The sequence below is a fragment of the Melitaea cinxia genome, chromosome 14 (assembly GCF_905220565.1).
Source record: "Melitaea cinxia chromosome 14, ilMelCinx1.1, whole genome shotgun sequence".
Classification (NCBI taxonomy): domain Eukaryota; kingdom Metazoa; phylum Arthropoda; class Insecta; order Lepidoptera; family Nymphalidae; genus Melitaea; species Melitaea cinxia.
Genome location: NC_059407.1, coordinates 149,076 through 293,254, shown reverse-complemented (window position 1 = coordinate 293,254; position 144,179 = coordinate 149,076). Strand labels below are relative to the sequence as shown.

Genomic DNA, 144,179 nt, shown 5'->3' with positions numbered 1-144,179 from the left:
GCTTTGAAATACACAGGCCGAAGACGGGCAGCAGCATCTTCGGTGCGACAAAGCCAGTACTGCGGTTACCAACCCGCCTGCCCAGCGTGGTGACTATGGGCAAAACATATGAGTTCACGTTATTTTTGGCGTAAACTTGTGGGGGCCTATGTCCAGCAGTGGACTGTATGTGTACGGGTAAATCTTTTGCACAGTTAGAACCAAGTTGAGTGCATTATTGCATTGCATATTTTTTTTCAATATACTTTTACAGTATGCTTAGCAATTTCGCAATCTTTTTCTCTTTCATTCTTCAACAACAGAACAGCGAGCCACTCTAGCAGTACATAGTATATTCCGGTCACCTCATTTTCTATTCACATTTCTAATTCAAGCCGATAATGTGTGGAGCACACGTCAGCCTGAACACTTATAAAAGAAGAATAAGTCCCCTGGGCGACCCAGCCCAATCTTGACTATCGTTACTATCCATAAAGCAAAATTATCAATAACAGTAACTGGTAGTAGGTAGGGCTCAGTAGGAACTATTGGGCTCAAAATCTCAGAGCTACTATGGGAAAGAGTTGAGGTAGGTTTGGCAATGTCCTAGTGATGCTTCAGGTGTTGCAGGCGTCTATAAGCTACGGTAATCTCTTACCACAAGGTGAGCCGTACGCTTGTTTTCCGACGTAGTTGTATAAAAACAACCATAAACATGGATTGAAACTCATACAAAGTCATGTACAGATTCCAAGCTACGTTTTGAATTCACTTGCTCATACTAATTCCGAAGCTCTACTAATAATAGTCTCCAGCTCTGCACACCGGTTCCGTTCACCGACGCGACACGCTCTTAATGTATCTCGATCATAATTTTTTTTCACGTCTAGACTCGCTACTGATTGTCTTAATGATTGTAAGTCGCCATCCCTGTTTTTGTATGACACGGGCTTACCATATCAGAATGTGACAAGATTACTTCTTAATTGAAAACATGCTTTAAATTAAATTTATGATTATTAAATGAGTAACCATTTTTAAATGACGCTCGTTGTAGTTTGATTAAACGAATTGTACGATAGCGCAATGGGTTTACTCAGCAATTGTAGTATTTTTTTTTATATATCTACACAATACACACACGGTCGTCTGTTCCTAAAGTAAGCAACTTAATGCTTGTGTTATAGGTAACAGCCGACTGGTATATAACTACATTTTTTTTTCGATAAACATACTTATAAATAATACATATATGAGTATATAAATAAATATTTATATTACGCCCAGACTCGGGGTGGGAATCAAACCCACAACCCTCGGAGCAGAAAGCAGGGTCACTACAAACTGCGCCAACGGGCTAGTCGAAATAATTTGTAATGTAATTGTGATTGATTAAACTGACTTATTTCGAATTGAATCTATCTTTATGAACAAGTGAAGGAAATCCACAACTGATTTAAAAATGGCAGCAATATTTATCCACACACCAACTTTGGAGCAGCTTAGTGGATTAATCTCAATTTTTTTTCCTATATAGAAAAAAAGGACTTTGTTACCAATAAACCACGGAATAATATAAGCCATTTCAGCTCAGTTCAAAGGATGGGGAAAACGGAAGACTCTTTGCTCTACATCTTAGCTCTATCACTCATTGTACGTAACGCAACTATAGTATACTTATAATAATATAAATCCTTTATTGTACACCATCATAACTAACCTTACAAGAGAAAGAAAAAGAAGCAACTAATTACAAAGTCCTTATCGCTACAGAGCGATATTTTCCAGGCAGCCTAAGAACGAGTAAATGATATAATACTCCAACTTGTTGGTTTTGGTTTTGGTCCTCTTTCTAAGTATATGAGTATGATATCATCCTCTTTGAGCCTCTGCTTTCGCGTAACATACACCACAGTACAAATTCAAAGCTAACGATGATTGTAATTTATAAATCTTATTTATAACTTAAACCTACCAGGCTTATGATGTCTTAAAGACCAGAATTTCATAACATGTTATTATCAATATCACGCCACATCAGCAGTGACCATATAAAGAAACATTCGTGTTAGAAGGTTACGCGTAGTAGACCAGAAAATGAAATGAATGGAAAAAAAGCTACCACGCCATCATCGCGCGAGCCCCCCACCCGGTCTTCGTGAAGGAGGTCGCCTTGTTTCTTAATGTAAGCGGCTGTGCGTATAACGAAAATGTTACAAGTTTTACATCATTTTTTCATAAGTATATGCCCTTACAATGTAGTTGATCTGCATACAATAAATTGTAATTGAAATATTATAAGAATTATCGATGCCATTTAAAACCTTACACCCTTGTCTTTTTGTTGGCTTTAAAACTATGTTTTAAAGCTGTTACTACTTTCTTCTCTTTAAATGATTAAAAATAAAGTTTAATTGTACATAACGCTAGACATTCACTTACCGGGAGCGAAACCTGAGTGTCATTTGCAGTTATAATTCGAAGAAACTTATAACATCTTATAATATGCACACACAGTCGTCTGTTCCTAAGATAAGTAACATAATGCTTGTGTTATAGGTAACAGCCGGCTGATATAGCTACATATTTTTTTAATAAAAATATATGGAATACGCGTAATAATACATACATAACCCGTGGAGCAAAAAAGCAACTTAGAACAGGCTTTCATTTATATGTTTTACTGAACAAAACTGGGTACACTGACTCCTGACACCTGAGGAAGAAAAAAGGATTGGCATTAAAGACTTCATCCTTTGAAGACTAAACCCGGGTACAATGTAACCAGGAATATCTTTATCACAAAACATTTTATCTTTGTATCTGAATCAACACAACCCAGTCAATCTAGGTTCTTCTTTAATATTGATTACATCTAACTGAACCTCTAAGATTCGACCTAAATAAAGACTTGTAAAAAGTGAATAAACACAAACGAAGGTCGTCGTTGCAATGTTATGTATCGGTAAACATTCGTATGACTAAATGGAAAACCTGAAAACGATAAAAATGATAATTAAAAGTGCAATCTCGCCAATTATTTCAACATATAAATAACTCGCGAGCGTTGATTGGAACCGACAGCCACACGCATATTGAAACGAGAGGGAATTCCTACGTTACTGGGACTACGAATTGAATGGAATATTATTAGCTATGTGTATATATCATATGTGTTGTAGCGAGTTATACAATTGACATAACCGAGTAGCGAACATATCTATCAATAGCTCATTGACCGCATAGTAAATGAGTAACATTATCAACCTAGGAATGTTCTTTGAAAATACGAAGCTTGTTTTCGATACGAGACATCAAAACTTCACATCGGAGTATACCGGTGCATCGACGAGTGTGTGTCGATGTGTTTCGTATAAAAACGTCTAATATATAGCTAATAGTGCGGACACCAGATTCACACAGCTACACCAGCTAGATAACTTCCTTATCTTACTGATTGGATGTCAGTTTATAAATATGTTTTGCCTGCGTACAAGTTTATTATGTGGCAATAAACTTGATTTGTTGTAATTTATTGTTCATCACTTCAGCCTATCGCAGTCCACTGCTGGATATAGGCATCCCCAAGATCGCGCCAAACATCCCGGTTTTGAGAATCTTTCGTAAATCGTCATATAGAATTTAAACAGAAAGATACGGGAAGTACCGGCTACTGAATTTAAAAAAAAATTAATATAATCGGTATAAATATTTTGTTAAGATAAATACGGTAGTACACAAAAAAGAAAAACTAGAGTCGAATTGAGATCCTGCCTTTTCGACGTCGGTTAGGAAGTCAGCTGAATAATTATATACACTTGAGGAATTAATTTTTTTTAAATAGAACAATGAATAAATCAGGCTAGATGTTCATCTCATAAATGGCGTAAATAAATCAGTTGTAAAATTGTGTGCATTAATTTTTTCATTCTCTTGTAATTTCTGTGCTTTAATAAATAACATAATATATATAAATCTATACATAAAGTAAGTCATGTATTGCGTTTTTCAATAAATGGCGTCGTCCAATCAATTGACTACATCAAGCATCAGCCAAATGGAGTGTGAGATAAACACCGGATACTTGACATTTAATTACATTATCAATTAAAATAGATTTTTAATTTATAAATATATAATTTTTTAACCGACTTCAAAAAAAGGAGGAGGTTACTCAATTCGACCGTATATATTTTTTTTTTTTTTTTTTTTATGTATGTTCGGGGATAACTTCTTCGTTTATGAACCGATTTTGATAATTTTTTTTTGTTGGAAAGGAGGTATTCATAGTTTGGTACCATGATAAGGAAACCAGGATCTGATGATGGGATCCCAGAGAAATCGAGGGAAACTTTCAAAAATCGTAAGGGTGACTAGTAATTTTAATCATGTTTTCATTAAGCACTATAAAGCACTACTATTTAATAAAGGTCTGGAGTCGATCTGATGATGGAGAAGAAAGATAGTCGAGGGAACTCTTCAACAATTTATAGCAATTACCTGCTGTTTGAACTTAATTCGTTTCTGTTGATGAGAACTTTGCACCTGTATGTGTTATAAGTGCCATTACAGTCTGATGATGGAGACAAAAGTTAGTCGAGGGAACTCTTTAACGATTTATAGCAATTACCTGCTGTTTGAACTTAATTCGTTTCTATTGATGAGAACTTTGCATATATATGAATTATAAGTGGCATTTCAGTCTGATGATGGAGACGAAAGATAGTCGAGGGTACTCTTCAACGACTTATAGCAATTACCAGCTGTTTGAACTTAATTCGTTTCTATTGATGAGAACTTTGCACCTATATGAGTTACAAGTGCCATTAAAGTCTGATGATGGAGATGAAAGATAGTCGAGGGAACTTTTCAACGATTTATAGCAATTACCTGCTGTGTGATCATCTGTGTCGCAGGACCAGGTTTGATGATGGAGCCCATAAACACTCGAGGGAATTTCTCAACAATTTACAGCAGTTACCTTTTGCTGTTTGACGACCGCTTTGATATAATGGTGCATGTGCCGTGTCGGCGGCGCCTAAACACCGACGGTCGCGGGTTCTATTCCCGCTCGGAGTGGATATTTATGTTTATACAAATATTTATTTTCGGTCTAGTTGTTAATCTTTGTGGATCTCCCAACCTAGCCTCGGAGAACACGCTAGGCTGTCAGTCCCGGTTGTTATTACGTACACCTGATAGCGAACTTTACTCATAGTATGTCGACGCGTTAGCGCAGCGGTCACAGCACCGGCTGTTGCGCTGGCGTTAGTGGGTTCAATCCCCGCGCACGACAGACATTTGTATTGGCCATATAAGATGTTTGTCATGATCTGGGTGTTTGTACTTGTGTATTGTGTATGTTTCCGAACCCCCGACATAACAGAAAAAGCATCCTTGTTAGGTCTACCCATCACTAAAAATTGTAAAATAAAATAATTTTTAACAAAAAAAAACCGACTTCAAAAAGGAAACTAAAAAGTGAAAAATAAATTTACTTAGTACAAAGTAATTCGTATTATGATTTAGTTAATCAGAAATGATTAAATAAATATTTTATAATTTTGAAGTTGGTGCCAAGTAAATACTACAACAACCTGGCTACAATAACAAATACAAACAACACACACACACAACAAACAAGTAAAAAAATATTATTAGATATCTCAAAACAATAACAGAATAATAAAAGTATTCAAACTAATAGTCAATGAAACAAATTATGAAAGAAAACTGAATACAACTTACGAGTAGATACTAGAGTAGTTATTGTTTTACTTGGCACCGACTTCAAAATTATAAAATATTTATTTAATCATTTCTGATTAACTAAATCAAAATACGAATTACTTTGTACTAAGTAAATTTATTTTGCTGCGTGGCTACGGCACTAAAGAATTTAGCCACCCCCTCTCTTCCCGTGGGTGTCGTAAGAGGCGACTAAGGGATAACAAGGTTCCACAACCACCTTGGAACTTAAAAAGCCGACCGATGGCGGGATAACCATCCAACTGCTGGCTTTGAAATACACAGGCCGAAGATGGGCAGCAGCGTCTTCGGTGCGACAAAGCCAGTACTGCGGTCACCAACCCGCCTGCCCAGCGTGGTGACTATGGGCAAAACACATGAGTTCACGTTATTTTTGGCGTAAACTTGTGGAGGCCTATGTCCAGCAGTGGACTGTTCAGGCTGTAATGATGATGATGAAATTTATTTTTCACTTTTTAGTTTCCTTTTTGAAGTCGGTTTTTTTTTTGTTAAAAATTATTTTAACTATTAAAGAAATAAAAAAAAATGTAAGTATGATATAAAAATCAAGATAGTATATTTTTTATTTTGATTTTTATTTATACCAGATAATAATCGGACAGCTTTGGAAAATGTTACAATTTTTAAAGATATTTTTCCTCAATGTTAAAGATTTGAAATGTGGGCCCCATCCGTTCTTATATCTTTCTTATTTCACTCTAAAATATTAATTAAAGATGACTAGATTAAATCAAATAACTAAAAATCAAAATAACTTAATTCAAGTAGGCATCAAAAGCACTTTCGAATCGTCCTCTTACATCTTCATCATTACAGCCTATACAGTCCACTGCTGGACATAGGCCTTCACAAGTTTACGTCAAAAATAATGTGAACTCATGTGTTTTGCCCATAGTCACCACGCTAGGCAGGCGGGTTGGTGACCGCAGTACTGGCTTTGTCGCACCGAAGACGCTGCTGCCCGTCTTCGGCCTGTGTATTTCAAAGCCAGCAGTTGGATGGTTATCCCGCCATCGGTCAGCTTCTTAAGTTCCAAGATGGTTGTGGAACCTTGTTATCCCTTAGTCGCCTCTTACGACACCCACGGGAAGAGAGGGGGTGGCTAAATTCTTTAGTGCCGTAGCCACACAGCACATCTTACATCTTACTTACAAATTAAAATCTTTATTATTGTTAAATGTGAAACTACCACTAACTCCCAATGTTGAACTTGCGGAGGAGAACCGGCAATAAACTCCGCACTCCGCTCTTTAGAAAAAATAAAAATTAAATACAATGTCATTCGACGTATTAGTTAGAATATAAAACATATATTATATATTACATTTACTTCGTTATATTTATTTATCAGTCACAGACGAGTTGTTCTCCAAAGGTAATATAGGATTTTTTTCATAGAACTAGGTTGACAAAGCAGCGTATTTCCCATCTGACGGTAAAATTGGTAAGCGATTACCGTATAGCCTATAGACGCTTGCAACATCAGAAGAATCGCAACCACGCTGGCGACCCTCCTCTCGACCCTCCCCACGAGCTCTGACCACCTTACTCGCCATAGGAACACAACACTGCTTGAAAGCAGTATTATTTAGCTTTGACCTTCGGTACGATTGAGGTACAACCCCAGACGGACTGCTCCAGATTTTAAGCAGGATATATCCTGCTCGTGCATGCTCGTATGTTACAACAGTGTGCCATTAGACATACTTATTATTTATTTATTCAACTCGCTTCAGCCTGTAATATCCCACTACTGGGCATAGGCCTCTTGCCCATGTAGGAGAAGGATCAGAGCTTAATCCACCACGCTGCTCCAATGCAGGTTGCAAACGCCTGTATGGCCAATACAAATGTGTGTCATGTGCGGGGATCGAGCCCACAACCGCCAGCGCAACAGGTACAACCGGCTGTAACCGTTGCGCCAACGCGGCGTCCATTCAACTCAATATAGTATAATTATTTTATTGTTTATACTTGTAATATGTTCTTGTTATAGTCACGCTTAAAAATAACATATTTAATAATATAATAAACAAAATAACATAAATGTCGCATTAGTAATTACTTAACCACCTGTCTAAATGAAATAAATATTGTTCAGTAGTCCATCATGTTAGAAGGGGTTGTGTGTTTGTGACGATTCTTTGACAAACTTCCGTATCCAACATGTCAAGATATTTGTAGAGCACTAATTGTAGCCTTTAGAAGTGTAATTGATATACATTAAAAATTTCTAGAATATACCTAATACTACCAAATAAAAAAAACATCAATGGAGATCCCAATATCAGAAACAAATTTTAAAATTAATAAAATTATGAATTCGTATGCGAAATTGAATCTAAATTAGTTATTTACACCTAACATTATTACTGGCACACAAATAAATGATGTATTCTGTAACTATACACTATCAAATCAGTATTGTTTTCACTTATTACAATGCAGAATAACCTAAAATGTCTAAAAAAATCTTGGCAATTTTTATACTTTTACTACCCACGGCTAATTTTAGTAATTAAATAAATCATTATCAATAATCAGCATTTCATATTATAAACATTATTTCGTTCTAATTATTAAGAAATAATGTGTTGCGTTTGGCGGCAGACAGCGCGGCGCCGGCGCGTCCTCGACCGCAGTAAGGTCGACAGTCGCGTGCTAACGTAGGTACGAGTTGACTACACTCGGACGACAGGAAAACACTGTATTTATTATAATTTATAATGTTATCACTACGCAATGTGCATATTAGATGAGATTACGAACCTATGCATGTAACTGCACTGGTTGACGTGAGAAACCATGTCTTTAGGTTAATTAATTCTAACCTACAAAATTGAAGTGAAATGTCATTCCTTGAAGTTTTAATACTTCGTGAGTCATTTATGGCGGTTTTTAACCATCTTCCAAAAAAAAGGAGGAGGTTTTCAATTCGATTGTATTTTTTACCCGACTGCCAAGGAAGGGTTATGTTTTTCGCGCGTATCTTGTATGTATGTATGTTTGTATGTAATATTCTTTACTACCTCATATTTCCAGAACCACTGAACGGATTTACATAATTGAGGTATCGTTAGGTTTGTCTTAGCTGCCCAAGTGTTCTTAGATAGGTGACATTAAAAAAAATCAAACATGGCGGCTGCGCGAAGCCATTGTAGTTAATGAAATAAATTTTTTTTCTCGAATACTAAAATATGGGTATCAAATTGAAGGGCACAATACAAGGATTTTAAAAAGGTATATCATGATTATTATTACCGTAATACTAATAAAGAAATACAATATTAAAGTTTAAAAAATGTGGACTTTGCTCTTTCCCACGCCTATGCCATGCCAAATTCGTCTCCCAACTTCGGGGTGTAGTCTTTCTAATAAAATACAATGGTTAAAAAAAACATACAATTACAAATATATATAATACATATTACAAATAAAAATTAATAAATGTCACACCAATTTACAATTACATTAATAAAATCAATAACAAATACATAATACCAAATACAAACAAATAATTTTAATAATAATTTCATTATATTAAAACTAATAGTTGTTGACTTAGCACTTACCCACTTTACCTATTTGCTAAAGGTCAGGCTCACGTTGCTTTGAGCAGAGTGAGATCTTTCTCCGGGCTTGCTATCAGTTCTCTTGACGCTAAAAAATTACTTAATCAACCACATGATGTAAACTGTTTTAATGAATTGAACCGATTACGTAATTTGTCTGACTAAAAAGACATAAATAAAATAATAATTAAAAAAAAAAAAAACAAAAAACCCGCCTGCGTGAAGAACAACTAATAGAAAATCAACTGAAAAAGCTGGAACAAGATAAAAATACAATATGCACACAAAGTCAGCGAAATAAATAGAAACAATATCAAACATTTTGTGCTGTACATTTAAAATATATCAATACGGTAGTCCTTCGAAACTTTATGCAACGTCGTAGATAATATGCAGTCGGAGGCATGAAATTGAAGGATAAGTCAAATCATTCTCTCTCATAACTATAAAATTATTTATGTATGTCATCTCAGGACTTTTGAGTGGGTGGACCGATTTCGATGATATTTTTTTGAATCGAATTGTTTCTGGTCCTATGAGGACGTTCGTCGCGTTATTTTAACTAGTCAAAAATAAGCAAAGTAACGATCATTACATCCGTTTTTTTTTTAAATAAAAATAGACAGTTTTTTAGCTTTCTTGAAGAATAGAAAAATATTACCAAACTTTGGAATATTTGATCATTTTCATCGTGTTCTCTAATTCAACACACATGAAAAGGGGGAGAGGTCATTTATTTGTCTTTTTTTTTCTGATGCTCCTCCGACATAGTCAGAGACTTTTTCTAAGACTCATTCATACCAAGTTCTTGCTGTCATTCATACCTCTTGCACTTTCATTCCATTGTATCTTTCTCCCATTCATCCACAGTCTCTCTAGTTGTGGGATTCCCCTCCAAACTAGTACTCGTATTTAATCATTTTAGGGAACAAATAGTCAAGTTAATAGCGTACAAACTTACAATATAATAAAATAGTAAATTAACAAAAACGTAACTTCCTTTCTTAACCACGCCTTATTTCCTGCCGAGTGGCTAGTGTCTAGTAATAAGATAAATTCAGTAACTCAACGACATTTTTCATAATAATGAAATCATATTGACGTCATAAGAAATCCATGCGTACCAGGGACTCCTCAATTCCTTATAAGTGCAGCCAAACAACGTACAACGAATATTCTCTTTAACTGATGACGACGTGCCCATAAATAACTAATTAAACAATATTTTCATATGGCGCTACGTTACGTTTAAAAACGGATCTACTAATAATAGCTCATCTTCGAGAGCACTGCATCAACTTGACGGCAGTCGTGTTTCCGGACAAACAACACGTGGAAACAACTCATTAGAAAATTTAAGTCTTTTATGAGTCAACTACGAAATAACAAGAAGTTCATTGCGTCAGTACGTCGTGTTAGTATGCTAGTGGGCTCATACCTACCGTATCCATGACATCTGTATATTAATACGTGAAGCAAAAACTTTGTACCCCTTTTTAAGAAAATTGCGCTGACGAAGGAGTATGAAATTTTGTTTACTTATAGTTTATATAGAGAAGGAGGGCGGAATGCTAATTTTTTTTTTTTTAAATTTTTCATAATAATATATTAAAGTCGATAAAAAAAAAACATTAGACACACTACCATGCATTTGACACACACACGCATATTATATATATACTCTTTTGTTGATTGTCAGTCTGTATGCAAATTGAAAATCTAAAAGAAGTTCTTTATTTTATTTTTTTATTTAATTTTTTTATTATGGTCGAATGAACTGGACGACCACTAGTTTGTATAAAAATGTATCTTTGACTGGTGAAACTAGACCCAGTTCGTAAATAAAATTAAAAGAAAAAAAGTGTGTGTGTGTGTGTGTGTGTGTGTGTGTGTGTGTGTGCGTGTGTGCAATTCACACGCGGCAGAAGTGAAACTTCTGAAAAGTAGCCTACGAGAGATTTTGCACTAAAAATTATCTACTGTGTAATATATTATATCTTATTCTCTCTTATACATATATGTGTTTGTTTCTTTATCGTGACGCATTATCGTTTCATTGGATTTCGAATCACGATTCTTAAGAAGTTTCACTTCAAAAATACACGAATATTCTAGCGAATGATCACTCAGTCCACGATATGCTGGCTCGACCTAACAGCGGAACCAACCTTCCCTCAATTGTCTTACACTTTTTCCATTCGTCCCTTTACTAAGACATTTAAGGCTTATTGATAATGGTTATGCAAGAGCGGTAGGTCACGTAACGTGCCCGACATGACATGAATGAGTCGTTACGTTGACGTCAAGTGTGTTTGCAGCGGGCGTGGGGACTCACCGGCTCACCTGTGGACCTTGATCGTGCGGTACTTTCTACATCGTTCAGGCAAATTGCCCTGTTTAACATTGTTTAAGCGCTGTTAGCTAGCTGCCCAGAGAAAAAAAAAGCCAATAGCCTTCTATGATAAATGGGCTACATAACTCAAAAACAATTTTTCATTTCGAACCACCAGTTCCTGGTATTATTGTAGTGTTTAAACAAACAAACAAATAAAGTTTTCAACTTTATATTTACGCCCATCGATCAGTTGAACATTATTATCGTTTTCTTAACCCTTTGCTTTGTTTGAGATTACACATTTAGACTCGTCATTTCTTCAGAGAACCTTACTAAGTTTCAGAATAAAAAGGCTCCACTGTCATAGGTTATTGTATGGACTTTAATCACGATGTGTTGGTCCTGCTAGACACGGCGTCGTTGGGATTATTCAGAGGTGAGCCGGACAGTCCCCATGGAGGAGAAGTCTGGCCTTTTCGCCGAGGCCAGCCTGTAGCTGGAGAGATTTGGTAGGTATTGTACCCCCAAGTACTGAATCCGACATACGGTCTAGGACTGCCTACCCGGGCGTCCTGGATATCATCAATCGCTTTAAAGTTTATATTAAGAAATATTTAAAAGAAAAAGCATATTATTCGGTTCAAAACTATGTTGATGACAAAAATGTTTGGGTTCAATGGCACTATATTTCACGCAAGACATTACTAAAGTATAAAATAATAACGGTTGACCTTTTGTATATATATGATGAATGTTTGTCTGTGCGTCCTTTATAGAATCGTAAACTATGCATTTGATCATATCGTGGTCTTCATCAAAGTGTTGTGCTTGAGCCCACAAAGGTCTCTGAGTTGTTACGACAAAAAATAAATAAAAAAAGCGCAGCAACGCGCGCAGCTAGTCTCATATATAATTCTAAAGCGAAGAATTTAAAAGTAGTTTTGAAGCCTACTTGAGCATTAGCGTTTACATTGAGCGTTTATTGAATCGATTTAATTTTATTCACAAGAGTCGTGTATGCACGGCTAAGATCTACAGGCAGTCAGACATAGGTAGTCAATATTAAAAAAAAAAGTTTTTACCTCAGTGTCCTTCATTACAGAATGAAATTGTATAGAATTACGTAACAACTTGCAATTTCGTCCAACTTAAAATATAGGCTATATTTTATTTCGATTAATGACCGAGACATTTTAATAATATATTACGAATATATACACCCATTATGCGCTAACATCTGTATTTAAATATTTATTTAGTTTCAATCATTGCAGTATTAAGCAGTATCAATGAATTATGTAGCATTAGTATCCCTAATCGGTCCGCACTCCTTTTTTGGTCAACACATTTAGGTAAACAGTTTCTCGTTACATAGAATGTTGCGCAAGAAACCCCGTTTCATAAGAATAACGATGAGTATTACGTGAATTATTAAAAAATAAGTACAAGATCCCGATGACGCGTTCTAGGTTGACATCTTGTCACTTTGGACATTAATATGTACGGCGCATCTGCTGCGGCGACAATACCCGCTGATGTCAACGAGACCTACGTGCCGGCCGCGGCGCGTGCGCTCGAGCTGCTTATTGTATGTATTGATGGTAGCTATATAGAGTAACAATGTAGCATCGTATGCCATATGTAACAGTACCGAGTATGTTGCACATGTATTGAGCGCTCGACGACAGATTGGGAATCGCTGATCGCAGATCCCAAACAGAAAAAAGTTTAGTTCAATACAAAAATAAAAATAAAAAATTAAACTTACAATATAAAAAATTACACTACACACTTAGCGAAGATTAAAAATATCTACATTCTCAAAATAAAAACTAACAAAAGTAGTAGTAGTTATCGCTTGCTTCAGCCTGTAATATCCCACTTCTGGGCATAGTCCTTTTCCCCACGTAGCAGAAGGATCAGAGCTTAATCCATCACGTTACTCCAATGCGAGTTGGCGGATATATTCCCTACTATAACGATCGCTATCAGGTGTACATGATAACAACCGGGACCGACGGCTTAACGTGCTCTCCGAGGCACGATGGGGTGACCCACAAGGACTGCACAAACACCCAAACCACGACAAATACCTTTATGGCGTACACAAATATTTGTCATAATTGGTGATCAAATCCGCAACGATTAACGCAATAGCCAGTACTGTGAACGCTGCACCAACGCGTCATCATGGCATATAGGTATAGTAGAACAGTTACTTTACGGATAGTTTGTATGGCGAGGTTAATTTAATCGAAGAAAAAACTGATAGACGTTCAAAGTAAAAACCGCAGACTGAGTAATTATGGTCTGACCGAAGACATCATTTTTTGTTTGAACACAGCACAATACGAAATACGCTTTTATTTAGTATAAAAATATCACAAACCCGTTACTCTGTGACCTTTCATTGAGGTCATCGATAGACTCGACTGTAACCTGGGTCATACACACCAATGGTTAACAGTAATAAGCCTGATCGTCATTTGTACTTAAACATACATACATAGGTCGGAAAGTTAGTTGACTGATCTCTCTACGAACAAAATTCTTGAAGGTTTAGGAATTTAGAGCAGCTTTTCTTTAAACGACTAGAATGGCAAACTAGCATATGGTCCACCTGATACTAAGCAATTATTGTAGCTTATCCTGCTCAAAATCTGGGGCAAACCGACTGGAGAAGTACCTCGATCTTAGACATCACTCATCATCATCATCACTTTAGCCTATCGCAGTCCACTATTGGACATAGGCCTCCACAAGTTTGCCCCAAAAATGGCGCGAACTCATGTGTTTTGACCATAGTCACCACGCTGGGCAAGCGGATTGGCTGGCGATTGTCGCACCGAAGACGCTGCTGCCCGTCTTCGGCCCGTGTATTCCAAAGCCAGCAGTTGGATGGTTATCCCACCATCGGTCAGCTTTTTAATTCCCAAGGTGGTAGTGGAACTGTGTTATCCCTTAGTCGCCTCTTACGACACCCACGGGGAGAGAAGAAGAAGAGGGAGGATCTTAGACATAATCACAGCTAAATACTACTGCTTGTAAGTTGTGTAGCGTAATTGTGTTCCAGTTGCGACAAAGGTAACCAGAGCTCCTGGTGGGTTAAAAGTAGGGTCGGCAACGTACCTGTGATGCTTCTGGAATCGCATGTAGCTTAATTGACTAGGTTAGCGCTTGTTGCTGACCCAGTTGTATATAAAAAAGCCTATGGACGATTGCAATAGCAAGAGCGCCATAAACACGTTACTGATTCCAACCTCACTGTAACAGATAACAGGCTCAGGAGCTTACAGGAAGAGCTACATATGAACATAAATATGATTCAGACATTTCACAGTATAACAAAAACACTTTCTATCGATTAATCCGTCAATTGTACGCATTATTGTTATTGTTTCTGCATTGTACGTTACATAACTCATACGTAGCCAAATAAAACTGAACACTAAAAAATTCCAAGCACAATTCGTTGAGTAAATCACGAAAGTTCCCAGGTACAGTCGTGTTATTCAAATGATATTAAAGCACCTTCTGGGTACTTACATCTGTTTACATATTCAGATTTCGTAGCGAAAGATAAAAATTTACATTTTCGCACAGAATTCGTAACCGGAAATTCTTGTAGTGGAATGTCTGCTTTTGTTTGTATGGTGCTCGATCACGCGATGCAAGCGGGGTGCAGGTCGGGTGCAGGTAATTGTACGACGATCAATGATCTCGTATGATCACCGCGCCACACCCCGCCGACACCTGCCACACGTACCCTGCATTGTCTCACGTCACGTGCGTGTAACTGTAAGACGTGTCCGCGTTGTTATAAAGTGCTATGTCTTGTTATGAATAATATCATAGACAATATATAGACGCAAAAAAATAATTTATTTATTGCTTACGTTGAGTTGTTTTTAGCTTAAATCGTTTATAGAGCTGAAAAGATCTTTGAAATATTTTTAATATTAAATTAATTGAAATATTTAGGACATAAGAAAATAAGGGCATTCCAAAAGTTAAAAAATTGCATTACCAAAGACAAAAAACTGTCCATATATAAAATAATTTTGTAGTTTTACATCATTTCTTTTGTTTCATGCATTACTTTACCTATATCGCTAAATAAAATTTGCACACTATAATACTAGAACTAGCACAATATGAATTATCAGAAGCTTTATGCATTGTAACAAAATAAATCTTCAGTAAGATGCCTTTACATTTGCTAAATTTTCCGATGACATCATTTTAGAGGAAACAACGAAGAATCGACAAAAGCAATGATGAAAATCCTAAGAATCGTACTACGTACCACGGAGTATAGTATAGTATTTGTGTGGTCTGTGGTACGTACATATGTATCTGTCAAAAACTCTGTATTACCAATTTATACACGTGGTGCTCAAGTTTAAGGGAGAAAATACAATGTTTCTCAGCTTAAAGACAAACAAGTATGTTATCTCAACCCATTAACAGTCTCGTCATCGTGAAAGGTGCAGCAAGATGTGCATGGAATGAAGGATGTTTGGAAAATATTTTAATATGGCGTGAATAAGCAAATGAACGTCTGAGCTGGAACGTTAGTCGTTCAGGTCGTCTCCCTCCTGCATTCCTATGCTGTTACTCAATGAGCTACAATTCGGTGCACGTCTGGGAGCCGGCCCTATCGTGACCGCAAACGTACGCTAATGGGATATCCGCGCGATCTCCGTGCCGCTATCGCCGCGCGGCTCTCGCTGCAAAACAAACAATGACCTTACGAATAAGACAAAATCTCGAAACTTGTCTTACCTGCCTTTTGTTTTTGTTTTTATTTTCTTTAAATTTTCTTTAAAAGCCTATGTATTTCAAAGTCAGCAGTTGGATGGTTGTCCCGCCATCGGTCAGCTTTATAAGTTCCAAGGTGGTGGTGGAACTGTGTTATCCCTTAGTCGCCTCTTACGACACCCACTGCTATATTCTTTATTGCCGTGATACACACAGCAAATATTTCATTTCATATTAAAATGACGAAAAAAATAAAAGTTGACATTTTTAAATAATTATCTTTTATACTGCTGGCTGCAGTTGACGTTCCATTGCATGTGTGCTCCCGAAAAGCAGCTGTCAGGGAAGAATGGAAACGGATCGTCAAGTGTGTGACTAGGAAGTGATGACCACGACCGCTCTGACAAGAGCGTAACGAAAGAGATGATGATCTTTTATACAATTAAAATAATCATGTTCTAAGTTTTTTAAGCATAGTAGTAGTAGCTGTGTGACTATGGCAGTAAAGTATATAGCCACCCCCTCTCTTCCCGTAGGTGTCGTAAGAGGCAACTAAGGGATAACACAGTTCCACTACCACCTTGGAATTCATAAATCCGAGCGATGGCGGGATAACCATCCAACTGCTGGCTTTGAAATACACAGGCCGGAGACGGGTAGCAACGTCTTCGGTGCGACAAAGCCAGCCCTATAGTCAACAACCCGCCTGCCCAGCGTGGTGACTATGGGTAAAACACATGAGCATTTTTGGTGCGAACTTGTGGAGGCCTATGTCCAGTAGTGGGCTGTATCAGGCTTAAGTGAAGTGAGTGAAGTTTTTTAAGTATTATTACTTGACTAAAACAATATTTACCTACCTACTTCTTAACACAATGAAGATTCCTTAACAAATTTCTCATTTTATGACAGGTGAAATGCGATCCATTTTGCATACACTGTATGATGTGTAATTAGTCGTTGTCGTAAGCTGGCGAGTTTTGGAACTAGTGACGCGTGCGTCGCGACCGCTTGCATAATATGATTAAATATCTGCACGTGACGTCATGCACGAAAACTAAATACTAAACATGTAAGCATGACGAAGAGTTCGCGGCAACTAGGAAATGACAAGGGAAGAAAAATTAAACGGGAAACAGTCAAACAAGTATTTTTTTGTTTTTCATATAATATCGGCATGTGCAATTTTTTGGTCGTACCAACTCAGAAACCTTTTTGGGCTCATGCACAATACTTTGCAGATCATGACATGATCAAATGCATAGTTTACGATTCTATAAAGGACATACAGACGTACATTCATTTTTATATATATAGAAGTGTGGTATTTAGAACTTGGTATTTAATTACGGTAATATTGTTTATAAGACATACAGAGATAAAAATAGTTTTAGTAAGACTATTAAAGTTAAGGTTAGGAGCAAAGGCTTAATGTCCCGTGTCCTTGATTTTTTTTCAACAGTATAAATATGCTCAACAATCGGGCATAGTAAGCTGTCCTTATCAATTCACACAATATGATGTTTGTCGTGTTCTGCATATTTCTCCTTCTATGTTATATGTGTTTTTGGTCTACTTTATAAGCTAAATAATACTGCTTTCAAGCAGTGTTATGTTCCTGTGATGAGTAAGGTGACCAGAACTCCTGGAGAGTGTCAGAGGTAAGGTCGGTAATGGCGGAAGCTTCTGGTGTTGTCTATAGGCTACGCCCACCATCAGGTGAGCCGTACGCTTGTTTGCTGCCTCTTTCCCCATCTAGGAGAAGGATCAGACCTTAATCCACAACGCTGCTACGATGCGGGTTGGTGGATATATTCCCTACTATGAGTAACGATCGCTATCAGGTGTACATGATGACAAACGGGATCGACGGCTTAACGTGCTCTCCGCGAGGCACGGTGAGGAGACCCACTAGGACTGCACAAGCACCCAGACCACGGAAAACATCTGTATAGCCAATACAAATGCTTGTAATGTGCGAGGATCGAACCTGCAACCGCCAACACAAAAGCCACAATCCAGTGTTGTGACTGTTTCGTCAACACGGTTCACAGTTACATACTCTTTTCAAAATATCATAATTTAATATAATATCTTTTTAATAACCAATTTCGTTAAAGTCGGTTAAAAATATTCATCGGTCCACCCAGTAAAAAGTTTTGAGGTAACACATATACAAAAAATCAAGAACATCCTTTTATGAGGTTATAGACCTGACCTTTTTTCTAATAGATAAAGTTTTTTGATGTAACCCTACTAGAAAAAAGGTCAGGCTCAAGTATACTTGATTATATTTTACATCAGGCTATCCTGATCTGGATCGGACCGGGTCCTGACCCAGTATGCCTTACCATACTTGATTATATTTTACATCAGGCTATCCTTGTCTGGACCAGACCTGGTCCTGATAGAGCTTGCCGGATCTGGCATGCCTCATTCTATCCTGATCCGGTCTAAATACATAATCTGGTTGAGCCTTACCTTTTTTCTAGTCGGGTATGGTAAGGCATACTAGATCAGGACCCGGTCCGGTCCAGATAAGGACAGCCTGATGTAAAATATAATTAAGTATGGTAAGGCATACTCTAGATCGGAATCGGACAGATCGGGTCCAGATCAGGAACACGAAAAAATTTGTACTCGGGAATATTCAACAATATCGACAATATTAATTATATTATATCAATAATAAAAAATAATAATTGGGTAATGTGTCGAACGTCATTTCCTGTCGATTAAATTATTTCTAAATGCACTCGCTCCCATCCGATAAACTAATTAACCGTTAAACACTAATTGAAGCGAATATTTTATTTTCATATTTTTACCATTTAAATGACTGTTACTAAGGATAGTTTTGTTTGTATCTACGTGATCTGCGGTATGCATAATTTTGAAACTGCTCGTAATAATAGCGGGGTGCGAAACGTGGTAGACACTATGATATATTAAAACTAGACATAGGTAGCTCCAATAACGTCATTCACGCTTATCATATTGTATATTAATACGCTAAGGTTAAGATGTTTGCCTCTCTTTTTAGAAAAAAACCTCACAATTATTCCACATAGATAAATTATAATTTTATCATTTTATACATCATTGCTTGCTCTACCGGCATCCACAAATAAAAAAAATTATTATTGCTTTTGTTTTTGTAAATTAATTAATTATTAAAATTATATAAATGACGGCTTTAATTTTGAAACAACGTCAACATGCTTGACAGGCGGTAATTTTTTTTTTCTTATTTAGTGCGAATTATTCGCACGGCTATTGCTAATCTTTTATATAAAATTCTCGTGTCACAATGTTAGTTACAATACTTCTCTGAAACGGCTGGACAGATTTTTATGAAATTTTGTGTGCATATCGGGTAGGTCTGAGAATTAGCCAACATCTATTTTTCATACCCCTAAGTTATAAGGAGAGGTTGATTAAGGAGGTTAAAACATATTGGCAAAATAACGTTTGCGGGGTCAGCTAGTTTAATTATGGATTTTTATTAATTGGTTATTTAGTGAAATTAAAGTAATCGTTGAAATTATCGATGCTTCTTCAATATCAACTTATAAAGACTAGAAGGCGAAGAGAACGTTAAGCCGTCGCTCCCGGTTGTTGTCATGTACATCTGATGGCGATCGTTACTCCTAGTAGGGAATATATCCGCCAACCCGCATTGGAGCAGCGTGGTGGATTATTATTGGCTCTGATCCTTCTTCATATGGGGAAAGAGGCCTATGTCCAGTAGAACAAATGTATGCAAATGTTATCGGCACCTCGGTCACGAACTTCGAAAATAAAAAAAAAGCAAATAGGTGACCAGTGACTCACGCACTACTACCACGAAATACTTGATTGGTTTTTACCCAACTGATCTCGCAAGATCTACAAAAGGGAGCAAACTCGGATGTACGTCATAATTCAAGAGCAGGGTCGCTATTCATAGTCTAAGAATGTAAGTTATGCTCTTTTCAACTAAATCAAAGAAAGAGATTATAATAAGAAGAGAGACAGGAAAAAGATCCGACCTAATGATCGATGCTGGTCAATTTTATCACTCAGTCAATTCAGCCTATCGCAGTCCACTGCTGGATATAGACCTACCCCAATTTGCGTCAGACATCCCAGTTTTCCTCAATCCTCATCAAGTCTACACCGGCGATTTTACGTAGATGACATAAGTTCGCGCCATAATTTATATACCTACCTATAAATTATCTACCTATAAATTATGAATTAAGTAAAACTATTATTTCACAGTTTTACAATTATCAATACTTTTAAATACTAATAGAGTAGGAAATATTTTTTTTATAAACCCATCTACACTAATTGTTAAGTAATAAGTAATATGATATTCCTTAAAATGGATTTAACTTAATTAATATTTTAAATAAACTTCTAAACATAAATAAAATCTGTGTATGGTGTTCTTTGTTTCATTATAAAGTAAAAGTTTTATTCAATTATCTTTATATTTTTAACCGACTTCCAAAAAAGGAGGAGGTTCTCAATTCGACTGTATTTTTTTTTTTTTTTTTATGTATGTTACATCAGAACTTTTGACTGGGTGGAGCGATTTCGACAAATTTTCTTTTAATCGAAAGGTGGTGTGTGCCAATTGGTCCCATTTAAATTTATTTGAGATCTAACAACTACTTTTCGAGCTATATCTAATAATGCGTTTTTACTTGACGCTTTTATCGTCGACCTGCGTTGTATTATACCGCATAACTTTCTACTGGATGTACCGATTTGAATAATTCTTTTTTTGTTAGAAAGGGGATATATCTAGTTTAGTACCATGATATGGAAATCAGGATCTGATGATGGAATCCCAGAGAAATCGAGGGAAACTCTTGAAAATCCGCAATAGCTTTTTACTGGGTGTACCGATTTTGATAATTCTTTTTTTGTTGGAAAGGGGATATCCCTAGTTTGATACCATGATAAGGACACCAGGATCTGATGATGGGATCTCAGAGAAATCGAGGGAAACTCTCGAAAATCCGCAATAACTTTTTACTGGGTGTACCGATTTTAATAATTTTTAATTTAATCGAAAGCTGATGTTTGTCATGTGGTCACATATAAATTTCATTGAGATCTGATAACTACTTTTTGAGTAATCTTTGATAACGCGCAGTTACTTGAGTATTTTTTCGTCGATCTACGTTGTATTACTCGTCGATGTAATTGAAGTCGGTTTTTTTTCGTTTGCGAGCAAACACAATTATTCAAATATCTATCCGTAGGCAACCCTGCTCGAGAGTACGCGGCGGTACCGGTCGTGACGCACTCGCCGCCAAACTTTTTCATTCATAATTGTGAATAGAAATACCCCATATAATAATAATATATGTATCATTATATATTGGGCGGGTGGAGTGACGTCCGATCACATAATAATAATAATAATAATAAAACCAGTGTGTGTTTAAGACCGCACGGCAGAAGTGAAAACTTCATCATCATCATCATCTCAGCTCACGGATGCCCACTACTAGGCATAAACCTCCCTTTCGATTAAAAATATCATCAAAATTCGTTAACCTAAAGAAGTCTGAAGTATCTGTTCTGTTCTGAAGTTCTGACTCGAATTGAGAACCTCCTTCTTTTTTTGATGATCATGTACACCTGATAGCGATCGTTACACATAGTAGAGAATATATTCGCCAACCCGCATTGTAGCAGCGTGGTAGATTAAGCTCTGATCCTTCTCCTACATGGGGAAAGAGGTCTGTGCCCAGTAGTGGGATATTACAGGCTGAAGCGAATTAAAAAAATTAAATTCTTTTTTTGAAGTAGGTTAAAAGGTTAATTATATTTACAAAAACAGACATGGCGGTATATTCGTTCAACAGATCTGTTAGTAAAGTATAATATTATGTAATAATACGCGTATCAACAGAACCTGTCTTGTAGTTGACCTAGATTCGATTGCAGTCGCTCCGGATATGACGCGTGCTTCTCCACCATAACGTAAATAGCTAGCAAACTTGACATCTATAATTAAAACTATGAAAATAGCTTTCTTTAAGCCTTTTGTGTTTTTTTATTCACGTGTGACGTGCGCACAACAAAGGATAGATCACGTAAGCAGATGTATATTTAACACGTTCAATCAATTTACCGTTTACGTTGAAATAATACAACATATTTTTATCAGAAGCTTATTACATAAATGAAATGATGTGCAAGCCGGATATGTATACGATTAATTTATAAGTCAGTCAGTTCAGCCTATAGCTATGGCCTCCCCAAGTTCGCGCCAGATATCCCGGTTTTCCGCAATCCTCATGCAGCCTACACCGGCAATCTTACGTAGATCGTCGATCCAACGAGCCGGAGAACGTCCCACACTGCGTTTTGCCAAGACGCAGTCTCCACTCCAGGACCCGTCTACTCCAACGGCCATCGGTCTTGCGACACAGGTGACCAGCCCACTGCCACTTCAACTTGCTAATTCTGTCGGCTATGTCGGTGACTTTCGTTCTCTCGCGGAATTTGTAAGCTTTATGTTGTATTTAATTATAGTCTAACAAGTTTCTTGCTTAACATTTACGTTGCACTATTGTGTAATGACAAATGAAAAGCGTTTTTAAATCTATCTTCAATGAAGTAAATTTAGATTTGCTCGATTCAAGAATATCTGAGAAGGTCTTGGTTTGTGAAGTTGTTGTGACTAAAACTTTATTAATAAATAAAATTATATTAAGTTTACTGTTTCAGGAATCATCGCGTTGAAGCTTTTGGAAGTAGCGAAATGAATAGTTTTCAGTGTAACTTAGTCACGGGTTCAGCATCCGTAATTTGCGATGACGAATCAAATTTCATAAAGCGTCGAATCGAACGGTACCGAAAATGTGCAGATAGTAATTGGGTCCGGGTGTCAGTGGGGTGTTTACGCTGCGGGGTGTGTACGTGACGTCACGCAAACGTCGCAGTCGTGACGTAAGAGCCGTCACGTCACGGCATCGTGGCGAACGAGCGTTGCGTCACGCACGCACGGTGTCTTGAACACTGCCAGTACAGTTAGTGTGTGGCGCTTATGGACGGAAACGAATGACGGGAATAATTCAGGACGAGTGTGTCTTTTGACATATGATATCGTATTACTCGCACTTTCAATGCGATTACCGCATTGTTTGATGCTAGATGCAAGTTATAATTAACCTCATGATGAGCGCTATTATTTATTTGTATCTACTTATTTGTACAAGAGCGCTTCTAAAGAAACACGACGTTGTTTCATTTGATTGGCTTGATGTTTTTTCTATTTACATTCGAGTTTATAATTATATTTGATTAACAATGTACTTACAACGTATAGCTTTCAATTTACAAGCTGCTGTTATGTATTTTAATACAATTATATTATAAATATTATTACAATATATATTTAAATATTGTGTATTTGGACTTCGGAGTGTATAACAAATATGTCTGTAGATTTTCTTACGTATTTTAAATATTTGAATAAATAATTATTAACCAAAAATACTTATAATAAAATAGTTTCAGGTTCCTTTCTGCTCAAATAAAGATGTTTTCAGACGTACCACTAATCGACATTATTTGATCCAAAAAATAAATTTAACTAACAATGAAACCGATATAGTTTATTTATTTATTTATTCTTAATGTACACCGAAATACAGACACATAAAGAAAGATACAATACAAGATGTACAAAGGCGATCTTATCGCTAAATAGCGATTTCTTCATTTTAATTTAGTTTACAAACTTTTAACATAAAACTCAGAGCTAGGCCCAATTACTGTATGACTGTTTAAATCGGTATTGGTTGACTCATTTGCTTTAATTGACTCTAAATTTATCTAAGTACAGTTTTTATTATTATTTTTTATACGCTAATAAGTTCAACAAGTCTCCTTCTGATTCATCTTTAATTACTGACACATTAATCTTATACGATATTTTTACAACTGGCTTCGCTTCTTTTCAAGTCTAGCAAAAAAAAATATGTTGTCCGTGTTTGTCGTTCACCGCTTAAAAACCAACAAATTGACAGGTCGATTGTAATGTGCTGACGATCAAAATTGAACTGAAATGTTCTAATACTACGTACCTATTCATAGCGAGCTTAATCCACCACGCTGCTCCACTGCGGATACCCCGACCAGACCATAAAAATATTATAAAACGAGGAAAAAGTTTCGTCTCATTTTATATTAAATAAACTATTTAAAGACTTTTTGTTAAATTTTAATTATATTCTACTGTAATATATACTTACGTGCTGTTTTGTTCGACAACTTGTTGCTTTTTAAAGACGAAGCGTTGGCGCAGCAGTCACAGCATTGTATGTTGCGGTAGCGGTCGCGGGTTCGATTCCCGGACATTACAAACATTCGTATTGGCCATATAGATGTTTGCCGTGGTCTGAGTATTAGTGCTTGTGTTTTGTGTGTTTCCGGATCACCGACACAGAAGAAAATCCTTCTAAGGGCCCTTGAGAGTGAAGCGTATAAAAAAAGGCGTGCTTTAGACCACACGACTGAAGTAAAACTTGTTTAGCTATCTCTATAGTAGTAGTTGTCTAAGAGTGAGATCTTTCTATCTTCACTAACTTGTATCTCCCTCTCAACTTCCGTTCGCCTCACCCGATTACACATTTCGTATCGCTCTCGTCACTCATTCACCAGCTTACTCCCCAAGCCAAGCGTGCGTCAAGAAGTTTTACTTCAAGAAACCTATAGGTAGTGACATAATCCCATTTCTGTAGAAATCTTGAAAGTTTTGATTTAAAAAAAATGCGACAAGTAATATAATAAAAAAAGAGCCTTTATTCAGACTTGGTTTACACAATAACTCTTAAATAATATACTATAACATAACAAACTTAAACAGTAGGTATTTCTACTGAACATATACAGATAACTTTAACACTCGTATTATTATAATATAGTGATTTCTTTAAAAGTTTTTAATTTTCATTAATTTTTGCCTCGACAACCTTGTCTGTTTGCCTATTTTAGGCAAAGGCCCCCTCCAATTGCCTCCACATCTGTTTGTGACGAGCTTTTCTTGTCCATGTGTTACCTGCCACAGCTTTGATTTCATCGACCCATCTTTGGAAAGGTCTACCCCTCTTTCTTTTCATGTAACTTGTATACCAGTTCATTAATATTTTGCTCCATTTTTCATGGCCTCTGACCGTGTGGCCAGCCCACTTCCATTTGAGATTGATTTTTACTTAAGATCACTCAAATAAGAGAAGAGGCTGAAACGAGTGACAATCTGAAGTTTCACATACATACCAAGTATTTACTTCGAGCGAGAACCAAACGCACCGCTACCCGTGTTGACCCATTGACGGACACATTGTCAACATAAGACCAGAACCATTATGTTCTAACATCGCTCATACCGAAGGATTTCGACGTCGTCGCTTGCTCTAAATGCTTACGTTTCTATGTAAAGTCTAATGCCCTTATAACTGACATCACTCTTTGACGCTTGGAGAACTATTTTTTAATTTTAATAAATATTCAGTGCTAAATGACAGCGCTAAAGAATAATATAACAAACTAAAGTAACAAATTAAAGTTACAAATTTCGCGCGCCACTTAGATCAACACTTCACACACTTCTCTTCTAACGACTTCTGTCAACAGTAGTTAGAGTTAAGTCGTGATTACCTTAAATATATATATATTGTCATAGTTTTTCAAGTTTTCCACAGTTCCGAGTCGGTGGGAGCGAGGCGAGGGCGTCGTTGACGTGAGTCATTTATTATGAACAAATGCATTTTGAATTATGTTACTACAATAGCTAAGTTAGGGAATCTGTTGTTTTTGCGTTTGTGCTTCTGTATTGTGTTTCCGGAACCCTGAAACAGGAGAAAATCCAACTGGCGACCGTTGAATATGAAACGTTAATTTATTTATTTACTAGCTGTGCCCGCGACTTCGTCCGCGTGGAATTTAACAAAAAAGTTACTGTTCAATTTGCAGAGTTATAAAACAAATAAATTTCTAAAATAAAAGTAGCCTAAGTTACTCCTTACTACATCAGCTATCCGCCATTGAAAGCCCCGTCAAAATCGGTCAAGCCGTTTCAGAGATTAGCCGGAACAAACAAAAAGACAGACACAAAAAAATTATAAAAAATGTTATTATACCAATATATACCGTGTATACATACCTTATACATTTATAGTAAAAAGCGGTTATTTTAATATTACAAACAGACACTCCAATTGTATTTATTTCTATAGATTTCAGTGACTTTGTTTTAAGTCCTATAAGTTAATGACATTGTTTTGTTACGGTCTGTTGTGTTTTTATACCGTACGTCGATTTACGTGTGAATAAGAATGTTAAAAATCTAAATAATACTCTGTGTGATATGAAAAATGGGTATTTCTCTATTTCTAATACGCGGTATACCGTTTGTTTAGTTCTTCAGTTTATTAAGATATACTTATGTTACATTGCTTAAATTTCAAAAACCGAAGTTAAATATTCGTCTGAACAAAAGATATTGATTGATGAAATTTATAAGTTTATTGAACGTTCGATCTTCAAGCAATAGTTAAAACCCAGCCTCCGACCACGTTCTCAATGTCAGTGCAATCACTCGTGCGTCAGTGTTACTCAACTATTTCGATGTAAATGCGTGGCGAAACAGTTATAGGATGCAGACTGTCGTACAACCGTATCCTAGCAACAGTGACCTTACTGTCAATGAGATCTCACCGTTGCACAAGCTCGCGATCTGCGTCAAAAGGCGCCAACACGGACATCGGGCTCTTACCAAGCGTTACACAAAAAATCACGCAATCAACTTTATACGGTACACATACATACATATACATAAATTAAAACTATGATTGTGTCGAGTAGCTCATATGAAATTTAGATTTTTATACTTTCGAATAAAGAGTGTTGTCAAAACTTAATGTCTAAAACCGCAACCCGACGAAGGAACAAGTCAATCAATTGATTATCAAAACATTTGCGGACAAATCTGGGTATATTATAAGAGGTCGTTGACCGTCGATAAAAAGTCTCCATCAACGCTAAATCGAAGATCATCATCTATCACTATAAAAAATAAACTATATAATATTTAATTTGGTATTATTTTTTGTGTGTACACTTTGTTTTACACGGATGTATCAAAAAAAAAAAAAAATGTGTCTCTGGAGTATCCTCCTTAGGATGGTTACCGTGATATTTAAAAATGGAATTGTTCCATTAAATGAACTTAATTACAATTAATTAAAATAATAAAAGTGAAATACTGAGCATCGTCGTCAATTTTGTCACACAATTTTACTTCTTATATTTTTTCATACAGGTCTTATATCGTTATTTAACCAGTAGATAAGAGTAGGCTTCAAAAAAAAGAGATCGAATATGTATTTGTTATTTTAATCGAATGGATAAATAATTAATGACAAAACATTCTCGATGAGTGAATCTTTTTATTGTGTCCACCAAATTTTTCGTCCATTTTCGTCTACAAAAAATAATTTTGATCATATCATTTATGTATAATTTAGAGAATTAGTTAGAAGCTTGATGTATTAATCGAACATTAGAATGTTATATTAGCTTGTCACGCCCAGACAAAGCAAGGGCAGGTCGCTAGTGCACGTATAAAACTAGAGAGGGTGGATTCGCGTTGCGGTCGTATCGTGACATCGATGAAAACAAACAGTGCCGTTTGTAACTTTCACCGAAATCTGTTTGATGTTGGAAAGGATCATCATCTATCATCAAATAGAAATTACTACAAGTATTTTTAGTGAAATCTTCACGCCCCTGCGGTCAGTTAGCGTTCCAATACACAACCGTTTATTTATTTAAACTATAGACATACATAACTAGCAGAACAAACTGTACTCTTTCTGTGATAACACTTTGCTTAATACCCATTTAAAGCGTGATTTAAACGAACGCCTCACTCTTAACGGCCCCCACTAAGAAGTGACTTACGTCGATGATCCAGAAACACAATACAAAAGCACAAATGCCCAGAGCACGACAGCAGTGCATACAGCAGCAGCATACATGCATACACATACCACACTCGACGAATATTTAGTTGAATTTGTGTCATTTGTGAGGATTGAGCCCTCGATCAATAGACCTGTCCTAGTGTGAAAATTTGTAGATGGCGAATGCTTGCGCGACCCCATCTCGCTCTACCCAGGCGGACGACTGCTAACACGTGGTGGTTTTTTAGTCAGTAGGAGTCTGACATAACCCTCTGGCGCCCCCGCGCCGGAGGGTATCATGGAGTTTCCCCACTTAAAAAAAAGTGTGAAAATTTGCAAACCAGACCTAATATTTCGACAAACAAACAGATTAAGATAAGAAATCTTTACACAGGCGCCATGTAGAAGTTTTTTTACATTAAGTAAAAAGCTGTTATTCTTCATCTGTAGCAAAAAGTCACTTTAATAGCCTAATCACGGATAATTCCCAATAAACGGACTGATTTAGTGACTAAAAAGTTATTAATTGAACATCTATACGTAAAAATAGAACTAAACACGAACAAAAAAATTGTTAATTCAATCAATTATATTTAGATTTAACAATTTTTTTTTCAAATCTTGCGATTACGTTATTGTTTCGAAATTCGTGAAAGTCGGGATTGAAAAATTTGGTACATTATATTGGCCCTTATCTGTAGACCTTATAACTATTTATGATACCATTACGGTTAAACCTGTTTACTCGTAGTGTAATGTACTAACAAGAAGTTCGCAAACGAAAAAAAACCGACTTCAATTACATCGACGAGTAATATAATGTAAGCAGACGAATAAATAGTCAAGTAAATACGCAATATTAGCTACAACGCTAAACATTCTTGTCAGATCTCGATCAAATTTATAGAGACCACATGAAAAGCACCACCTTTCGATTAGAAAATGAATCATCAAAGGTCCAACCACTAAAAAAATCTGAGGACATACATAAAAAATCTACAGTCGAATTGAGAACTTCGTCCTTTTTTGAAGTCGGTTAATGAAAGTAGGCTAGACTAAGATTTGAACATAAAAACTTTTTGTACAAAGATATTCATAACAAGCTAACTTTATTTCTGACTCAAAACCTAGGCTTTAAAATCACTTTTGAATCGTCGTTTTACATTGTTATTACGAAACTTCCTTCGACTTGGAATGTAAATTATGTTTAGAAGAACCGACGAAAAAATAAAAAAACTGTAAGCGTAATATCCAATTATTGTACTAAATATTCACTTATTCAGTTAATTTAAAACATGGAACATGGATATAATTTCTATTGGAACTTTACTGACAAATCCATATAAGTTCGTTTATTTAATGCACATCGATGTTTTGCCCCCACAGTGTGACGTCCAAGGGCGCCCAGCCGGCGACAGTTATCGACGAAAGAAAACTGTATTTGCATACTAGTTTCGTGACGAATCACGGATCTTGATACGGATTCATATTATTTAATTTAATTTACGCAATGCAGGTTATCAGCTCCTTGCACTAGTTGTGTCAATTAAAAGTCAACGTCCGTTTAAGACCGGTTCGATTCGTGTGCTGATGTAAAAGCGAATCAGTTTCAAAAAACTTCCACACTTAATTTGCTTGATAAAAATGTGTAATAACATAATTATTTCAAATAAAAGTATAATATAATAAGCGCAACATCCGCCGATAAACTATATAACGTAGTTTCCGTTTGGTCAAAAAAAAATAAAGTAGATATATATATATATATATATATATATATTATGTTTGACATTCAGTAAAGACAAACAATTATTGTAGTCTATAATCTAATCTCAATTTCATTGACGCATGTGTGTCAAATATATGGTAGTGTGTTATGTTTTTTTTTATTTATTTAATGTATTTTTTATGTATAATTTAAAAAAATATTAGACTTTACTTTCTCTATATAAACTATAAGTGTGCGAAATTTCATACTCCTTCGTCCGCGCAATTTACGTAAAAAGGGATACAAAGTTTTTGCTTCACGTATTAAGGTACGACGTTGAACTCTTTTAAACGTAACATTAATATAATTATAATTATTCTTTGACGGTTCGCAGGAAAGTGGACATAACATAAGTCTGGAGCAGTCCGACTGAGACTGCACGTCGACCTTACAAAAGATGACAGCTAAATAATACTGCTTTTCACTGCAGTGTTGTGCTCCTGTGATGAATAAGTTGGCCAGAACTCCGGGGGATATTGGGAACTTGGGATGGGTTTGGGATACGCTTGTTTACCCTCCCACATTTATAAAAAACATACTTCTAACACCTAGAAGGGTAAGGATCCCGTGTCCGTAAGAACACTCAATGATAACAGATAGGTATTCTCAGGCCACGACAATCTCTGTGGTCAATTCTATCGCTATACATGTGCCATCCAGGATCGAAGCCGTGATCTAGCACCAATTGCCTACTTACGGTATCGTCTGAGACAGTCGTAAATGAGCTTTATTTATTTTGCCAGAACATTAAATTTCGTTATAAATGGAAAATTAGTAACGACGTAGCGATTAGCTTATCATTTATAAATTATATCCTTGGCTGTGTTATTCAGAATATTCGCTATAGCTCCGTACACGACCTAGGCACTATTTCATCCTACGTGTACGAGTACCGTCCGCGTAATTCATTGAATCATAACCAGGTCCCGTTGCAATCATGAATCAATCTTTATTGAATCAGGTGTTAGGCTTGTCACACATTTTGCGGTCGAAATTTTTACATGTTTAAGTTGTTGAATCATGACGTCGGTTTCGGATCTATAAATTTTTATTTTTATTTTTTTTTGTTTTATTGTATTTGGAATGTCATGGCATGATTTTAAAAAAATATTTAACCTTAAAAACAAGCCACTTGGCAGAAAAAAAAATCGTATTTAATTTGAAGACATATTTGTATACCTATATTTTCAACTAGCTGTGCCCTGTGGTTTCACACACGTTATTTTGAGAAAGAAAAGTAGGCTACAGCCTTCCTCGCTAAATGGGCTATGCAACACAAAAAGAATTTTTCAATTCGAACTAATAGTTCTTGAGAATAGCGCTTTTAAACAAACAAAAAACATTTTTTAATTATAATAGTAGTATAGATAAAGTTAATTTGAATTCTAATTTAAATGTATTGAATACACAATTCAAAAACAATCGTGACATATTTTAAAATTTTCTGAGCAATTTCCTTAATTTTCATCCCTTAAGAACATTATGAAAATTCAAAACTTAAAAAATTCAGCTACAACTCGTCCAGCCGTTTTCGTGTTTCATACCAGCAATCAATTTAGCCAATCATTTTTGTTTATAAATATTATTAAGAGTATGAGATTAACTCTTGTCAAGCAACCATGGTAGTGACAGTTACGCCTATACTCAATAATTAACGAATTAATTATTCTTTGCCACCATTGACAATTACCATCGAATGTTTACCAATTGCACTTATCTCTATAGTGTTTATCAACCCAGTGCCTGCGCACGGACTTTGTTCATCATTTAGTTCTCACCTGGTATTAGACTGGCCTGTCCCAAGAACTGCATTAAATCGGCTGAGGGATCTTTTTAAGGATGAGAAAAATGTGTCTGATATTCTAGTATACTTTATTCATACCGGTAAATAAAGTACAATAAGTATAATAAAGTAAACAAAAGCTGTAATATCTGATATAAAAAAACATTTTTACCGGGATAAACGTCGAAAAATAATAAAGTAATACACTTATTATGAGGACCTAACAGAAAGTAATTCTTAATTTATTTATTCAAAAATTCAAAAATGAACATCACAGATTTTCAACGAAATCATAAAATCGGGCAGACCTGGAAAAAATGAAGGTATGACTTTTACGAATTTAATAATGAAACCTGAGAGACTTCATCTCGTCCTTGAACTGTTGACTCCTTAGAATGAACAAATATTAATTATTAAGTTAGGTTAGGTTAGTATTTTGACAGAAGTTATAAATTAATAATAATAATAATAATACTCTTTATTGTACACCATTAAAAGAAACAACAGAGAAAAAAAAACATAAAATGAAAGATGTACAAAGGCGGTCTTATCGCTGAAAGAGCGATCTCTTCCAGACAACCTTTGTTCCTCCTAACTAAGTTCAACCTAAATTGTTCGATTTTTTAAATTAAAATGAATAGGATTACATCCTGTGTCATCATTTTAGGTCAATGGGCCGTCATTTTATATCTTTAGAAACTATATTGAGCCGCTTCTTCTAAATGTTTTAGTCCTAAAATTAAGTGTTTGAGCCTCACGAAGTTATGGTACATGAAGCTAACATCGTTTTGGAACATGGATTCTGCTGAGAAAAATCAGCTAAAAAATGAGTTACTCTGTGAAAAGACTAATCTCACACATCTTTATCTCTCATACAAGAAGAAACCTGAAACGAATAACATGATTTAGCTATTGGGGTAGGACACAGCAGAAAATTTCCTCCTCATAATATGGAGCGGCCCGACTGGGGTTGTACCTCGTCCATACAGAAGATCAGATCTAATTATTACTGTTTTCAAGCAGTATTGTGTTCCTGTTGATGAGTAAGGAAGGACCTTTACCTAGGGTACCTGGGGGGAATCGAGGATAGGGTTGGCTACGCGCTTGCGATGATTCCGGTGTTTCAGACGTCTATAAGCTACAGTAATCGCTTGACTTCTACTTCAGCGGAACCGTACTGTAACGCGTATCCTTTGCAAACTATTTAATAAATAATTGTGTTTGCTCGCAAACGAAAAAAAAACCGACTTCAATTACATCGACAAGTAATCAACGTAGATCGACGAAAACATAGTCAAGCAACTACGCGTTATCAAAGATTACTCAAAAAGTAGTTATCAGATCTCGATAAAATTTATATGTGACCACATGATAAACATCAGCTTTCGATTAAATTAAAAATTATCAAAATCGGTACACCCAGTAATAAGTTATTACAGATTTTCGAGAGTTTCCCTCGATTTCTCTGGGATCCCATCATCAGATCCTGGTTTCCTTATCACGGTATCAAACTAGGGATATCCCCTTTCCAACAAAAAAAGAATTATCAAAATCGGTATATCCAGTAGAAAGTTATGCGGTATAATACAACGTAGGTCGACGAAAAAAGCGTCAAGTAAAAACGCATTATTAGATATAACTAGAAAAGTAGTTGTTAGATCTCAAATAAATTTAAATGGGACCAATTGGCACACACCACCTTTCGATTAAAACAAAATTTGTCGAAATCGGTCTACCCGGTCAAAAGTTCTGATGTAACATACATAAAAAAAAAAAAAAAAAAAAAAAAAAAAAAAAAAAAAAAAATACAGTCGAATTGAGAACCTCCTCCTTTTTTGGAAGTCGGTTAAAAACCGCTTATCACGTGATCGTGCGGACGTGAGTGTCACATACACTCACGTCCGCACGTGGGTCAAGGTCGCGGTGAAAGAGAGTCCGGTGACCATCGCTCGGTGAAAGTGTCCCAACGATCGACGCTTGCATTAATAACGTGAGGTGACTTTGCTACTTATACAAGACTACTACGCAGTACTTCCAATGTCATCAGCATAAAAATACACAATAAAAAATATATAAGAAAATATGATTTCTTTATGAAACCTTAAAAAATCCTTTTTCTAATATTATTTTCTCAATCGAAAACTCAACCAGTGTTTTCATCATCTATGGCAATATTTGAAAGATAACATTAGAAAAAATTTTTGGTCTCAAAATAGAAATCCCACTTTAAAGTAATTAGCAAATAATACAGTATTAGATATACCGATCTAATGTGATGCCACCTCTTACAAACTCGATCCAAAAACACGGTCAGGGGAATATTCCGAAAGAAGGTTTTATATCCTGTATTAAAATACGTTGTAAAGCTCTAAACAATATTATATCTGAAATAATATTTCTTTTATTTTATACTCGCTCTTTTAAGCTATAAGGACTTTTTAACCGACTTCCAAAAAAGGAGGAGGTTCTCAATTCGACTGTATTTTTTTTTTTTTTTTTTTTTTTTTTTTTTTTTTATGTATGTTACATCAGAACTTTTGACCAGGTAGACCGATTTCGACAAATTTTGTTTTAATCGAAAGGTGGTGTGTGCCGATTGGTCCCATTTAAATTTATTTGAGATCTAACAACTACTTTTCGAATTATATCTAATAATGCGTTTTTACTTGACGCTTTTTTTGTCGACCTACGTTGTATTATACCACATAACTTTCTACTGGGTGTACCGATTTTGATAATTCTTTTTTTGTTGGAAAGGGGATATCCCTAGTTTGGTACCATGATAAGGAAACCAGGATCTGATGATGGGATCCCAGAGAAATCGAGAGAAACTCTTGAAAATCCGCAATAACTTTTTACTGGGTGTATCGATTTTGATAATTTTTACTTTAATCGAAAGCTGATGTTTATCATGTGGTCACATATAAATTTTATCGAGATCTGATAACTACTTTTTGATTAATCTTTGATAACGCGTATTTACTTGACATTATTTTCGTCACCTTACGTTGTATTATACCTCATAACTTTTTACTGGGTGCACCGATTTTGACGTTTTTTATATAAATTAAAAGCTACTATTCGTCACGTGGTCCCATTCAAATTTAATTGAGATTTGATTCGTAATTTGTGAGTTATATCTAATATTGCGTATTTACTTGACGGTTTTTTCGTCACCCTACGTTGTATTATACGTTATATCTTTTTACTGGGTGCACTGATTTTGATCTTTTTTGTATAAATCAAAAGCTAATACTTGTCATGTCGTCCGTTTTAAATATGATTGAGATATAATGAGCAATTTTTGAGTAATCTTTGATGACACGTATTTACATGACGATGTTAAGACGACTGTGGTCATGTTCAATACTTTGCCACAACGCCATCTATCAAAATGTAATGAAATTACTTCGTTCACTATCGATCAAATTACAATATTCCACTAGAGTAGAGAGTAGCAGTTTATTCGTTATAAATATATTTGAGCTTTTAATTTTTGAGTTATCGCTAATACTGGGTATTTACTTGGCTATTTTACGTCGACTAACGTTATATTAACCTCATTACTATTTTACTGGGTGGACCGATATCGATGATTCTTTTTTTAATCGATAGGTGGTGCTTGTCATGTGGTCCCATTTAAATATAATTGAGATTTGACTCGAACTTTTTGAGCTATATCTGATATGGCGTATTTACTTGACTGTTTTTGGAGTTTTCTCCTTAAGAATCGATTTTCATTTAAGGCCCCGGAATGAAAAAATTGAACAGTAAAATCTACTGAACGAATGACCTTGTTAGAGATGGCGTTCAGACGTTTTCTAATAACGCAATTAGGTTCCGATAGATGGCGTTATTGCATTCATTTATTTACAATTTGATATAGTAATAATATATTTCTTAGACTAGTAAGCCTTTTTGTGCCTATTTAGACAGTTGATCTGAAGGGGTAAACTCCAGTCGTGCATCGGAGCTGTGTGAAAACATGAACATTACATATTTTTAATAAAAAAGACATAAACCGTAATTCAATATAAATCCGCTTCAACTAAAAAACCCGCCGTAATAAGCTTCGCGCGAATCGACGACGGGCCTTTTATGAAATTTCTGCCTACAATCGCTAACAAAATGTTAGAAATAACAGTAGAACATTATATAATTCTACAATTTTATAATGTCGCGTTATATGGAATACGAACAAAGTATTACTATTTTTTCGTCGATCTACGTTGTATTACTCTTCGATGTAATTGAAGTCGGTTTTTTTTTCGTTTGCGAGCAAACACAATTATTTTATAAAAATTTTGTTTCTAATCGTTATTTTGATTAAATTGTATAATTGTTTAATTTTATAAATGTATATGATAATAATATGTTCTTTATCTTTATTTTTGATTTTGATAATTTTGGTTGTGATGATGATGATGGGGTATCACTCTTTTTTTTTTTGAATATTGTAAGTGTTGAACTATATTAATGTAGGTATATCTAAAGTTCAAATATTTTAATTATTTGTGATTTTTGTGCCTTTAAACATTGTATTCCAAAATGTTATGTACACTTGTAAGTGACATGCATATCAGATAATTTGTTATTATATATTTGTAATTTTAAAATTTTTATATGTATGTTGTAAGTGTGCTTTTGAAAATAAATAAATAAATAAAAATTAGTTCAAGCATCAATCTACAGATCACAAATTTGATTACTCTATCGATTCGTTTTACATCTAAATTTTAACAGTTTTTGTTGTTCCGTGGTGCATTTAAAATATTAATAATAACACATTTATTTACTTAATTTACATAATAATTAGATTACTTTTAATTAATGATATATATTTATTAATAACCTTTTGATCTAATTAATACGTAAATATAAATAGAATGTTATTAATGTTGTTACTAGTTGTTACTGGCAGGGTTAAAGTTATTAGATGCTAAAACGACCACTTTGCGTTTTGTTAACACTTCTGTAATTTACTTATTAATAAGTTGAGGTAAAAAATATATTGAGTAACAATTATTATAGTCATTGCTCTGATAGTCGATGAAAAGGTAACATATTTAAATGGTAGTAGTTTTTCTAATAGGTTTAGGAATACTTAGACATTATAACTTCTAATTTTGTCAAATATTCGGCCGTTACATTACCTTCGTTTCTACGGGCAACTCGAAGTTTTATAGCCAATGAGCAGGCTTTTAAAAAGTAATAATAACGAAAATGGCCTAGAATTCCATTCAAACAAATTATTGCACTACATTATAAAATTAATGATTGCACAATTTTTGAAAGAGTACGTTATCTGTGAAGTATGTTCGGAATACGAGGTAAATGGTCTTGAAAGTGCGAGCGGTCGTCGTCACCGCCGTCACCGGGCTACCCCGCTGACTCACAACGCCCCTCCTCCCCGCCCCGCCCCGCCGCCCCGCCGCCCCGAGCAAGGCAGCCGCCCGCATGATGCATTCTTGTGTAACCTTCACTATCTGTTTACATCATACATCGCACTATCTCCACATGGCATTGCTTTGTTCACTTCTATTTTACTATTCTTTGCCAATTTACAAAAAAAAAAAAAAAAAAATCCTAACAATCACCTTTTTAAGGTCACTCTTGTTCAATGACCTTTAAAATTACACATCTCATCACATCGTATGAAGTGAAAGTCTTTTACTGAAGTAGAACTTCTTTATACACGCTTGACTTGAGGAGTAAACTAGTGAATGTATGACGAGATCGTTACGAAAAGTGTGATCGCACGAGGCGAACGGAAGTTGAGACGGAGATATAAGTTAGTGAAGATAGAAAGAGTTATGTTTCGTATATTACTATAGGGGCAACTAAAAAAATTTACTTCAGTCGTGTGGTCTAAAGCACACTACTCACCACACCACTTCCAATGTAACGGAATTTTTACTAGCCTAATTAAGTTCATTATTTTCAACGTAATCCCAGTAATGCTTGGTGTGACGGTGTCGTAGAAACCGCAGCGAAAAGATTTGCGACCACTCACGCTTCCAGGAAGAAAGACTAAAGTTTTGTCTGCGTGAACACAGCGACTCACGCTCGGATGAATAGTTCAATTAACAAACCGTTTGACTAACAGTTGCGAGAGGAACAAATTCGAGTCCTGAGACGTGACTATAGATTACTCATATCTAGGTCAGCTATGATATATTTTAAGTTTTATTTGTCAAGTTACATAACAATGCCTTAACGATTTTCCAACAGCAAACGAATGAAAATTTAAATTTATAATAAAAAAAATCGCATACATAAAATAAAAAATAAATAAAAATAAATTAGATTTTTATCACGCAACTTAAAATGCGAGAAATACTTCCGCAAATCAACTGCTAAACCCTCACAGAGCGTCTCTAGCAGAACAAAATTATTTGCATCGTACTATAATTATAAATGCGAAAATTTGCGACGGACATTTATGTGTTTGTTACTTTTTCATTCAAAATCTATTGAACTGACTGTAATGAAGCCATTTACGTAGATACCAAGCTGGAGGTCCAGAACAAAACAAAGGTTTTACTCGACATTCCTAAGCAAACAGATATTACGCGGATCAAATAGCGAGGTGTAGAGTTAATCAATATAATCAAAATAAAAAATCACTTTATTGAAATAACAATAGCACTTTTAAATCGTCATTTTACAAATTAAAATTATATTCGTTTGAAATAATTAACTATAGTTGACATTGAAGCTACCGCCGGATATGGAATGTACTTTCTGCATAGAAGAATCGACAAGAAACTCTACAGAAACTCTCAAAAAGCCGTGTTTTATTATAAATAATATTAAAAGCCAGTGCAATAACGTTAATAACATATACGAGGATAAGATAAATAAGATGCGGTTATTTCCCGGCGCGTGCCGGCGCCGACCGCTCGCCACATGTATTATTACATTCGCTTGTGTGCAACAATGAATGAACTGCCAACCTCATAACGAGCCGTGATAACCACAACTGTAAGAAGCGTCCGATATTGCATAATTAAAATAATATTTACTTAGGAACTCAACAAATATAGTCAATGTTTAACTCGTTTTAATACCTTTTGCAAACTTAATAACTGACACGCTAATGCCATCACTAAGTTTGTTTAACGTTTCGCAATCGAGACGAAAAGTTACGTTCAAATGTATTATTGTAGTTATCACACGAATAAATATACCACAATCAGACAGTGTCTTTCAATAAATACAGACGTTCCGTTATAACAACCGCACATAACTATGAAGAACTCCAGAGAGCATTGACTATCATCTGTGTCTGCTCACAGTCTCACACAGATAACATGTGAGTATATTCTTTAGCAAGACATATCTTTATATTTATTTATTATACTTACTAGCGTCCCGCCCCAGCTTCGCACGGGTGCAATGCTGATACTAAATATAAAATATAAAATAAATATTTGCAATGTAAGCGGAAAAAAAGTGTTTATTTACGACATCAAATTAGAAAACTCTGAAACTATTAGAGTTCCTCTACTATATATAATATACATATAATAAACCTTCCTCTGGATTCACTCTATTTACTTAAGAACACCGCATCAAAATCCGTCGCGTAGTTTTAAAGAGATCTAAGCATACAGACAGCGGGAAGCGACTTTGTTACTATGTAATGATGTATAGTTACATTTTCAGGATTAGGCGTTCACGAGTGTCTGTATATTACAAATGACTTTGCCAATGTCATATTTTAAATCATGCTGATGGGTAAGGTAGGTGGGCCGCCATACGGTGCGCACATTAAGGGGCTACACTACCTCAGCTCGAATTCAGATTTCACCCATACTAAAAACACATGAGAATTGAGAGCGCTTGGTTGTTCATCGCGCGAATTATATGTTTTTTCTCCCCACAAACATTACCAATATTTATTTTTTAAAAAACGCAACATATAAAATGTTCTTCATACTTATTTTAATTACCATGCTTAATCTCAAGTCCATAACTTCTATATTTACTGAGATATTAAGGTTTTAATACAAAAATAGGGGTATTTTGCGATTTTTTTTGTATCGAGAATATTTTATGGAATCGTGTTTTCGAAACATATGAAAGATAGTTTATGTCCTGAACTTTACCATACATAAATTTCAAACTTAAATATTCAGTAGTTTGGAAGATATGGACATCCTGCCGAGTGGAAAATAAGCAATTTGAGGTAGCATGCACTCTTAACAACTAACTTATTAAGGGCCTATTGACAGATGACGGTATACAGCAGATAAAAGTGTTTTAATTAAAGCATAATAGCTTTTTTACCATCGAAATCCGCTATATTTATGAGATTTGTCTATTTGCAAATGTGAATCTGAAAATTTTAGTTTATTAATTGAGGAGAAAAGGGTTCTAACGGTCTCTACCTCCTACTGTTAAACTCTACTCGTAACAAATTTGGTGGATATTAACTAACCCATTGGCGCAGTTTGTAGTGGCCCTGCTTTCTGTACCGCGGGTTGCGGGTTCGATTCCCGCCTGAGTCTGGGTGTAATATTTGTATTTATATATTTATATAATTATCTATTATTTCTGTGTAAGCTTATCAAAAAAAAAAAGCTTTATCAGACGGCTGTTACCTATATCACAAGCATTAAGTTGCTTACCGTAAGAACGTCTGTTCTAACATACACACATGGTCGTCTGCCCGTGTGTGTATGTTATAAGATATTTATTTATCTTATTTATCCATAGCTGGTGATAACGGCTCTTAAAGTTGAGCAGTCGCAAACTTGTTTTAAATTGCTATTCTATGTAATATAATAAGATAATGATATGCTAAATGCTATTGTAAATAAATATTGACCAAACTTAAACAAACTGTTTACAATACAGATCAAACAAATAAGTTAGAAGGCGTACAATAGCGGTTTTGTAAGGAGCGAATTTTCCCAAACAACTTTCCTTTATCCTTTTTTTTAATTGTTTTTTTTAAATGTGTTTATTGTTTAAAATGTAGTTGTGGTGTACAATAAAGTATAAATAAATAAATAAATAAATTGTCTACATATATTGAGAAATAGTAAAATAGGGCAATGTATTACGTAATTTTGTTTTTGGTTAAATTATAATTTATACATGTGTTTGTATTGATGATGTGCGTCTATCTAATAGGTCGGAAAAGTTAAAATGAAATAGTATTAATACGAACGAATTTACCTGTATGGGGGCAAATAATAGCGCGTGCGGAAAGCGATGGGTTTTTTTGGAAGCTGGAAACGTAACGTGAGATAACATAACCATTATTAAGACATTGTTTCATAACCTTAGTCACTTCCTTCGCTTCTACTGCTTATAAGAAAATACGGTTTGAATCACAGCGATGTGGCTACGGCGACTTGTCAAATTAATTGATTTTCCGTAATGTTATGAAAAACCCGATAGAGATCGTGACGTCCAAAATAGATCTCAGATAACAAATAACTAGTCTCAATTATTATCGAACACCCATTTTTTAATACACGCTAAAATTTAATATAATTATAAATTATCATACTTTGTTGTTTTTTGTAATCTTAGATTCTAAAGCTATTTTTTTGCACCGTGCGACTATTTACATATATATTCTTTATTGCACTTTAAAAAAATCATAATTACAAGTCATTTTTACAAAAAAAGTTGGCAAGGGCGAACTTATCTCTGTAAGAGATCTCTACCAGTCTACCCATGGTGGTGAGAGAAGATGTTATCGCGGGACTCATAAGCGCGTTTGTAATAAAGTGAAAAAAAAACTATTTATATCAAGTTATAAAAAATAAAATCTAGAGACAGGTGTTGCTGATTAAAAAAATAAATACTATTGTTGATATGACCGCCACTTAGTTAAATATAATAATTTTCGTTCATGTCATATTAAATTGTGCAATAAAGTATAAAATAAATAAATACACAAATCTTGTTATCAAAGAAATAACCGTATTATATAATTATAAGGCGGCTAATAATAACACAGCGGCACTTTCAATTTTTAAACGAAAAACCACTGAGCACGAGTTTGATACAAAAACTACACAAGAATAAAAACAATGTAAAACAAATCTCGATTTAAATTATTCAAGTTCCGAGAATTGATTTATATACAAAATATAGGAGAGCCAGACTAAACTCTTACAAATAACTTAAAAAAAAGTTGATGGCATAACAAACGGCAACGCTAATTGAATATTTAAAATTATTTATATAAATATAATTTTTAACAAAAAAAAACCGACTTCAAAAAGGAAACTAAAAAGTGAAAAATAAATTTAATTAGTACAAAGTAATTCGTATTTTGATTTAGTTAATCAGAAATGATTAAATAAATATATTATAATTTTGAAGTCGGTGCCAAGTAAAACAATAACTACTCTAGTATCTACTCGTAAGTTGTATTCAGTTTTCTTTCATAATTTGTTTCATTGACTATTAGGTTGAATACTGTTATTATTCTGTTATTGTTTTGACATATCTAATAATATTTTTTGTACTTGTTTTTTGTGTGTGTGTTGTTTGTATTTGTTATTGTAGCCAGGTTGTTGTAGTATTTACTTGGCACCAACTTCAAAATTATAAAATATTTATTTAATCATTTCTGATTAACTAAATCAAAATACGAATTACTTTGTACTAATTAAATTTATTTTTCACTTTTTAGTTTCCTTTTTGAAGTCGGTTTTTTTTTGTTAAAAATTATTTTATTTTACAATTTTTAGTGATGGGTAGACGTAACAAGGATGCTTTTTCTCTTATGTCGGGGGTTCGGAAACATACACAATACACAAGCACAAACACCCAGATCATGACAAACATCTATATGGCCAATACAAATGTATGTCGTGCGCGGGGATTGAACCCACTAACGCCAGCGCAACAGCCGGTGCTGTGACCGCTGCGCTAACGCGTCGACATACTATGTATGAGTAAAGTTCGCTATCAGGTGTACGTAATAACAACCGGGACTGACAGCCTAGCGTGTTCTCCGAGGCTAGGTTGGGAGAACCACAAGGATTAACAACTAGACCAAAAATAAATATTTATATAAACATAAATATCCACTCCGAGCTGGAATAGAACCCGCGACCGTCGGTGTTTAGGCGCCGCCGACACGGCACATGCACCATTATATCAAAGCGGTCGTCAAACAGCAAAAGGTAACTGCTGTAAATTGTTGAGAAATTCCCTCGAGTGTTTGTGGGCTCCATCATCAAACCTGGTCCTGCGACACAGATGATCACACAGGAGGTAATTGCTATAAATCGATGAAAAGTTCCCTCGTCTACCATACCGTCTACTATCTTTCGTCTCCATCATCAGACTTTAATAGCACTTGTAACTCATATAGGTGCAAAGTTCTCATCAATAGAAACGAATTAAGTTCAAACAGCAGGTAATTGCTATAAGTCGTTGAAGAGTACCCTCGACTATCTTTCGTCTCCATCATCAGACTGAAATGGCACTTATAACTCATATATATGCAAAGTTCTCATCAACAGAAACGAATTAAGTTCAAACAGCAGGTAATTGCTATAAATCATTAAAGAGTTCCCTCGACTAACTTTTGTCTCCATCATCAGACTGAAATGGCACTTATAACTCATATATATGCAAAGTTCCCATCAATAGAAACGAATTAAGTTCAAACAGCAGGTAATTGCTATAAATCGTTAAAGAGTTCCCTCGACTAACTTTTGTCTCCATTATCAGACTGTAATGGCACTTATAACTCATACAGGTGCAAAGTTCTCATCAATAGAAACGAATTAAGTTCAAAAAGCAGGTAATTGCTATAAATTGTTGAAGAGTTCCCTCGACTATCTTTCTTCTCCATCATCAGATCGACTCCAGACCTTTATTAAATAGTAGTGCTTTATAGTATTTAATGAAAACATGATTAAATTTACTAGTCACCCTTACGATTTTTGAAAGTTTCCCTCGATTTCTCTGGGATCCCATCATCAGATCCTGGTTTCCTTATCATGGTACCAAACTATGAATATCTCCTTTCCAATAAAAAAAGAATTATCAAAATCGGTTCATAAACGAAGAAGTTATCTCCGAACATACATAAAAAAATATATATATATACGGTCGAATTGAGTAACCTCCTCCTTTTTTTGAAGTCGGTTAAAAATGAATATTGTTAGGCGCATAGCTCGATAATGGCTCGACAAATTGGGCTAATTTATTTTGTTGTATGTTCCTTAAGGCCCCCGGAAGGGTTTTAATACAAAAAAATATATATATTACTATTAATTTGTGACAGAACGAAGTCTGTCGGGGCAACTAGTATTTTAAAATTAGACGCGGCTAATCCGACAGTCATTGTATAAATTTTAAATTTCTTTAATTTATGATTTATACTAAAAACACTATTGCAAAACGGCGTTTATATTTTTTCTATGAAAAAAATATTCCGAGCGTATTCAAATGATTTAATTACCTTAAATAAAAAAATAATTACGATACTTACACCTCATTTATTAACCATACAATAACCATCATTAAACATTTATTATTAGTGTAAACATCAAAATATCAAAAAGAAAAAATATACTCGCATATAAAACACAAAAAAATTGATCACGTAGTCACGCTGTCAACAATACTTCCGAAACGGTAATGACATACAAACACCAAACAGTTTTCACTTATTTGTTAAATGATTGGACTCGGCGGGAGTTTTAATAACAAACATGACGCGTCATCATTCGTGTTTCACAATATTTCAAACCATCATAAACGAAGCTACTGCAAATTACATAACATTGCGAAAAAATTGATCGGACGAAGAAACCAAGGACAAGCAATTTTATTTATTTATTTAACAATAATTAATTAATTTAAATAAATATAATCTTAAATAACAACCAATGCTCAGGTGTAATGGTGCGTGTGGCGTGTCGACGGCGCCTAAACAGCAACGGTCGCGGGTTCGACCCCGCTCGGAGTGGATATTTGTGTTTATACAAATATTTATTTCCGGTCTGATTGTTAGTTGTTATGGGTCTACCCACCGTGCCTCAAGAAGGACCTTAAGCTATCGACAGACAAAAATTATAAAAAATGTTATTTTGGTATATGTACCGTGTACATGAATTTAGTAAAAAACGGTTATTTTAATATTACAAACAGACAATCCAATTTTATTTATTTGTATCGATGCCATGATGACGCGTTGGTGCAGCGGTAACAGAACTGGCTATTGCGCTAATCGCGGATTCGATCACCAATCATGATAAATATTTGTGTAGGCCATAAAGGTGTTTCTCGTGTCTCGGAGAGCACCTTAAACCATTGGTCTCGGTTGTTATCTACGCTGTCTACCTACGCTGTATTACTTGTCGATATAATTGAAGTCGGTTTTTTTTTTCGTTTGCGAGCAAATACAATTATTTTTATCAGTTTTCAAACCACATTTAATCTTATAATTTTTAAATTGATATTATTTAGTATTATTTTTATACTCTTTTTAATTATAAATATTAGATATCGGTACTATAATTATGGCTACATAATTACTTAATTTAAACTACGTGGCTAACGATACCTACGTATAGCTTAAAAACTATAATATTCCTAATTACGATTTTTAACAAATAAGTAATAATCTTTCAGCAAAAACCTGTCAAACACCTTCGTATCTCCATCGCAATTATTTGTTAACTATTAATATATTTCGTAGAAATCAAACTTGCATCTAAAATTAATAAAGTTAGAATAAAATGGTAACATTAGTTTATGTTTTAGTAGATTTATGTGCTTATTTAATGAGGTAATACACAAAAACAATACAGTCGAATAAAGAACGTCCTCCTTTTTTTGAAGTCAGTTAAAAATATTCAATATATTCGAAAGTCATGTTAAAAAATATTTATAAACCTGTTTTAAAATATATTTTAGATATCTGGTAAAAAGTCCTAGTTTATGATATCTTTGTCTATGCTACATGTTCGACACTTAGTTATTAAAAAATAATTTTTACTCTGTTCATCTTGTTTATTCACTGCTGTAGTTTTTGTCCAGATTGTAAGAGAAAGAGACTACAACATGGTCGTAATGTTATTATAGTATATGACGTCCATGGACCTGTGTAGTCCATAAACGACTGTAATAAACATTTTGACATTTCTCTACAGATAAAATAGATCGTTTCATCTTAAGGCTGAAATTTCGTAGGCTCTAGGTACCTACCCCACCCCAGCCTGCAAAATAGTGATATTTGTAATAAAAAAAATACTAATTGATAGATTTTGAATTGCTCAATTCAACTACGTTGTTCTTTTAAATTGCTCACCTCAAATTATATAATTAAAAATCAAAATTTAAAAAAAAAAACAAATATTTTCAAACTCCTATATCTTTCGATGTATACAATATTTTAAAATGCTCAAAGTGTTAAAAAACTGCTCAAGTTGCATTTATAATTGCTCAAGTATAGTTTGGAACAGATCCACTTCCCTTAATTTTTAAATAAATATAAATAGTTTGAACAAATAAAATATTGATATTTGTAAAAAAAAAATACTAATCGATACATTTTCAATAGCTCAATTCGACTACGTTGTCCTTTTAAATTGCTCACCTCAAATTATTTATTTACAAATCAAAAAATCGTTGAAAATATTCTTTTATCAATATTTTCAAACTCCTGTATCTTTTGATGTACACAATATTTTAAATTGCTCAACGTATTAAAACCCTGCTGAAGTTGCATTTATAATTGCTCAAATACAGTTTTAAACAGCTCCGCTTTCCTTAATTTTTAAATAAATATAAATAGTTTGAACAAATTTATCGTTTATATCATAAGACAGGTGTACGCTGCGCGTGCGCATAGACAATGATGCGAAGCCAAAAAATTGCGGATATTCGTAATAAAAAAGATACTAATCGATAGATTTTCAATAGCTCAATTCAACTACGTTGTCCTTTTAAATTGCTCACCTCAAATTATTTAATTAAAAATCAAAAAAGTCGTTGAAAAATATTCTTTTATCAATATTTTTAAACTTCTATATCTTTTGATGTATACAATATTTTAAATTGCTCAACGTGTTAAAACCCTGCTCAAGTTGCATTTATATCAAGTTGCATTTTTTTTTTTACAAATATCATTATTTTATTTGTTCAAACTATTTATATTTATTTAAAAATTAAGGGAAGTGGATCCGTTCAAAACTGTACTTGAGCAATTATAAATGCAACTTGAGCAATTCTTTAACACGTTGAGCAATTTAAAATATTGTATACATCAAAAGATATAGGAGTTTGAAAATATTGATAAATGAATTTTTTTCAACGACTTTATTGATTTATAATTGAACAGTTTAAGGTGAGCAGTTTAAAATAACAACGTAGATCAATTGAACTATTGAAAATCTATCGATTAGTATTTTTTTTTTACAAATATCATTATTTTATTTGTTCAAACTATTTATATTTATTTAAAAACTAAGGGAAGTGGGTCTATTCCAAACTATACTTGAGCAATTATAAATGCAACATGAGCAGTTTTTTAACACTTTGAGCAATTTAAAATATTGTATACATCAAAAGATATAGGAGTTTGAAAATATTTGATTTTTTTTTTAATTTTGATTTTTAATTATATAATTTGAGGTGAGCAATTTAAAATAACAACGTAGTTGAATTGAGCAATTCAAAATCTATCAATTAGTATTTTTTTTTATTACAAATATCAATATTTTGCAGGCTGGGGTGGGGTAGGTGCTCTAGGTAGACTAATACAGAATATACATAGGCGCCGTCTATTAAATACGTGATGTTTTTTACAACTTTTAACCCCCTACCCCACCTGGTGATACGCGGTGGTGTTTTAAACCCTATAGCCAAAAATTACTAGTATTTTTCGTAAAAAGATTTCGCACAAACAAAATTCTCAGAATATTAACAGTATAATATAAAGAAGTATAAAATATTAACTTTTTAATAAGCATACCGAGGCACTTAAGGTTGCAGTGTGTTTGTTTGGTAGTTTTTTTGATTTAGAAATCGCGCGCTTAACGAAATGTAAATGCACGTGATTCATTCGTAAAATATTTTACAATATCGATCTTGCTTTAAAGTTAAACTTGTTGCGAAATATTCCAATTTATATTTTTAAAAAATGGGAAAATACGTTTTGATTTATTATTGCTGTTGCAAAACGATATTGTAATAGACAAACTGCTTTTGATTTTTATTGATTATCTACAATCACACCTATATGATTTTTTTACTATAAATTTTAAGATAATTGTGAATTATGAATAAATGTAAAGTGCCCATGAAATAAAAGGAAGATACACACCGGAATATGAGTGAGAGATCGACAGCGAGCGTCATCGGAAGCGATGCGTTGAGCAAAGCGTACGCGAACGCGCCGAATTTGCTGCGAAAACAAATTGACTGGCGTTAGATAATGAAGTTCCGTGAAGCTTTGAGATCACTCACAGTCACCCATTACATTACTTACGTAATATATAATTATGTAATAAGTACCGTAATACGATTACTTGTTTACTAAAATGACTAACTACGAAGTGAAATTGTTATTTGTGTAATAACTTTTTGCGTGCAATTGATGATCGCTTTTATTTATGACAATGCTTTAGTAGTTTTATTAATTTGCTGATTTTTACACGTAATTGTTAGTACATGTTACTTATAATCAAACACAAATACAGACAACAAATATTGGTAATCCTTCATCATCATTACAGCTTAAACAGTCAACTGCTGGACATAGGCCTCCACGCGTTAATGCCAAAAATAACGTGCACTCATGTGTTTTGCCCATAGTCACCACGCTGGGCAGGCGGGTTAATCAATACTAATAAGTAATCCATACTAGAAATAAATAATTAAGCGAATAAATTAATAATAATTATTTTAATAAAACATAAACAAAACTGAAATACCCAAAATATTTCACTCTTGTTAATCTTTACTTACGATTTATATTTAACTTATTATAACTGTTATTTTAACTTCATTGTGTTAAAAAATAAGAAGTCGAATTTTCGCGAATTATTCTTTCAAATAAAAATTATAATTGACGGTTACGCCTACTTCCTTTGTAAGCGCAATAACTGAGAACGAAATTACATAATTATGTTTTTAATGCTCTCAATACTCAATATACGATATTACTTTATAAGAAGATTTTTTATCTGTACGGGGACTATTTATTTATTTGTATTTATTCAACTTTGTGTACTGTTTTAAATAATAAAGAATTTTGTGAAAACTTGAAAGAAAAAATTAAATGAAAAAATGTCGATAGAAATTTGACGCGGTAATTGGTTGACCAGACCAGCATTCAGCCTGTGAGGTAGTTAATACTAGATTTACGATGAGCTATTGTTAGACAGTTAGCTAAAATATAAATATTTGTATTATACATAGAAATTGTTTTCGACCAGAGATCGAATCTGCTATTCCAGACATATTCCGGGCGTTTATTAGTATTATTTAATTAGCTGTTACATACATACACATACATACATATTATCACGCCTCGTTCCCGTAGGGGTAGGCAGAGACCACTTCTTTCCACTTGCTACGATCCTTACATACTTGTTTCGCTTCATCCACTTTCATTATTCCCTTCATACTTGCTCTTCGGTTTAGGGCACTCTTGTCCTGGCCTTTTTTCAAGACGTCCCTTATTTATAGCTGTTACAGATAATTTTTTGTTTAAAGTCTAGGTCCATTGTTATAAATAAAAAAAATACTGCAACGCAATTATAATAATATTGAATTACTTTATCGAATTAGTGCACAGCAAGAAATATCCTGCTCAAAATCTGGAGCCAGCCCGTCTGGGAAATTACATAAACCTTATAGAAGATCACATTTGAATAATACTACTCAAGTAGTTGTGTTCCTGTGGTGAGTAAGAGAACCCACTCCCATCCAATCACGGTGGACACTCTGGACACCTTGGCCAGAGCTGCTGGGGAGGATTGGGGGTCGGTTCGGCAAAGCGCTTCCGATGCTTTTGGGGTTGCAGCCGTCTGTATGCTACGGTAGCCGCTTAAAATACCCAATCAGGGCCAAGTTTTGTTAGCCTAATATCGTTTCCCTGTTAATACCAAACTAATAAAATCGATTGTGTTTTTGCGTTAAAATTTAATCAGTCCGTACATAAATAACACTGCGCAAACATAACTGGAGATAAGGCGCCACGGGCCAACACACGCAATCTGTTGCCAGTGGGTACCGGCTAACTATTGTAAAACCCCGCGATACGCCTAAAAAAAACGGTCAAACAACGTCATAAATTACAAGTATTCTAAAATTCTGTTTCTTTAAGGAGCACTTCACACTAAACGCGTTGCGGCACGATTTGACGAATGCGGCTGCGATTTATATAACGAATACGTTCATTGTATACATGCTACAATATACAACATACGTTCAATCATAGTTATACCCAGATATAGAATTTATATGTCTATTGAGACACCTCAGACGATATCTAAACGCAATATGCGCGCGCGTCAACCGTTATCGGTATGTAGAGTCTTACAAATTGCTATAACGGCTGTTCCTCGCCGGAAGGACATCGGGCCGTCGTCCCAGTGACGTACTCCGGCGCCGAGAAACCCGTAACGTAGAGACACACATACACACAGACACATATACACACAGACACATTCGAGTTACGCAACACGCGGGCTCGTGTGCGACACGTGTCGTAATTAACATAACGCTATAATGCTCTGTAGTTTAATTTTATTGTATATAAATAGCTACCGGTTTGAATACTCACATTTTTTATTTTATTTTATAAATGAGCTTTTGTTTCAATAATAATGTTATTTTTATACATATTGGTGTAAATTACCTTATAATGTATATTGTTAATATTAAATAATATTAAAAACAGTAGAACAGGTTTAAATAATTATTTTAGCATGTAGGAGATTGAATGGATGATACTATATACCTACCTTAAGTTATAGGATTATGTTTTACAGCATATTGTATCATTTGAAAATAAATAATCCATAAGCCTATGACTACCAGTAGTATCCAGGTAGTCGGCTTTTTGAGTTCCAAGGTGACAATGGAACTGTGTGCTGTGTGGTTACAGCAATGAAGAATATAGCCACCCCTTCCTTCCCGTAGGTGTCGTAAGAGGTGACTAAGCGATAACACAGTTCCACTTTTGGAAAATTTGTATCGCATTAAATAAAAAAAAATCACCTAATACAATAAATATCCACTCACCGTTTTCATACGTTTTTCTGGAAATTACCTAATTCTGAAATGAGGGGAGACCTGAAACTTTAAGACGTTTCATGTTCGATCATTAGTTCTAAACATCTGGCGATCATTTACTAATTAAACATGAGCTTTTTGTCAAACAGCGGAATATTTAATTTGCTACAATAAGTACCTACTATAAATAGGATCATAATTGTTAATTGTTGCTATCAATACTACAAAAAATTCAAACTGAATATATTTACTAAGTTGTTTTATTTCATAAATACATGTATATAGATACTTAACTGATACCTGCGACTTCGTTCGCGTGGAGTTTACTCCATCAATGTTTCACAATAATCACTATATACTCGTAGTATAAAACCAAGTCGCTTTCTCTGTCCCTATGTCCCTATGTATGCTTAAATCTTTAAAACTACGCAACGGATTTTGATGTGTTTTTTTTAAATAGATAGAGTGATTGAAGAGGAAGGTTTATATGTATAATAACATCCATTAAATAGTGGAGAAATACTGTTATTTTTGAGGTTTCTAATGTGATGTCGTAAATAATTACATTTTTTTCCGCTTACATTGCAAACGCAGCCTGAACCCTACGACATTTATCAAAATAATGTACTAAGTATTGTACACATTGAAAAGGTCTACAGAAAACTCCGCTATGGTATATGTCTATCTCTTATAGATATCCCACGATAACATTTTTTTGTCATTTACTTTTTACGACAAATAATGGCTAATTTTCAAAGCGATTTTAACCAATACAGCATTAATCCTTATCTAATTAAATACCTTAAATACATTGTTGATTTAATATAGATCTGTATGGCCCTTTATAGTATATGATTTAAATGAACATTTTCGAAGATATTACAGATTTAAAAATTGCGGTACGTAGCGTTTGCGGCGGTTCCGGCCGGTTTTTACTTAAAGTTAACGCGTGCGGGCCACGGGCAGTAATGAATAAATCAAAACTACTGGATCGATTTTAATCATTTTTTCAGTGAATGACATAGGCTATAATTATATTTTATACACGTGTGAAGCCGGAGCGGCTCGCTAGTTTCTTATATAGCATTAACTTCAAAGGTCTATATTCAATATAAATTTGTATTCAAAATTCTATAAATTGTACTCCAATATTTTGTCACTGAATAGTGGCCGATGTTTTTCTTTTTTTTTTCTTTATTAAAGAGCGTTGCCGCTACGGCAACTATGAATATCGGCTAATGCTCTAATTGTTATATTTCTGGTTATGATTTGATCGAAAATTTAATAATACATATAAAAAATACTTAATTAATATGTAGCAAGACTCATTATATCCTAATAATAATTTATATTACAACTGGCAGATGATCGTATTATGAAACTTCATTATATAATAAAACCTTTTTTAATCCAGTAACTACTTTTAGGTCGGGTATAAACATTACGAACAAAATTAAACAAAATTTATGGACAAAATAATTATTTATTTCATTATTTATTTGTTGGACGAAGTTTTACAAACAATCATAATATTATTATACATCTAATTAAACTACCTATAACTATATACAGCGTATGTATATTAATTATTAATCACAATTATATAAATTAAAACAACAAATTAAAGTAACTCATACATACAATAGTAACAAAAATTTTATTAAATTAATAACTCTTCGGAAAGTACAAGCGTAAATAAAACTAGCCCTAGATAGATAATTATGATCATTATAACAAATTAGGAGTTGGTACAATTATTTAACTTTATGATAAAATTAAATTTCAGAATGTCTATATATTACCTATGATTTAAAATTTTGTATCTATAGTAAGCTCGATTCTTGTGACAGCTTGTTTATGTGTGTGGTTTTTTTATGAATTTATTTATTTATTTTATTTACAGAAATAAAAATAAATACAATTTATGTGATAATCAGTGCAGCAAAAACAATTATCAGTTTAACAATGCACTGTGTTTCTACAGTAATAATACCAAAGTACACACGATATTATATACTAATATAAAAATATAATATAAAGCTATACAAATAATAGATTATACATGTGAATATAATTGAAAAGAAAAAAAAATTAACATCAAGTGGTTAGAGAATAATAATAATTATAATAAATGCGGCCATTTCATTCTCTCTCTATATGTTGGTCTAAAAACAATTTTTTAAATATGTTTTATATATATATATATATATATATATATATATATATATATATATATATATATATATATATATATATATATATATATATTTAATTTTTTCTTTTTAATTCGATGGCAAATTATTTATTAAGAAAGGAATAATATATTCAAGCGTCAGCTCAGATCAGCCTATTGCAGTCCACTGCTGGACATAGGCCTTCCCAAGTTCGCGCCAAACATCCCGGTTTTCCGCAATCCTCATCCAGCCTACACCTATCCTACGTAGATCGTCGGTCCAACGGGCCGGAGGACGTCCCACACTGCGTTTGCCAAGACACGGTCTCATACCATTACCATTTGATACGGCATTAATCTTTTTCTTAGACTAGTAAGCCTTTTTTGTACATATTTAGTCAGTCGATCTGAAGGAGTAAACTCCAGTCGTGCGTCGGAGCTGACACACACACTTTTTTTCATTGAATATTTCAAAATACCTAAAATATTTAAAAGCTTAAACTCTCTCTGAGTTTTTTTAAAACCGCCGCAGCCTTGCTCTGTCAAAAGTTTTAGCCAACAGTTTCTCCTTCATAAGTATACAGATAAAATTTCACGAATAAAATTTTCTTAGCAATGTAGAAAACCACAGTAATGCTGAGCTCCATATTTCTCAATTCATTAAGCAACTTTTTGAACATACCAAGAGCTTTTTTATGTTTAGTATCTTGAAGAAACAACTATATAGGAAGAATTTAACAAAGTTTACAACATGGCAAAGTATTTTGTTTAAATATGTGTACAGTGTGTCATGCCCGAATAAATAATTATGATTTAACAAAAAACAGAGTAACACATTAAAACAATGCAAAAAAATCGATTGTAATTATTAAAGTAAGTAAAAAATCGACAGTAATTAGTAACATTTTAATTGTTATACAAAATAGTAATAATCAAATAATACAAAAAATATGTTAAAAGCTAATAATAAATCTATCCAAACAGCCGCCTGTTACATGAAATTTTTATAAAATCTTATATATGAAATTTTCGTGTCACAATGTTAGTTTAAATACTCCTTCGAAACCGATTTTTATGACATTTTGTGTGCATATCGGGTAGGTCTGAGAATCGGCCAACATCTATTTTTATACCCATAACTTATAGGAGGCGGGGGGGGGGGTTAAGGGGTAATAATATATATGGCAAAACAACGTTTGTGGGGTCAGCTAGTAGTAATATAGGATTCTTAAAGTGATTAATTTTAGATTTGAAATACATCTGGCCAGTTACATTACATAAACATTATATACGCATTACCTATACGTTAATAAGATCAAATTATAGCATATTACGAAGATAACTACAAGGGATGTGAAAAAATATTCCATTTTCATATTAATCAATTACTGTTTCCATACAATTAAAAGTACTACCAAAAATACCGCTATATTTATTCGATTTATTAAAAATACTATTTTGACATAGATCAATTTACTTTAAAATGAAAATAATCGAATCTCTATTATACGTTTTTTTCACTCAACGTTACATCCCCAATCAATAGCCAATGTTATGTCCTATTGTTAATGATGTCCCGTGAAGATTAAAGAGATATTTCTTACCGGGTGGGTGTCTGTCCCTGTGGCTCTCCCCACCTTGCCTTGGCGAGCACTAGGCTGTTGGTCCCGGTTATTATAGCATACCCATATCAAACTTAATCTACGACACTGCTAAACTGAGAGTTAGCGGATATATATCTTACTATTATTAGTGATCGCTATCAGATGTACCTTTACGATCACAACCAAGACTGACAGCTAAACGTGCTCTTCGAAGCACGGTGGGGAGACCAAAGGACAGACATCCAAACTGGAAACAATAGTTTTACAAAATACTAATCCATCCCGAGCGGAAATCGAACACGCAATTCAAATAAAACAACTCTAGTCAACAAGTGGAGTTGGGTTTATCTGACCTGTTTTTTTTTTTCGTATTCCAGTTTTTATGGGATTTTTCCTCATTACAATTTGATTAAAAACGATATTTTAAACAAAATCTTAACTAACGTATCGCTTAACTTTTAAACTGATAAAAATTGGGTTTTGTATTATATTTGCATAAAATTTATGATACACAGATGTTACATAAGCGATACGAAAATAACTATAGGCATTTAAGCATATAATAACATATTAATCTGTCAAATTAAAATTAGTATAAACAGACACTCATATTATTTTTTTATTTATCATTGATATCAACAGAAGCACTGAAGCATCTGTCGCTACGAGATCTCACGTACTCGAGTATCGTGAACCTGTTTTACAAACGGTTGCTAAGCGACGCGACAGCCAGTAATATAAGTGTATAATCTATGGCCAGTAGCACGCAATTAAATACTAAGGACCTGTTTCACAGATAACATTTTATAATATTTTTTAACCGACTTCCAAAAAAGGAGGAGGTTCTCAATTCGACTGTATTTTTTTATTTTATGTGTGTTACTTCTGAACTTTTGACTGGGGGGACCGATTTCGACAATTTTTTTTTAATCGAAAGGTAGTGTATGTCATTTGGTTCCATTTAAATTTATTTGAGATCTAACTACTTTTCGAGTTATATCTAATAATACGTTTTTACTTGACGCTTTTTTCGTCGACCTACGTTGTATTATACCGCATAACTTTCTACTGGATGTACCGATTTTGATAATTCTTTTTTTGATGTAATTGAAGGCGGTTTTTTTCGTTTGCGATTAAACACAGTTATATATACATTATATACATATATATTTGCACACACTTTTTCTGTCCAATATTTCAATTCAAAATAGATGTATACAAAATATGTAGTTAATTGAGGTGAAGCTGACTCTGAAGGCATGTTAAACTTCCTGCAGATAATTTTATCAGTATGTTATTTGCCAAATAAACTTTATCAGCAAGCTGTGAAACAAGTCCTGATTGACTTTTTATTATACAATACATAAATAAAACGTTCGTTAAACGAATAAACGTTTTAATACCGCAGTCAAGGCCGCGGTCACGAGGGGTCAGACACTTATATCCATATGACGAGGAAGGTTATTGGAGGTCAGAATCAAGCATAAAGATTCACGTTAAACGCTTCCATTAATGTTATGATTGTCTCTAATTTATTATCATCTAGAGTTAGGATTGTTATAAACACATTTTTGACTTATTGATCTTCTATACCTACTGACCTATATATATATATATATATATATATATATATATATATATATATATATAGAGAGAGAGAGAGAGAGAGAGAGAGAGATAAAGAGAGAGACGAGTGTTTGTGTGCGTGCAAATATATAATCCTAATAAATTAAGTCTCTAACTATGTTTTCACAGTTCTCGCACAATAATATTAAATAACTTTTATTAAAAGATGTGTGAAATAATTCATTGCATTGATATCGATAATTGATCGTAAATATGTAGTTGTTTAACTTATTTGAATTTGTCATCTGTGGTGCAAAGGTGAATGACATCGTAACGTAATATCGTTCGTATGACTCGCGTTAATGGTCAAAGAACAATGAGTGACTTGTACGATAAAACCCAGTACCTAGTGGTAATATGACTCTATAACTAGTACTATAGTGTAGTATAGTATGCGATCGTATTTCAAGGTTACGTATTGTCATCGTCAATTAATGAAGTCTCGATATCCTTTTGAGTGTAACACCAGCACACATGTAATATCGTGTGGATCGATTAATTGAATTTTATGTTTTTTTTTACGATTATTATATTATGGGCTGCTCGTGCTGTGAGGCTACGGCACCAAAGAATATAGCCACCCCCTCTCTTCCCGTGGGTGTCGTAAGAGGCGACTAAGGGATAACAAGGTTCCACTACCACCTTGGAACTTAAGAAGCCGACCGATAGCGGGATAACCATCTAACCGCTGGCTTTGAAACACACAGGCCGAAGACGGGCAGCAGCGTCTTAGGTGCGACAAAGCCAGCCCTGCAGTCACCAACCCGCCTGCCCAGCGTGGTGACTATGGGCAAAACACATGAGTTCACGCATTTTTGGCGCGAACTTGTGGAGGCCTATGTCCAGCAATGGACTACAATAGTCTGAAATGATGATGATGATTATTATTATTATATTATGGGCCCAGAAGAAGCCTGTTCTGTATTATAGCTGTGTAATTAATGTTAGAATAATATTATGAGCATACCTACATACAACTTTAATGAGACTAAATTTAGATTTTATTAATAACGTATTAGATATTTATATATTCGTTTTGTTTTTTGTTTTGTTTATTCGTTTGTAGATTAGTATGCTAAAATCGTAAACGAGTTTGATTAAGTTTGCGATCATTCACCTCGGAGCGAGCTGCCAAGCTAACTTAGTTTGACGAATCATAAAAAGCTCGCGCGATATTAAAGGCCGCTGCGTTTTACCTCACCGCGCGCTTCACGTTCCCGTTCCGTCCGTGTTTCCGTAACGTATTCTCTTTCACCTACATTTTTTATGCAACGAATTTTCCAGAACTTCGCGTACAGTTCCGACCAGATAAAAACACGAGAATTACGTATACCACGGCCTTTACTGTCACGATGAGTAGCGACCGTCAAACCTTAATTACGTTAAAACCTTAATTACGAATATTTAAGATTAGTTTACTATAATCTGTACAATCTCTTATCTCTGCAGGTTCAGCTAAAACGACCGTTGATAAAAGTACAAAGCAAGCACCACAGTGCAACAGCACGTACGTACACACTACTTTATAAAAATGGAACAAATTTTTTACTACCCTTATATAGTCTCTTATGCTCTGTATATATCAATGAAAAGGAAAAATTTGTTGTTATATAAAAAAAGAGAATTGAAACCGAACCAAGCCGATGAAGCTAATTTTTTTAACTCGTTTATATATTTGTTTTTCGCTAACTGTAAACACGAAGTAAACGGTATAATCTCATCTGACACCTCGGAGCACAATAATTGTCAGACGAAATCGACACGAGCAGCGACGACCGCCGAGCGCCGAACGCCGACCGCCTGGCGCACTGCCAGCCAATCCACGGTCTGCCACTTATCGCCCAACCGCCATTGGACCGGCTATGTATTTCGACGACAAATTATTTATTATATAGAGTAAATACTTAACCTATTAAATTACCCACGCCTCTACGCTACACTAACTTACAACTCTACATTAGCTCTACAAGTAATAAATGCCTTCGATCGTAGCAACGAATTTAGACACGAACAAAAAACTTAAATCTAACTTAAGGTTACTTATATACTTAAAATATAGTCCAATACTTCCTACGGAGAAGTCACCGGCACAGTCTCAGTCAACCACCACAACAGCACAAAATAATACCGACACTTAAATAACATCACAACTGTAAACATTGCACTGAACTCGAGCGCGCACTGAGGACACATCCGTCCCCCGCGGCGGCTGGCTCGCCTCTGGCAGAGGCACGCCCCCGCGCCGCCGCCGTCGCGCGCGTACGCGGTGCCCTCCGTTAAATACAGCCTGGTCGGACCTTACCTGGTATTCGCAACCTAAATCTTATCGTGAGCGCACGCAGCCACAGATAGAACCGAGATGTACACCAAAAGATTCCTACTCGTCACTACCATCGCCGTTCTGGCGACCACCCTCACCCTCGCCATGCCTCACCCGGCGTCCGAGCACCGCATCCGCAGCGTGGACCTCAACGAGGCCATCAACAAGTCGCTGTGCCCCATCGAGCTGGTGATCGACGACGACCCCAACCGCGTCCCGCAGCGCATCAAGGTGATGAAGTGCGCGAAGGAGCCGACGCGCTGGTGCGAGGCACAGCACATCCCGCGGCACGAGTGCTGCCACACGCACGGCCGGCACCAGAAGGAGTGCGTGGAGATGCGCGACACGGTGCTCGTGTACTACAAGGACACGAAGGCGACCAGCACCTACGAAGTGTCGGTGGGTTGCACGTGTATGGTGGAGCAGAGCACGCGCGCGCCCAACCTGCCCGAGAGCCCGCCGTGACGCCGGCACCGCAATCGCTGGAAACACCAGAGCTAGTTCCTAGGTCCTCCGCAATAGAGATACTTACCTGATCGTTGTGCGAGCGCCAGACTGCCTATTTATTTATTTACTGAAACGTGGTTGTGAGCGGCGACTGAGCACGGAGCCCGGTGATAGACTGTACATTCCTAGCTTAAGTTATTTATTGTGAACTTTTCGTAGGACGTAAGTGACTAGAGGTAAAAGCTTTAACGTTAACGCTGACACAGACAGAAATGTTACAATTTCTTTATCACTCACAATTGTTCAAATCACAATTATATCCTCAGCGCTACTCGAATTGTGAAAGTTACCTGTTACTATATACTATTTATTTGTAAATAATTATTTATCATACGAGCTAGCAATCTCAGGCAACTGTTAAGTTTAATTTAGTCAACAAAAGTATTATTAAGTTAATTTATTTTTAATAATTTAATGAATTTGTAAAAAGTAATTTTTAAATACAAATCAATGTTTTTTACTAAAACTTCTTTTTATTATTCACTGAACCTAATTTTAACGGTTTTTATTCAACTGAAAATAAATCTTGGAATTAATTACTATTAGTTATATAGTAGGTATTATAAATACAGATAAGCCTAAGGCATGGTCGCGTAGAGCGATGCTTATAAGACTCAACGTGCAGCAGAATAATTGAAGAATAATAATTAAATGCTACTCTTTATATTCGAAAAAATTTCACTGAAATCTTGTTACATTAAATAATATTTAAAATAGTAACGATATTATTTAACACATATACACAAACATGTCATCAACATGTGTTCTGGTACAAATCGAGACGTACGCAAAAGTTTTTTCCAAGCACTACACACGACATCATAAAAATTTGCAAACTTGACCCCACATGTGTATATTTATGAGTTTTAGAAGTGATGACTAATCACATAAATGAGATAAGTTTAACGTCATTGCGAGATGCTGCAAGATGTGTCGCCGGGCCGATTTTGCATTGGCACTTACAATTAATAAAATAATAATAGGTAATATCCGGCGGCCCGTCACCAGGCAAGCCCACCCCGTGGGTACCAATTAAAATTTCAAACCATATTTATAACATCATTAACTTAATATTAAATTAATCAAAAACAAACTGCCCTGAAATTCGGGTGTCACGTTGTCAGTGAGTCAGTGCGCGTGGCCGTGACTCATTTGACCAGTTTAGGATATTAGATGAATATTTACTTAATCTAGATTGATTTGTATCACTCAGGTATATCGTATAATCTTGATCTTTCATAAAAAAAAAACCTTGAACGAATCTCGACGAAAGGTAAAAGGGACGTTGACTTTTATCATTTGTATTAATACGTTAATTTAGCTTTTGACCGAACCGACGCAACAAACTAAGACTTCGTAACATAAGTTAGAAAGCTTCTAGGTTGAGAAAAATTTATTTGTAAATTTGTATGTAACCAATTTGTTTGAAAAAACCTAGGCCAAATACAGATAATGGTACCTATGCAAGGAACAAGTATATTTTGTTAATTTAATGAAATTAAAATTAAAGACTTAATGAGAAAAATTAGACCTTGCCCACGAGATTGTTGTAAATAGTTTAATAGCAAAGAGTTTCGACCAACACCTTAAGGAAGTGTCGCTTGACTGCTGGATCAAGGGTCGGATTCAAAGGCAGTGTTGCATAAAACGGTTGACTGTGACTTTGTTTCTCAGCCTGGAACCTTAACAACTGGCGGCCTGAGCCTCAACTTGCTACCAAAGGACTACTGTTTTATATCTATACCTACTAATATTCTAAAGCATAAGAGATTGTTTCTTTGTTTGCTTGTTTGAACGCGCTAATCTCAGCGACTACTGGTTCGATTTGAAAAATTCTTTCAGTGTTAGATAGCCCATTTATCGAGAAAGGCTATAGGCTATATATCATCACGCTAAGACTAATAAGAGCGGAGCACCAATGAAGAATGTTTCAAAATCGGGTTTGTTTTTCCTTTTGAAAGCTTCCGCTGCGTGCCCTGCGTACCTATATAGTAAAAGTTTTGCAAAAATCATGTATGACAAAATTGTTCCTATTCCACGCGAACGAAGTCGCAGGCAGAAGCTAGTGTTTAAATATTTTTCTTTGTCTCGCATAGATAATATAAAAAAATAATAGGTTGAAATATTGAAACAAAACATAAAATTAAGAACATAAGTAAAAGAAATATACTTTCGATTAACTCAATTGTTTTGATTTGTAATTAAATTATGAGTTACGAATGATTTCATTACTAGATAATAATAGATATTCAACAGTGAAATAAATCAAAATCGATATAAATCAGTGTTGGAAAAACGTGACCGCCGTGGATCTACATTTGATTTAAAAAAAAAAAACGAGAGTCAATTAAGTTATAACATAGAATTACTAGATTTAGACGCTGTGAGTTGTGACATAAAATGACTAGATAGATAGTGAGTATTTGAGCCCTACCTCACAGCTTAGGGTAGGTTTGTTACAAACGTGAACGACCGGAGCGTACCGCCGGTAATAGTTGAGTGCGAGAGTACGAGATCCGACTTAGAGATAGGTTACTAGTCGTCATAATAGACTTCGGATCAGTCACCACGTCGCCAGCCAGCAGGTAGCCGGTTCAAGGTCGTCCGCGCGCCGCCGCGACCTTACCCTGTCTCATTACCCTCGTTATCTGTTACCCGCTGACTCATTACCAACATTGAATTATGTGTAAGCCTTTCAATATTATTGTATAGAAACATCCATATTCACTGTAATTTGTTCACGTTGTATTCAACGTGACGGAGCCAGTGTCGTTAGCCTCGGCGAATTCGTTTCAAAACATTCCGTCCTAATATCTATGTCTAGTCGATTACAATTATTGTACATAATGGTTATTTACTATCTTCATCATCGAAACAAAATTATTGGAATTGTAATAGGTACTACGTTGGTAACTAATAAAAGATATGGCTTGAAGCTAAGTATTATGTGTTTTTGAACTCACTTTCTTGAGCTCATCAGGCGATCTAGACTTATGAAATTACTGGGCTATAAAATTACCTCAAACTATATATGGTACCTGTAGAAATATAAATATAAGTTCAAACACAAATCTCTATCAAAAATTTAAAATGCCTAAAACCACTGCGGAAGTCTTACTCGTAGGAATTCGTTTAATTTTAAAGAACCTTTTAAGGAGAAGTATATAACTTCACCATAATGGAGCAGCGTGGTGGATTAAGTTCTGATCCTTCTCCTACATGGAGAAAGAGGCCTACACCCAGCTGTGGAACCTTACAGGCTGAATCATAAGTACCTATCGTAAAACTCTAATCATTATAAAATAAAAGAAGAAAAACTAACTGAACTCTAACCTTCTTCCTTTATCTCTTCTGCTACATATTTTTAAGATATTTTGATAAAAATTGAAAATTCTTTGATAGCGAGTGGGCATTACCGCCAAGTACATGTATATGACGAGGTATCTTATGACGTAGCTTGCAAAAACACAAGGTAAAGATCGATGGACGTTAAATCAGACAAGCTTCCGAGGCTGTATGCTGAAAGTTAGTTGTAACGAAAAAACTCAATGAGTTACAGTCAACGAAAGTAACTAATAGTGTTGGTTAATCTGCGCTGATTGCGTCATTACTAGGGCATGTGAGGATTTTTTTAATTTGAATCATCAAATAAATTTAAAGTAATTTTGTGTAGATACCTACTTGATACAAAATTTCGGATGTCTGCGGTTACAAAGCGGATCTATCAGAGTTTAAAATAAAAATTTAATTTTATCAATTTTTAATATAAATAATTATTCGCGTACATAAATAACCAAATATAACAAGCCCATTTATTGCTTTGAAAATTATTTTCATAGTTTGTGGACACTACGAGGCTTTATCTGGCACTAGATGCATCTCTTTCATTTGAATAGTTTTACGAATACAGTGAGTAAAGTAGTTATACTACTTAAGTTATTTATATATTTAAAATTAGTTCACTTGTTAATTAAGTTAGGAGCGTTTTATTTGATCAAACGCCTTCTTACGTAGACTATTAATTATTTCTTAATGACTATCGCGGAACGTTGAAAAAATTTACAATTCCCAGAATGGGTGGAGCCTTCAAGCTTAGAAAGCTGGGTTCTAGACAAAACTAACGGTTACGGTAGAGCGGTCGCTACGCGTCGTAGCGGCGCACGCGCACGGGGCGGAGCCTCTCGCTCCGCCCTATCCACCCCGCCCCCACCGCATTATGTATTATCACAATAGTTACATTTTTCTAGAATGAAAATTAATTTAAGCCTGATCTTTTGATACAGTTGATCCAAGCGAAATGAAAATCATTTGTAGCTAATTATCATCTTACACAACCACAAGAATAAATTGCTTAATACTATAAAGTTTTGTATTTATTTTACTTTTTATGTCGTTTATCTGTGTAAATAAAATGATAAGTGCGCGACACGCATCACGGAAAGATATAGCTGGATTGATTTAAATTAAAATAATTTAAGTTCCATTTTTTAATCACTTATTAAAAACGGTATTGCCTCATCTCTCAGTTATCAAAAAAAATGATAAGCACCGTGTACAATGTAGGAACCTATGTTATCTTGATAGTCTCGGTGTCCTTTTGACAGTCTGTCCTCTGCACGTGAATTTGTTACCTAATTAATCATCGCAGGTGAAGTCGCGTTTATCGATTACTATCAATAAAAACATATTTATACCCAAAACGGTTTCTATTAGCTACTAGCATGGAAAAAAACACACGATGGAAGATGATAATCCCTGAGATAATTACACAAAAAAATTTGGTTATTGGTCGCTCGGAATACCCAGTTACGGCAACGCGCAAATTTTCCTCCGTTTTTCACAGTTCGACGTGTCACACGGCCACGCAGCGGGTAGCGAACTTAGGATTCACATTACTTTGACATGTTGGTTTATTATAAAATAATATTAAAATGTTTTTAATAGAGAAAAAATCAAATTTAATAAGTAATGAACTAATTTTTTTAAAAATGAATAATGATATTATGCAATAATTGTGATATTCACAAATAAAAACATTCAAACAAATTGTGTATTAGGTTTAATTAGCGTAACTGAAAGTTCAGATTTCCGGGATTCGGGCTTCCGGAAAATTACTTAATAGATATATAGAATTCCAAGACATTAAAATTTTCAGTTTCAGATCGTTTTATGTTTAAGTTATATTACATTAGATGCCATTTTCCGGTAAATGTATTTATCATTTTCCGGTAACCTATAAATTTACCGATATTACACAATAATTTATTTTTACCCGACTGTAAAAGAAGGGTTATGTTTTTCGCGTATATGTAATATTCTTTATTAGATTAGATTTATATAATATAGGTACCGTTAGATTCGTCTTAGCAGCCCGAACTTTTTAGATATGCGTCGTTAAAAAAAATGAAACACGGTGGCTGTGCGAAGCCAGTAAGCCACTGTAGTTAATTTAAAAAAAAATCGAATATTATTATTTAATATGGGTATCAAATTAAAGGGCTTAGTACAAAGATTTCAAAAACATATAATATCATGATTATTATTACCGTAATACTAATTAAAAAAAATACAATAAGAAAATTTTAAAAATTTGGACTTTGCTTTCTGAATGCATGCTATGTACAATGTTGCATAAAATTTCGAAGGACAATCGTATTGACGTTTTTTAATTGTACAGTTGATCACCAAATAAATTTTTAGTTGAGAGGAAACCATTGAAAATATTTTTTTTTCAAGTTCAAACAGCCAGCTAACGTATAATCCACCATGTTATTTTCACCTGACTTTATTTTTCCCTGAAGATATTAGGGAAACTATAATCCGAAAAATTTTAAAGTGGGAGGAAATGACTAAAAAAAACTTTTTTTTTTTCTGGACCATAACCTAGGTGTAGTGTCCAGCGCGGGCCCGATTACCTCCTCCATCACGTTTCCGCTATTACAATATACGCGACAATGTGTTGAATAATTTTATTATTATTAAACGAAAATTAGAACAAAGTTCAAAAATATAATATTTTAATCACGGTTTTATTAGGTACACAATTTTCATGTAACCGGTAGGCACTAAATATTAGTGTCCATTGACTACTGAATGTTAGTGTCCATTGTTAATTCAAAATTATAAACAAAAAACAGATTGCGAGAAATATTCGAACAAAAGTTCTCCAAAGTAAAATAAGAACATATTAGTAAAACTCCAGACTGTTCACTGTTCACTGACCTGCGGGACAAAATACTGGGACATCGTAATATTTCGTAGAGTCAAAAAACCGGTGCGGTGCTGGGAGTGTTGTGTTTTTAATTACGCAGTTTACAACGTGTAAATTAAAATATAAAGAAAAAGAGTACCATATAACGTATATATTTAAGTAGATACATAATTATTAAACATGTTTGTTCTCTAGCTTATAACACGCAATAAGATAAAAATATATAATTTTGTCTTTTAAAAATGATAAATTACACAATAATCTCTAAATACATTCTTTTGTTCGAAATCTTTTTTTTTTTTTTTTCATTAAACAAATTTTGCTACTGGCCATTAACCCTTTCCGAACAAAAAGATTACATATCGGTGACAAAAAATACATATTTTACGTTTTAGTCAAGAATAGATCTTTTCAACCTATTGCAGTCCACTGCTGGACATAGGCCTCCACAAGTTCGCGCCAAAAATGCGCGAACTCATGTATGTTGCCCATAGTCACCACGCTGGGCAGGCGGGTTGGTGACCGCAGGGCTGGCTCTGTCGCACCTAAGACGCTGCTGCCCGTCCTCGGCCTGTCTCTTTCCAAGCCAACGGTTAGATGGTTATCCCGCCATCGGTCGGCTTCTTTAGTTCCAAAGTGGTAGTGGAACCTTGTTATCCCTTAGTCGCCTCTTACGACACCCACGGGAAGAGAGGGGGTGGCTATATTCTTTGGTGCCGTAGCCACACAGCACGTGTCAAGAATAGATACATTAGAGAAAATGAAATAAATTATTTTAAAACTATAAAATATTAACGATTACGCCATTAATTTTTCGCAGAAATTACTTTTATTGTTACGTAGATCGTGGTTCAACATCATAATTTCTTTAATGCTATTGTAATGTTATGATATAATTCATCAAAAGTATTTATTCACTTTGATGGCCTGGCTTAAACGCACAAAAACAAACACATAGGAGTAAGATTACTTATAACCATAATTATCAATGTACTCTGACATGTATATATGACATGTCTAGAGGTCGAGGCATTACGTTTGCGTCTATGGCACTAAAAGAAAATTACTATAATTTTAACCGACTCCAAAAAGGAGGAGTATGTATAAACTTTTTACTGGATGAACCGATTTCGATGATTCTTTTTTTAACCGAAAGGTGGTGCGTGTCATGTGGTCCTATTTAATTGAGACCTAACAGGTTTTTTTTTTCAAGTTATATCTAAAAATGCGTATTTGCTTAACTATTTTTTCGTCGATCTACGTTATACCGCATAACTTTTCACTGGGTATACCGATTTTGATGATTCTTATTTTAAACATTTTTGAATATCATATCAAAAATTGACCGTTCCAGCGGGGTTCGAATCCGCGTCTTCGACTGACCGTGTCAGCGCTCTAGCCAATTAAGCTATGGAACGATGTACCCGCTAGATCGAAATTTATGATAATTTTTTTATATTCGGTTTAAGCGAAGTTAGCGATTCTTATTTTATTCAAAAGGTGATGCTTGTCTTGTAGTTCCATTTTAATTGATCGAGATGTAATGAGTAGGTACTTTTTGAGTAATAATTGATGACGCATATTTATGTGACGGTTCTTACTCGTTGTTACCGTGACGCCATCTATCGGAACCCAATAAAACTACTTTTGACGGTTCGGACTGTCGATCAAATGCTGTTACACGGCCAGATCTACCATAACGTAGTGAGCTGTATTATCCATTAGGGTAGCAGTTTATTCTTAATAAATAATTTTGATGATTCCTATATTAATCGAAAGCTGATGCTTACCTCGTGATCACGCTTCCGCGTCTGTGCAGAAGCGAAATAAAACTTATCACTATTTTAAAAGCACACATTTCGTTGTCATATCACAAAAACCAAAGTAACAAGTAGATATCACAAGTATCCAGGTCAAATAGTTGGCGTACTGAAACTGTATATAAACATTGTTTGTAATACTGGTCAATATCGTAGTAAAATTTTTTGAATACGCGTTAGCGCAGCGGTTACAGCACTAGATGTTGCGCTTACCGTCGCGGATTCGATCCCAGCTCATAGTAAATATTTGTATTGACCATACAGATGTTTGCCGTAGTCTGAGCATTATTACTTATGTATTGTGTGTGATTCAGAATCTTGATTGTGATTGATGCATTGATCGTGAAGCGTGTATTTATTATCTTCGACTGTACTGGACTGTGACGTAACAATGATTCTCTCTCTTTCATAATTTTCCCAAGAATGTTTACTTATTACATAGGCTTTTTTAAGCTCAATCGATAGTATCATAATTCAAGTAAATTTGATACAACTCTGTTGTTTTAAAAATATTTAAAAATGCAAAATAGTGATTATTCATTATCAGAGCAAAAAGAATGTTAACAGCGATAGAGTGCCATGACCGAGGAGTAGCCGCAGTGACTTATATACAACTAGCGACCCGCCCCGGCTTCGCACGGTTGCAAAAACTTAATGTTCCTCTACTATATTATGCATGCATTATACATATAAACCTTCCATTTGAATCACTATTTACTAAAGAAAACCGCATCAAAATCCGTCGCGTAGTTTTAAAGATTTAAGCATACAGACAGCGGGAAGCGACTTTGATTTATACTATGTAATGATGTTTTTGGGAAATATTAAAAAAAAATCCAACTACCAATTCTAAGCATCTCAAAACCAATTGAAAGAAAATGAAATTATTTTATTCCCAATGTTTTACCAATAATACTAAAAATAAAAAATAAATGTCCTTTTTGAAAAAAAAAATTACTGTTCGTACTAGCGACACCACTGCGACACGGAAGCATAAGTAATCAGACAAAAACAATATATAAAATTCTCGTGTCGCGGTGTTTGTAGTTAAACTCCTCCTAAACGGCTTGACCGATTCTTGTGAATTTTTGTGTTCATATCGGGTAGGTCTGAGAATCGAACAACATCTATTTTTCATACCCCTAAGCTGTACGGTGGGGGGGGGGGATTAAGGGGTTTAATAAGATATATGGCAAAACAACGTTTGCAGGGTCAGCTAATAACTTTATAAGGATACAAAGAGGGCAGTCGGGAGGTACAATAAATGAAACCATATTATTTATTACATGTTTATTATAAAAATATATTAAACGTAACACAAATTTTTCTTCAACAAAGCATCACAACTTGTTGAGGACACTCATTTATTCTCACAACACCATTTTAACATTGAATACCCACAATAAACCACTATGTTTGAATTACATATTTACACATTTATTCTGAGGATTAAATTTAACTTTATTTAAAATTCTTGTCGAAGTGTAACTACTGAGCAAACAAAAGATTTTGAAATTTAAAAACTATGTTCCTTAATAAATATTTATTATTATTTTTTTATATTAAAACAATTTCACGATAGCTCTGAACCAAATAAATTGTATGTATTCTCAGAATAATAAATGTATTACTCAGATGTATTTGGAGCTATCACGCTAAAGTTTTCTTAATTTTAGCACTTTAAAGGTTCAACTGTCGGGTCTATAAAATTGATATGGAACTTTAAAACAATATTTGTGCAACAAAGCTTAATTATCTTATATAGGCAAAAATGACGCACCCTCAACATGTCTTGAAGTTACAAAGTACCACACTACAAACAAACCTATACTCTAAATACATTTCGTAGCAGTGGACGTGCCACTGTCTGTTGCTCCAAACGTTATTTTTACAATTTAACTTCTAAGATACATATCAGCAAAGGCACTTGTATAGTACAACAAATTTAATGCATTACTTGTACATTGTTGTACAATTCATGGCCGTTAAACATTTAAATAAAACACAATCAAAATCAGATAATAATATTCGCTAGTGTTGCAAAATATTCAAGTTCAAAATATATAAGAATTAACTCATGAAAATTTAAAAAGAATTAATTATAGATTGTGTTCAGTCTTTTACATTAAGTTAAAAATCTTTACTCTTATCTATATATATATCAAAATAAATGTGTGTCTGTATGTCCTTTATAGAACCGTAAACTATGCATTTGATCATGTCATGATCTTCAGCAAAGTGTTGTGCGTGAGCCTACAAAGGCTTCTGAGTTGGTACGACCAAAAAAATAATTAAAAAAAATCGTAGCAACGCGCGCTGGGTACAGCTAAGTAGTAAACAAATGAAACTGCAGTAATCTACCAGTCCGCAGAACCACTATAAATAGTTTTGTTATTCTTTAAGATAAATTATTTAAAAAATATAATTTGAAAAAAAAAAACGAGTTTTCGAATCTCTTGCAGCACTTGTACTGGTTGTCTATTGGCACAATGATTCAATATCTCTCCAAATATAATCCAGGTGTCGAAGAACGATTACAGCGATACAGCAATAGAAGTGGAAATGTAGAAACATGAACAATCGCTATGAAAGATTAGTTTGAGCGCCGCCGCGCAGTATCGAGGCGCTCAGAAGTGAGGCGAGGTCATTGGCCTGTGTAGTCTCTGTAATATATAAGGTATATTATATTTTTGGACTCTTTTGACTTTTTTTAATACATATAAAATCACTAAAAGATGATGAAAGTATGATTTAATTATCTGAGGTAGGGTACAGCAGGAATTTGATACTCAAAATACGGAGCAGCCCGACTGGGGCAGTACCTCGACCTTACAGAAGATCACAGCTAAATAATACTGTTTTCAAGCAGTATTGTGTTCCTGATGGTGAGTGAGGTGACCAGAGCTCCTGGGGGGATTGGGGATTGGGTCAGCAACGCGCTTGCGATGCTTCTGGTGTTGCAAGCGTCTATAAACTACGGTAATCTCTTACCATCAGATGAGCCGTACGCTTGTCTGCTGAACTAGTGATATAAAAAATAATAATAATAAATAGAACAGCCCTTACATTGAAAGTCATTCAAACTAATATGTCGAGTATACTCCTATATATACAATATCATACAATTTTCAGTAGATTTCAACACATGTCACATTTGAGAATTTTAAGGTCCTCAAGAGTCTCAAGTTTAATAATTGGCCTATCTTATATTCTTCTGTAATATCCCACTACTAAGCCTCTTTTCCCCATGTAGGAGAAGGATCAGAGCGTAATCCACCACGCTGCTCCAATACTGGTTGGCTGATATATTCCCTACTATGAGTAACGACCGCTATCAGGTTTACATGATAACAACCGGGACCGACGGCTTAACGTGCTCTCCGAGGCACGGTGGGGAGATCCACAAGGACTACACAAACACCCAGACCACGGCAAACAGCTGTATGGCCAATATATATATATATATATAATTATATATTATGGCGTTTTTTAAGCAGTAAACTTCAAAAAATATCGATAAGTTAAATAAAGTAGCAACTGTACCACTCCACTGGAGCTCGGCGAGCTCACACGGGCTCAGCGTCCGAGTCCGCGTTGTCGTCGCCCTCCTCCTCCTCGTTCTGTCCGCCTGCCAGCAACACGGTACAGTTCAGTCAGACAGCACTGTTCGGGGCGACAATTGAAAGGTACCCCCGAAGTTCATGTCGTTATTCGTTCGTCTGAATATCGTTTCATATTCGGAACCATAATGGATAGAAACAATATCTTCACACATTGCTTTTTATTACTTGACGTTTAAAATTCAGAAGGCATTTTTTTTTGTTATGGGTCTATATTATATAAAAATCGTCTGTTCCTCTCTCTGTGTATGTTCCTCTCAGTATTTTTGTAAACTAACTGCGCGTGACTGTATGTGCGGTCGTGTATTTTTTTGTGTGGTCGTGCACGCGCAGTATGAGTGTGAGTGAGCGTGAGTGAGTGTGAGTGAGAGTGTGAGTCAGAATGTGAGTGAGTGTGAGTGTGAATGAGTGTGTGAATGAGTGTGAGAGTGAATGAGTGTGTGTATGTGTGAGAGAGAGAGAGAGTGAGTGTGAATGATTGTAATTGCGAGTGTGTGTATGTATATGAATTTGTGTGAGGTAGAATGAGTGAGTGTGAAGGAGTGAGTGTGACTGAGTGTGAAAAGCTAACGGCATAATTACCGTTAATTCATTCGTCTGTATATCGTTTCATATTCGGAACCATAATGGATAGAAACAATATCTTCAAACATTGCTTTTTATTACTTGATGTTTAAAATTCAGAAGGCATTTTTTTTTTGTTATGGGTCTATATTATATAAAGATCGTCTCTTCCTCTCTCTGTGTATGTTCCTCTCAGTATTTTTGTAAACTAACTGCGCGTGACTGTATGTGCGGACGTGTATTTTTTCGTGTGGTCGTGCACGCGCAGTATGAGTGTGAGTGAGCGTGAGTGAGTGTGAGTGAGAGTGTGAGTCAGAATGTGAGTGAGTGTGAGTGTGAATGAGTGGGAGTGTGAATGAGTGTGAGTGTGTGTGTGTGAGTGAGTGAGTGAGTGTGTGAGTGTGTGTGTGTGAATGAGTGTGAGTGTGAATGAGTGTGAGAGTGAATGAGTGTGTGTGTGTGAGAGAGAGAGAGAGAGAGTGAGTGTGAATGATTGTGAGTAATTGCGAGTGTGTGTATGTATATGAATTTGTGTGAGATAGAATGAGTGAGTGTGAAGGAGTGAGTGTGACTGAGTGTGAAGGATTGAGTGCGAATGTGGAGGAGTGCGTGTACTCACGCTGGCGGCGCGTGTAGTGGCGGCGCGCGGGCGGCGGGCGCTCGTCGGGCGCGTCCGTCAGCAGCGAGTTGCGGTAGGCCAGCAGCGGCGCCCACTCCTCGCCCCACTGCATGCTGGAGAAGCGCGACTCCGCGAACTGCGGGGGCAGGCTCGATAGTATTCACTCAATTCGTAAATCATAAGTTACCAGAAATCCGCATACTCTCGAAATTTTGTGACATAAATATACATATCGACAAAGCAACAGCGTGAAGAATTTAACCATATCGAGCAAATAAATATACAGAGGAATATAAAACGTTCTCCTATTTTGAAGTCCTATATAATTGAGGCTGGGCACGACAGCAAATATCCTCCAAATCTGAATTAAATCAACTGAAACATATCACAGCTTAGTAATAGTGCTTTCGAGAAGTGTTATTTCTGTGGTGAGTAAGGTGACCAGAGCTTCAGGGGGGATTGAGGGTGTAGTATTAGGAATTATGGGTGACTCTCTAACCCAACAAACAATTTGTTAACACGTAGTAAGGGTAGGGTCGGCAACGCGCTTGCGATGCGTGATACAGGTACCCGCTACGGTAATCGCTTACCGTCATATATTTGCCAACCTTGTTGTATATAAAGAACGTACCTTGAGCACGGTGCGCTTGTCCTGGCGCAGCAGCTTGCCCGAGAACTCGGCCAGCGGCTCGAGGAACAGCAGGTTGCGCGGCGCGTCGGCGGCCGCGAAGGCGATGCCGGCGCGGTGCAGCGCGGTCAGCGCCTCGCGGTTCTTCACGGCGTCCAGGCCGAACATGACGGCGAAGCGCTTGGCCAGCTCCTTGAGCTCCAGGAACTCGGGCAGCTGGCGGCCGGGCGCGGCGTGGCGCGCCAGCAGCTCGCCGTACAGCGCCTGCATGGCCAGCTGCATGCTCAGCGCGCAGCTCAGCTTGTTCATCTCGCGCGCCTTGCTCAGCGTGGCCTTGATGATGTCGCCGTAGTCGTTGTAGCACTGTTTACGTCGGGAGTTTACCTCGTATTACACTATATTACTTTGTTTCATACGATATATTATTTAATTTATAATAAACTAGCTGACCTGGCAAACTTCGTATCGCCTTATTTTTTTTCTTAAATATAATAATTACATATATCAAAACAAAATATACCCTATCTTTCAAGTTGGATCAAACTGCACACGGTGTGCAAATTTGATTAAAATCGGTTATGTAGTTTAAGAGTTCATCGCGGACCAACATTGTGACACGAGATTTATATATATTAAGATGACAGTTTCTTAAAGAGGTTTCTCGCGTTATCTGTAGAAATTTCATTCCAAATCGGTGGTAGTTTCACTATAATTCACTAAAACTAATTAAAGCTTTTATTTGTCAAATGACGTTTCAAAAGTGCTTCTGGAGTACTGAGCTTGTTCATTTTAGACTACTATTGTTATGACAATCGATATATGTAGCGAGATAGATATTCGAGTGACATTGGAAAATTAAACTCATGGCGCCATCTCTTGCTTTATACGCGACTTAAATCAGCATACTTGCCCGCCTACTTAACGCTACTCAGTGACAGCGGTTATGTGACGAAATAAAATCATAACAAATGCTATATAGTGATAATATTTTATATAATATAAATTTAGATGTATTTCATTAATTGCCACAAATTACAAATGTTATAAGCTCATGTACGTGTGTAGGAACGTACCTTGATGTAATGCTTGAAGACGTCCGCGGCGCGCCGGATGGGCGCCACGTTGTATACGATGAGCTTGCAGTACGCCGCGAGGAAGTTTCTCCTCTTGTGCAATTCCTCAATACGTCTCTCATCTTGACCGTCTGCAAGGCGTCTCACACACTTAGTATCGCTACTCTAGCATACTTCATCGTATTAAATGAAACTTAATGCCAAGCAAGGAAAACTAAAATTGCGATTCCAAGGCACCATCTCAACATAGGTTATAAAAATTATGTTTTAGTGGCATTAGCATTATGTTTCACATTAACAGTCAGCTGAAGCAAATAAAAGGCCACGAAAAACGAAAGCATCGATATTATCGACTGGTTGCTAGATATAGAGAAATGTTAGATTTACATTGTTAGACATTTAGATGAGACAGAGTACTAAGGCTGCAGTTATAAGACAGTGTTAGTAAACAATGTTAGGCAGCGGCATCGTGATACCAATCGCCCTCTAGGAACCAGTCCGATGTGCGACATTACAAGCAAATAAAGTCGAGTGTTAAACGCAAGCCGAAACTCAAAGAGACGGGCCGACTCGCCGCCGGACACTAGACGGCGTTAATAAGTCGTGAGTCATGCACCACTCTACAGAACATCTAGGGGTTGTCCATCAATCACGTGGAAGACGAAAGGGGGGGAAGTTATAAAATTCACTGAATATCACGAGCAAGAAGGGGGCTGTAATATCACGTGTACATATTTTTCATTGACCGCAACATTAATGTCTGCCAAAAATTTGTATTATAATGGGCAATTTTCCAAATTCGCATCATTCAAACAGAATACACGTGATATTCTTATCGTGTGTGTTTGTGTGTGTGTCTGTGTGTGTGTGCGCGTGTGCGCGTGAGCGCGTGTGCGCGTGTGCGCGTGTGCGCGAGCGTGTGCGCGTGTGCGCGTGTGCGCATGTGCGCGTTTGCGCGTGTGCGCGGGTGCGCGTGTGCGCGTGCGTGTGCGTGTGCGTGTGCGTGTGTGCGCGTGAGCGCGTGTGCGCGTGTGCGCGTGTGCGCGTGTGCGCGTGCGTGTGCGTGTGCGTGTGCGTGTGCGTGTTTGTGTCACCACGTGACCGACGGGCCCGCCGGCAGTGAGTCGGGCGAGTCATGCGAGCGCCGTGCCCCTTAGTAATGTCGCGGGCGCGGGCGAGACAAAAATATGCATTATAAGCGGCGCGGGCGGCATTACTAGGGCACGGGCGCCGGGGCTTACCGGGGGCGCCGCACGGAGCGAGACATGCAAGCAGACACACGTACGTTATGTCCATGTCGTTTCGCTTCCGATCATTTTTTTTGTAACAAAATAATGCATATTTTTTCTCATCGTTACAGGTCCTACTCGACTGTAGTATGGCGTTCGAGACGTTTCGCGAGGCGTGGCGGCCGCGGCGGAACGATACGAGAGAGAGTGGAAAATAGCAGATCTCTAGGAGTGACCCTTTATGAAATTAAGAGCCATTTCACAATTTTACGCTCTGCAAGTTTAGGTAAATTTAGTCGCATAAGTATAGTGTGACAACCAAAAGACCATCTTGATCATTTTCTAATGTATAATAAAAATTAATAACTATGGCTGATAAAAAGGTTAATAATTTTATACACATAATATAAATCATATAAATTACATTATTTCCAACACGGAGATCAACGACGTCAAAATATTACAATTTCGCGGATTGTTACCGATTTTTGTGAAATGGCTCTTAAGTAAAGTTTTAGTAAAGTATTAAGTAAACGTAGACGCGACCCATTCTTATTTTTTTGAGCCTTCATAATTATTTATATTCGTGACATTGACTCAAGTCAATTGGGATCACGTACAGCAGTCGATCAATATACTAAAAAGGAATTTTTACAACTATCACCATAACTCTATTTATCTCATCTGCAAGTTTTTCACTCCCATTCAAGTCTTCCACGATTTTATTTAGCTATTTAAATATAAGACCCACTTGTGATCACCCATGTTTTGTGAGTCGTGTGTATTATTATACTGGAAACGTTCTGATAGAACATATACAAGATAATATATTTAGCACGTACTTCTACAACTGATCACATAAATGCAAGAGATTTTTGTTATTGTAAATAAAATTAAAAAGAAAATCTCCAAGCAAATAAACCGGACTTTGGTCATTTTATTTGATGTCTGAAAAATGACTGCTCATCATAAATTTAATCCAAGTCAAATTCTTGGAATTTTTGTTTTTATAACCATTCAGAATATTGAATTCCCAGGGGAGATCTATGGCATGTTGTCAAACAATTCTCGTAGGATTATGTTTGAACCACTTTGTTAGCCAAAAAAAAAATGAACCAATTTGAATACTAATTTTCTACCCACCCTTGTATCATCCGCGGCATCTTTATAATTATGATATTATCATCTCAAACGTCATACTTTTATTGTTTACAAACAAACGCAGACATTTTGTTTAAAACTCGAAATTGTATGAGATAATGGTATACATTCTCAAGTATTGATGTACGATTGTATATTATGTAAAATGTCTACATGAGTTTGTTTCTATCATAAAAACAAATATTTTCGCATTGATATTTATAAATTTAAAAATTTTATAGGTTACATAAATTACTATAAAAGTTTAAGTACATATTATAAAACAAATTTTAAAAGAAACGTGACTAAACAAAATGATAATATCGACAAGAAGTACACTTTAAAATGACAAAACACATTGCAATATGAGTATAAATATAATATTAAAGTACCTCTAGAGACATCATATTTTATAATATTACTTCAATAGATAAAACTATGTGAATACTTTTTTTTTTTTTAATTTTTATCGTAAACTCAAAAGGGTCAGTAGTTTAAGAAGGTACAAGTTTATCGTATGACTCTAGAGTGGACGCAACACCCGGACGCGATCCGCAAGAGTGAGACGGCGAGTGAGCGACTCCCAGTCGGCTGCATAGTTGTAGTACATAGCGCGGGTACCGTAGTTGTACCGTAGGGCGCGCGGCGCTCGGCGAACACCAGCAGCAGGTCGCACAGGCTGACGTAGGCCTCCTCGCGCAGTACAGTACATAGTCGTAGTACATAGTGCGGGTACCGTAGTTGTGGTGCACGAAGACGACCTCCTGCACGAAGGCGTTGAGCAGGTCGCAGAGCGCGGGGTCGGGCTCGAGCGCGGGCGCGGGCGCGCGGCGCTCGGCGAACACCAGCAGCAGGTCGCACAGGCTGACGTAGGCCTCCTCGCGCAGCTCGGGCGCCGCGCCGCGCGCCGCCACGCGCCGGCACAGCGCCGCGTACGCCGCCAGCCGCTCGCCCAGCGCGCCCGCCCCGCCCGCCTCGCCGCGCTCCTCCGCCTCGTGCAGCGCCCACAGCAGCGAGTAGAAGCAGGCGCGCAGCGCGTACACCAGTGCCTGCACCGGCATGGCGGGCTCGGCCGCCGCGCCCCCGCCCTCGCCCTCGCCCTCGCCCTCGGGCGCCACGCAGCGCGGCAGGTCCTCGAACAGCGAGTCCCAGATGTTGGTGTCGTTGAGGTTGTGGCACATGTACATGATGGACACCTTGCGCAGCGAGTTGATCACGTTGAACACCTCGTCCGCGTCCGGCGTCTCCCCCTGCGGGCGCGAGCGAACATTAGCGACACCGGGCCTTTCTCGTCGATGAAACAAAACGACACAGGATAGACGCCTTCACCGTGTCCCTTTTTATTGTACATATAAAGCATGACAGAAAACTATATTGATTAGAATTTGGAACAGCCCAACTGGTGAAATATTTCACCCTTACAAATGAGCACGGCTAAGTATCAGTTCCGATTCTGTGTTTGTGTGGTGAATAGCCAAACCAGAGCTCCTACAACAGATCAGGGAGCAGGTCGGCGCCACGCTCACTCGGGCCACAGCCGCCGCCACTCAGTACAACAGAACAGCACAGTACAGTTGAGCTGGGAGCACGCACCCCCTCGACGAGGCTGCGGTAGTCGTCGATGGCCTCCTTGTAGCGGTTGACGCACGTGTCGGTGACGGTGGCGCGCGCCACGTTGCAGCGCGTGTACACGGCGTGCTGCTCGCTGCACAGCACCTCCAGCGTGCGCCCGCACGTCTCCAGCACCTCGGCCTCCGTCTGCACCTTCACGATCTCGCGGATCTTGTTCAGCAGCAGCGTCAGGTTCTGGGGAATACGGCACACTAGGAAACACCTCATGCAGGTTACAAACATCACAGCTAATTAATACAGCTTTCGAGCAGTGTTTTTTCCTGTGGCGAGTGAGGTCATCTCTTAGAGTAGATTGAGAGTAGAGTTCGCAACGCACGCGTGCATAAGCTACAGTAATCGCCGACCATCAGGTGAGCTTATTTGGCAATCTAGCCGTATTGTCAAAGACCGAACTTAGGACACATAAAAAGTGTACGCACGCCCTCCTGTCGCTGCGTGGTGTAGAGCTCCAGATCGAAGTACTGCGGAATGGCCACCAGATTGGTGAGCTTCTCGGGGTCGGCGCCGAACTTGTCCAACAACGCCGGCAGAGTCACCATGAAGTGCGTCGTCATCTTGGCGCGGTCGTCGCTCACCATCTAGAACATTTTATTACCAATTATTGACTTTGATACAAAAAAATCGTCTAATGAATATAATATCTCTCACTTGCAAAGAAGTGATAGATTGAAAGCAACTTCAACAAATAAACCTAAATCACAAATAAGACCAAATCGAAAAAGCTACCACGACTGACATCAAACATACAGACAAATTGAGTCAGGTAGCTTTCATCAGCGGCAGTAGTATCTGAAAGGTAGGCATAGACTACACTGTACAGTATGCTGCGACTGCCCCAGACGGAAATCATAAAATCATAGACAATGTACTAGTTGTGGTCTTTATTGAACACTCTAAAAATATATGTAAAATGAATCGTCAGAGTATAATAATTGACACGGTTTATAAACAATGGCATATGCACAGATTCACTCGGACCGCATCCGTATACGCGCACGGCGAGGCGTACCTTGGCCTGCTCCTTGGACATGACGTGGTGGTGCTTGCGCGAGGCGCCGCGGCCGACGGGCGGCTCGCCCGTGCTCGCCTGCCGCACGCAGCACACCATCAGCTCGATCAGCGACGACTCCTGCGCACGCGCACGCTCGCCGACGGCGCGGAGGGGACGGGCGGGGGACGGGGCGGAGACAGGGGGGAGGGGGAATAAATTATTTATTTATAGAACACCAACAAAGTATACACCGAATTTCATGTAGATATACAATAACAGTAGAGTCTGAGTGTAACTTTAATTATAGGTGATAACTACATTAAATTTGAGTAACATACACTAATAACACACATAAATAACATACATATGACAAGAACTTAAGATAGTATTATACAGTTAAATTAACTACATTAAAAGATTGAACAAAAGAAATCAAAATATTAAAAAGAAATTATTCGGTTTTACGTTGGTACATGAATACGTTTTATTTCATTATCATTGTCTTTTATTTAATATATGTCGGACCCGACCGAAAAGGAATCACAAAATCGATATACCCAGTAAAAAGTTATAAGGAAACATAAAAAAAAAAACAAAAATAAATACAGTCAAATTATGAATCAAATTTTGACATCAATTAAAAATATGAAAATGTTACATACTTGTCTATTGTCGAGAGCCTCCTCGCCTGGCCCCGCTTCTTCCAGCAATAAATCAGTCATGCACTCCCAATCTTTCATCATGGGATTTGATTCTATTAACGAATCCACGAGGTAAGCGCCATGTTCGTGAAGCTGTAAGCGCAATAGACATTTTAAATTGAAGTAAACAGTCCTCTCGTCACTGGTTAATTATTTACTAATCAGGATTTCCAGAATCAAGTTCACACAGGTTTACAATCATATTTAAATAAACATTAGGACTACGATACAGGAACATGGAACATGAAATATGTTCCAGATCCTTTTCCAGATTACCAACGTACGTAAGATACTGGGACAATCGCAACAGCGACGCAGCTCCGACTCTAACCGTGTGTTAGAGTCGGAGCTGCGGCGGAGCGGCTATATGACGTGCGGCAGTGGGCACGCACCTCCGACTCGATGAAGAACTGCACGAGGTCGCGCACCAGCGGCGTGCTGGGCAGGCGCTGCTTGCCGCGGAACAGGCGCACGTTGAGGAACACACGTATATGACGTGCGGCAGTGGGCACGCACCTCCGACTCGATGAAGAACTGCACGAGGTCGCGCACCAGCGGCGTGCTGGGCAGGCGCTGCTTGCCGCGGAACAGGCGCACGTTGAGGAACACACGTATATGACGTGCGGCAGTGGGCACGCACCTCCGACTCGATGAAGAACTGCACGAGGTCGCGCACCAGCGGCGTGCTGGGCAGGCGCTGCTTGCCGCGGAACAGGCGCACGTTGAGGAACACACGTATATGACGTGCGGCAGTGGGCACGCACCTCCGACTCGATGAAGAACTGCACGAGGTCGCGCACCAGCGGCGTGCTGGGCAGGCGCTGCTTGCCGCGGAACAGGCGCACGTTGAGGAACACACGTATATGACGTGCGGCAGTGGGCACGCACCTCCGACTCGATGAAGAACTGCACGAGGTCGCGCACCAGCGGCGTGCTGGGCAGGCGCTGCTTGCCGCGGAACAGGCGCACGTTGAGGAACACACGTATATGACGTGCGGCAGTGGGCACGCACCTCCGACTCGATGAAGAACTGCACGAGGTCGCGCACCAGCGGCGTGCTGGGCAGGCGCTGCTTGCCGCGGAACAGGCGCACGTTGAGGAACACACGTATATGACGTGCGGCAGTGGGCACGCACCTCCGACTCGATGAAGAACTGCACGAGGTCGCGCACCAGCGGCGTGCTGGGCAGGCGCTGCTTGCCGCGGAACAGGCGCACGTTGAGGAACACACGTATATGACGTGCGGCAGTGGGCACGCACCTCCGACTCGATGAAGAACTGCACGAGGTCGCGCACCAGCGGCGTGCTGGGCAGGCGCTGCTTGCCGCGGAACAGGCGCACGTTGAGGAACACACGTATATGACGTGCGGCAGTGGGCACGCACCTCCGACTCGATGAAGAACTGCACGAGGTCGCGCACCAGCGGCGTGCTGGGCAGGCGCTGCTTGCCGCGGAACAGGCGCACGTTGAGGAACACACGTATATGACGTGCGGCAGTGGGCACGCACCTCCGACTCGATGAAGAACTGCACGAGGTCGCGCACCAGCGGCGTGCTGGGCAGGCGCTGCTTGCCGCGGAACAGGCGCACGTTGAGGAACACACGTATATGACGTGCGGCAGTGGGCACGCACCTCCGACTCGATGAAGAACTGCACGAGGTCGCGCACCAGCGGCGTGCTGGGCAGGCGCTGCTTGCCGCGGAACAGGCGCACGTTGAGGAACACACGTATATGACGTGCGGCAGTGGGCACGCACCTCCGACTCGATGAAGAACTGCACGAGGTCGCGCACCAGCGGCGTGCTGGGCAGGCGCTGCTTGCCGCGGAACAGGCGCACGTTGAGGAACACACGTATATGACGTGCGGCAGTGGGCACGCACCTCCGACTCGATGAAGAACTGCACGAGGTCGCGCACCAGCGGCGTGCTGGGCAGGCGCTGCTTGCCGCGGAACAGGCGCACGTTGAGGAACACACGTATATGACGTGCGGCAGTGGGCACGCACCTCCGACTCGATGAAGAACTGCACGAGGTCGCGCACCAGCGGCGTGCTGGGCAGGCGCTGCTTGCCGCGGAACAGGCGCACGTTGAGGAACACACGTATATGACGTGCGGCAGTGGGCACGCACCTCCGACTCGATGAAGAACTGCACGAGGTCGCGCACCAGCGGCGTGCTGGGCAGGCGCTGCTTGCCGCGGAACAGGCGCACGTTGAGGAACACACGTATATGACGTGCGGCAGTGGGCACGCACCTCCGACTCGATGAAGAACTGCACGAGGTCGCGCACCAGCGGCGTGCTGGGCAGGCGCTGCTTGCCGCGGAACAGGCGCACGTTGAGGAACACACGTATATGACGTGCGGCAGTGGGCACGCACCTCCGACTCGATGAAGAACTGCACGAGGTCGCGCACCAGCGGCGTGCTGGGCAGGCGCTGCTTGCCGCGGAACAGGCGCACGTTGAGGAACACACGTATATGACGTGCGGCAGTGGGCACGCACCTCCGACTCGATGAAGAACTGCACGAGGTCGCGCACCAGCGGCGTGCTGGGCAGGCGCTGCTTGCCGCGGAACAGGCGCACGTTGAGGAACACACGTATATGACGTGCGGCAGTGGGCACGCACCTCCGACTCGATGAAGAACTGCACGAGGTCGCGCACCAGCGGCGTGCTGGGCAGGCGCTGCTTGCCGCGGAACAGGCGCACGTTGAGGAACACACGTATATGACGTGCGGCAGTGGGCACGCACCTCCGACTCGATGAAGAACTGCACGAGGTCGCGCACCAGCGGCGTGCTGGGCAGGCGCTGCTTGCCGCGGCGCGAGCGCGCGGGCGGCGCCGCGTCGTCGGCGCGGAACAGGCGCACGTTGAGGAACTCGCCCGCCGCCGCCGCCACGCCGCGGCACGACGAGTACACCAGCTCGTACACGTTCTCGCAGTCCTTGTCCGTCAGCACGTCGGGGTGCATCCTGGCGCGGACGGAGCAGAGATGTGACTTAGTGGAGATACGTTTCGAATACTACTATAGGGGCAACTAAAGAACGTCAGTCGTCTGGTCTAAAGCACACTCGCTGTTTTTCGTTATACTCACTTCTGTAAGAAAGAGAACCGAACGATGTATACGAATGTCTGTAATCACATCAGCCTAATACAGTCCACTGCTGGGCACAGGCTTCCACAAGATTTCGCCAAAAATGGCGTGAACTCATGTGTTCTGCCCATAGTCACCACGCTGGGTAAACGGGTCGCGACCCGCAAGGCTGGCTTTGTCGCACCGAACACGTTGCTGCCCATCTTCGGTCTGTGTTTTTGAAAGCCAGCAGTTGGATGGATATCCCGCCATCGGTCGGCTTTTTAAGTTCCAAGGTGATAGTGGAACCGTGTTATCCCTTAGTCGCCTCTTACGACACCCACGGCAACAGAGGTGACTATAGCCTTATGGCTATAGCTCTTCCCGTGGGTGTCGTTCTTACTGCCGTAACCACACAGCAAAATGTACATATTAGGCGTGACGGACTCACTTGAGTATCGCAATAACGAGTTTCACGGCGTGCACGGCGACCTCAGTCTCCTTGTCGAGCGACATGGACACGATGCGATCCTTGAACTTAGACGTGAACAGCTCCAACTTGCCCTTGAGCTCTTCACACTCGTACAGCGGTTGCAGAGCTTGTAGGCATCGTAAGCGAACTTCACCCACCTGAAATAAAAAAATTACAGAATTTATAAGACCTTACAAAATATAAATTAAATAACATTTTTTTAAATTTTATCACTTCAGCCTATAATATTCCACTGCTAGGAATCTTTCTCAATGTAGGAGATAGATCAGAGCTTAATTCACCACACTGCTGCAATACGGGTTGGCGGATATATTCCTTACTGAGTAATGATCCCTTCAAATGACGGCTTAACGTGCTCTCCGAGGCACAGTGGGGAGACCCACAAGGACTGCACAAACACCCAGACCACAGCAAACATCTGTATGGCCAATACAAATGTTGTCAAGTGTGGATCAAACCCATAACTGCCAACTGTTGCGCCAAGGCATCGTCATTAAAATTTTATAATTACATTCAAATATCAATATATAGAGAAAGATATGTAAAATGATGCTCATGATAGCGAAATAGTTGCTATTTTAAAAGAATAGGTCATAGACAATAATTATATTAAGTACTTACTTTATCGTGGAGAGTCCATCCAATGTATTTAAGATACAAGTCGTCTAGAAAATGTGCGGGGAACTTCTCCATCCAGATACCTATTTCTGACATTGTGATAGACCTTATGTCAGGTAAAGTATCCCTGTATACAAAATAATAAAATAATTAGTACATAGTAAATAATCAGCTTACTAGAAACCCACTGATGAGAAAGGGAGTTTCGTCATATTATTGCCGCACTGCTGCTGACCCTATCAATAAACAATTATGTTACTGTCTGAATAGCCAACAGTCGATTGAGCCACCTTAGCAAATAACCCCCATCCACAGGAAACATGTAAGTAATGATCGTAACGTACCTGTAGCGGTGCACGAAGACGGACTTGAACATGTAGGAGAGCATGTTCTTGATCTCCTCCATGTTCTCCTCCAGCTCCTGCCGCTTGGCCACCAGCACCTCGAGCCGCTCGCTGGCGCGTTTGTCGCGCGCCTTCAGCCGCTCCGCCTCGTACTGGCGCAGGCAGTTGTCGCAGTTCACGCTCGTGAGCAGCGCCACGTCTACCAGCGCCGTCATCAGCTTCATCACTGACATTGTAACAATACATATTATTTATAGACATGCTTCGAACATGCTGGCAGAAGATCGCACAAAGTGGAGGAGCATTCGTTGGAAGGCAGACCCTAGCAATAACGCCGGGATTAGTAACGCATAGTAGACAAGATTTGTATAAAAGGGAAATTTAAAAATATCAAAACATTCACAAAAAAAAATGCATGCGTATAAAGTATACATGTCAAAAGTGACAAACTTCTTTGGCAAACTACTTTTTGAATCTGCTTTATATTTATACAAAATCTAAAGCTTTAGATTTCCGTTCCAGCACCATCTAGTTAGTTTGCAATGTAATACTCTCGATATTAATGTAACAATCTTTGTAGTTTCTATTGTACACACTAGGTGGCTCTGTTGTTCGACAAAAACGTTGCACATCTTCGTGATGCTAATATTATTATTATTATTGTTTCATCTGTAAAAAAAATTACCCTCATGCGCCTAAAGAAGTTTCACTTCAAAAAAATATGGTTACAGGAAGTTTTAGGGTGAGCTACTTTAATTTAAGTAATAAAGAGAAACATTTAAAAAATATATATATTTAAAAAAGTTACCAGCAAGTGTAGCGGTATGCCTGAATGCCCTCACTTGTGAATCTGATAGACCAGTGAGCAAGGAGATGATGTTGTCCATCAGGTACTGGTCATATATGATAGAGTACTGACACATCTTCACCAGGGTCTGAATGAATTCACAGAAGTTAGAGCGGAACTTCTTCCAAGTCTGTCCTGTCATGATCAGAGGATATTCCCCACTTTCCTATAAAAAAATTAATACATGTTAAGTTTTCATAAAAAATAACATAATGGTGTCATTTATATACTTTAATATTACTTTAATAATATTACTTTAATGTAAATAAATAAAAATGATATATATTAGGGGCCATCCATAAATAACATCACACGTTAAGGGAGAGTAGGGGTAGATGAAGTGTGACATTGTGTGACTAAGGTGAGGAGGGGTCAAAAATTTTGTGAAAATTTATGTAAAATGTAAATTATAAATCTAATATATAAAATTTTCAGGTCACTGTATTAGGGGCCAAACTCCTCCAAAACGGCTCTTATGACAATTTTTATGCATATTTGGTAGGTCTAAGAATCAGTGGTAAACTATTTTTTTAAACTCCTAAGTTAGGAGACCCACCACAAAATATTTTTTAAAATTTATTTGCAAATTATTTTATAATGATTTGGCGTTGAGAAATATAATTGCAACTCTCAATTTTCACCTCCTACCACCAACCTCTATTTATAATAATGTTTAACGGTAAAACAAAGTTTGCCGGGTCAGCTAAACATATATAATACATTTTTATATATAGATGTATAGGTTACACCCAGACTCAGGGTGGGAATTGAACCCCAGCCCCTGGAGAAGAAAGCAGTAAAATTGCGCTAACGTTCTAGTAATATAATATGTCCTTTTATGAGATTAAGTTTATATCTAAAATTACTGTATCATTTAAATAAATTATTATATATTAACAATATATGAAATCCACCTCATCAAACTCCTGTGTCATTTTCTTGATGATAAGGGTGTGGTCCATCTGTGCCATGTCAGGTGTGACCTTACCACGGCAGCCTGACGAGTTTATGAAAAATTGCATCAACTGCACCAGTGCACTCTCACGATTGCTCTTGTATTCCTCTATCCACATGTCCACTACTTGCTGCAAAAAACAGATATTTTACAAAGTTGAGTTGGTACAGGATATCATTTTACTGTAACAATAATTTAATTTTACCAGTAACTAACACTAGAACATATTTAATTTACATTTAAAAAGATGTTTTCAATTTAAAAATTGACTCCGTTGTTGATATAAATTCCAAGTGATAGATTATAATCACTAATTAAAATCAAGGATATTACAATGAAACTTCAGCAACAGATATTTGAATAATCAGTTTTAAGAGAATAACTGCAGAATTCCTGTCAACTTTTCTCTACTGAATCTATTATATATTCTGAATCAGTGGTAGCTAGGCTTCAGCCTGTAATATCCTACTGCTGGGCAAAGGACTCTTAAAAAGAAAAGAATAAATATTAAGAAAAAATTATCAGAACTCACATTTATAGCAGTTTTATTGAAGCGAAGAATATTGTAAAGACTATTTTCATCATCTCCAGGCAATAGAACAGGTGGGGGCGAGTACGCTGGCGGAGGAGCAGCGCCTCTGCCGCGGCCTCGTCCTCTGCCGCCACGCCCGCGCCTGCGCAGTGGCGGTGGAGGTGGAGACTCAGCCAACCTTCCCACGTAGCCACCATCACCACCGCGACCTCTGCTTCGTGTGATTCGTTTAGTGGGCGCTGGTGAAGGTGATCTCGTCTCTTCCTCGTGCTGATCCTCACTTTCTTCTCTACCAGCAACCGTTGTTGTAGAATTCGCGACAGCACCCACATTAAACCCTGAGTAACTAGGAGTTTCTGGTTCATGTACCGATTGTCCTCCATAATCCGTCATGGGAGTCGCGGGAGTCATAGGATTGACATACTCCGGAGGAGGATCATCCATTCGGATGCGTTTCCCGCCTCGCCGATGCATTTTGATGTTTACTTTTTATCACTAACTCACAACACTAGACACTTGAAATACGCATTTATAATAGCTTTTATCAAAATCATTATTCTCTAAGAACCTTGTTTTAATTCAAGAACAGAAGTCTGTAAGTGATATTGATCCAATCAAGAAACATAATCAATACTCAATCTAGTACATATAACGAAACAAACGAGACGACGCGACATAATCTTGTGAAACAGAGAACGCTATATATAATAGATACGAAGTCGCACCGCTTCTGAAAGAGATAAAAGCGTGACAGCTACAACATGGCGGTAACAACTGCGACCATAGATGAAAAAATATCATGATATACCACAGATTATGAAATGAAGTTATCCTATGCTTATCAATCCTTCCGTGTTGCTCTTTGCTATGTACTTATGTAGTACCTAGCTAAAATTAAAATGCAACAAAAACTTCTATTTTAAAGTAAAACTTCTTTACGCACGCTTAATTGAGGAGTAAGCTGGTGAATGCGTGATGAGAAAGTTACGAAAAGTGTTATCAGATGAAGCGAACGGAAGTTGAGGGGGTGATATGTTAGATAGTTACTTCAGCCGTGTGGTCTAAGCATAAAGACTCTAAAGCAGACTCGTTTTTTTTTTATTATTAAATACAAATTCTATTTTAAATTTTTATTGCTTAAATTACGCGAGAGTCTCGTAAACAAGAAATTCGTAGCTGATGTCGAAATATCGAGCTCCGCAAAATGAAAATAAAAAACATGGTAAATATCCCGTTTTTGAATAATTCTAGAAATAAAAATAACCATGTTAATTTAAAACCGTACATTTTAATTTTCTCTTATTGCATTTATGCAATTTAATAATTAAATTAATAAAGTTTATAAATTAGAAAATAGAAATATTGAAATACGGAAATACTACGTATATCTTTTTTTCATATTGCAATTATCAGTAATGGCTGAAGTCTAAAGAGCTGTCACATTTCTGATCGAATGAATTTTTGATACACTAACTTCGTCTTTTTTCCATACAAAACAATAAAATGGCCAAGAAAACTTATGATCTGTTATTTAAACTGCTTCTTATTGGTGATTCTGGTGTTGGAAAAACTTGTATATTGTTTAGGTTTTCAGATAACCACTTCACAACGACGTTTATTTCCACTATTGGTATGAAACTTAAACATCTTTGTATTTTCTTTCTCTAGTTTTTATTGAAAGATTGATATTTAATGTTATTTAAAATACTCCTCATGAATTTAACCCTTTTTATTGTGCTATTTTACAACGCAATTTGTGACACAAATTTCCTTTTGCAAATATATTTTTAAGAAATTTTACCTTTTTTTAAAGTACCTTAAAACGTTCAATCAAAAATTCTATTATTACAGGTATAGATTTTAAAATTAAGACAGTAGAACTTCGTGGTAAAAAAATCAAACTCCAAATCTGGGATACAGCAGGACAAGAGAGGTTCCACACCATCACCACCTCGTACTACCGCGGCGCGATGGGCATCATGTTGGTTTACGATATAACGAACGAGAAAACATTTGATGACATCGTCAAGTGGTTAAGAAATATAGACGAGGTTCGTTTGATACAGACACTTGTATTTTGACATACAGGAGCAGTGGTGTAGATAAAATGTAATAGACCCACATCATAAGCCTCATTAATTGTTTTTATTATGAAATACAAATGGAAGGCTATTTTTTGAAAAATTATACTGTAGCTCCTGTGGATACTTAGAAATCTTTGCTTTATACAAAAGACTTTCCAAAAATCACTGTTATTTGTTAAATTTTGTCCGTAGCATGCAAACGAGGATGTTGAAAAGATGATCCTGGGCAACAAGTGCGATATGGAGGAGAAACGAGTTGTAAGCAAAGAGAGAGGAGAAGCTGTAAGTTGGTTTTTTACTGTAACACTAGGATTAATTAACTTTTAACTAGAGTATTAAAATTAGGATGACTCAACAGTATTCAGGCCATTCCAGCTTCCGATGAGGCCAGGAATATTTATAACATAATTGGTGGTGACATGGTCACTGTGTGACAAAATTTTTTTTTTTTTCTCAATAAAGAATAAAAATATAAAAACTAGAGTAAAGATCATACGTAAGATTACAAATACATACAATACTGTACGTAATCATAAATCGCCACACCTTCAACATAAAAAAAATGAAATTAATAATAGAAACTCGTAATAATTAACAATGAATACAGTTTTGTATACTAAAGTGACTCAGTCATTATCCAGTGGAGCTATTTTTAACACGTGTAATATTTGTTTAACTTTAGACCTTAAACAGATAGCTGGGAGGTGTATTTTAGTGTGAAATAAATTTCTGTCTGAACACAATAAACACAGTTAAGTTAATTAACTGATCAACAATTTTAAACAACTATCTGTTGTTTTAACATTTCATGCATTCTTATTTTAATGATTATTTCAAGTTGTTACGATAACCAATTAATGTTTATAATTTAATTATAAAATGTATATCATTTTTAAATTTATAAATAAAGTTAGTATTATAATCTACGTGGGGCACTTGTCTATATTGCTCATAATTCCCAAGCTTCCCATCCCCATCCATTCCGTTCCCATCTGAGGAACTACCTCAACCCTATAAGAGATCACGCCTAAATAATACTGTTTGAAAGTCATGGTGTGTTCCTGTGTTGAATAAGGTTATCCAGAGGAGGGTTGATGTGTTTGCGATTCTTTTGATGTTTAAGAAGTGTATAGGCTATATATAAAAATCTTATAGGAAATCTTATTCATTATAGATCACATGTATATGTGTAGCGTAGCAATTGCTATAAACAATAGTATAATTATTGTAATTTGAACTTCTTCTGGAAATGTTTTCATATAGTGTTTCAATCAAATAAAGATTTGAACTGCCAAGTTTAAGAGTGGTAATACTACAAATTAAGAGCTTATAATGTGTTTGTTTCTATAATTGTCATATAAAATAAAACACAAAGTTTCAAAGTATGATCTAGATTTTTTTATTGCCTCTTCCAATTGAAAAAGTTTTTTTCTTTTGGAAAGTGTTATAGAAAAACTTGTAAGCCATTCTCTATATCAATATATGATGATATGCTGATGCTGTCACGTCGCCTGTCTGTAGTGTGGTATATCTATACATCTTGTTAAAAAAGTGTCCTGAAATATGACTAGTGCTGTATCCCATGTATCTGATCAATAAAAATATCTTATTTTTAGAGTTTTTAGGTTACGATTGGGTAGTGTATAAGTAACTAGCTAAATAGCTAACTAATAAGTAACTAGCCGAGGGGCTCGTTAACGCTTAGCTACAACATCGATCGCGCATATAACATTCCAGATAGCACACGAGCACGGCATCAGGTTCATGGAGACGTCGGCCAAGTCGAACATCAACATCGACCGCGCGTTCTCGGAGCTGGCGGAGGCGATCCTGGACAAGTCTGCGGGGCGCGAGGCGGACGCGGACCACGCGCGCATCGCCGTCGAGCGCCGGCCTTCGCGCGCGCCGCCCGCGCGCGCCTGCTGCTCCTAGGCGCGTCGCTGACGCCCGCCACCGCTGTCATCTGTCATCTGTCATCCGTCATCTGTCCCCGCGCTGCCGCCGCGCACCGGCTAGTGGCGCCGAGTGTTCTATACGAGAATTTTTAATCTGTTGCAAAATAGAATGGTTTCCAAATTTTCAAAACAGATTAAATATTTCGTTGCGTTTCATGATTTATCAAAATTCGAATTTTTAATTCTGTTTTTATCCAATCCTCATAGAAAGTAACTGTCAAAATCATTTTAATTTCGAATGCTTTTTTATTTCAATCAATCTCATTAAAACCATCTGAATAGTATAAAATATTTCATCTATTTTAGTTTATGTAAAGAAAATTCAAAACGAGGTGACTAAATGACGGTCGGCGCAGACTCGTATCCATCGTCACCGTTCCCCAATTATTGTCAGTTATCGTAATGTAAGTCAAAGCGACGCATAAGAGATTACATTTAAGACTAACTTTTAACAGCCGTTCATTTATTGATGTGTAGTCGTGAGATGTGATGGCAATTATTTTTATTTATTCTATGTATATAACCCTTTCGGATGTAGATAAAATGATTCGTCTCAGTGTGTGGCTTTTGTATCGTGTCGACGACCGCTGCGCTTCGGAACTTACGCCTTCGAGTTGTCGCAGTCCAGCTCACAAGTGTGGTCACTCTAGTCGCCGCACCGTTCTATGTGTCGCTACACTCCGCCGACTCACAACTAGCGCGGGCTTAGAGCTTTATAGTTGTAGTCGGTCTTTTTCAACTTAATTCCTCGCTTTTCACATAATACGTGTTATTTATTTGTTAATCTCGTCGATCTTAACTTTGTCTAGAGTGGAGCTCTGTACTGGTACGTTGGCGACCTTAGTGCCATCTCGCTCGCCGTAGGAGGAGATACAATTCTTGTGCAATAAATCTCCACAACGACTGTTGAGATAAATGTGTTCAACAAAGTAATAGCTAATGAAACACTTATTTTTTCTTAAAATGTCAGCTTATCTTGAATTGACATTGTCAAGCTATGTTAAGAAGCGGTTAATAAACACTTAGTTTATTTATTAAACCTCTCCTTACCTGTAGTTGATACATTTACTGTGTACAAAAGTTTTGAGGCTGGAATGTGTAGTGTTCGAGCAGTGACCCTGGAGTGTCGCTGACTTGACACACATACAAACACCCAAATCACCTTACTATATGTACACACAGCTAGCTATGAACAGCGACATATCCGCGGAAGCAATAGCGATACTTTAATTTTTATAGCCAATATTTGTGGCACCTTTTTTAATACTACGCTATATCTTACATGTAATCATAGTTTAATTTAGTGATCGCTCCTAAGAACCGCGCTTTATCCGTGTACTTGGGCGAGTACTTAACTGTTGAACTTTCTTTCGATGTCTAGTTCCCCGCAGCGAGGACGATTCGCTAAATTAAACTAACGATATTTAGGTAATCGTTTAAGTGAACTTATACTTTATTGTAATGTACGTTGATGGATAATGAATAAATTACAATTTTATCGTACGGTGTATGTGTCTCGTCGGTTTTTACCCGCTTTTATAAATAAACATCGGCATTGTATATTATGTTCATAATAAACAACCTATGGTAAATGATTGTTTTATTTGACCTCAATTGAATTTTCCATCTTCGTTTGTGCATGCAAAAACATCAAGCTTTGTAACTTTCTATGGGGGATATTATTTTAAACAAGCACGTATTGAAGATTAAACTGTCTAATAGATGAACAATTGAACATACATATCTATGTTATATCAAAAATTATTATAATCTTGAATTATTGCAGGTTATTAGTGTTCATATTTTTTAAAATACAGCATATTAAAACGAACTGTGTAGGTATTATTGGTAATATTTGCATATACGAGGGCAAATTAAATCGTATTTTTTTTTTTTATGAAAATGACATTAGCTATTATTAGCTCCAAGTTACGATTAAATTTAAATGGATGTCTATTTCGCAAGGTTGGTCTCACAATGACCGATTTTTTATATATCATGTTAAAAATAATACATAGGGCGTTGAATATAAGTGTACAGTCGTAAAGGTTATCGCTCGGTCACGAGTAGAATTACTATCATGAAGCTGCGACCCGCAGGCAGAACCGATTCGACAATGGACTGGACCAAGTGCCTCGTAGTGTTTTGTTTTTATCACTTGATACTGGTGACATCAACGGAACGTAAGTATTTTTGAAAAAAAAAAAATGAGAATAAGTGTATTTTTATGATGACGTTACATCTAAAACGATACTTCATTTACTAGGTATATTAGGAATAAATGACATCAGTATAGTAGCAATGTTTGTTGTTCCACAAAAAAATATTGCGATGTGGACGTAACAAATTAAATAAATGACCCAATTATAAAAGTTCATATTTAAAAAAGCGCGTGTGTCAGTTCTGACTCGCGAATGGAGTTTACTCCATAAAAACTATTACCGTTATATTTAAAAACTAGCTGTACCCGTGCGAGTAATTCGCACTTAATAAGTATAATAACTATATCACTTTACAGAATTGTAAAAAAGTATTTATACGCGAATTGATTTGAAATTGAACAAAAAATTTACCGACCGTCAGATGGCAGCATTGCTGTATTGTGTGTCAGTGTATATCTGTATATATAATTTGGATAAATAATTAATTTATAAAAACAAAAGCAATAATATTTTTTTTAGTTGTTGATGCCGGTAGAGCAAGCAATTATCTATAAAATGGTATATAATTTATGTGGAGTAATTGTTAAATAATACTGTTTTCAAGCAGTATTGTGTTCCTGTTGGTGAGTAAGGTGACCAGAGCTCCTGGGGGGATTGGGGATTGGGTCGGTAACGCGCTAGCGATGCTTCTGGTGTTGCAGGCGTCTATAAGCTAAGGTAATCGCGTACCATCAGGTGAGCCGTACGCTTGTTTGCTAACCTAATAACATAAAAAAAAAGGTTTTTTTTTAAAAAAAGGGAGGCAAACATCTTAATCTTAGCGTATTTAATATCTGTGATATATTTAGCTCTTCCTCGCAGGAGACTTTGTGCGGTATAACGTATGTATGAAACGTCACACACGATTTCACTACATAGTTTTTTTTCCACACAAAAGGAGTAAATACCAATTATAGGCGTTTCCGTCGTAGAAAGTAGCAATTTTTCATGAAATCTGCCGATTCAAAGTGTATCTAACCACCACATAACCCGCTCGCGCCAGCGCCATGCGTGATCGACCTGCAGTGCGCGGAGTGCGTGCCGGCCAACATGCCGCTGGTGTCGGCGCTGGCGGCGGCGCACGGCGACGAGCTGCAGCTGTGGTGCGGCGCGGGCCGCCTGCTGGCCTACCCGCTGCGCTCGCGCCTGGCCGCGCGCTGCGAGGCGGGCCGCTACCGCGTGGCGCTGGACGGCTCGCTGCGGCACCTGCTGGAGCTCGGCTGCCAGGAGAGCGTCTTCGAGGACGTGCTGCACTCGGTACGCCGTCCTCCACTCTACGATTTACTCGACGGCGCACTTTGTAGTGACTCCACTTTTTGCTCAGGGGGTCGTGGACTCTATTCTCTATTCCCGCCCCGAGTCTGGGTGTAATACATTTATATATATAAATTTCGTGTCATAGTGTTTGTTCGGGATAAACTCCCGAAACTACTGAACCGAACCTGAATTTTTCCACAGATATGACTTTGTCCAACTTAAAACGCCTTAGTGCAGCGGTAACAGCACTGGCTGTTGCGCTTGCGATCGCGGGCTCGATATCGCATGTGACAAACATTTGTATTGACCATATAGATGTTTGCCGTAGTCTGGGCGTTTGTACTTGTGTATTGTGTTCCCAGACGCCCGACAAAGGAGAAAATCCTACTGGGGTCGTTGAGCGTGAAGCGCTTATTTGTTTATTTAAAATATAAGCTATATTTTGTTTTGAATAATGCAACCACGATATTCTTATTTGTTTCTTGAAAAAAAAAATAGCCATATCAGTCGGCTGTTACCTATAAAACAAGCATTAAACTGTACACCTTATAGGAACAGACGACCGTGTATAACTTATAGATATTTAATTAATTCAATGCGCCGTTAAACTTGAAGAGTCCATTTTATGCACTAGGTGGAATACTGCTCCCCGCCGCTGGCAGGCCGTGCCTACCAGCTCCAGGAGGAAAACTCTAGCGTCCGACACTTGGCCACGCTCTGTTTTGACGAGGACCGCGGCGTCGCGACGTTTGCTCGCGTCAGCAACGCACCCGCCAATACCCTGCGCCTCGCGCCGCATTCCGACCGCCACGCGCCGCTGACACTTTTCGGCAACTTCAACAGTATGTTCGACTCTAACACGAGACACGTCGCCGACAAGCTGTACTCGGATGACGTCCGGATGAACAGACGCTTGCACGAGCTGTTCAAGTACGACAAGTTCTCGTTCGCGGACCAGACGCTCACCGCCGCCGGACTGCTCTCCGGACAATACTTCGACGACCAGAACGCACGCGTTGCAGACTTCGTCTCGAACAAGGTGGCCGTGTGGAAGAGCGTCGCGACCGGAAACCTCGAACACATGCAACGTGACGTCGCCAAGTTCCTGAAGATGTCGCGGCCGCACGCTACGGTGGACGTGTACGCGGGCACGCACGGTAACATGTCGCTGCGGACGGGGCACACCCGGAAGGAGGTTTACCTGCGTGCGGAGCGGTTCCCGGTTCCCAAGTATATCTGGACGGTGATTCTGGACCGAGCAGCGAAGCGCGGGCTCGCACTGGTAGTGCTGAATGACCCGTTCGTATCGGTGAGTGAGATCCGCGAGACGGTGTTCTGCGAGAGCGCGTGTGCGCGGGTATCGTGGCTGTCTGTACTGCGTCGCCAGCGCAACTACGAGAGTCCACTGTACGGGCTCGCATTCTGCTGCGATGTGCATAACTTCGCGGCCGTCGTGCAAGAGTTCCCTAACGCGCTGCTCGCCGACGTGCGGCCGGGGCACGAGGGCATGCTCACCGAGTTGAACACGTAATGTCACGTCAAATGAACACCGATATTCAAACCTTTTTTCCCACACCTGCTGGTTGTATATAAATTATATTGAACATTAATTGTATAAGTATGGAAAGCGTTAGCAATATGGAATATAGCTTACAGGTATATATTTTCTACGTCAAGGTTTATGGTGACAATAATAGATCATAGTGCATATCAATTAATGATTGTTGTACAAATTTAGCACTTTCAAAGCAGCATCAGGAATGATGAACATTATATTTGCTACTGTCACCAGATTCTCAAAAAAAAAGCACTTTTATAAGAAAATAAAAGTGTGTCTCAGTTCCGACGTACGACTGGAGTTTACTCCTTCAGATCGACTGTAAATAGTCACAAAAAGGCTTACTAGGTGAAGAAAAAGATTAATACCATATCAAATAGTAAATAAACGAATCGAATAACACCATCTATCAGAATCCAATAGGGTTCCGATGATGATCCAAGATGATATTAACAAAAACGTAACGAGGTCTTTCATTCAGATTTTACTCGTCATATTTTGTTCATACCGGAGGCCTTATATAAAAATCGACTTATAAGGAGTTAACTTCAATAAACTCAAAAAACTTTTATATTATATTCAAGATGTAGCTATCTGGTTTATTCTTAATTAAATACTTTAGTGTCTTGTTATATGTCAAAGTTAGAACAAGTTGTAGTATTTACAAGGATATTAAATAAAACATTATTGTAAACACATTTTTTATTAAAAATTATTAGCAATTATATTCATATTCCTTTAATCCTTCTCTGCTATCGCAGTCAAGTGTCTGTCAATTTCAGTTTCTGATAGCACCCTGGAAAACAAAAAATTATTTAAAAACAAATTTCATTTCAAATTTTATTGTTACTTGCTAGTTATAATTTAAAAACCATACTTGAACTTGGGATCATCCTTTGTGACCACTCCAACCTCAATTTCTGAAGACTTAAAGTCCACCGAGAGTACTTGTGAGAGACATGAGATGGCCAGTTGTACAACATCATCAGATGACAAATCTCCACGCTTCTTGAGTTTCTTTTCGAGGTAAGCATTAGCATCCGTTGCCTTTGAGCCGGCAGCCACTGCCTTGTATGAGCAGTAGTAGCCAGATGGGTCAGTTTTGTAAACATTGGGGCCAGTCTCATCATCATATGCAATCAGCATCATGCCTTTAAAAAATATATATACATTATAAAAAGTAATTGCAATTTTTATAAGATTTACTTAAACAAGATAAACAGAAATTTTTCGAAAGCAGATAGATATTAGTTTAGCTTTTAGCATATGAAAAGCATGTAGCATCATAACTTACTACAGCCAAGAGGTCTCATCTCAGCGTTCTGAGTGTACACTTGTGAGATGTCAGCGATGCGTCGGCACAGGATGTGCACAGGGATATCTGTGCCGTACTTGTAGGTCCAGTTTGCAGCTTCATATCGCGCCCTCTGTACCTGAGACCTACTGTCGGCTGTAACAATTTATTTACATTCTTTATCCATTATTCGAGTAATCAAAAATTACAGTTAAATAAAAAATATAACATACACATGGTCGTCTGTACCATAGGTGGTAAGTAACTTAATGCTTGTGTTGCAGGTTACAGTCGACTATTATAACTTTTTTTTGATAAATATACATGGAAATAATAGGAAATTGGAGTGTCTGTTTGTAATATTAAAATGACCGCTTTATACTAAATGCATATGGATGTATAGACGGTACATATACCAAAATAACATTTTTAGAATTTTTGTCTGTCTGTTTGTTCCAGCTAATCTATGAATTGGCTGGATCGATTTTGACAGGACTTTCACTGGCAGATAGCTGATGTAACAAGGAGTGACTTAGGCTACTTTTATTTTAGAAATTTATTTATTTTATAACTCTGCACACAGAACAATAACTTTTTTGTTAAATTCAACATGGACAAAGTCACGGGCACAGCTTGTATAAATATATAAATACAAATATTACACCCAGACTCAGGCGGAAATTGAACCTGCATGCTGCAGAACAGAAAGCAGGGCCACTACAAACTGCACCATTGAGCTAGTCTATCGAGAATACAATTGAATCTTCTATGTGTAAGTAAATAAAATAAATTACATATTTCTTTTCCAATATTGGATAATTTTTTAATTGAACTGAGACGGATGATTAGCATATACTAATTAACGACTGAAAAAATAATAACATGATTAAAAAATAAAATACTACCAGTCATGCCAGTCATGACACATCCTATGCGGTCTGTCAGGCGGAAAAGATGAGTGACCGACGCAGGGTCCAGCAGGCGATCAGGAACCTTGCGTTGAGCAGCTACTACAGCGGTGTCCGCGCCTCGTAGCGCCACCGATGTTAGGCCACCTTGATTGATAGCTTTTAAAGCGTATTCTGTAAAAAGAAAAAGCAATGTACTTTTATTCCCGTAAGTCAAGTCATAATATCTACATAATAGCAAAATAAATAGCAGGATTAGAACACACCAACTTTGTTAAGTTATATTGTAGCGTTAACCTACCGACTTGATACAATCTTCCTTCCGGCGAAAAAATAGTAATATGTCTATCGAATCCTGCACTACTTTCACGGGCCATTTTAATAGGATTACTTTAAAATCTAATATTTAAATACTTTGTAAATTATAATGCTGAAATTTGACAGCCGCACAATGATTGACAGAAACGCTACGATATTTCAATTTTATACACTCATGATGGGTATGTTCTCTATAACTGATGCAACAACATTGTGGCCAATAGGGGAGCATGAATCTTTAGTCTAACGTATTACAACCAATAATATGTTAGTATAATGAATATCAAGAAGAGCTATTTTTTTATGCATAGAAAGAAATTTTACTGCCTTATTAATGTATAAACATAAAGTTATAAACTTCCCTTAAGAAATATTAAATTAATTAATATTACTACAATTATTTTAATAAACAACTTTGATTTAATCGAGTTAGCCTTTAATATCTTATATTACAACTTTGAATACAATTATTACGTTTGAAATAATAATTTGATTTTGATATATTTTAATATTTTAGCAAACTTTTATTTAACAGGTACAATTAAATAAATTTGTAGAAAAAAAGAAAACTTGAACCTATCTATAATACGAGTAGAATACACCTATGACTTTGGGCGCGTTCCACCTAAGGACCACAACGTCATCGATCACGATCGCTGAAATTGCCATTTGCCATTCCATTAACGTAAAAAACTCCGCGGACGTTGTTAACGAATTTTATAAATGGAACATATATTAAGGCTCTGTAAACTGTCAGGTGTCAGATGTGTGCTCGTAGTATGGCCTTATGGTGAAAACAGGCATCTGTGGGGGTTGTGAGTGAATATTTCGCATGTATTGGAGTAAAACTTAATCCAACATGGATTTCTGGGAATTTATTGTTGCATTTTTGCAGAATCAAATGACAATTTGATATTGACAGTTGCATTTTAAAATTCCTGCCACGTTTTGCACGGCGATGTGGTCACGAACAGTGACGTCATCTATGACGTCGAGCGATCGTCACGGCCACAGGCTACGGGCCTTAGGTGAAACGATAGAATGGGCACCACGGGCGTTGCGGACGCTCAGTGGAACGCGGCCTTTATCAACTGGTTGGGAAGAATATCAAGCTGTCATTGCTGTCAAGTGTCAACTTGTCAGTTGTTGTCTGTGTACATTTGTGAGTGGTTGTGTGATTTTAAATTTAGTTTTAGTTTAGTTTAGTCTTTCTCAGTTAACAGACCTTTCATGAATTAAATAAACCAGCAGAACAATTTCTTTAAAGCATTAGTCTAGTTGTCGACCACCTCTATCATTAAATCAACCGTAAATTTAAAACGCAAAGATGCAAGAAACCGTTACAAATACAAACGAGAAGAAATCTCTATTTTCTTCTTTCCTGGAAGTCCTAGAAGCCAGAGAGAAGCAAGCTCAAGCCGATAGACAGCTCCAAGAAGAGAAGTATCAGAGGAGGACACAAAGAATCTATGATTTTCATGGTAAACATGTGAAACGGAAAATTAATTTTATGATCGCGGTTTTTAAAATTTTGAATTAAAAAAGAGGTTTTATACGCTTAGGACGTGTTCGATAATTAACTTTATCTTTAATACCGTTACTAAACTTGTTTAGATAGTATACACAAAAAGTTTTGATTTAATATAACTATTGATTATTTATTATTAGTTGCTGGATAGAATTTAATTTTTGTTTTCATTTTGAGTAGAGCAGTTATTAATTTTATATTTTTAATTGTTTATGCATGCATATTCGCTTGAAGAATTTTTTTTATTTATAATTAACATTACTTACAAGCCTAGTATTGAATTACATATAAGCTTTAGTTATACTAAAATAGTTTAGGATTTTGTTAAAAATTAGCAAAAAATTTTATTGTGTAGTATTCTTTCATAATTTTAAGGACAATAAAAATATCCAATTATATTAATAAAAAGTAGTAAAAGTATTTTAAAAATTTTTGTCTCTTTTTATCAACTTATTGTTTGTAAGCATAAAAATTTTAAAAAATAATACAAGTAAAACATTTAATTAAATTTAAGTGCTAAGTCTCCAGTGTTTGTCGTATTATTTATTAATGAATGAAAGGTATTTTAAACTCCTTAAAGAAGGAATTAAAGATATGTTAAGAAACCCAGAAACCGCTATTCCAACCATAGCTCCTACTTCAATTTTGACTTCACTGATGCTCTAACTTTTTATGGGTTTTGGGTATTTTTTGTCATCAGTCGCCCGTTGGTTATTATCATAATAAATTTATTGAGGTAGGGCACAGTAAGATCCTGCTCAAAATCTGGAACAGCCTGTCTGGGGAAGTACCTCAACCTTACAGAAGATGACAGCTAAATAGCAATGCTCTTAAGTATTATTGTGTTCTTTTGTTGAGTAAGGTAGCTTGAGGTCCTGGGGAGCGTCGGGGGTTGGATCGGCGACGTGCTTGTGATGTTTCTGGTGTTGCAGGCGTCTATAAGCTACGGTGACTGCTTACCAGCATGTGGACCGTACCTCTGTTCGCCGACCTAGTCCTATATAAAAAATGCAAACTGAAGTGTCGTCGCCTCCCCAGACCGACAACAGCGTGACGCAGTAGAGCTGCGGCGCTGCCTGGACTACGTGTCCCAGCACGCGCACGTGCTGGAGTCGGTGCTGCGCAGCGCTTCAAGCGACGGCGCGCCGCTGTCCGCCGCGCTGGTGCGCCAGGCGGCCGCGCTGCAGCGCTGCATGGCGCAGTGCGTGGCCAACGCGGCGCGCATCCGACACCTGCTCACCGCCGCGCACCAGCCGCAAATGGACACCATGCTCGCGAAAATGGTGAGTAATTTTAAGATAGGGTAAAGCAAAAACTATCTTGGTCAAGATATGAAACGGCCTGACTGAGGAAGTGCCTCATCCGTACAGAAGATCACAGGTAAATAACAATGTCAAATATTACTGCCCTATACGTTATCCAGAACATTACCCTATCCCGGAGTAAGGAATAATTTACTGAAGTAGGGCACAGCAAGAAATAAGTTGATCAAAATTTGGACCAGCTCGACTTCGATCGAAGATCGCAGTTTAATAACACTGTTCTCAAGTGTTGAGTTCTCGTGAGTAAGGTAGCCAGAGCACCAGAAGAGGGTAAGGAGTTCGGATCGGTAACGCTCTAGCAGTGTTCCTAGTGTTAAAGCCGTCTATATGCTGCGGTATTCGCTTACCATCAGGAGGGCCGTGCGCTTGTTTGTTGTATGAAAAAGCTAGTTTTTTTTTATTTGTCCTATAAAAAGATTAAGGATAAAAAGATAAGAGGAACATTCTTCGTGAAAAAAGCAAAACAAGTTCTTTGAAACAAATATTTTATTGAGTCTGTTACACTGAAATGAAACATCAAAGAACAGAACTCATAAAACACAGACAAAGACAACACGCACAGATAAATAATCATTCATAGAACAGCACTTTTATTGCTGTTGACAGTTGATAAACTATCACTCAACATGTAGAAATAACTTAGAGTAGCGTTGCTATTAGATTCGTAGGAAACCACAGCGTGTAACAAGCGCGACTGCACATACGTAAATTACTTGATGGAAAGTCGCTGTCATTGTTTGTGAACATCTGCGATATCTCTATGAAATGTTCTCTATTTTATTCTATTTCAAAATATACGACATCGGTCTTTTTTTTTTATTCATAGTAAAATACCCAAGTATAGTAAATAGTATAAACTCTCTCGATCAGCAGTAGACGTAATACAGGAAAACTCAATCCTATCTCTGACCTTTCAAGCCAGAGATGAAATTTTAACAAATATTTACAAAGATCGAGGCGTCAAAATGTTATCGCTGTAGTGTCAAAAATCGAAATGTACGGGACATTGAAAGCCGTTAGTCACGATACATACAAATTACACACGGCTGTCTTATTGTTTATTTTCGTAGATCGTACAATAGTTGACTATGTATGAACTAAAAAATTAATTTGGTTATATAAATCTTGTGTATTATCTACAAAATTATGTACGACAACATCGAACAGTTGTGTTTACTCGCAAACGAAAAAAACCGACTTCAATTACATCGACAAGTAATACAACGTAAGTAGACGAAAAAAATTAACAAACACACTAGTCGTCAATACGATTTTCGACGGTTTCCTTCGATTTCTCTGGGATCCCATCATCAGATCCTGGTTTCCTTATATGTCACAACACTTGGGATATCTCATTTCTCTCTATCTCTTTCAACAAAAAAAAGAATTATCAAAATCGGATAATAAACAAAGAAGTTATCCCCGAACATACATAAAAAAATGGTCAAATTGAGTCATCTCCTCCTTTTTTGAAATCGGTTAAAAAACTAAAGTCCGGTCAGTGTCATATTAACCCAGATATAACATGCCTACGAATATAATATAATCAATATTGTCAAATGTTGTTTAATCAGATGAAAGATAAAGAGCCGACACATTATTTCGTGTTTAAGGTAAATAATATTTTATAACAATATAATAATAATGAATGGAATGCTAAAGGTCAGTCGTTGTTCCGTATGAGCTCGCAACATGCGAACACTTCGTAGTTTACAATGTACCCAGACATAGTAAATATAGGTTTACTTGCTGACTCGGCAAACGTTGTCTTGCCGCTACGCTATTTAAAAATAGGGGTTGGTGGTAGAAGGGTAAAAATTTAGGGTTGTATGTATTTTTCAACGCCAAATCATAATAAAATAAATAATTAAATAATTTATCTAAAAATTAAAAAAAAAATAGGGGTAGACTACCCTTAACATTTAGGGGAATGAAAAATAGATGTTGTTCGATTATCAGACCTACCCGATATGCACACAAAATTTCATGAGATTCGGTCAAGCCGTTTCGGAGGAGTTTAACTACAAACACCGCGACACGAGAATTTTATATATTAGATATGTACTGTCTGATGACGCCGCGTTGGCGCAACGGTTACAGCCATGGATTGTACCGGTTGCGCTGGCGGTTGCGGGTTCGATCCCCGCACATGACAAGCATTTGTATTGGCCATACAGGTGTTTGCCGTGGTCTGGGTGTTTGTGCAGTCCTTGTGGGTCTCCCCACCGTGCCTCGTAGAGCACGTTAAGCCGTCGGTCCCGGTTGTTATCATGTACACCTGATAGCGATCGTTACTCATAGTAGGGAATATATCCGCCAACCCGCATTGGAGCAGCGTGGTGGATTAAGCTCTGATCCTTCTCCTACATTGGGAAAGAGGCCTATGCCCAGTAGTGGGATATTACAGGCTGAAGCGCGTCTGATAGAGGTCCATTGTTGGACAGAAATCTTTTGAAATTGAGCTTAATGTGCGCAACTCTTTGGAGATTTGCCAAGTTTCTTATCTGCAAACATGTCTCTACCACTGTATGACTGTTCATGGGATATACTTTAAACGCTAAAGCGGGCCTTCATTCATAATACAAAGCAGCGATTATTTTTTTAGTACAACAACCAAATTCCTTTACCCTTAATTAAAATTGAAATCATCAACAAAAAGGTTCCTAAAGGTCATTACGTCGTCGCGTGCGATAAATTAATAGCTTAATTAAATACACTCCGGTAATTGTTCTACACGTAGAGGGCACACGAACTATTTAAATTACGTTACGATATGAAATACGGAATTGGCTGGAAATCGATTTTAAAATGTTTTGCAAAAAAGTCATTACTTCGGAGTACTGAGCAAGTTTTCTTTCAATACCGAGAACTATAACTACCGTCGAAGTGACACGTATCAAAGGTAAAAAGGTAATCGAACCGTCACGTTTTCCGGCTCTTGCAATCATACTTTATTCTCTTTGCAAGAATTTTGCTGATTTAAGAGCTCGGTTTCCCGGCTCGATTGATTTCCACCGAAGCTTGATTTATGTAAGAGTATTTTGGAGGCACATTTTTTTATAGTTTACATTATATAAGTATCCTCTCACATTCAATGACATTTATTTTTACAGCAACCAACTTGTTTGTCGTAGTTCTTACAGTTAAATAGTTCTTGATAAAATTCAATCCAAAGAATGAATACCCTTTGTTACAAGCGGTTCTTTATATAAGTTGAGTCAAATCAGCAACATATCATCAAGACTCGTTTATGCAAAAATCAAAAATCTAATAATTAGTACACTGCAATGTTGATATTTTTTAAGTCCCGAAAGTCTAATTGTTACTATAACAAAGGCCTTGTAGGTCTTTTACGTTCTACATAATATCGGCGAAATCATTAATTTTTTGCACTATCAAAATCCATTAATCCAAATTATATAATGAATTGCTTCCTTCCTGTTAGGCATTACGTTACGATTTATACAAGCAGATTCATAACCATACGAATTAACGTAAGTGAAACCGCGCGACCATTTAGTATAAATTAAAAATACTTCAGATACAATTTTAACAAAAATTTACAGGTTATCGCTAAGGTATGTTAGTGATGACCTGTAAATTTTGAAACGAAATCGGTCGATCTGAAAGCCACCTTGTTTTTCAAGATTCAGACAAAAATAATGCAACTAATTTATATCGAAACTTATCTAAATGTGAAATTGAGGACACTGCAGAACAAGTGCAATGCGTCTCAGAAAACTCATGTAGAATTATTCCATAAAATGCACTCAAAACATTACGTATCGATTTCAAAGTAAACGAGTGCCGCAATCGCAATAAATCGAGAGTCAACGATTCATGTGATAACATAATTATCGGGAGAGAGTCGTGTGGCTCGAGTGCGCTTGTCGTAGTGAGTGGAGACGGCGTCTTATCTTATTGCCGTTAATTGATATTCAGTCATAAAGTCGGCACTGTTTCGTGTTCGTAGCTTGTATTAGACTGGTCTCAGTGGTCACAGCAATAGCCTGTTTAACGGTCGCTGGTTCCATTCCACTCGTGAAACAATTTGTACGAGGCCTATAGATGTTGTCTGGGCGCTTCTGTTTGTTTGGTGTCTTTCTAGACTCCGCCACATCCCCCTCTTCCTACTGTCGCCGTTATATGAGAGGTGTTGATTATTATTTATCAATTATGTTTATCATGAGGAAATCAGATATAATGCGCTTAATAGTGCAGTCAAAAAAACTTTTAATTCACAATTTTGGCACTTAACTTTGCATTTTTGATAAAATGTAGTTTTAATAGTACAATTTTTAAAGGTTTTCGTGTGTGCAAACCCCGGCATGGGCGAAAAAAATTATTATAAAAGTGTTTATTCGCGTTATATTTTTACCAAGCATATTCAAAAAGCGAAAAAATTCTGCTTGTCAATAAATTATGTCAACTGACTATTTGTTATTGCGGTCGATAATATCTATTCCGAGCGAGTGGACGTGACATGAGCGGTAGATTTGCATAAATTGTAAAAATAACATGTTCAAAATAAACACGTTACCATTCAGGGCAGGTGCCGCGGTTAATTAACTACACCCCGCTGAACTCTTCGTTATTAAGGGGCTACACTACCTCAGCTCGAATTCAGATTTCACCCGTATTAAAAACACATGAGAATTGAGAGCGCTTGGTTGTTCATCGTGCAAAATGTTCTTCATACTTATTTCAATTATCATGCTTAATCTCAAGTCCATAACTTCTATATTTACTGAGATATTAAGGTTTTAATACAAAAATAGAGGTAACTTTGCGATTTTTTTGTATCGAGAAAATTTTATGGAATCGTGTTTTCGAAACATATGAAAGATAGTTCATGTCCTGAACTTTACCATACATAAATTTCAAACTTAAATATTCAGTGGTTTGGAAGATACGGATATCCTGCCGAGTGAAAAATAAGCAATTTGAGGTAGCATACACTCTTAATAGTAATAACTTAATTATAACGTAATAATTTTTGATATGATATTCAAAAATGTTTAGAATTCCTAATGTGGGTAACACAAAAAAAAATAAAAAAAAAAAAAAAAAAATCTTAGATATTAAAAATAGCACGGTGTCGTCTCCTGTCAAAGATTTTCATTGTAATATGAAACTTTGAATAGTTACGGGTTTCTGTAAAGAGCTCACTATAGACGGCGCCACGGTTCGCTTTAAACCGAAATTAAAAATTATCATATCGAAAATTTCGCTCGAGCGGGTGCATCGTTCCATAGCTTAATTGGCTAGAGCGCCGACACGGTATGTCGGAGGCGCGGGTTCGAACCCCGCTGGAGCGGTCAATTTTTGATATGATATTCAAAAATGTTTAGAATTCCTAATGTGGGTAACACAAAAAAAAAAAAATAAAAAAAAAAAAAAAAAAAAAAAAAAAAAAAAAAAATCTTAGATATTAAAAATAGCACGGTGTCGTCTCCTGTCAAAGATTTTCATTGTAATATGAAACTTTGAATAGTTACGGGTTTCTGTAAAGAGCTCACTATAGACGGCGCCACGGTTCGCTTTAAACCGAAATTAAAAATTATCATATCGAAAATTTCGCTCGAGCGGGTGCATCGTTCCATAGCTTAATTGGCTAGAGCGCCGACACGGTATGTCGGAGGCGCGGGTTCGAACCCCGCTGGAGCGGTCAATTTTTGATATGATATTCAAAAATGTTTAGTAATAACTTATTTTAAATCTGGAAACTGGAGAGTCGTACCCGTTTACGGATTTAAATTTAGAACACAAAGCTATTTGAATATTAATATTCGAGAGATTCATATGTGTTAGTTGTCGATTGACTTTGCACTTTAACAATTGTTCCTTCGCCTAAATTGCCTTTGGTGAGTTTTTTTACCAAAATTTTATTCTCGTAAATACCTAGAACAAATGCGTTGAAAGTTCTTATCTCTACCGTTTGTAGGTACCTACTAAATATCTACTATGTAGTGTAGCGTAAAATTGGAGGATCTAAAGTGTAATTTTCCAAAGAATAAAAATTTTATTTTAGTAATTATAACGGTATAAAAATTAATTAAGAGTTTTTGTATGATTTGAAACTGTTCCTCTCAATTTGACACAAGGGGAAATTGTTACCACCTTGTATTACGAGTACGTTTATTTAACATAATACGATCGTAAACTGCGAAATATTGAAATAATTAGTAAATACCAAAGATAAAGGCAAGTAAGATATCGTAGATAGACAATATACAAATTAAAAATTGGGACACAAAAGTTTGTATATTTGGTATAAATTTAAGAATTGTTTTTTAATTTGTGTGAGAAGGTTTTATTTATTCTGTATTTCAAAATAATAAATCTCTAAATAGCTGTTGTTTATACATGAAGTAATCAGATAGTTAAAAACACGTTCCCGGAACACTCATTAGCGCAGCGGTCGTAACTCGCAACCCGCAACCGCTCGCACGCTTACTTAACGCGGTCGCTTTCAACAAGTAAATGAAACACTAAAAACATCCTTGTCTCAACCGCACAATAAAACCAGGACAAGCATTTGTCGTTTTTATTAATAAAGCCGGCAGATGTCCTGTTCTGCGAAATTGATGACGTCTGAAGTTTATTTATTCGTTACTTTCTCGGAAAAATTTCAATTTTCTGCCAAATTTACTTTCTCCCTTTCGGCTATAATTTGTCTAGTCTTTCCTGAGTTTCGCGCTTGGCATTTTCCGCCTTAATGTGCACACGGAGTCCTATAACTACGTTATTATGAGTTAAGGAAATACTCGTATGTTTTGATAATGGTCGTCGTTATTTTTAATCATCATAACAGTCGTAAGTCATTATGTTCAATGTCGGAAGCCTGCGTGTATTGTAATTGCTTAAGACGTTGGATTGGTAATTGAACCTTTAACATATTGCCGAAGCAAAGGTCTCTTTAAAAGTTCAGATGAAATTAATGCGTCAAAAATAAACTTTTAAATATTTAAGTTAATTTTTTAAAAAAGTTTTTACCTTTTTAACCGACTTCCAAAAAAGGAGGAGGTTCTCAATTCGACTGTATTTTTTTTTTTTTTTTTTAATGTATGTTACATCAGAACTTTTGACTGGGTGGAGCGATTTCGACAAATTTTCTTTTAATCGAAAGGTGGTGTGTGCCAATTGGTCCCATTTAAATTTATTTGAGATCTAACAACTACTTTTCGAGCTATATCTAATAATGCGTTTTTACTTGACGCTTTTTTCGTCGACCTGCGTTGTATTATACCGCATAACTTTCTACTGGATGTACCGATTGAATAATTCTTTTTTTGTTAGAAAGGGGATATACCTAGTTTAGTACCATGATATGGAAACCAGGATCTGATGATGGGATCCCAGAGAAATCGAAGGAAACTCTTGAAAATCCGCAATAACTTTTTACTGGATATACCGATTTTGATAATTCTTTTTTTTGTTGGAAAGGGGATATCCCTAGTTTGGTACCATGATAAGAAAACCAGGATCTGATGATGGGATCTCAGAGAAATCGAGGGAAACTCTCGAAAATCCGCAATAACTTTTTACTGGGTGTACCGATTTTAATAATTTTTAATTTAATCGAAAGCTGATGTTTGTCATGTGGTCAGATATAAATTTCATTGAGATCTGATAACTACTTTTTGAGTAATCTTTGATAACGCGCAGTTACTTGAGTATTTTTTCGTCGATCTACGTTGTATTACTCGTCGATGTAATTGAAGTCGGTTTTTTTTCGTTTGCGAGCAAACACAATTATTTGCAATATTGTTATTCGAATTATAACAACTTAATGAATTTTTATTTAAAACAACAATGGTTAGTAAAATTATTAAAAAACTTTAATGACTAAATTTTTGTAATTACGAGTATTGTTGTGTTCTAACAACTTCACGAAATACAACTGCATAAATAATAAAATATATATAAAATTCTCGTGTCACGATGTTAGTTAACATACTCCTCCGAAACGGCTGGACCAATTTTTATGAAATTTTGTGTGTATATCAGGTAGTTCTGAGAATCGGCCAACATCTATATTTCATACCCCTAAGTTATAAGGGAGATTAAGGTGGCTAATAACATATATAGCAAAACAACGTTTGCGAGGTCGGCTAGTAAAATATATATAAAAAAAAGAACAACACTGTTTCTTTTGTTTAAGGAAACGTTTCTAGCTTGTTTGTTTATATTATAGCAGAGCTTGTTTTAATGACTGCGTTGATAAACAATCTAACGCGAAAAGCATATTTTATATCCGGTAAGTTAATAATGATTAGTTCGTTCAACCAGCAGACCACACTATCATAATAATAGCATATCTGAAAATATTTATTTAATTATTTACTCGTTATTGTACACCACAATATGCAAATATAAAATAATAATAATACAGACAACTTAAGAATGTGTAGTACAAGAGGCGGTCTTATGGCTAGTTAGCCATTTCTTCCAGACAACCCGAACTAGGATTGAATACTATTTATTTGAAGATCGGGTAGGTGGTGCAGTTACATTGTAATAAACTTACATACAAATATCTACACATTAATAATTAAAATATGTTTCTAAACATTGACTCCCTCCCCCGTGCTTATCGCAGATGGTCACTTTTAGAGACCCTAGTGTCACTACCTAGTGTGACGTCACATATTTTGCAATTTTACCCTTATAAATTCTTATTTATTAAATGAAACCAACAGTATCGTCACTTTTTATTTCCATTAAAGTACCAATTACATATATCTATTATATTTTGAAATGAGATAACACAAAATTTCAGACCCCTCTATCCCTTGTCACACTTCGTGAACCACCTACCCCCTTACCGTGTGACATAATTTATAGATGACCCCTTATTAAAAGGTTGTTTGGCCCAACTCTATTATCTGTCAAAGGTTCGTTGGCATTTCATTACCCATTCTCGACACTTGGAAGGCCGAACATGATGTAAATTGTCGTTTATCGCGCAAGATCTTCTCACAGCACTGCATTGAGTGGTGTTATAACGCAAGTGTCATTGTTGGGCGTTCTCACTATTGAATGTTTTTGTTTGTAAGTTTGCGTCCTCGACTTGACTGCAGTGCGTTCAATCAACCGCCGGTGCCTCTCTACTGCACGTTGTTTTAACCGACTTAAAAAAGGAGCAGTTTCTCAATTCCACTGTATTTTTTTATGTGTTATCACATCACTTTTTAATGGGTGACCGATTTCGATGATTTTTTTAAATCGAAGGTGGTGCTTGTCACGTGGTCCGATGTAAATTTGATCGATATCTGACGAGTACTTTGTTACTGCGCTCTGCCGTGTGACATATCCAGGTGATGGTAGTAGACCGCTCCAGCGGTCAATTTTTGATATGATATTCAAAAATGTTTAGAATTCCTAATGTGTGGGTAACACAAAAATAAAATCGTACATATTAAAAATAGCATGGTGTCGTCTCCTTTCAAAGATTTTCATTGTAATATGAAACTTTGAATAGTTACGGGTCTCTGTAAAGAACTCACTATAGACGGCGCCACGGTTCGCTTAAACCGAAAATAAAAATCATCATATCAGAAATTTCGCTCTAGCGGGTACATCGTTCCATAGCTTAATTGGCTAGAGCGCCGACACGGTCAGTCGGAGACGCGGGTTCGAACCCCGCTGGAGCGGTCAATTTTTGATATGATATTCAAAAATGTTTAGAATTCCTAATGTGTGGGTAACACAAAAATAAAATCGTACATATTAAAAATAGCATGGTGTCGTCTCCTGTCAAAGATTTTCATTGTAATATGAAACTTTGAATAGTTACGGGTCTCTGTAAAGAACTCACTATAGACGGCGCCACGGTTCGCTTAAACCGAAAATAAAAATCATCATATCAGAAATTTCGCTCTAGCGGGTACATCGTTCCATAGCTTAATTGGCTAGAGCGCCGACACGGTCAGTCGGAGACGCGGGTTCGAACCCCGCTGGAGCGGTCAATTTTTGATATGATATTCAAAAATGTTTAGAATTCCTAATGTGTGGGTAACACAAAAATAAAATCGTACATATTAAAAATAGCATGGTGTCGTCTCCTGTCAAAGATTTTCATTGTAATATGAAACTTTGAATAGTTACGGGTCTCTGTAAAGAACTCACTATAGACGGCGCCACGGTTCGCTTAAACCGAAAATAAAAATCATCATATCAGAAATTTCGCTCTAGCGGGTACATCGTTCCATAGCTTAATTGGCTAGAGCGCCGACACGGTCAGTCGGAGACGCGGGTTCGAACCCCGCTGGAGCAGTCAATTTTTGATATGATATTCAAAAACAAGGTAGGCAGTAAAAAAAAATATGAACAACCACACTGCACCTACTTTTTCGCAATTTTTTCAAAATTTATTTCGATTTTGTTGGGAATAGAGGCTTTCAGATAATTTCAAGAACATACAAGTAAATTATTGGACACGTAAAGTAAATTTATACTAATAATAATGCAGGCATACAAATACACGTGCAGCAACCAACTGATACTTATGAAACAAATCAGTTACTGGATAGACTGTGACCTCATAAGGCCGACACTCTGATAATTTCGTTTGTGTCAAACATAGGAAATCATTGATAACACTATTAATTAGTTACGAAATTGTATGCTTAATGAAAGTACTTGTTTATTTATTAATAAATGAAAAATTATAACCGCATTGTTATTTATATGTTAAATCGATACGCCTGAAGAATTTTTAATTTATCTGTAAAATCGAACGTGCTGAATTTGGATGCACTATTTACTTTCATCAAACACACATCTCCGTTACATATTTGACAAGTTAACTTATCTATCACTAATAATTAATATTTTCACTAATACCTAACGAAAACGCACAAACGAAAAATTCAAAATGAATTGTCATAATATTACTCTGTGGAATGATTCGGCGGATGCGATTATACGACTATGTCAGAAATCATAATTATTAGTACAAACGGTATCAAATTCAAGACAATTTAATTTGACAGGTTATACTTAGGCTGTGCCTAATTTCGTTGTTAAACCGACCAATGTAAAAAACACAATACTTTGTTCGTATTCCATATGACGCGCGCGACATTATAAAATTGTAGGATTATATAATGTCTTACTGTCATTGCTAACATTTGTTAAGCGATTATAGGCAGAAGTTTCATAAAAGGCCCGTCGTCGATTCGCGCGAAGCGCTGATAAAACATATAGTATGACGGCGGGTTTTTCATTTAAAGCGTATTTAAACTGAATTATGGGTTATGTCTTTTTCAAAAATATGTTATGTTCATGTTTTATATATCATTTATAGTAACATGACAAGGTAGGCAGTGCCTTTCTGCCTGTATGGAATGCATGCTACTGGAAAATGGGACTATCTAAAACAAAAATAATTCTTCAACACAAACCAGTAGATCCGGAGCTTGACGCGTTTATACAAACACCTTTATAAAGCTTAGACGCTGTTGCACGACTTCGGCCTGTGTAGGTATTTCAAAGCCAGCATTTTGAAGGTTATCCCGCCATCGGTCGGCTTTTTAAGTTCCAAGGTGGTAGTGGAACTGTGTTATCCCTTAGTCGCCTATTACGACACCCACGGGAAAGACGGGGTAGCTATATTCTTTACTGCCGTAGCCACACAGTAGTTCTACTGATACTGAAGTCTTTCTCTATAAGGCGGATGTATTTGAAGTCTTTTTATTTTAAAGAGAGTACACGTTACAACTCTCTTACTAGTTGTTTGGGATGTTTTGATTTTAAAAGGTATGTATTATTTTTTGAAAATACTTGTATGGAGCTTACGTTCAAATTCAATCTCTAGGAAACAATTCAGAGATAGTTGGAATATTGAAATTGGGCGTTAGTTGCGAGGTGATTACAGCGCGTGCGACGGTAACGATGAGTCCTAACATTGTTTGCTGGTACGATCGAGTGGTCGACGGCGGGTCGTTGCCTTGAAGCTCCTTACAAAAACTCGCTCCATTAGTTTTTTCACATTTTTTCCCACAGGCGACTGATTTCAATCGCATTGTTAATAGTTTACGTCGGTTTTTTGTCGCGCACCTATTCAGAATTATTATTGTTACATTTTTTAATGTACGCACCACACGTTCACGCTACTTTGTAACGCTAGAGGTGTCGATGCGATAAAAACGTTTACAATTTGAAGGTGTTTCGTTATTGCGTGTCATGTCTTACGCAGCGTTAACGTTTTTTGTTTATGAAGTAACTTGACGGAAATCGCTAAAACTGTTGTATTGAATTTCTCAACCGATAAACCTTATGCGTCTGTCTATCAAAAGCATTTGATGGTTCAAAATTGCCTTCAATTAGGCATACATATTATATGCCTAATTAAATGTAATTGAACCATTTATATATGTATATTGTATACGTTTAGACTTGATTATTTATTTCTTTTTTAAAAATAATAATAATGCAATCAGCTGGTAGCCGGGGGACAGACTACTCCACACTCAAATTAACTCTTAGGAATAATGAAAGTGGACGAAGCGAAACAAGCATGTAAGGATCGTAGCAAGTGAAAAGAAGTGGTCTCTGCCTACCCCTACGGGAAAGAGGCGTGATTTTGTATGTATGTATGAGACTGGACTGGCTGATAATCAGCGTTCTCCAAGATACCGGTCCTGGCAAGCAGATGAGCATCTGAGCCAGCTCCCGTTGTCTCAGATGGGTATGTAGAATATGTTCTACTCTTGTTTTTGAAGTAAAACTTTTTTACGCAAGCTTGATTTGAGGGGTAAGCTGGTGAATGCGTGACGAGAGCGTTACGAAAGGTGTGATCAGAAAAAGTGTGGTGATGCAAACTGAGATTGAGAGGGAGATATATATGAGTTAGTGCAGATAGAAAGAGAGACGTTTCGTTAGTTTTACTTCAGTCTTTTTTTTATCACTAGGTCGGCAAACAAACGTACGGCTTACCTGATGGTAAGAGATTACCGTAGCTTATAGACGTCTGCAACACCAGAAGGATCGCAAGCGCGTTGCCGACCCAATCCCCAATCCCCCCCAGGAGCTCTGGTCACCTTACTCACCAACAGGAACACAACACTGCTTGAAAGCAGTATTATTTAGCTGTGATCTTCTGTAAGGTCGAGGTACTTCCCCAGTCGGGCTGCTCCATATTTTGAGCAGGAAATTCCTGCTGTGCCCTACCTCATCAGCCGTGTGGTCTAAAGCACGCTCTTTTTTTAAATAAACAGTTAGTATTATTACTTTTGGATTGTAAACATTAATCTATTTCACTTTTCGATTGGTAGTGTGTGATAAAAACTAAAGTATAGTCCGTATGTGTTGTTTTATTTACACAATGGAGTTCAATAGTCGGATCAACGTCGCAACTCATATGTACATAACACGTACGTATGTATGTGTGGATCGGTTGCTAGGCGCTAGCGCGTGCTGGCGCCAAGTTACCTGATCTGGGTGTGACATCTATAATACTCCTTTGTATACACATGATCAATTACAGCGCAGTATTATGTCTTAACAAAGTTACTTTTGCAGAGCGTGGCGTTCTGTATGTTATATTATTTACCATACCATTACCATAGTACCTAATAAATTTTAAGTGAAAATAGAACATCAAGTAAAACAAAATGCATTGAAGTGCTTGTATATGTAAAGTACAGGTATTTTTAGGTTGTAGAATGTCTTTAATATAATTGTGTTTGCTAGCAAACGAAAAAACCGATTTAAATTACATCGACAAGTAATACAACGTAAGTAGACGAAAAAAATTAACAAAAACGCACAAGTCGTCACTACGATTTTCGAGGGTTCCCCTCGATTTCTCTGTGATTTCATCATCAGATCCTGGTTTCCTTATCATAGTACCACCCTTGGGATATCGCCGGCTAAGATCTAGATTAGGTAAAACCGAATTTCGGGACCGTGGGGGGATGGGGGAGGGGAGGGTGGGGAACACTACCCCTGGTACCACTATCACACCTCGGAACCCCATGGTTATGGAGATATCGATGGTTAAAGTTTTGAGGTTAGAAGAAGAATTGGTCATTCGTTAGTTAAGTGGCCTCCAATTTATGGGGTGAAATGGGGGTGGGAGGGTAAAGGGTGGTGGGGAGGGTGGGTTTTTTAGCCCCCCGTAGTGTGCGTTTCGCGTAAACCCCGTGGTTTCGAAGATATCGTGTTTGAAGTTTTGGGGTTAACTTTACGTGATTCAGAGATATTACAATACCTTAGAGCTCCGTGTCTGACTCCACCTTAACTCCGGTGCAGCGGGAAGTGCACTCATATGCTCCATTCACCAACTTTCACATTTTATTTTCGATCAAATTTACGTAAAAACGATCTCGATTGCAAGATCAACAAACGATACGAACTGACGCTTAACGACTGACAAATCGACATTTTTAAACAAAATAACGCGTCAGACATAATATTCTAATAAAATTAGTAACATTGCGTGCTAGAATATAGGTTTAGAAATTCGAAAAATACCCAAAACCGAATCGGAGCACCCCACTGTCCACGTGGTCTTGGTCTGTCCTACCCCTAGAGTGTTTTTTTTGTGCCGCGGAGGCGCGGAGGGAGGGCAGCCCTCGCCCGCCGTGCGAAAGCGCGCGAACGAATGCGTAGAGGAGCGGCTGAGGCTGGTCGCCGAAGGCGACCAGCCTCCGCTGCGGAACGGAGCATGAGTGAGCGTGCTTTCGCACGCAAGGGCGGAAGGGCTGCACTTCCCGCAGCGCCGGAGCCAAGCGTTCCTCTAACTTTCGAAATTCTTCTTCTAACCTCAAAACTTTAACCATGGATATCTCCATAATCATGGGGTTCCGAGGTGTGACAGTGGTACCAGGGGTAGCGTTCCCCACCCTCTCCCCCCCCATCCCCCCACGGTCCCGAAATTCGGTTTTACCTAATCTAAAGCTTTACCATATCGCCTTTCCAACAAAAAACAATAATTATCAATATATATATATATATATGGTCGAATTAAGTAACCTCCTCCTTTTTTAACCGACTTCCAAAAAAGGAGGAGGTTCTCAATTCGACTGTATTTTTTTTTTTTTTTTTTTTTTTTTTTTTATGTATGTTACATCAGAACTTTTGACCGGGTAGACCGATTTCGACAAAGTTTGTTTTAATCGAAAGGTGGTGTGTGCCAATTGGTCCCATTTAAATTTATTTGAGATCTAACAACTACTTTTCGAGTTATATCTAATAATGCGTTTTTACTTGACGCTTTTTTCGTCGACCTACGTTGTATTATACCGCATAACTTTCTACTGGATGTACCGATTTTGATAATTCTTTTTTTGTTAGAAAGGGGATATCCCTAGTTTGGTACCGTGATAAGGAAACCAGGATCTGATGATGAGATCCCAGAGAAATCAAGGGAAACTCTCGAAAATCCGTAATAACTTTTTACTGGGTGTACCGATTTTGATAATTTTTAATTTAATCGAAAGCTGATGTATTATCATGTGGTCACATATAAATTTTATCGAGATCTGATAACCACTTCTTGATTAATCTTTGATAACGCGTAGTTGCTTGACTATGTTTTCGTCGATCTACGTTGTATTACTTGTCGATGTAATTGAAGTCGGTTTTTTTTTCGTTTGCGAGCAAACACAATTATTGAAGTAGTTAAAAACTAATTTGTTACGAAAATAGTTGCTACTGAGTATTGATATGCGTAGCAGATAATTAGTAGATATTCGTCGTGTACACACCTGCACTCCCGCTCAGTAAGTCAGTTCCGGAAGAGGCCGAGCAGCTTCATCAGGTTTGTGTTTCAGTACGCTTACCTCTTGCATCACGCTCAATATTTTGTTTACGCGCGTAAACAGTGCCCCGACCCGCTGCAGGTGCTCCGCCACTATAAACGTACGAAATATATTAGTTTTGTAGTAAACAAACATACTACCGTAACACAGTATATATGTAATACTTTTCATGAAACTCATAAAGACTACATCGAGTTCAAGATATGCCAGCGGTTAGACTGTTAAGAGCGTCAGTATCGACGATAGTGTTGATGACTTCCAGTTCTGGTCGAAGTGTACCAGCCTAGGACACTGTGATGCAGTGGTCCGAGGGCGACGACCCTCATTACCTAGCCTCAGTGGGCTGACTGTCCTCGCCCGCGCGATTCTTCACACTCATTTATCCGCTCGCCCTCGTTGCGCGATTGCTCCTCGCTCACGGACGCGTGTCGCGGTAATTCTATTTGCACCATTTCGTCAATTTTCCGAAATTGACCGCGATACCGCACTCCGATTTGAGATCGTTGCGGTGCCAAGTGTTTTTGCAGATCATTAACCACTTTCAATGACGCTAATATTACATTCGTCATATAAAAAGTATCTGTCGATGAAGCTCTCTTGAAATATTTATCAGTTACAGTTATGCTTTTGAAATCACTTCGCTTCAACCTGTAATATCCCCACTACTGGGCATATGCCTCTTTCCCCGTGTAGGGGAAGAATCAGAGCTTAATCCACCACGCTGCTCCAATGCAGGTTTGGCGGATTGAAATCACTTACGAAAAACATTTTAGAATTATTTGGTCTTCGTTTATCTCCTATACGGGTTTACTTTATATTTGATACAGCTGTAGTACGTGATACAATCTGTGTTAATAGACAAACTTGTAAGGGATTTTTTTTTTACCAATGTTTACGAAAATTTAATACTTATATTAACGAACTGTTCAGTTTTAAAGAAAAACATATTTAGACAAAATTTCCGGAATGTGAAATTATAATAACTTCCTTGTGCACTTTGTTTTGCATCGAATACGAAATAGCTTTTTTTTGATTCCTCGTAAAGTCCGTCCTGCGTAAGCAAGAGATGATTCAGCGGTTCCTGTTTGTGCACGGCGGCGAGGGCGCCAGCTTTAATATTGTCTAATAATTGTAATTTGAGCGTGCACCGTGCAGGCGTGAACGCCGAGCTCGTGACCGTTTCAAGCTCACGTTCACATCGAACTTACACTAAACATCTGAGACGTCGTGGTCATCGACAGCAGTTAGCAGCAGTAGTTAACAGCATCTAATTCGGTAATTATCAGCATTGTGGTCAAGGGAACGCTGCTCGTTCTCGTGAGTTGCGCAGCACTTATAACTGTCTGTAATTGATGTGTTAATGCTTTTTTAATGTTCGAGTCGGTTGTCTATATGTGTATTTCAATCACAGAAGTAATTTGTTTGAGATAATTGGAGACGTGTGTATTTATAGTAGCCTAACGTAACAAGAGAATAATCACAATGTTATTTCGTTCTGTTGTAAAAATAACAGGAATTCGTTCAATCCTAAAGGTCGTAAGTTCAATACTTGAGTTACTTACCCTGGGAATAATTTGTACCTATTCTTATTTTTTTACAAATATTTGGTGTTTTTTTTTTTGATTTTCTGCCGGAAACAAGTGGAGCCGTCACTTCCGCCTGTTGTTGTGTTGAATTGGTAAAGAGGTTATTATCCAATAGAGTGACACTTGCAGGCTGTTTGACTCAATCTTAAACCAATTTTAATTTTCCCCTACCCTCAGAAAGTATCCAAGTGTAACAAAAGCTGTAAAACTCGGAGTCGTGTCTGTAGTAGAGATACAAATAAGATTTATTTTTAAAATCTCTGAAATCTTATACCTTCTCTAGAGTGTATGAATCCTGAAGAACATGTAAGCGATGTGCGTGCTACTCTTAATATGATGATCGGTTTTTGAATCGTTATACTTATTTAAATGGTGGTGAAACGACTAACTTTTTTAATTTTTTTAATTTTAGCTGAATATCATAAAATTAAAAGTTCTACATTAGAACCTTGCGTCATTATAATTTTTTGACCGTTCTAAGAGTAAAACAAAAGCGTAACTGATTCTAACAGTACAAAAGTATTACAAATTTTACCAGTGCGAGTGATTTTTATTTTTATTTTATATAGTTAAGATACATCCACGGGCTTTTGAAACCCATGTCCTTTTTTATTTCTAAAACGTGCAATTTTTTTAAATCTAGGAAGGCGTTATTCAACAACATCATTCTTTAAGTTACTACTTAATGTCTCTAACAGAGACGTGAGTCCACCGACCGGTTCTTGTTCTAACGTACGATATAAATTTTTTTATTCTTTTTGTATTTTATAGTAAATTAATGTAAGATATAATTATATAAAATAACTTTAACAAAAAAAAAGAAAAAAATTATAAAAAAATAAAAAAAAAATGTAAAAAAATAATAATAAAAAAATAATAAAAAAAATCATAGATAAATTTATACCACTGCGAGTGATTTATTGACAACCGCTATGGTGTAACGATTCATGTGCCATGTACGCGCTTAAACACCGGCGGTTTGCGGGTTCGATTTCTGATATTTGTATTTTTAACAAATATTTCTTTTCGGTTAGGAATACAGGGTGGATCCCCCCACCGTGCCTCGGAGAGCACGTTAAGCTCTCGGTCCCGGTTATAATCATAAAAACCTGATAGCGATCGTTACTCACAGTAGGAAATTCATCCGCCAAGTATAGTGAAGCAGCGTGATGGATTAAGCTCCGATCGTTCTTCTACACGGAGAAAAACCCCTGTCTATGTCCAGTGTATCGTATCGTATCGTCGTATCACGTGATTTACACAATACGATTAATCAGCGACTAAGTAGATTGCTCGTACAGATCAATAAAGTGCAGTATAAAAGAGTATTTACGGTAAATAGTTTCGATTTGGCTCGAGCGTCGTGTTTACTACGACTTGCTAAATATTTGTGTAACAGATGTAACGGAGCCGGTACTCGACACTAATCGTAAGACCTGCTAGGCAATTCTCTAAGCGACGTGTTGTGGCTGTACTCGTCGCTGTGATCACGGATGTCACAGCCGTCGCATCGTTCGCTGAGTTCAAGGCGTTATTTTTCGTATTCTCTAAGCTCTGTTATCTCGCCGACGATCTCTCGGCTGCGTGAGCGCACGGCTGTTCGCAAGGCTGTTTTTGAGGGATGGGCGGAGCCGTATCTGCACTATCGATATATTTTTGTCTCGTAAATATTGACTATTTCTTTGATAACAATTATGTTATAAGCATTTTTGAATACACAGTTGTATTTATGAATCATTTGAGTATATTTGCTTAAAAATAATAGTAAATTGCCGACAAACAGGTAAAAATGTTTCTAGTAAATGTGGTCTTTGCATATTAAATTGACACTTAATAAAAAAGTTAGCTCTACGTCAAATCGAAAAATGACACTTATTAAAATCGACGTCAAATCTAAAATAGAGTTGAGTAAACAAAAACAAACAAAACATGTGAAACACATTAAACTTAGTCATAAGAAATAAAATAAAATAAAATCAAATGTTAGAAAGTCAAGTGCCACACTTGTATACACTTTAAATTGGATATGGGGCCGATTCGAGCGACCCACGAAAACCACTTAAAATATTTTGTGAAACTTGGGAACATGTGCATTAATAATGTGTTCAGTCAATCAGTATTGCCTAAACAAAACGTTATACTGTTGTGCCAACTTGTTGTGCATCGCATAGTAAACATAAAAAATCTAAATTGAACAAGTAAGTATTACTTTACTATCACATATTATGTTTCTCGTACGACGTACCAGTATTTTTTTCTAATGTAAGTTGGTTTACAATCTAAACACTTGCTTGCAGTGGCTCGTAACGCTGGACCGTCCTCAGTACAATTGGAGAAATTGATTGAATTCATGGAAGTGAGATCAGACCTTGCCACTGGACATGCCCGTACAGCGAATGCTAGGACCCGTATGCAAAATGGCTGGACCGAAATAGCTACGGTGTTAAACAGTGTTGGCAACGGGTGCATAAAAGAGTGGAAGCAGTGGGCTAAGGTATGTAACTAATTAATAGTAGTGTTAGTACAAATATATGCATAATGTTTAAGTTTGTTTAGATGTGTAAATGTCAACTTTCTATGTGATTATCTTTTTTGTTTATAGTACTGGAAAGATAAAAAAGCTGCCACAAAAAGGAAGGCAAATATTGCACAGACTGCTATGCAGAGGACAGGTGGTGGGGTCGATGTAGACGTGGTGGAGCTGTCAGATCTGGAGAAAAGAATTCTGACCATTTCTGGTGGTCTGAGTTTTGCTACTGGTGATAGGAATTTAGCAATCAATCCATTTCATGTATGTATATAAGACATGTCTTGATAAACAAAATTTAAGCTTTTACAACAACAGCTTCCATAGTTTATTAATCATAAAAATTTATTGTCAGAATTAATTTGATTTTTATTTTTTGTTTGTAGGAACAAGGAAATGCTGTTCAGCCCCCTCTAGGCACTGAAACTAGCAGTCACTCAGAAAGCATCTTGCGGCAGTTTCATGTGAGAGTAATATTTTTATTGAATTTAAATTAATATCATAAAATTAATATAATATTTATAAAATTAATAATCTAAAATACTAGCAGTGTCTTAAATTATGTTTTTAGAAAATTCCTGATCCACCAGGAATAGTAGGAATAGTATCCATCAGTAATTACCAAAATTTTTACACTTGTAGAAGGTCCTGAATTACTTTAAAAAAAACTTATCACTTCCTCTTATGTAAAATATAAGTCAATAATAATTTTAGATATTTAATTGTCTACTCAATGTATTCGGGTATTAAAAACTGGGTACTTCGGTATTAAAAACTATTGATTAATTTTTAGGACGAAACTGTAGTTGTTGTTGTCGGAGACACAGTAGCAGAAAATCTACAGACACCAACGATTTCTACTCCACCAGATGAGTCTGAAGGTGTACGGATACAGGATGAAGTTGAAATGGTAAATTTATACATGTTTATTAGGCAGAGATTTATAATTATATTTAATATTATATTAATCTATAAATTTAGACAATATTCAACAGTTTTTTCTTATTTATTTATAGGTATCCCCCTCTGAAAGAGACAGAAATGTTGAAGAGGCAGGGGAAATGCCATCAATACCAAGCGATAGTGTCGGTGGCGCGCGAAGGCGCATTTGTTTCGATTCCCCCAGTCAGCGCAGGGGCTCATCCGTGCCTACACCGACACAAAGACCCACTTCTAGCTCGCAACAACGCCGCCGCACAGCAATGACGTCACCTCGCGGAGGGGTATCTGCGGGACGCCGACGTCTTCTGCGACGGTCTCCCCCGTCACAGCGTCGCTCCGAGATGGCAAGCCTTATCCAAAGGTTTATAGCCATCGAAGAGCAACGTGTTGAGGCAGAGCTTACCTCAGCTCGGTCTCAGGAGGCCTTAGCACGGGCGCGGGAAGCCGATGCACAAGGTCCCATCATAATGGCGGCAGCAATAGATCGCCTCGGTGACATTATACGCGACGTCACACAGCAATCACTTAAAGCAATTCTACATTTTAGAGCTCCTGATACCTAGCTCTAACACGTAGAATTAAATTTAAGTGATTTTTGTTTTTTTTTTGTTAGTTAATAATACAATTTTATTTTCATATTATTTTTATTTCATTATTTTGATAAAAAAATAATAATAATAGCTATGATTTAATTTTGTACTCTAATATTACAATGTTAAAATTAAATAATTATAAGTAATAATATTTAAATAATAATATATATATAATAAGTAAAGCAGGTTACACTTTTATTTAATGCCTCCCACGCCATAAAATATTTATAAGTTGCTGGCGGGAAGCCCGACCACGTTCTAGGGCGCCTAGAGATGCCGGCTCTATGTGATGACCCTCGCTTTGTAGCACTTCATTTGCGCGAATTTCTTCTTCTTGCAAATTATGTGGCAACTCTAATACTGGTAATCCAGCGCGATTACAAATATTGTGCAAGATACAGCAAGCAATAATGATTTTAGACACCATTTCTGGATCATAGTGTAAAACTCTATGAACCAGAAGACATCTAAATCTGCCCTTTAAAATTCCGATTGTCCTTTCAACACTATTCCTTGCTGTACTATGCAGTGTATTGTAATGCTCCTCTGGAGAACCAGGCTCAGGATTGGCACATGGGGTCATCAAGTAGGATCTCTGCCCATAAGCAGAATCACCTGTGAACAATTAATATTATATTAAATAAATTACCAACTGCCTTTCCACTATTCAATGTCAACTGTAAACAATGTTATTTTTTTCATACCTAACAAATATGCTGTCTCTCCCGCATTGTTTAGTTGCTCCAGGTGATGCTGTATGACAGAATTATTAAAAATGAAGCTGTCGTGTGTAGCCCCTCCAAATGTAGCATCCACATGTAATATGTTTAGATCACAGTCATTTATCTGCAATGCAAACATCATTATATAGTTAATACTAATATTCATTTTTAAACATTAATATATATTATAATATTTATTATTTCTAAATTATGAAATGATCAATACTAGTCTCTATACATAATTATAATATAATATAATCTCTATTCTCATAAGCACAGACCAAACGGAATAATCCATTTTAAAAAAAAAACAGTCGAATTGAGAACCTCCTCCTTTTTTGGAAGTCGGTTAAAAATCAGTTTTCAAGATAAATTAAATATTTTTATTTATAGGTAATGTATTTTTATCTTTTAATAAACCAATGGGTGTTTATATTCTATAGTACAACACTCACAATTAAAACATTTCTAGCATGGTAACCTTTTCTGCAGTAATATCTTTCTTCTTGTGTTTTGGGACGAATCATGGCCACCAAAGTACCATCAACACATCCAATCACACCAGGAATTTTAAATTTCTCAAAAAATCTGCAACAAAAGATAAAGGTCAAACAGAAGTGTCGACAAAGGGGACTTAAATATATTTACTTTAAGTACCTTTGTTTCAGAGTCTCTCTTTCATTACGATTTTGTGGAAATCTTATATACTTTTTAATTATGTCAGGATGATTTAGTGCATTGACAATTGTATTAATAGCTCGGCTGGCAGATGGTTGTGATACATAATTAAAAAATGATTTTCCAACTACATTCTGGTAGCTTCCAGTGGCCAAAAAAGATAGGGTGCATAGAATCTGGAAGAAATAAGATTATTGTCATTTCATATAGTCGTAGATAATAATAGATTAGTAATAGAAAAACAAGGTTTCACTATAAATTATCAATGTTATATAAATACATAGTAATATTTTATATGTATATTACTATACTAATATATAACTATTCGCTTAACTATTGTTATTGGATAACTCTCAATATAATTATGTACATACTTACACTGAGGCTTCTACATAAACCCAGTGTGAACTAGATGTATATTGTAACACAAAAAATAAATAGTAGATACTGCACTGCTTTGTATATTAAACTACAAAGATCAATTAATAAGTAGACAAATAAGGTAGTTCCGGTAGTATCACCTTAGTGTGATGACTGAGCCCACCACGCCGTACTTGTTGGGGCAAAAAAGGCATGAGATCGTCTTCCAATATTTCTATAAGATCCCTGGTGAGCCTGTAGTTGCGTATGTAATCTCTGTCTGATGATATTTTATAAAGATTGCGTATACTGCGACTTTGACGTCTTTTGTGTAAATCGTCTAGCCTTTTAGCTTCTTCTAGAAGGTACAACATACACAATACTCTTGCGGCCCTGTTATCACAAAAAAAATAAGTATAAGTATGTACCTATATTTTTTTAAATTACTGCTTCATGTGTTCTGAGTTCTAAATAGATTTAAAAGAAACATATTATGTAGGTACTAAATACTTACATTTTTATAGAGTAATCCAACTTAAAATATCACTAAAACAAACTAAACACAATATAAATGGACTGAAAATCCTTGGCTACAGCCACGAAATAGTAGCTTTTCGTTTGACACTAAAAGTTGTAAGCGTACGCCGAGGCTGCGGTTGAAATTTGTGGCTGTTTTGCTTGGAGAATACCGATTTCATATTAAGAACATACAAATATTTGTTTTCAAATCACGCCGTCTACAGCCATGCGGCGCTAGTGTCGAACAGCGTAGAAATTAATCTTAGGGAATACCCTTATAGCCCTCGTCGCTGTAACAGCGGCTGTCATCTAGGCTGTAACGATATTTACGCTTAGAGAATTGCACAGCTGCCCACTACTTCACGTATCGTTATTTTTATCCGACTTCAAAATAGGTTCTATTTCCGTCTCTATGTACTTTTCGTTTCGATCGTACTTTTATGTCAATTTTATTATTATTTTCCTTTCCTATTCTATTATTCTATTATTATATTTATTATATTATTATATTATATTTATTTTATTATTTTTTTTATTTATTTATTCGCCTTGTTGTATCTACAATTTCGTGTAGTCACATTTGCGTCGGATATAGCAAATTCAGGCTTATTCTTAGTATTCTTTGATTACTATATATATAAAGAAAGAAAAATATCCGGTTATGTTCATTTATGTATGTTATGTTCATGTATTTAGAAGAAACTTTAATCAGTTTAATATTTTTAATTTATATTGTGAATTGTGTATCGGAACTGTTGATATTTATTGCGTTACGTGTGTAAAAGTGTTATTATATTGTCTTTATATACTATACTATGTTATAATTTATTCATTCTATAATATATTGAGCGAATATAATCTAACTTATTTGCCTTTTAGTAACAGTTCAATTAATAAGCTAGTGACCTAGCAGACGATGTCTTGCTTAAAAGCCGGAGCCAGCCCAAAGGGGAAATACCTCAACATTGCAAAAAATCACAGCCACGTAAAACTGATCTCAAGTAGTGTTGGGTTCCTGTGGCGTGTGCGCGATGGTAAGGGTTGGCAACGCAAATTGTGATGCTCTGGTTGCAGGCGTCCGTAGGCTACGGCTACCGCTTACCATTGGACGGACTGTACGGTTTTTCGACACGCTAGTCGTATAAACAATGTTTCATAAGTCTCATCGTAGTTTATTACTGAGTAATGTTGTAACACCTGCACTCGACCCTCAGTGGAGTAAATACCTTTACTTGTAACTAGGATGATGTGACAGATTTCATAGACTTGAGCATTCGCGCTAAGTTACGTGTTACCGAATAAATAGGCCGTTTCGATCCTACACTCTGTTAAATTTTGTTTTGCTATCTAGGTAAGGAATGTGGACTGACCGGTACGGGTACAAGCGCCGCGGTCTGACGCGGGGAAACGTTTACCTAGTGGTTGAAACTGTTTCTGATGTTAATGGAAAACTGTCAATAACGGCTGATATGTCTATTTCTTCGTCGTAATCGCAATAAAAATAATTGAAGTAAATGTAAATTTGACACTACGTATGTAGATACGAGGTTATTTATTTATTTATTTATTTTATTTTATTTCTTACATCTAATATTACAGGCATAACCCAATTCATTAGATATAGTAAAGGAGACAAAAAACAAAAGGATAAAAAAATTTAACCACAATTAAAAAAGAATTAGCTGACTTGAGCATAACACTAAAAACAAAACAATGTAACATTAATAAATATAAAAACATTAAATTCATTTCTTATAATAAATAAAGTTATCGATTTCATTATCTCGCTTGGTCCGAATTGATAGTTTACTAAAATATCTAATAGTGTCAAACTGATTGAGGGATTGTGTTTTGGCTAAACAATAGGTTTTATTTTATTACTAAAGTAGGTATTTCGGAACAATCTTTGTTCGAAACAATCAACAAGTTTTTTATTCGCGATAAATCTTTAATATCACTTTACTAAGTAAAGAAAAGCTTAAGATTCTGAAACCTTGGCTAGCCCAACTGAACAGTTGGTCCCCGAAGTAATTTCTTGGCGACCCTAGATTTTAAAATATAGGCATACGTGTAGTAAGTACGATAGTAAGAAACTCTTTGTATTTATTTCCGCCTTGTGGGTATTTTACTTACTCTTTGGAGTATAGTACATTAAAAAGCTTGCTATATAAGTACAATGATTCAATATCAGTGATTCATTTTTCAATTTAACCGTTCGTTGCAATAACAAAAGTTTCAATCTTTTTTTATTGGCATGTCGATGATTGCATTTTATTTATGCTCAATGAGGATGCAGACGGCTCCCGGTGCTCCCCGCCTGGTCGGCGGTCGTCGGGGTCACGTGCAGGGTGAGACCTCGTGCGCTCGTCAATTAAGTGCGCCAATTGAGCGAACGGCGATTGTGGCGACAACCGCTCGGGTGTTGTGGCTCTTGTGCCATGTTCGCATCTAAATACCAGCGGTTTGCGGATTCGATACCACTAACTACCACTATAAATATCTATTTCTTTTCGGTCTGGATGTCCATAAATCCAAGTCAATCATTTTAAACCAAAATACCTGAGCGCAATACATCTAACTTACTCAATCCTAAGCAAACCTACACTTGATGTGAAATGTAATGTGCAAACGAACTGTTTCGCAGAGCAAGTTTTAACTTCGTGAGTGCAGTAAGAATTTTAAACGGCAGACAGACATCTAAATCTTAATAAGTGATGCATCGTCCAAACAAAAAGTCGTTCTGCCGTCTCAGTGTGTGCTCCGCCGGCTGCCAAGTGCCGGCACTCGCGGAGTCGCCGCCCGCCGCCCGCCGCCGGTACTCGTTGTCTCGACGTCTAGCCTGCGAAATGACTGCGATGCACATTGCAAAAAATGCTTTTTGTAGTCGATTTGATAAATCGTCTTAATAATACTTGAACTCAAACTAGCAGACATCGCACTGTCTACACCATTGAGAAATATTAAAAGATTTATGCATGAATTGTTAGGATTATTAAGAATAAATTTTCAACCTAGAGTCGTCGTAATATATGTGGAGGCTAAGTAAAGAATCAATCGTTTGTAGGGAAGTTCTTTGTTTTCGAAAATTCGTCGTCAAACGTTTTCGGCAGAGAATTACTTATTATATTAACTTACTTACATTAACATAAGATAAACGTTCAATATTGGCCAATGGAAATTATGCACATAGAACCTATCTCAAATTCTTTATGCAGCAACATTCACAGAGCGGTATCGTAAATTCGTAACTTGAATTTATTGCTTACGATCTATACTAACTCTTCCAGCTTTATTCATTCTTTATATTTCATTACACGGTTGAAATAGGTTAGTGTTGTATTTTGTTATCATAAGTATATAAGTATGGTAATATTATGTATTAGGGTTAAAGGGCTCTGCTATTCTTATTATATGCTTCATTTTCATGTGACATTTTGTAATATTTTTAAATAGAATGGAAGCTGACAAGAGTGTGCTTATACAAATAAGTTTAAATTTAACTTATTTATTATTTTTGAAATGTAAGTGGAATTAAATAATCTCCGCTATTTACAAAATTACAAATAAAAGTTAAGTTAGTATACCTTATACTAATTATTTATTATTATTCACCAATCACAAATATGCAATCGATCAAACGAAAATTACTAATCTAATAATAACACGGTAACGACCGGCACCTTTGAAATGAAATACCAGTAGCGCATTGCAAATTGTTTACAAAGCAAAGCCACAAACGAAGATATCTCTCCAGCGATCGTGTAAACAATCATAATCAGCTGATAACGCGCGGCTTATCTGTTATCGCATCGTGTAATTGCGGCCGACGCGCCGACACCGGTCATTCACAGTGTCGGCTCGACGGGTTAGCGACCCGGCCCACATCGATCACTCCCGACACCTAATACCTGATCGGGTGGTAACCAGGTTTAATTTACTTGCTCGCGTGTCACACCTGCACAACTTTTACTTGATTTATGGCAGATTTGTCGACGTCAAATAGCCTTCGAATCATTAAGGGCACGTCTTCGTTTTATTTTTAAGAAAAGCGGTTACTACTAGCCTCAATTATTTTGTGATGGCAATCGAATGAAAGCGGAGTGACATTTTCTTAAGTATGTAATCAGTGAAAAATGCTATTTGAAAGTTAATGAGCTTTGTACTTTCACTAAAGTACTAATAGTAGTGCTTCATTGAATCCTCTTGGATTAAATTCGACTGCAATAATTATCGTTATCGTCGGACGATATTTCCATCGTCGCCACCGACTGCATCCGATTAAAATGCGTCGACGCAGCCTTGCACCGTCACTTTCAATGCAGACCCTGCCGCGCTGTTTTCCCGCTTATGACGATTCATTAACAATCACATTGTCGTTCATTGTGAATCAAATTAAATCGATTTCGCTTTATAAAAATGTATCATTAGAAAATAAAAGCGACAAGTGAAATCAATTAGCGTCGTTTCATATCTATTGCGATATGTTGACGCAGATAAACGCCACTGGCTCGCATCCGGTTCGCTCTCGTGTACCGTTGTCCGGAAGAGACATCTGTTTCGGGTCGGATTAGCTGGTCGTGTGGCGACACGCACCGTCGGAGCCGGTAAAAGTAAAGCGGCACAATAAAATATGAAGGCAATTATAATATCTCGTGCACGGGATTTGCATATAAACGGAAATTAGCTTTCTAATGCGCGGGCGAGCTATTGTTCGGTTAATCGCGGTGAAAGCACAGGACCGCCGCCCTGCCGCCGCCGCCGCCGCCGGTCTCTTAGGGTCTCGACCTCGACCTCGGCTCCCAAATTAACTTAACGCATGTTCTTTTCAATAAGGAATTTTCGACAGTATGTAGCTTTCACAATAAACATTTAATTTTGATTTTGCGAGTTGTTTGTTTAAACTTATAGCCTTATTAACTATATTACTTAAATTGTTCTTTTTTCACATTTTACTGTAAAAAATTAGGTTTTCGAACTTATTTTAAATACGTTTTTGGCACATCAGTAGATCTGTAGTTTGTTAATCTGATAAGTTGACGAATAAATTTTTGCGTAAATGCTGAATATTGGCCAATAACAATAGATTTTGTATCGAACGATTTTAGGTACGGTTCCTGCGGTCGGTGAAAGTTATGTCAACACATATATTACGCGTTGAAAGGTTTTAATCGAGCATCCACCTAGAAAGCTTGTTTGTATGAAACCATATGAGAATTATTATTACTAGACTGTCTGTCTGCGATAGGCGTTTATATGGCTGCGACGGTATCTATGACACATTTTTATCATGACAGAGATCGAAGAGAACAGAGAATCGAGAACAGAGATCGAATCGCAACTGTTAATCAAATTGGGTTACAATTTAGATCATAAACACCAAAACAATTCCTGTAAGAAAAATCTTGTTACCAGGACCATGAAATTGGGTGCGGCTTTCTTCATATTTGTTCCTGAAACTACGAGGGTGCGTTTTTATATTCGCGGAATATGTAGGGGGTATTCAGTAAAAATAAAAACACAAAATTATTTTTCCTCTTCAATATCAATTAACTTATTTATACCATCATCAAAAATGTTTTGTCTTTATCCAAAAAATATGATGAAAGCATTTTCTTAACCTCATCGTCAGTGGAAAATTTCTTACCACGCAGTTCTTTTTTTCTTTTTTAAAAAGAGATAATAATCGGGACCAGATCTGGACTATAGGGTGGGTGATTTAAAATATTGAAGCGCTCTTTATGGAGGCCTACCAGCGCAACACGTCTCTTATGAATTATGAATGGGAGCATTACCATGAAATAACTGGAGACATTTTGTTTATTTTCCCCGTCTTTTTTCTTTTATAACTTTTTTGACCACTACTCTCTAAAATTGAAGCATAGTATTACCCCGTTACAGAAACACAATATCTTTGTAATCTATCAATAAAATTCCTTCTGAGTCCCCGGTCGACTGGTGTTACAGTCGGTCAAACTTGTTTGGTGGTGTTGTACCATTTTTATGCTAGTCCTCGGAGACTTGTTTGAACTCAGGTTCATAATGATGAACCCAAGTTTCATCTCCAATAAGAATTCGATTTAACATGTCATCCTTGTCTCCATTGGTGGTCCATAAACCATTGTTTTTCCTGGAGAGTCCTCGTAAACCGATGACATCTCATTCAATATAGTTTAAACAGACCTTCCTTGCTTTTCTCCATAATTTGCACCTTGTTCAAGGAGTAATGATCTGATTACAACAAAACTTGACATATATACTAACTAGCTGTGCCCGCGACTTCGTCCTCGTGAAATTTAACAAAAAAGTTATTGTTCAGTTCGCAGAGCTATAAAATAAATAAATTTCTAAAATAAAATTAGCCTAAGTTACTCCTTATTACACCAGCTATCTGTCAGTGAAAGTCTCGTCGAAATTGGTCCAGCCGTTTCAAAGATTAGCCGAAACAAACAGACAGACAGACAGACAAAAATTGTAAAAAATGTTATTTTGGTATATGTACAGAAAGTAGAAGTAATAGAAGTTATACTTCATTGACTAGCTAACTTCACGTTGCTGACTTTTTCTTCGTTAACTAGCTTTTATTTATTTGTATAGATTATGAGTCACTTGAAATTTTTAACCGACTTCCAAAAAAGGAGGAGGTTCTCAATTCGACGGTATTTTTTTTTTTTTTTAATTATAAAGAGCCCGCTTATCCTCTTCCATTCCATTCCATTCCGCGAACTTAAAAACGCTCGTACAGTACAACTAGCAGTAGTTTTTACAATATATGCCAGGAAAGTGGTGTTTTTTTTATTATTTATTTAATGTGTTATTCATTAATTATCTATCTAGTCGGAAATTCAAATGTACAAAGTTGCGAGAAGAAGCTGATAAAAAATATAGAAACTTCCCTACACGTTGTATGTATAATTTTGTGTGCGTGAAGGAGGAGACGAAAGACAAAAGAATAGAATGAGAAAATATGTAAGTGTAACGAGTTTGAATAATCTGAGTTGTAATGCGAAGAATACGTAATGTTTTTGCTTTGTAGAACGGAACGATATCTGATAAAGAGAAGTGGGTCGCCGTGACTCCCTGGATTCGCAATCTCTGAAACACTCGCAAATAACACATTGTGTGTTCGCACGACGTCTCAATCAGCATCTCACGCCATTGTAGTGCGTCTTCGAGCTTTGTTCTTATATTACAACATTTCGAGCTTCAATGTTTTCGTAAAGAAGTAGACAGTTGCTTATTACAGAATATCTCAAAATGATTGTTAAATTTTAATTACATGATGCAACTATTCTTTAAAACTGCTTTATATTTCAATCTTATTTATAAATTACTAGCTGGCATGCGCGCGTTGCTACGATTTTTTTAAATTTATTTTCTTTGGTCGTACCAACTCAGAAACCTTTGTGGGCTCATGCATAAATAACACTTTGCTGGAGATCATGCCATGATCAATGCATAGTTTACGATTCTATAAAGGACATACAGACAAACATACATTTTTATATATATAGATTTAAGTCACGTGCGTTTGTAAAAATAATTTAATATGGTACAATTCGAAAGAAGAAATAACGGAAGTTAAGTCGATTTACTTTCGATTCTGTGGCGGATGGTTATCGAATTTCTCAACATTTCTTTTAAAATAATAATACTATTAAGCGAAGCGAGAGCTGGTCGGAATCGAGGTTAAGTAACTCTTAATCAGTTGTCACAGGACACAAGTCAAATGGACTATAATCACGGGTTCATCACAAGACGCTATCATAACATTTTAGCACTTAATGCGATGAGGTCAAATTTAACAACAAAGAGCGGAGCCGTCCGCGAGTCGGAGGTTAATTAAGAGGTCAACACGCTCCGTCATCATTTTCGCGAATTAAAGTGAATGATCCTTGCCTAAATAGCGTTTCAGTGTAATAAGCGGATAAAAGCATTCGCTGGGAATGTTCCGCACTTGAAAGATAACCCTAAAACTTGTTATCGAGGATAAACACACGTATAAAGCGACGGGAGGCGGGGAGCGCAGGGCGAGGGCGATGTGCGACACAGTTCGATGGTCCTTAACCTTGCTCCGACGCTGACCTAATTCCCTCTGTTCCGGCAGGCACACGAAAGTTGCACTTGAATTATTAACATTACGTGAGTAATATATTTCTGACAGGATTCTTTTGGTTCCGATCCCAAAACATACACTATTTATAAAACTTTACTGCTTGCATTACTTACTTTTTACACGTAACAACCCAATTCAGTATAAAATAGTAATCCATTGATAAAGTATTGTAAAGGAGTTTTAAGTGTAGATTTTATTAATTTAGTTGTAATTCTCGCATTTTTAGAGAACCCATCTGCACTTAGGATGCTGGAGCGCGGCGCTCATACGCGCTCGAAGTGTGTCGTCTCGCGTGGGCCCGGCTTTTGTGCTAACTACTAACTAGCTCTAACGCTCATCCGCGCTACTGGGTGCTTAACCTGTTCCACTTTGAGAAAGTTAGATTTCTCTCCGAGGAAACTTTTCTAGTCGTCTTAATTTTTTTCTATCCATTTTGTATAGTACTCATAAGCTGATATTAAGGTTATCGTTGTAGGCCACTGCCATTCAATCGATGCTAGCCGTATATTCTTATGTCATAGTCTATTGTTTTGTTTGTGGTTCTGCTTCGCCGACGGTTCATTAGCATATATCAATATTCAGCTCCGGTTTTGCTATATTTTAATAACATGGATTAGTTTTATGTCATCAAAATTATTCGGGTATCGGGAATATATGATTCGGGTTTGTAAGACCTTGTCTCAAATTGTGAATTATCTGAAACTAATCTTGACGTAAAATGCACAAGATGTGTCATTAGTTATCTCCACAATTTGGGCCAAACAATATCCACGTGTGGATCGGTTGTTCACGATTGTATATTTTTATATTTTTTGTGATGTTCATATTTATGGTTTCTCGAGTCCGAATTTTTTTCGAGTAGAACTAAAAATCTGTTAAGTAAAAAATCAATAGCTATTTATGATATAGTATGTACGCTTTTATCACAATCACGAACGTGTATTGTTGACCATCGCAACGATGTTTGCAGTCCCCGTGTGATATTGAAGTTTTCACAGTTTGAATATGATCACGAAAAGCGACTCTTGCGGCTATTTTTTTACGGTTAATGCCATCTCCTCAACTGACACTAAGTTAACATAAGCACGAAACTTAGGAATAAGCGGTGTCATACCATATCCTGCAAAATGTTCTGATTTACGACCAGCTCGTGTAACACGACGTGAGTGGCATCATCTACGCAGGTGATGAAATATGCAAAGAAGTATTTTTTCCAACTGCGGAGCGCGCGCTAGTCCACGATTCTTAAGATATTTGTACAAAATATATTTTAATGCAATATCTTGTATTAAGCTGCAATTTACAACATTTAACTGTAAAGAAAAGTATGTTATATTTTCAATTAAGTCCTGTCGGATAATGTTGGACAATGTTTCATTAAAGTCGGGGTTTGACTGTCCTTTGGAAACCCCTGGACTTTGGACAGCCCAACACCCTTAGGTGAAACTTTTTCAATATTTAATATTTAATATTTATTTATTTATTTTCGTATTTACACAACATATTCAAGTAACAAGTAACAAAAAAGGAACAATCAGTTTCTAGGTGTAATTTGGAAGCAATTACTATTATGATCTCTACTTCTCCTAGCTAGGTAGCTGAGCTATCTGTATTAAGGAGAAGCGATTTTCCTCCCAAGAATTCTACAATTTTTACTTTTCATTAGTATATATATGAGGAGTTAGTTGAAGTTGATCATACAACGAATGGAACAGCGACTTGAATTGACGACGCGTTGGCACAACGGTCACAGCACTGGTTTGTAACCGCTGACGGTTGCGGATTTGATCCCCACAAACATTTGTATTGGCCATACAGATGTTTGCCGTGATTTGGGTTTTAGTTCGGTCCTTGTGGGTTTCCCCACCGAGCCCCGGAGAGCACGTTAAGCCGTCGGCCCCGGTTGTTATCATGTACACCTGATAGCGATCGTTACTCATAGTAAATCCACCAACCTGCATTGGAGCAGCATGGTGGATTTAGCTCTGATCCTTCTCCTTCATGGGGAAAGAGGCCTATGCCCAGTAGTGGGATATTACAGGCTGAAGCGTAATGGAACAGCTATCGATGAACTTTTGTGAAACCTTTTTGTATAAACACATAAACGTAACCGATGTTCTATGTAATCTTTGTACCCTAGAATTTAAGAGCTAACATCGAATCAGAGTCAGTTTCCTAAAATAAAATGTTACTGCCGATATCGTTTCATTAGCCATGATATAATATTTTGTCTAAACGATCACGGTCGTATATTACCGAGCTGGCAGGCGCGAAGGATGGATTCATTGAACGTTTAAATTTGATCAGCGTCATCGTTAAATCGGTCATAGTAACAGGATCGCTCGCGGACTGAGGCGCGCTGACCGCTTGACCTACTGGTGGGGCGCTCGTGGTGTCGGTACTGATCGTTGACCGTATGGGTGACTCCGAACGTTCGTCTGGCTGTTGTAAAAGTAAAGATACCTAACGGTACAGATCGTATGATCATGTTACGGGTGTAAGTTACGAGCGCACAGAACCACACGAGGCGATATTAGAAAGTGTTTCTAATCGCAGTGAAAGGTCCCGACCGTGTGTCGATCCAGTGTCTAGGATGACATCATCGTAACGCAGCTGAAATAGTGCAGCGGCCGCGCATCCCGGCCCTGACCGTCACAGCTATTTATACGAACGCGCCGCGCGCAACACGCACGAGCCGGCGCTGACCGCTCCGACGCGCGCCCAGGAAGTACGGAGCGCGCCCAACACTCCGTTTGCTCTTATTTAGGTCTAATTCTGATTGCTCTCTAGCTCTATTTATTTGTACGAAAACAAATAAAAGATCTTGTTTTGAGTAACGTACGAAGTGCATCCTGAAACTTTTCACTTGTTTCGTCATGGCTCCCCCTCAATACAAGAGTTATCGTGAACAATTAACAGTTTGATGCCGACTTTGTGTCTGACACGAATACATTTTATCATTCACAGTAATATAAAACAAAGACTAATTTACTCCTTTTTATTTCGCAATGAATTCTCAGAGCGTCGTAATCTGCTTTTTTAATTTATAAAACAAAGAAATGTTACGTAGCTATACATACGTATGTATGTGTAATTAGTTTATATACAAAATTATTCCTTATTTTAATAGTGTTTTGTTTTTAATTTACATAAAAGTTGTTTTCAGTGGAAACAATTAAATCATTATTAAATTTTGCCTTTGTGAGGTCAACGACTCGGATGATTAATTATTTATTGAATTTCTCTACGACCAAGTATACCATGCAAATTAATTACATTTTACTTAATTATCTTCGTCGATCCCTCGAGGGATCTTAGTTCGTATATTGTAGTAAGGACGCGATGGGAAGGATGAATTTATGATATTTTTTAAATAAATTTTTGTGATTTGTAACAAAAGACTTAGCTTAATAGTATTAAATATGTTACGTTATTAAGTTTACAGTTTCGTTATAAAATATACTTGCTAAATAAATGTCATGAATTAAAAGATGTTTCAGGTTTGCACTCAGAGGGTATTGTTTTAGTGGCGAGTATTAAGTTAGGTCTATGTAGGTAAAGTTTGGCTGAAGTTAAAGTTGACCTCAATCGAGGTGCGCACACAGTAAACAGTACACAGGACACACGGGCCGGTGTAACGCGACACCGCGCGGAGGTACTCGTGCGGCTTCGCATCTGTGCCACTCGACCACAGCGGTCTCCGCTCCTAATCACTGTTAATAATATATTTGCAAGGATTTAAGAACAATGCTTACAAGTCTAACGGGCAACTGACGAAATTTCACACGCGGTGTATAACTGAGGTCGTTCATAATAACAATTTCGTTGTTTTTTCTTTTTTTTTTAATTCAACTAGGTCGACAAACAAGTGTACGGCTCACCTGATCGTAAGCGATTACCGTAGCTTATAGACGTCTGCAACACCAGAGGCATCGCAAACATGTTTCTGACTCTATCCTCTATTCCCCCCAGGAGCTCTGGTCCCCTTACTCACGAACAGGAACATAAAACTGCCTGAAAGCAGTATTATTTAGCTGTGATCTTCTGTAAGGTCGAGGTACTTCCCCAGTCGGGCTGCTCCATATTTTGAGCAGGAAATTTTCTGCTGTGCCTTACCTCATTATTTTGTTAGGGGTAACACTTTATTATGACGTTAGTTCACAGAAATGTTGGACCTCTTCACTTTATTTAATCATTCTTTGTTTGGTTACAGCTTTATTACTGGTGTCAATTACTTGTAACCTAATTGTTTTTATTTTAAAACTACATCACGTAATAGACGTTGTTAGGGCGTTACGTTATTTTGAAATGTTCTGAATCTGTGTATTTTTCTTTAATATATCATTTAATAAGAACTTTCTACAAAATATTAGAAAAGTAGCCAAATTGATCCGTTTTCGCCTTTTTTGGCAACACAAATATAGCTATTAGATTTTATTTACGTAGACAAAAGCCTAATATAGTTTTGACGCCTTTAATGTCGCTGTGTGCTAAGTTTTCGTCTGAAGAGCGTCGAGCCAGGCTGTAGCTTTACCAGAGCGCCGGTCGCCGGCCGATGTCATATCTTATTTTAGGCGCTGCCGGCGCGTCTGACGCGGCGCTCATTCATCCTCGCTAATTGTACGCGCCGCTAATGTACTCCCGATAAGCGACGCTAACGACTCGCGACTTCCGCGTTAGGAAACTCGCCACACTTGCGAGGATTCCTTTTAATGGGACAATTGTAATACGAGAACGAACGTACGCTCGATACGGTCTTGAGTTACACGTTGCTTTAAACTCTTGTGTAGGAAACTATGGCAAATCTTGATGACTATTTATTAAGTTAGTAAGCCGGTCATAAACAGTCACGATTGGTATACACAGCATGGCCTTTGACCATTTGAAGTTACAATTAAAAAGCTAAAACTATGCACAAACAATAAAATAACATCAGTTTATATTTTAATAGTCAACAGTTACTAAGCACTAGCTTTTCAATGATTATTAGGTAGTATTAGTGGCATAGTATCGGGACCAATTCTGTACCAAAAACGATTATTTTTTCATAACAATAGCTAATTGTTTCCCATTGTGCGTATGATACTGCGCCCTAACAATATTTTTTTCGAGTGTTTCGCTTTTATACGCTCTTTATATCGTTGAGTGTAAAATTAAAAATACTGAATAATAATGTAGTAAAGCGATGATAACACAAATGCATCCAAACTATGTAGTGAGGAGAACGAGTGCTCTCGACGTGCCGTGCACTTACCCGACGTTAACAGAGCGGCGACTGCGGACCGCGGGCTTGTTCCCTGTAACACTCGTTTAGCTGCGTTACACGGAAGAGGTTGTTCTCATTACTTTAATGAAGCAAAAGCAAGGCTCAGGATACATCTGTCTTAATATTATTGAGTGTAAACGCTTACCAGAGTATCATCGTGTCCTGTGTAGGGCGTGCGGAAAACAACTCGATTATTACTTCCCAGATTACGGTGAAGGATAAACAACCGTATGGTCCGTATAAATATTGATTGCGAGGTCTGTTGGCTGTTTCTTTATTGTGAATGTGTCAGTCAAATGCGTTTGTGTATAATCTTACACGAAAATTATAATAATAATTTTATAAAACATTTTCTCACTGTTATCGTTAAACAACAACAGCACTGAGTGACACGTGATATACGATACGATGACTCGTGTCCGTTGTCGCAGGAGGCCGAGCTGAGCACGTGGACGGCGTTTCTGCAGCGCGCCGTCGACGCGACCTACAACACGGAGGTGGTCATCGACAACGTGCAGAACCTAATCGGTGAGCTGCTCTCTCGTATCGTTACATTTTCGACGACGCGTTGGCGCAATGGTCACAGCCCTAGATTGTAGCTGTTGCGGTTTCGATCCCCGTATATGACAAACATTTGTATTGGCCATACAGTTGTTTCTCGTGGTCTGGTCAAGATGGGGATCTTGACCAGACTACGAGAAACAACATAACTTAAATCCTAGTGAAGGCCGTTGAGTATTAGGCGTTTTTTATCCTTTGTTTGACTTGACTACATGTAAGTATTCGTCGCAGTTTTCCTGACATTCAATCGGGCTGTATGTGTACCACTGTGGCCCTTACGTAACCGCAGCGTGGGCGCGGTAGTAAAATAATCATAAACCAGTTGATTCACGACAAGGAAAATTATGTTTACGTTTTTCCCTCAACAAGATTATTTTTTTACCAGTAATCGAAAGCTGCAATAATTTTAGGAGAACTGATGATAAGCGTCTTCTTATTTATTTAAGCCACTCTCTTTACTTTACAATCAATTTCAGATTTTTATATTATATTAGTCATCGAAAGTAACACTAAATGAGTAATGATTGATATTGCAGCGGAGCAGAAGCGATGCGTTCGCGAGGTGTCGTCGAGCAGTGTGTTCACGTCGCTGTGCGGTGCGAGTGCGAGCGGCGCGGGCGCGGAGGCGGAGGCGGGGGCGGACGAGTCCCAGGCGCGCTCGCCCGCCCCGCGCCGCGCGCTCTCCGCCGCCTGCAGCACGCCCATCGCGCGCGACTAGCCCCCGCCCCCGCCTCCGCTCCCGCCACCAGTCGCGCCACAACCGCGCTCGGTGTTCGCCACGTTGTGCTGCGCGCTGCGCCCCGCCCACACTCGAACCTCGACCCTATTCCCTCGGTAAAACTGTTGAACGGTTGAACCGTTCGACCGAACCGTTGTCTTCGCACTCTCGAGTGAATCGGAAGGACTGAACACTTTTCACGAATAACAAGTTTGAGCAACTAGCGTCGAGCGGGAGCGAGTCTCGGTTCGGTTCGGAAATGATCTCATGTTAAACTCCACTTCTCATATTTACGAAAGTAACCGACCTCCGGTCGGGGCGACATCGACTGCCTCGATGAAAACGAAATGTAAATATTTGGAAACGCGTAGCGAAATCTATTATGAACGATATCGTCACGTTATGTCGGGAGACGAACGAGGATAATATTTATAGACACTTTCGACCGGACGTCGTTTTATATGTAATTTTATGTCGCTCGGTACCATGAGGTCACGGTCGACGTCGCGTCGGTCGAAAGGACCCGCGCAATGTTGTGTATGTCCGGAGCAAGTTATGGAAAAACTGTTAATCGTTCACTCGGTGCAATCCGGTTGCGCGTGGTTTTTCGACAAGTTTCGATCGGCTTTTCATACGGTCCCACGATCGATAGTCTAATATGTAGTATAAATATTATTCTGGTTCGAGCGCCCCGCACTCGAGAGTTTACACTTATATCCGTTGTGTTACTAAAGCTTTTAGTCGCCGCGGTCGCGGCTCAAGTACGCGTGCGGTCATGTATGTAGTTGTTGAGCGAGTACAAAGACGTGTAACTCCACTGCCTTATCGCGTGTGTTCAATTCGCGCAAACTGCCGAATGTATCGATGTTCTGAATCTTTATATCGTACATCTCGTTTTGATGCATTTCTTATACTCGTGTGTCTGTTGTAGCTCTAAATGTCTTTGATACTTTTAATATATTGCCTTTTTAATAGAATATTTGTAACTTTTATGTAACTCTATGCATTTAATCGCCTAGTGTTCCGTCGCTGTCGGACACCGGCACTTACTGTACCGCTTGGGAGCGAGAGTGTTTGCGAATACATTTTTACAAATTGTACGTTTGTCCGGTTTCGTAATTTTCGTCGTTGTTTAACGAAACCGTACGAAATTATTCGTAGAGTGCGGATCAGATGACGCGTGACAACTGCTCGACTTCAATGTAAATGTTGGCCATTATTTAATCTAATGTGTTGAACGTAAGCGTAGCTTTGAAAGGTCGCGTGTGGGTATTGTACCCACTTCACGTCGTTGTTACCAAGGTAACAATGAAGAATAATTTGTTTTTATATACCTGTCAGTACTCTAATTTGCCAAGTAAATAAAATATATCATAAAAATCATCCTTTCCCAATCCTTGAACTTGAACCCAAGACAGTCTTACAACTGAACATAGGGCTGCCAGGCGCCCGGTTAAAGTCGGACATATTTAGGATTATTGAATGCGTTTCCGGCTAAATTAAAGTATCTCCGGCTTTGGTTAGGCTTTTTAATTTTGATCAATCACCTCCAAAATAAAATTTTAGAAGATTTATTGTAAATGAAGATTTATTAAATAAAAATACCTGGTTTTAATTTAAAAAAAAAAATCGTATGGCGTATTGACAATAACATAAAAACAAAAAAATCCTTAATATTTAGGGTGTCCGGCCAAACTGGCCAGTATGTCCGGTTACTTTGACGACCTGACAGCCCTACGTAGGCAGAATGTCACACGACCCGTTTGGGCGCCAAGTTCCTGAGTCTCCTTTTGCCAATGACCTTTAGTTCAACGGCCGTAGGTATTAGAAGAGGTCTCTCGTAACTTTTGTTATCCTTTTAGTTTTTCTGTAATTTCGCTGCTTTGCTACTATACGTATATATATACTATCTGTATCTTAAGATGTCTGCAGATGAAATGTTTTAAATGCGAGTGATCTTAGTTTAAGATATTATGCAACTGTCGAAAATGTGAAAGAAACTTTTTATTTGATTATTATTAGGGAACGTGGCCTCACTGTTAAACAATGAATTATCCGCGACGGAGATTTATACGTTATAATTTACAAAAGTGGTGGCTTGTCTTTGTTTAAAACATTCTGAGGCGTATTTTAATTTTGTCTCCGAAAAACTTAGTTTAGGCTTTAAAAGCACTTTTAAATCGTCAGTTTTGCGAGAAGTATCGGTTTGAAGACTACCCACTTCTTCTTCTTTTAAATTCTAGCTTCCTCTAGGATTTGCACACATCCGAGTTATTGAATTTGTTTGTGTTATTTTGAAATTGACTCTACTAAATATGCTGGTTTTGTGAGATTATAAATTTATGTCAGAGAAAGAGACTACCCACTTCTGTTCTACAATGTTGTGACGTGTGTCACGTATACACTAGCAGTAAGTCGCACGTTGAACGCTTTTTGAACAATTCAATTGCTTCACTATCAAATTTTAATCGATTTATTTTATATACACTTGATTAGTTTTATCAAAAGACATTAAACAGTATTATAACATGCAATATATGTAGATTATATGTAATAGTATATGTAATGGATGAAAAGAAATCATATGTAATATGTGTTTATATTAATAATGTTGTGTCAGGTATGGGTAACGGTGGCCAAATTTTCATTAGCTGTTCGGGATAGTCTCGACGTCGTTGTACTACCTCTGTGTCGCGAGATGTTCTTGCTGTTTTATATTCATGTAAGTGTAGTTCATTTCAAAAGTATTGGTGACATTAAATAGTGCTTTAAATCAAAATTTAAAAAAAAATGTAGTAAAATCACAAGTGAAAGAGAATCTGCGATATATGTACAATTTTTAGGGAATTTTATAATTAAGACAGTTATGATTTATTCTAGCTGACCAGTTCGCATGAAATGAACTACACGTGCGATCGCTATGAATTACGGCCGAGTGGTTTCTGCTCCGACGCGGAACACTTGGGAACTATTTTGATATTTGTAGTTGTTCGATTTGTAATGTTAGTCGAGTGCTGTCGAGAGATGCCGACTCTAAAGATTTTAATCTATAGTTGTAAAACTTTTATTGCATTTTTTCTATTAAATCTTTTATTCGACTGTTACTTGTATAATGTATTATATAAAGAGAGAGAGTAATTAAATAGCTTATATATTATGTATATCGCAACTTTCGTGATAATGTCTAACGAAATATTTCAATAACTACATATTTTGAATGTTTGTCTCGATAACCGTGTGTTAGTGTTAAGTGTTGAGATTGTAAACTTTTGTATTTTACGTACATAACAATATCGATACGACCGCGTCAGACGCGGCCGCGCTACTCTTGCTTGTACTCGAATAATGTTCGCCGCTCGGGAACATCGGCCGAACGTTCGCTCGCGACGCTCTCACGACACATTTCGATTCCAACAATTTACATTATGCCAACTCGAATTTTCGATAAGTTGGTTTTTTTAATGGGAACTTGATAAAATGTGTTTTTATAAGTACTAAAATAATTGTTAAATTGCAATGAATAAATTAACTATTAAAGATACAAAATTTCAAACAAGTTTCTTAATATAAACGGTATCACGTTTTTACCTTTTATAAGCTTCTATGGTAAAGTTCACTTTTATGAATTAGCTTAGTATAAATTGTTGGTGTCGATTTATGAGTTGTGCTGCCGTGCTTAGTAAGGACCGTTGTTCACTGCCTTTTGTAAAATTTTGACTATATAATATTACAATGATAAAATATAGCCAAAGAGCCTGCGAGGGCCAGAACTTCCTAATTTTATAAAAGCTAACAGTTTCTCAGATCATAGTTCTAACATGGTAGAAGCTATGCCCAAATATTAAGTCAAACTTAGTGGATTTGGCAGTACCAGGCAGCAGAGGCGTACAAATTGGCTTATATATTATTAAGACTACTTTATTAAGCCTATATTTATACTACGATACCATATATTTAGTTCGAAGGAATCCAAGACTGAGCTCAATTTCGATATTTATAAGTTACTGTCTTTTACCTAAGCACGGCAGTGGTGAGCACTTGTGTCCCGCCAGTCGCCGTAAACTCCGGACCCTGGATATGGACCTACAGAAGTCACTGCGACGTGCTTCAGAGCGCGCGAGCGACCGTCGTGCGGCCTCCACACATTCCAAATTTATTTTGTGTATCGATTATAATAAAGCAAAATAAAAATAATAAAACTTTCAATGCATTGTTCCTTTATTTCACTTACATTTACATTATATCGATCTCGAATACATAAAGGTATCAGACTCATATTGGCAAGTTTGTAGGAGACATAGACTGCCAGAAGTATATGAAAATACATACATTTGTCTCTTCAGTAAAAATACTTAGAATGTAGTGTTGCAAAATATATTTATATTCTTTACATAATATAATATATAAATAAAATGAAATGACACTGCTGTTAGCGATCACAAAAAATGGCCGTCCTACGCGGCGCTACACCTCGAATATTGTCACAAGATAATATACTTAATTACAAAACTTAAAACAAACTTAACTATAAAAATAGTCTGTCATCTCCCGAACTACACTAACATACTTGTCTCCACGTTAAACTACCATCTGCTGGTTAGTCGACACGCACGACTCTAGCTACAGTTTCACGCTGTACCCAGAGGCCGGTCTCTGCGACTTCAGTTCCTCACATTTAACTCGGGGCGTGAACTCCGGTCATGTAATATATGTAAAACGATATGGTAACAGAAATAATTTCATTACGAGTAGGTAAAACGTTCCGGATAAGATAAGCTGGAAGACACGTTCTTAACATACTTAAAAGTATTCGAAGCCGGCTCCAAGCGCAGGAGTCTGGAGCTTGACAGTATTTACAGAGCGAGACAGTTTCGAGCGTTCGGAGCGAATCTTACGTCTACACTAACACGA

At 37.1% G+C, this 144,179-nt stretch overlaps 5 protein-coding genes and 1 long non-coding RNA gene across 8 annotated transcripts; 3 read left to right on the top strand and 3 right to left on the bottom strand.

Annotated features, from left to right (window-relative positions):
* Positions 1 to 70,978: 70,978 nt before the first annotated feature.
* Positions 70,979 to 86,990, bottom strand: LOC123659671 (cohesin subunit SA-1). The gene is made up of 16 exons (XM_045594868.1): positions 86,489 to 86,990; positions 85,916 to 86,086; positions 84,963 to 85,167; positions 84,155 to 84,380; positions 83,814 to 83,937; positions 83,151 to 83,329; positions 82,379 to 82,598; positions 79,592 to 79,723; positions 78,948 to 79,067; positions 78,358 to 78,516; positions 77,900 to 78,112; positions 77,043 to 77,556; positions 73,938 to 74,068; positions 72,868 to 73,227; positions 72,237 to 72,372; positions 70,979 to 71,061 (listed from the first exon to the last, which is right to left on the bottom strand). Exons 1-16 carry the CDS (start codon positions 86,960 to 86,962, stop codon positions 71,000 to 71,002), a joined length of 3,426 nt encoding a protein of 1,141 aa, XP_045450824.1. The 5' UTR covers positions 86,963 to 86,990; the 3' UTR covers positions 70,979 to 70,999.
* Positions 86,991 to 87,918: 928 nt separating this feature from the next.
* LOC123659764 (ras-related protein Rab-10) lies at positions 87,919 to 92,119 on the top strand. The gene is made up of 4 exons (XM_045594942.1): positions 87,919 to 88,118; positions 88,340 to 88,539; positions 88,765 to 88,854; positions 90,310 to 92,119. Exons 1-4 carry the CDS (start codon positions 87,992 to 87,994, stop codon positions 90,502 to 90,504), a joined length of 612 nt encoding a protein of 203 aa, XP_045450898.1. The 5' UTR covers positions 87,919 to 87,991; the 3' UTR covers positions 90,505 to 92,119.
* A 524-nt stretch (positions 92,120 to 92,643) lies between these two features.
* On the top strand, positions 92,644 to 95,823 carry LOC123659807. The gene is made up of 3 exons (XM_045594977.1): positions 92,644 to 92,710; positions 93,732 to 93,985; positions 94,620 to 95,823. Exons 1-3 carry the CDS (start codon positions 92,644 to 92,646, stop codon positions 95,514 to 95,516), a joined length of 1,218 nt encoding a protein of 405 aa, XP_045450933.1. The 3' UTR covers positions 95,517 to 95,823.
* A 407-nt stretch (positions 95,824 to 96,230) lies between these two features.
* Positions 96,231 to 98,236, bottom strand: LOC123659762 (proteasome subunit alpha type-6-like). The gene is made up of 5 exons (XM_045594940.1): positions 98,047 to 98,236; positions 97,743 to 97,919; positions 96,838 to 96,993; positions 96,421 to 96,694; positions 96,231 to 96,339 (listed from the first exon to the last, which is right to left on the bottom strand). The coding sequence occupies exons 1-5, from the start codon at positions 98,120 to 98,122 to the stop codon at positions 96,282 to 96,284; spliced, it is 741 nt and encodes a 246-aa protein (XP_045450896.1). The 5' UTR covers positions 98,123 to 98,236; the 3' UTR covers positions 96,231 to 96,281.
* Positions 98,237 to 99,390: 1,154 nt separating this feature from the next.
* Positions 99,391 to 143,474, top strand: LOC123659763. Of its 3 annotated transcripts, XM_045594941.1 has the most exons (4): positions 99,391 to 99,544; positions 100,630 to 100,874; positions 138,421 to 138,517; positions 139,087 to 139,268. In XM_045594941.1, exons 1-4 carry the CDS (start codon positions 99,391 to 99,393, stop codon positions 139,266 to 139,268), a joined length of 678 nt encoding a protein of 225 aa, XP_045450897.1. The 3 variants fall into 3 exon arrangements, 1 of the variants encoding a protein (XP_045450897.1); XR_006744082.1 differs by lacking the exons at positions 99,391 to 99,544; positions 100,630 to 100,874; positions 139,087 to 139,268 and adding an exon at positions 143,289 to 143,474 and having other exon boundaries at positions 138,449 to 138,517; XR_006744081.1 differs by lacking the exons at positions 99,391 to 99,544; positions 100,630 to 100,874; positions 138,421 to 138,517; positions 139,087 to 139,268 and adding exons at positions 139,277 to 139,617; positions 143,289 to 143,474.
* On the bottom strand, positions 124,267 to 124,795 carry LOC123659765. The gene is made up of 2 exons (XR_006744083.1): positions 124,606 to 124,795; positions 124,267 to 124,484 (listed from the first exon to the last, which is right to left on the bottom strand). It is a non-coding gene; the product is annotated as an uncharacterized LOC123659765 (long non-coding RNA).
* Positions 143,475 to 144,179: the final 705 nt, after the last annotated feature.

What these genes read in the sequence shown, in the direction of transcription:
- LOC123659671 (XM_045594868.1), bottom strand. Translation starts at nt 86,962, where the DNA reads ATGCATCGGCGAGGCGGGAAACGCATCCGAATGGATGATCCTCCTCCG. An exon ending in TCAATAAAACTGCTATAAAT is followed by an intron (nt 86,087 to 86,488) that starts GTGAGTTCTGAT and finishes TGTTTTTTGCAG; the next exon opens with CAAGTAGTGGACATGTGGAT. An exon ending in ACAAGCGCACCGTGCTCAAG is followed by an intron (nt 72,373 to 72,867) that starts GTACGTTCTTTA and finishes CTGCCCCCGCAG; the next exon opens with TTCGCGGAGTCGCGCTTCTC.
- LOC123659764 (XM_045594942.1), top strand. Translation starts at nt 87,992, where the DNA reads ATGGCCAAGAAAACTTATGATCTGTTATTTAAACTGCTTCTTATTGGT. An exon ending in GACGTTTATTTCCACTATTG is followed by an intron (nt 88,119 to 88,339) that starts GTATGAAACTTA and finishes CTATTATTACAG; the next exon opens with GTATAGATTTTAAAATTAAG. An exon ending in GCAAAGAGAGAGGAGAAGCT is followed by an intron (nt 88,855 to 90,309) that starts GTAAGTTGGTTT and finishes ATAACATTCCAG; the next exon opens with ATAGCACACGAGCACGGCAT.
- LOC123659807 (XM_045594977.1), top strand. Translation starts at nt 92,644, where the DNA reads ATGGACTGGACCAAGTGCCTCGTAGTGTTTTGTTTTTATCACTTGATA. An exon ending in ACTGGTGACATCAACGGAAC is followed by an intron (nt 92,711 to 93,731) that starts GTAAGTATTTTT and finishes CGCTCGCGCCAG; the next exon opens with CGCCATGCGTGATCGACCTG. An exon ending in TCGAGGACGTGCTGCACTCG is followed by an intron (nt 93,986 to 94,619) that starts GTACGCCGTCCT and finishes TTTATGCACTAG; the next exon opens with GTGGAATACTGCTCCCCGCC.
- LOC123659762 (XM_045594940.1), bottom strand. Translation starts at nt 98,122, where the DNA reads ATGGCCCGTGAAAGTAGTGCAGGATTCGATAGACATATTACTATTTTT. An exon ending in AGGAAGATTGTATCAAGTCG is followed by an intron (nt 97,920 to 98,046) that starts GTAGGTTAACGC and finishes TTCTTTTTACAG; the next exon opens with AATACGCTTTAAAAGCTATC. An exon ending in TGTCATGACTGGCATGACTG is followed by an intron (nt 96,994 to 97,742) that starts GTAGTATTTTAT and finishes AAATTGTTACAG; the next exon opens with CCGACAGTAGGTCTCAGGTA.
- LOC123659763 (XM_045594941.1), top strand. Translation starts at nt 99,391, where the DNA reads ATGCAAGAAACCGTTACAAATACAAACGAGAAGAAATCTCTATTTTCT. An exon ending in ACACCATGCTCGCGAAAATG is followed by an intron (nt 100,875 to 138,420) that starts GTGAGTAATTTT and finishes CCGTTGTCGCAG; the next exon opens with GAGGCCGAGCTGAGCACGTG. An exon ending in CAACGTGCAGAACCTAATCG is followed by an intron (nt 138,518 to 139,086) that starts GTGAGCTGCTCT and finishes TTGATATTGCAG; the next exon opens with CGGAGCAGAAGCGATGCGTT.